This window comes from Pelobates fuscus, chromosome 1 (genome assembly GCF_036172605.1).
Source record: "Pelobates fuscus isolate aPelFus1 chromosome 1, aPelFus1.pri, whole genome shotgun sequence".
NCBI lineage: Eukaryota > Metazoa > Chordata > Amphibia > Anura > Pelobatidae > Pelobates > Pelobates fuscus.
Window position 1 is genome coordinate 482,887,998 of NC_086317.1, and position 144,179 is coordinate 483,032,176.

The window sequence follows — 144,179 nt, forward strand, 5'->3', positions numbered from 1 at the left end:
TCCGTTCTCCAGTAATCCTTTATGGCATGCAGCAATCCTTGCATTTGCTCAAAGGCTGGAAGGGTTTGTCTGAGCTTGTGGAGAGGTAAGTTTGGTGGAAGCAGTTCCCAGTAGCTGAGCCTGTGGAGCCCACTTAGGCAGCTCACACGTTAGCTCAAACAATCAATCACCAAGCACCCTCCCTCTGTCCCAGTCTCCCTAAATACCGTCAGAGCTGAGTCAGAGGGGGGCGGGGTCTGGCTCCTCACAGCTGAGTGCCAAACCCGGAAGTGTTACTCCATGACACTGACACACAGACGCTTGCAGACAACTAACTGCTATTCAATCTATTACAATGAAAAAATTGTTTTTGTTTTTAAATGCACGCTATTGTAACACCAGATATGAGTGGCACTGTGCAGTGGCAGAGGTTGGCAGAGTACACGCTGTAGGCCTGACACACAGAAACTTGCAGACAACTAAATGCTATTCAATCTATAACAGTGAAACAAGTTTTTTGTTTTTAAATGCACGCTATTGTGACACCAGATATGAGTGGAACTGTGCACTGGCAGAGGTTGGCAGAGTAGACGCTGTAGGCCTGACACACATGCTTGAAGACAACTAACTGCTATTCAATCTATAACAGTGAAAAAAAAATGTTTTGTTTTTAAATGCACGCCATTGTGACACCAGATATGAGTGGCACTGTGCACTGGCAGAGTACACGCTGTAGGCCTGACACACAGACACTTGCAGACAACTAACTGCTATTCAATCTATTACAGTGAAAAAAAATTTTTGTTTTTAAATGCACGCTATTGTGACACCAGATATGAGTGGCACTGTGCACTGGCAGAGGTTGGCAGAGTACACACTGTAGGCCTGACACACAAACACTTGCAGACAACTAACTGCTATTCAATCTATTACAGTGAAAAAAATGTTTTTGTTTTTAAATGCACGCTATTGTGACACCAGATATGAGTGGCACTGTGCAGTGGCAGAGGTTGGCAGAGTACATGCTGTAGGCCTGACACACAGACGCTTCCAGACAACTAACTGCTATTCAATCTATTACAGTGAAAAAAAAAATGTTTTTATTTGCATGCTATTGTGACACCAGATATGAGTGGCACTGTGCAGTGGCAGAGGTTGGCAGAGTACACGCTGTAGGCCTGACACACAGACGCTTGCAGACAACTAACTGCTAGTCAACCTATTACAGTGAACAAAGTTTTTTTGTTTTTAAATGCACGCTATTTTGACACCAGATATGAGTGGTAGCACTGGGCAAGTGGGCCTAGTATCTGCTGTGAGCCTGACACAGAAACTGGCAGGAAGGCAACTGCAATTAGATTTCACAGGAAAAAAAAGCAGACTGATGTTCTAGCCCTAAAAAGGGCTCAGATGAGTCCTTCAGGACTGTAGTGGACACTGAATACACTAGCCTAGCTATCCATTTCCCTATCAAATCAGCAGCGGCTACACTTTCCCTCCTCTCACTAAGAATGCAGCTTCAGAATGAATCTAAAATGGATGCTGTACAGGAGGTGGGAGGGTCTGGAAGGGAGGGTCTGCTGCTGATTGGCTGGAATGTGTCTGCTGACTGTGAGGCACAGTGTCAAAGTTTACTCAATGATGACGAATAGGGGGCGGATCGAACCGTGCATATGTTCGCCCGCCGTGGCGAACGCAAACACGCTATGTTCGCCAGGAACTATTCGCCAGCGAACGGTTCGGTACATCACTACTGTCCGGGGTCTTGCCCGGTTTCGGTAGGGTTACAATGGTTCCTAATAACATCTCTGGTGGTAGTTTCCCTGTATTGGTGGCTGAATGGTACACTTTGAGGAAGTGTGGGGCTAGTTCTTTGGCATATAGTTTATAGTAGGCATTAGTGAGGCCATCTGCCCCTGGTGATTTCCCCCCTGGTAATCCCGCTATCACTTTCAGCACTTCTTTTAGTTCTATAGGTTTGGTCAAATTGGCTGTTTGGGTCTGGGAGATCTGGGGGAGATTGGCTTGTGTCAGGTATCTGTCTATTTCCTCTGTTAGTTGCATGTGTGTTGCCGGAGGATTGTAAGTTATAAAGTTTGGAGTAGAACTCCACGAATTCTTGACTTAAATCTGTGGGCGTTTGGTGACGTTTACCATCCCCTCCTATGATTTGTGCAATTTTAGTGGTAGCGTATTTAGCTCTGAGTCTGTGAGCCAGGTGTTTGCTAGCCTTGACGCTGTTGTGGTATACGTTTGCTTTGAGTTTATAGAGGAGTGTTTTTGTTTTTTCTGCATTTAGTTTGGTCAGCTTCTTGTGTAGTGTTTGCAATTGTGTTGCTAGTAGGGGTGAGGGCAGCAGCTTGTTTTGTTTAGTGAGTAATGCTATTTGTTTCTGGCAATCTAGGAGGTTGGTTTGGTGGTGTCTCTTCAGGAAGGAGGCCCTCCTGATGAACAACCCCCTCATGACTGCTTTGTGTGCCAACCATCCTGTAATGTCTGAAACTCCCTCTCCACCGTTGGTGGCAAAGTATGCCTGTAGGGCATCTCTAATTTCACTGGCAAAGGAAGTCTTTAACCCTTTAAGGACCAAACTTCTGGAATAAAAGGGAATCATGACATGTCACTCATGTCATGTGTCCTTAAGGGGTTAATAGTAGTGAATTGTTCAGCCGCCATGCACCTTTCCCTTTAAATTGGTAGGCATCTAGGAGATCTAGGTAAACCGGGCAGTGGTCCGACCACGTTATGTCTCCCATGGTTCATGTAGTAAATTGTGCTAGGAGTCGCCTGTCAATGAGGAACGCATCTATGCGTGTGTATGTGTTATGGGCTTTGGAGTGAAAGGAATAGTCTCTGTCCCCCGGGTGTAGTGACCTCCATGCATCGTACAGGTCATAATTATCTATCAATTTAGTGAAGGACTTACTGACAGATACCGCTCTCTTTTTACTGTTGCCTGTAAGGGTGGCAGTTGTGTCCAGCGTGGGCAACTGTATACAATTGAAGTCTCCACACAATATTATGTTGCCTTGTTTAATTTTATCTAACTTGTGGAGCAACATTTGCATGTATTGCCCTTGTTTCTCATTGGGGAAGTATGCTGCTATGAGCGTGAGTTGGGCATTATTGAACTGGCCTACTATTATGACATATCTCCCTTTCGGTCTATACACTGTGTTTGTATTGTAACTGTTATATCTTTGTGGATGAGAATGGATACCCCTTTAGATTGGGTACTTGCAAGGGAATAGAATTGGACTGGATATTTTTTTGTGTATTTGGCCGGAGTGTGGCCTTTCCTAAAGTGCGTTTCTTGAATGAATGCAATATCGACCCCATGGTCAGTGAGGTCCCTAAGTAGTAACCTACGCTTATTCGGGGTATTTAACCCTTTTACATTATAGGAGACTAGTTTCATGTTGGTGTGGTATGTGGCTTCTGGTCTCCGCAGGAGTGGTTGTCAGACATACATTTCAATATTGTGGGCATTGAAGATGAATGGCTGAGAGGTGGTAGTTGATATTGTTTGAAGCTGGTGGGTTTTTTAGGGTGGGGGATATATTTGGGTAGGGAAACCATGAGGGGGTGTAACAAACAGGAGAGCAATACGCCCCATAGAGCTCCTCCAGCGGGAGCTGAGATGCGCCGGGGGGCTCCTAGTGTGGGGGGTGGGAGTTTGAGCCTGTCCATAGTTGGGTAGCTCAAGTTTGGCCGTAGTGGTGGGGTGGAGCATCGTAACACTCTAGTGGTGAGTGACCTCGGCAGTCTACAGCTCTGTATATGCTCTATGACCCGTGGAATTTGAGCCAATAAACAGTATGTCACCGCACCATGAAAGGTGAAAGCCCTGTTATATCATAAAGATAAAAAAAAAAATTACAATAAAAAACATTAGGTCCATTATAGTGATTTGTAGGGACCAAATGGCGGTAAGAGATCAGACAGATAATCTGCTGTCAATCTCACGAGAATAGGTGAGGAGGTAGAAGCGTCATCATCCTATAAGAATGAAAGAAAAAATACAGTGTTGTGCCCTGCTTGTAAACTTTAGGGCATGGTTAGATTTAAACATAGTACTATAAACAAAAACATATGGTGTCTATAACTAGTGTATATACTATAGTAATAGTTCCCTAATGAGGGAAATACAGTTCGGAGAGTGTGACTTACACTGTAACGGATAGACGGGCAAACAGGCTTCTCCAATGCCCAGTGGCAAGGTTGGTTTCGCCACATTTCTCCCCTTTCCCAAAAAGACTAACAATGTATCTGGCCTCCTGTCGGTCAGTGCCTTGGTTAGTCCAGCAACCCACCCACAAAACATAGTCAGTAGTGCAGCCCACACACAATGAAAAGTTACTGCACCTGGGGTAGTGGGTAGCTTGTCCATGTCCAGGGGCTCCACCACGGTTCTGGAGGGTACTAGCCTTCCAGATCGGTGGGTTGCTGAGTGGGCAGAGACCAGCGGTACTCTGCCCTGGTGCCAGCGCTACCACGGGAGTAGCCTGGTTGGAGCCCAGCTGAGGAGAAGGGTTAGTAGGCTCCTCCCTCTGGACCTGGGGTTGCTGCTGGAGGGGAAGACAGGCTGTCTCCCCTTTGGATATACAGCCCTGCAGCTGGGGGCCAGGACCGACCGTCCCTACCCCCTGTGGTTTGGGTACAGAGACCACGGTCCCATCTGCACTGGTGTGGGGCTTATCATCTCCCCTTGGTGGGCTACGCTGCCGCTGGGGAGGGGGAACGGGGCTCTCCCCTCCCGGTATAATACTCTGCCACTGGGGAGCAGGACTGACTGTCCGTAATCCCTGTAGCTTGGGCGCAGAGACCACAGTCCCATCTGCGCTGGTGAGGGGCTTAGTGTCTCCCCTCGGTGGTCTAGGCTTCCACTGGGGAGAGGGGGTAACCAGCTCCTCTCCCTGAACCGTAGACTGCTGCTGGGAAGAGGGGATAACAAGCTCCTCTCCCTGGACCGTAGACTGCCGCTGGGGAGAGGGGGTCACCAGCTCCTCTCCCTGACACTCTCTCTGCTGGTGGAGAGGGGGACCAACTGTCTCACCTTTCAATATATTGTCCTGCTGCTGGGAGGAAGGATGGCACCTTCAGCTCCCTGTAACATTCACTGCCGCTGGGTTGGAATGACGGCACCTTCAGCTCCCTGTAACACACACTGCCGCTGGGGAGGAAGGACGGCACCTTCAGCTCCCTGTAACTCACTCTGCTGCTGGGGAGGAAGGACGGCACCTTCAGCTCCCTGTAACACACACTGCCGCTGGGGATCTGGGCCGACTGCCCAGAATCCCGGTGGGCCTGGTGGAGAGACCTCGGTCCCATCTCCACCTGCCTGTTGTGGTTCCTCACAGGACCAGACTATGAGGACCCTCACTTCGGGTTCCTTCCGCCGCCTCAGGGGAAGACGGCTAACCTCCTCGGATGCAGCCTCTACTCGGCTGCTGTAACGCTCCTGCTGCTGAGCACACTCCCTCTCTTTCGCCAGCCAGAATTCTCGGCCCAGCCTTGTGTTTCGCTCGGCCATGACCTGGTTCCAGATCACCCGGCGTGTCTCCATGGGTACATCATCCCCATACTGGGCCACTCGCTGCCTTACTTCGGACAGCCAATTATCTCCAGAGCCAGAGCCTTCCATTCTTGTCTGCTCCCAGGGGCGTTGCACGAGTGCTAGCGTTGCCCTCAATTTGCAACTCCAAATGTTATCAGTGTCTCCGAGCTGCTTCTCCTCGCACTAGGACGCCATCCCACCGCTTGCCACCAATGTAACGGATCGACGGGCAAACAGGCTTCTCCAATGCCCAGTGCCGAGGTTGGTTTCGCCACATACACCCATGCCGTTTCAGGTGTCTATCGGCTTGCATGCAGGATACCTAGGGGGGCCCGCCAAAGTAGGTTTGTGAAGCAGTCAGGTAGTAGACAAATCAGGCATCATTCTCTGTACTTTTGCTGGTTGGTGTATCAGTTCATCTGGAACTTGGATGTCCCAATCCTTGAGTGTAATCAGTCCTGTATCTATGGTGGTTATCGCATGCATTTTTTCTTCACGGTGGACCAGCAACTTGGCTGGGTATCCCCATCTGTAGGCAATCTTCTTATCCCGTAGCGTAGTGGTGATTGGGGACAGATTTTTCCTGTATTGCAGCGTTTCTGCTGAGAGGTCCACAAATATCTTGATGTGTCCATAAAGATCTGGCATGTCTGCATTCCTGCTCGCCCTCATTATTTGCTCTTTGGCATGAAAAAAATGGGGCGGGCTATGACGTCCCTGTCTGCCATAGGCAGTCTGAGGCAGTTTGCTCTACCTATTATTAGCTGGTCCGGGTGTATGTTTGGGACCAGCGCTTGAAACAGGTCTTGGAGATAGTCACTGAGGCCTGTTGGTAGTACCGTTTCTGGTATACATCTTAGCCGGATGTTATTCCTCAGTGATCGATCTTCCAGGTCCGCCAGCTTGGATTTGAAGGTTTGTGAGGTAGTTTCATATTCCTGCACCTTCTCTGCCAGGCAGTTGTGAGCCTCAGCACATTCATCCAGCCTCTGTTCAATGTGGGCCCTCCGTTGCCCAATTTTGGCAATGTCTTTGCGCAGTTCTGTCGCCAGACCTTGTAGTTGTTTTTTCATATTGGTCTGGAGGTTGTCCGCTAGGTCTGCCAGCAGGTGCCTCATCGAGGTGGTGGTGAGAGGCTGTTCCTCTGCAGGAGAGCTGACCAAGGTTGCAGGTGAGAGGGATCCCTTGCGGGAGCGGGTCTCACCACCATCTTTGTTGGGGCTATTGGTTTCCTGCGTTTTTTTCCCGGCAGATCATGCCAGGAAAAAGGATGCCCGTTCTGCTTTGGCAGCCTTCTTTTTTTGTCTGTAGGACATTGTGGGTCTGAGGGTGCTGTTTAAGTGCTTAGTAGTCCGTTTATTTTGGCTCCTTATCCCCAATCCGGCGGGAGCTTCACTTGTGTGCGTCCATGCAGGCTGAGCTCCAAGCCATGCCCCCCGCATTACATTTATTTTTAATGCTACTTACTCCTACACTATCAAACAACATCCACTTCGATGGAGCATTTAATTCACCTAAATCTTCTAAGTTCCCATTATTGTCCCCCCCAAGATGTCTTAGTTTGACTTGAAGCTTATTCTGACAAAAATATCGAATTGCATACAAAATGGGCACACACATTTCATCTTACCTTGCTTGGTGAGGGAATAAAGATGTATCACTTACTTATCTGCAATGTCTCTACAATATTCAAGACCTTTGAGCCATTTACTTGTCACTAGTATTTTTTCTTTTATTCTTATAGGTTGATGACGCTTCTACCTCCTCACCTATTCTCATGAGATTGAAAGCAGATTATCTGTCTGATCTCTTACCGCCATTTGGTCCCTACAAATCACTATAATGGACCTAATGTTTTTTATTGTATTTTTTTTTTTATCTTTATGATATAACAGGGCTTTTATCTTTCATGGTGTGGTGACAAACTGTTTAACGGTGTTTGTTTTAACACTTAATTTCTATATTATGAAGATTAGTTTGTTAATGTAGCTTTACCTAAGCCCATATGCATGCCTCCCAACTGTCCTGATTTTAGTGGTACAGTACCAGTTTTACGGTCCTATTCTGCTAATCCACCTTAGTTCCCTGTTGTCTTCTTATGAGGACACCAGGGAACTGTCCTCAACAATCATAAGACACACTTGAACTGTGTTTAGGACATGCAGGGAGGGTGGCAGAAAGTAGAGATAATTTCTTTGGGGCACCCATATCTGATGGAAAAAAGGTAGATTGCCGTCTGTCGTGCCACTCACACAATGGTTTGCCAGCTTGGAATCTACCATTTGCCCATCCTAGCAGGGTTGTATTGAGCAGTGTTTATATGTTTGAATGCAAGCATATTTTTGTATGGTGTAAGTGTGTGTGAATGTAGGGGTGTATTTGTGTGTAGTGATATGTGTTCTTATGTACTGTTGCCATTTAAAAGCAGTGGTTTACTTGTGTGCAGTGTTTGCCTTTGAATGTAGGGCTATATCTGTATGTAGTGTTGGCATTTAAATGCAGAGGTGTATTTATGTGTATTTATGTGTTAATGCTGAGATCTACACAAACAAACACTGGTACACATACAGACATTTATATACAGACAAACACTGACACATCCGGATACACAGACACACAAACATGCAGATACACAGACACACAGATACACCTGCTGACACATACAGATACAAACAGTGACACATGGATACACAGGTAGAGACATGCAGATACACAGACACACACCAATATAGATAGAGATACACAGACACACACACTTATACACAGACACACACACTGACACATATACAGATATACAGACACACACTGATGCACATAGAGATAAACAGACACAAAGATAGACACACACTGACACAGATATACAGACACACGCTAATACATATACAGATACTTACTGACATACATACAAATATACAGACACACAGACTCAATATGATACACATGCAAATGCACTGACACACAAATACAAAATGGAACTCATACAAATATAAACAACAACACACATACAGATACACAGATGCACAATGATGCTCATACAGCTACAAAGACTGATACACATATGAATACACAGACACACACTGACACACAAATACACATGCAGACACATAGATAACACACACACAGATAACACATAAGCACATTACAGATTTTTAGCCACCTCACTGCTTCCATATCTTTTTGGTGCAGAAGGGTTACTTTGCTGGGGTCTGTTGGCATCTGAATGAGTGTGATGGAAGTCTAGTCCAGGTTCTTCCTCTTCTCAGTTGTCCTGGCTCTCGGTCTCCCTTTTCACTATTGTGATCTTGCTCCCCTCTCTCTCCCATGTGTCTCATTGGTAAGCTGGGAAGAAGTGACCTGTTCTCACCGCGATAGTCCTGTCACTGGCAGGGTATACTATCACTGTGCTCCCTGCATTTCCTGCCCTCAGTGGATTGGCAAAAATTCACACCAGACTGACTTGTTATTAACTTGGGCAGTCCAGCCCCCTTACCCGAGGGTCCGTCCCTCTGGAGATTGGGCTATACATATTAACATCACTGGCACGTCCCTTTTATATCCTTACCACCAGCATCCCAATTTGACATTTACATACTATGTGCTATATATATTGTTATATCACTGTGTCCATGTATCTGCATTTTCAAAATAAAAATGAAAGAAAACATTAAGTAATTAGAAAATCATGTGTGATCTTTATAAATAATGACATACACTAAGCATAATGTGAAATGTAATAAATATAATGCTCATTAAAATCCAAATTTAAATGTTTTACACAGGCACTCATTTTACTACTTCAAACTAATTTTTGTCTGCAAATTTGCTCAAAACGATCTGAATAGCAATTAAAAAATAGATAAAAACCACATGTTTCTGATTTGATTGCTATATTATATAGAGATGTAGCACTTTTGAATGTTCAGTAAAATAATTTTATATAGCAAAAAAAAAAAAAACAGCTAATTATAAAAATCAAAAATGTTACTATTCTGGTATTAAAAACATAAATAATCCTAATTGTTCTAAAAGTGGTTATGAGGCAAGATTACTGTATTCTAAAGGGAAAACATACCCTAGTTGCATTTTAAAATGAGATATCACGGGAATTTCTTTTTACAATCATTATAATGCACTTACTTTCTATCCCGTCATTGGCTCTCACAATACACCACAACATATGTAAACACCCACCGCACACATATATATTAGGGAGAAAAGGAAGATATCAGTCTGCCTCGTACCTTGATTCTGTAAAATTATGGTAAGTGACCTTCCATGCACTTTTATTTTATTTTCTGTTTTGAAATCAGCAAATGTTCTGTATTTACTAGAACTCATATATACTGCTATGATTAGTACAAAGACCTGAATACTATCTAAAACAAAAAAGATTAAAATAAACACAAGTAATAATAACAACTTGTAGTCTCCCAGTGGCATTCAATGCGCTTTTCAGCACACGTTCTCAGAATTGACCACATCGGCAGCTGAATAGTAATAGATGTTATTATCGCCCAATTGATGGTACTCATTTTTATCAACCTAGTAAATGATGAGGTTGAAGGGTTGACCCTGCTGGGATTTGAACCTGTAACTTTGCAATTCTGAATAGGCTTTGTGGTCAGGGAGTTCTGGATATTGATGTTTTGTAGGGCACTTTAAAATTCTCACAAGAGGTGGCTAACACAAAAAAAGAAGTACATTTTGTTTTCAGCTATTCTCAGCAGGTAAATAAACCCAACGTTTCGGCACAGGGGCCTTTATCAAGGGTCCCTTGATAAAGGCCCGTCCTAAAACGTTGGGTGTCCATTTATGTACACTGAGTAGGTAAATATATTTTTTGTACAGCAATTTATTAATTTGTTGTCTTTTTGTTTATGTTAAAGTTGGTTTATTATTTACCTTTTCATCTTTGTACTATGTGCATATGAAATATACATAGGAATCATGCTTATATTGTGTATCAATTGAATATTGACTGCTGATCATTGTATTACTTTTCTGTGGTTGTATATAGATTAATTAGCATTATATTGTATTATTGATTATGAAATAAAATTTGTTTTTCTTTCAGAATCGGAGTGTGGGTAATTTCTTGAATATATGATTACTGTTATACCACTAGAAGGGGGGGGGGAGGTTATTCCCTTTGCAATCATACTTTATATATATATTTATATATATATATATATATATATATATATATATATATATATATATATACTGTACTGTACATTCATTTGTTACCCCTACTTGCTTTAATTCTCAGAACGCACAGCTTGGGTTACTGCAGCTGCAACAGTTATCACTGAACCTGTTCACCATAGGTGTTCTTTAGCTTATTATCAGAAATAATACCCATGCTTTAGGCACATATTCCAAATAGTACTGGCTATACTACAGGTCTTTTATATTCCCAAATCAAGAGAATTCAGTGCATAGTCTAATCTGGAATTAGATAACACGTTTATAAGCTCTGATGCTCTAGCATTTTAGTGCTCAAAAGGTATACCCCCACTTGTTTTAAAATTATAAGCCCATGGTGCTTCTAAAGGTTTGAGGAACCAACTTTTACACATTAAACATTTTTTTTTTAAATGATTGATAAATCCATCTGAAAGTATGAATTCAAAGAAAATATATGAATTGAATTAGTTTTAATTTAATTTTATATTTTTGCATGAGTATGTAATGTCTTGGTAAATCACAGAACTTTGGTTCTTATGCCGATTATTTAAAGCTACTGAACTAGTGAAAATGTGCTTGATGTAGCACATTATCTGCATGCATAGCAAAGCCGTTTGTAAGTCTATTTTACTCATGTATAATAATCTCTTCCCTTTTAGAGAATCAAAATGAGAAAATGTAAAAATGACAAATTACACTGACTTAAAGTCTTTGCAGCTGATCCTCGGTTTCGGAGATATGTCATCAGTGAGATATTTCTACAGTGCAATTGTTTTAATTGGCTTCATGATGATCATCTTATACAATGGAGCCGTCATCTCAGTCGTAGCCCGGCACAAAAGTTTACAAGAACCAATGTATATCTTCATATCAGCGCTTTGTGTAAATGGTATTTATGGTGGGGCTAGTTTTCTGCCTAATTTATTTGTTAACCTACTTCATAAAATTCAAACAATTTCCTACATCGGTTGTTTGACCCAAGTATTCTGTACGAATACATATGTAGGATATGAAATAACTCTCCTAGCAGTTATGGCATTTGATCGTTATGCTTGTATCTGCAACCCCTTGAGATATCACAGCATAATGTCCATGCCCACTGTGTTTAAACTGATTTCTGCAGCCTGGTTATATGCAACTACTCTGATAACTATACTTGTTATGATGACATCGAGACTGCCATTGTGTAACTCAGCCATACTTAAAATTTATTGTGATAACTGGTCTGTAGTGAGACTGTCCTGTGTTGACACAACAGCGAACAATATCTATGGCCTTTTTGTTACTGTTGCCTTAGTTGGGTTGATGCCATTATTGATCTTCATGTCCTACGTTGAGATTCTGAAAGCTTGTGCTAAATCCTCATCACACATCCGGGATAAAGCTTTGCAGACCTGCACTCCTCACCTGATATCCATCACTGTTTTTGTTACTGATGTATTTTTTGAAGTGCTTCTCTACCGTTTTGTGCCTACAACGGTTCCTTACGAACTACGGGTGGTTATGTCAGTCCAGATATTGGTTGTACCACCACTTCTGAATCCTCTTATGTACGGGATAAAGATGAAGGAAATTAAAATGAGGTTAGAAAAACTGTTTGACTTCAGTAGTATCACTGCACATAAATTAATGGTGTAAGAATAAAAAATAAAATAAATCCACAAAATACTTGTGATGCTGATGAGTGCTGTGACATAGTCCATAATTAAAAATATGGTCATGCTTTCCAAAATTAAACAAATAGAGCCATACTTATAAGACTTGTGCACAGCAAAAATGTTCAGTTGTTCCTTATTGATTAAGCTTAATTTTAAAACATTTACATAAATGTCAGGGAAGCCCTAAGATGAGGGGGGAAAAAAGATGTCTATAGGGTGTCCCTTTAACAAAAACAAAAAATAGTAATTCAAAGTTGGTGTTAAGTGGAAGTAGATACTAGCAGTTGGTTAAGTTTAATCTTCTGACTCTTTTTTCATTGGTTTAAATAGTGGTGCTTTTAATGTATAAAAAAACGGCACCAAGAGTGCACCATTTTTTTACGCAACATGTTCTGTCACTATCAGAGTGGTGAATTTTCCGAAACAATTCTTCTGTTTACTTGAGGAATAAATAATCCTTCAAATTGTAAATGTGTCTTTTTGTCCTTTTTCCTAGTAATATTATTAATTTATCTTGTTTTGTAAATAGAAAAAGGAGTAAAAAAAAACTGAAATAGGAATTTGTTCCTTTATTGGCTAAAAGGTGGATTATTGTGGGACATTATGGAAAAAGGGGGCAAATAATCCCCAAATATATAATTGTTTTATACATAAGCAAATATCACGTTCATGTAAAAGTAGAAGGGAATGTGACAATTCTTTTACATAACCCCCATGGTTTCATTCCTTCTCTTCTCTGTATATTCTCTCTATGCTGACTGCCAGGTGAAAAGGACTGAGTTTGTAACAATGACTTTCAAAGAGCCAAGATGGAAGTTCCCAGTGGCAGGATAAAGAGCGTGTATTTCTTTTTTTTTTTTTTATTGTTGTTTTTCACACCTGATATAAAAAAAAAAAAAAAAAAATATGACAGTTCCTCTTTAAGAATTAGACAATATGATCAGAATATATTATGTCATTATTATACCATTATGCCAGTGCTATCCAGGTAGGTTTACTACACCAGATATGTAGTGTTGCCAGGACTCTCCTCTCCCACATTCCACCATCATTCACAACCATTCCACCATCGTTCCATTATGTCTTCATTAGCTCCAACTTCTTTGATTCCTCATTTACTGCGAACACACGTCCATTTACCATGTGTGTTCAACTAACTTGTTAAAAGACAGCTTGGTGCTCAGTTATTCTGGATGCTGCAGTACTCTTCCCTGACTCAATCTGCTATATTCAATGATTACCGACCTTGGGAATTAACCGATTATGTCAACTTCTCTAACCCTGAACTCGGATCTGAATTGAACTGGAATTTCTCCTTAACCGAATTTGTACCTCGGACTGGATTTAAACAATAAACTCCTCTGCAGTTAAACTGCTCCTGTAACAGCCTGCTCTAAAACAACAGCTTCGCTAGAAGTAAGTTATTTTATTTTCATTTGTGTTCCACATCTAAGCAAAGTCTGACAAGTGTTTGCATTCATTCATTCAATCATTGTATATATGCCCTCTAAACTCAATTATGAGAACAAAAAGCTGTTATATATACACTGATCAGCCACAACATTAAAACTACGGACAGGTGTAGTGAATAACATTCATTTTATTGTTACAAGTGTACCTGTCAATGGCCGGATTAACATAGGGGCTGATAGAGCTAATATGTGAACAAAAATACGACTCCGGGGGAAGTATAAGGAAGAGGGTGGTGGGACACAAAATAGTATATAGAGAATACAACCTGAGAATCAGGATAAAATGGTAGTAGGAATCTAGGAATAAAACACAACATATGGTGAAGTACGTGGGGCTAATGAAATAGCTCCAGGAGGTAGAAAACTTACAAAAGGATGGAAGTCATGCACCTGTCTTCCCTCAGGGGTGTCTGTAAGTGATGGAAATCTTCCCAATATCACAATATCAATATACAAAATCACAATATTTAGCATTCCACAATTCAAAAATAAATGGATTGATCCTCCTTTTCCTACAGAGCACCGCAATTATGGAATAACCTCAGGGACACAGTCAAATCTTCATTCAATCTAAAATCTTTTAAGAGATCTATGGCAATATACCTCAGCACAGAATTAACCTGTCATAGTTGAATATGTGTATTACCTGTTTTGCATTACATTTATATATGTGTGTATTTATATAGTTTGTATACTGTACCCTATTGTGACAATGCAATGTTTTGTTTACAACGACCCAGGACATACTTGAAAATGAGAGAAATCTCAATGTAGCCATCCTGGTAAAATGTTTTATAAATAAATAAATACACAGTATATATTTATAAGTTGCTTTTTTTATTCTTTCTATAGTATATATAAGTGTACAGTGTAAAACAGTGTAAACAGTTTTACCATGTATGAGTTACTCTTTTTTCTTTGTCTTTGTCCTAATACATGTTATACATGACATACATAAGACGCGAGTTGCTAAGTTTGTTGCCTACAACTGTTGTCACATTATCCTTATACAATGAAATCCTTATATAATGAGTTGAGGACCTACCCTGATTGGTCCACGGGGTTTTGTATTTCACTTCTGACATAGAGTTAAACTTATCCCCTGACAAAGGTGCATTTAGATGCACCGAAACGCGTGTTGGGTTTCTTTTTCTAATTATTTTAATTCACCTATGGAAGCACTCAGTGTTTAGTATTTATTTATAATTTATTTTTGCTTCGAATTTTGGGTGTTCTGGGGGGCATCTTGGGAGGTTTCAGCTCACACTACTCTGACCTCAGGGACAAGCATAGAACACCCTTGAAGGTGTTGCTATAGGAGCAATAGGGTTTATTAGTCAGAGCCTTTGCAGACTTGTTGCAGATTGATTACAGCCACACTACTCAATCCTATGGGATAATTTAGCATTCTATGTTTATATTCTTTGCTCATGACTATAGGATTTTGGTTACTTCCTCCTTGTATACATCTGTATAATATAAGCTACTGCTACTTCCCTAACCTATTGGCTTATATACAGTTCTCTCTATAGAAATGACTGTGATATGTTTTCCTATCAGCCTGTCCCTATGTTAATAGCAGTTTATTTTTACTAATACTGACCTCCCAAGTTTGGGAATGCATTTGTCTATCCACCACTTAGTGGACTCTCCCTAGCAGTTTGCATTTACTGCTGCTTGGGTTCAATAGCTATCACTGAGGTTGATTGCAGTGATTTATTTCATAGGGCTTCTTATCTATTAGTCCTTTTTCCCTCATTTCTCATTTAGAATACGGCTAGTATCTTGGATACATGATTTTACTGAGATGCATGCATAACTTTGTTGTCCTGCAATTCCTCCATTAGTATTGATTCTGTATATTGCCAATATTAATAAAGTATTTTTTTATTTTTTGGATACTTTGGAATAATATACTGCTGCTAACTCCGAAATCCCCTCCCAACTCACCTTAACTCTGACCACTCTGTCTGTTCCTGACCACAGACTTCAAGTTTAACTTTTCTTTTCCCCTGTTGTTTAAAACCAGTATTGAGTCCAGCTCTCTAGAGGGACTTAATTTATTTTGTTCTATTTTATATATAATGATATAATGATATATATTTTATATATAATGATTTCAATGTTTATTGGAATATGTTCTAAATATGACTTTTCAAAAGGCATAACCCTGATCATCACATTGAGGGGTTATATGGATTCGCATGGCCTTCTTGGGCTTTATTTACTACTGGCAATCTTTATGAATGTTGAAGCTTTTATTTCCAAAATATATGAGGAGATGTAGAGGAGGTGAGGTAAGAAGTATCTGACTAAATGATACAAAACTAATGGCTTTTCTGATCCATCACATGAAAATTCTTGACTCCGGAATTGTCAAAATGTTTGTCTTAACTTGTCATCTATTAAAGGTAACCTATGTTTTTGACAAAATAGTGTGATTGTTCTGATTTACAACGTAAATTACAGGTGGAGCATATTATAAATGTTGAGTTGCATTTTATAATCCTTAGGAAAAGATTATATTATTAAAGTACTATCTTTGGGTTAATGTAAATTGAACTCTCTGTGCCCTTAGAAGCCATCACAGCCATGCCTACTTATGGCATGGCTGTGATTGGCCAGTGCAGCATGTGACCCATCCTCTATATATAAGCTAGAGTCGCGTAGTGTAGGGAGAGGATGCTGCCGCTGATAGGGACAGCTTAGGAAAGAATTCTGCAAACTAGTGCATTGTTGTGGTGGGGTGCACATCATATGTGAGAGTCAAATAGAAGCTTCAAATACCGCGGTTACATCAGAGTTTTAAAAAAGTAATTTTTTTTTGTGCGAAATAGTATATTAGTGGGGTAGTACATTAGTGGGGTGCACTTCATATCTGAGAGTCAAATATAAGCTTCTAATAGTGCGCTTACTGTGCCGTGATAAACATTCTAATTGTTTTGCTGCTAAACTGCTAAATAGTACATTTTGGGGCCTGTTCTTCATATCTGAGAGTCAAATAGAAGTGTCTAATAGTGCGCTTGTAAAGGAACCGCTGGCACCCCGACCGGGTACCCTCCGTTGATGGATGCTCCTAGTGCTTTCCGTGTTGAAATTCACTGTTCGTGAAACGAATGTATGAATGCTGGGCATTCACATAAATTGCAGATACCTGTATATGCTTGGTTCTCACGTTCTTAAAGGGATAGCGTCCCATTACATAAAATACAGTCTTAGGTGGCTAGTTTTGCCACAATTATATTAATTGAATATTTATTTACAGTGTGTGCATATAATGAATGCAGTGTGTGTGTATATATAATGCAGAGTGTGTGTGTGTGTATGAATGCAGTGTGTGTGTGTATGAATGCAGTGTGTGTATAAAATGCAGAGTGTGTTTATGTATGTGATGCAGAGTGTGTGTGTATGAATGCAGTGTGTGTATAGAATGCAGTGTGTGTGTATGATGCAGAGTGTGTGTGTCTAATGTAGTGTGTGTGTATGAATGCAGTGTGTGTGTGTGTGTATGAATGCAGTGTGTGTTTGTGTATGTGATGCAGAGTGTGTAACCTTGGTGGGGGGGTGGGCATTTTTTTATTATTATTATTATTATTATTATTATTATTATTATTATTTTAATATTATTTTTTATTTTTTTTATTTTAATACTATTTCATTTATTTATTTATATTTTTTGTCCCCCCTCCCTGCTTGATACATGGCCAAGAAGGGGGGATATATCATCAAATTATTTCATAAGGATTGAGAGCTTAGTATTAATAAATACTAATATTAAAATTACAGCAGTTTATGGGTTGAAATGTTCTTGATACACTCTAAATTACATTAAAGGGACACTATAGTCACCTGAACAACTTCAGCTTAATGAGGTTGTTCAGGTGAGTGCTACAGCTCCCTGCAGCCTTTTTCTTGTAAGCACTGTATTTTCTGAGAAAATGCAGTGTTTACATTGGAAGCTTGGAACACCTCTTATTGCAGTCAACCAGACGGCCACCAGAGGGACCTCCGAGTTCAGAAGCCCTAAAAAGGCCTCACAACGTATTCACGCATGGGTGAATACTTCAGACGAGCTATCAGCACACAAAGCACTGTGAACGCGCTTTGTGTGCTGAGGCTGTCAGCACCGTGTGGGAGATAAGAAAAAAAAAATCTCCTCTACACCACACAGCTTCCGGATGGTGCTGACAGCCAGAAGATTACACATGAAGATTGCAGAGACCTGAAGGGGTTGAAGATTACAGATGAAGACTGGAGACAGGTGGTGTCTGGAGAGAGGAGGCTGGAGACAGCAGGCAGAAACTTCAAATAGTGAGTACAATTATTTTCTACTAATATTGTACTGCATTATGTTCATTATATTTATTTTCATGTTTATTAGTTTAATATTTTCTAAATTGTAGTTACTTATTTTCATTCTAAAATACTTTATATATATATAGATATAGATATAGATATTTTATTTTTTTTCTAATCAATTTTGTTATTGTAATTTTTTTCCTAATGTTTAATTGTATGTAATTTTAGGGGCATATACACTAAATGCCTTTTTGTGTCTGTATTAAAAGTGTGTAAATATATATATATACACACACACACACACACACACACACACACACACACACACACACACACACACACATTTTATATACACACATCAAAAAATACTATTAATATAGTATATACACACACACAAAGTGTATACAATTTTTGTGTGCATATACTATGTGTGTGTGTATATATATATAATAAACAAACCGATGAAGGGAGCACACTAGGTCTTCAATACAGTGAGGCAAAAGTATTTAATGTATTCTAAAAAATACATGGGCTGTGAGTAGCAAAAATCAACGTTTCGACCCTCCTGGGGTCTTTATCAAGTTCACTCATGGCAGTTGCTGAATAAAAGTTAAGTTTATTTTTTCCCTGGAGTGCTTTTCCTATTCTATATCTATCATTATTGCTGACAAGCACCGGGCTATACTAATAATTTTACTGGTGTGGGTTAGTGAGTGATTGTGAGTGTGGGCAGGTGAGTGAGTGATTGTGAGTGTGGGTTGGTGACTGAGTGTGAGTGGGTGGGTGATGAAGTGTGAGTGAGTGACTGTGTGTCGGTGGCTAAAAAAAAATAATTTTATAAATGCATTCTTTACAAACTTATCAGATGTTAAATTTCCCATGCAATTAAACTGTTTGCAATTCCATATTATATTATTTGGGAGTGAGAGAGTGGGAGTGAGAGAGTGGGAGTGAGAGAGTGGGAGTGAGAGAGTGGGAGTGAGAGACAGATAGATAGAAAGATATAGATAGAAAGATATAGATAGATAGAAAGAAATAGATAGATATAGATAGATAGATATAGATAGATAGATAGAAAGAAATAGATAGATATATAGAAAGAAATAGATAGATATAGATAGATAGATAGAAAGAAATAGCTAGATATATATAGATAGATAGATAGAAAGAGATATATAGATATAGATAGATATAGATCGATAGAAAGAAATTGATAGAAAGAAATAGATAGAAAAGAAAGATAGATAGATAGATAGATAGATATAGATAGAAATAGATAGATATAGATAGAAAGAGATAGATATAGATAGAAATAAAGATATTGATATAGATAGATAGAAAGAAATAGATAGATATCGATAGATAGAAAGAAAGAAATAGATATATAGACAGAAATAGATAGACAGAAATAGATAGAAAGAAATAGAAATAAATAGATAGAAATAGATAGATATAGAAAGAGATCGATAGATAGATATAGATAGATAGATAGATAGAAAGAAAGAAAGATAGATAGATACAAAGAAATAGATAGATATAGATAGATAGAAAGAGATAGATATATAGAAAGAGATAGAAAGAAAGAGATTAAAAAACGATAGTGATGTATAGATAGATAGATAGATAGATAGATAGAAAGGAAGAGATAGAAATAGAAAGAATTAGATAGAAATAGATAGAGATAGATAGATAGATAGATAGAAAGACATAGATAGATTGATAGAAAGAGATAGAAAGAAATAGATATAGATAGATAGATATAAATAGATAATTAGATATAGAAAGAAATAGATATAGATAGATAGATAGAAATAGATAATTAGATATAGAAAGAAATAGATAGATATAGATAGAAAGAAATAGATAGATATAGATAGAAAGAAAGAAATAGATAGATAGATATAGATATAGATATAGATAGATATAGATAGATAGAAAGATATAGATAGATAGATAGATATATAGAAAGAGATAGAAAGAACGAGATTAAAAAAACGATAGTGATGTATAGATAGATAGATAGATAGAAAGGAAGAGATAGAAATAGAAAGAATTAGATAGAAATAGATAGAGATAGATAGATAGATAGATAGATAGATATATAGAAAGACATAGATTGATAGAAAGAGATAGAAAGAAATAGATATAGATAGATAGATAGAAATAGATAATTAGATATAGAAAGAAATAGATAGATATAGATAGAAAGAGATAGATAGATATAGATAGAAAGAAAGAAATAGATAGATATAGATAGAAAGAAAGAAATAGATAGATAGACAGATATAGATATAGATATAGATAGATATAGATAGATAGAAAGAAATAGATATATATAGATAGATAGATAGATAGATAGATAGATCGAAAGAAATAGATAGATATAGATAGACAGAAAGAAATAGATAGATATATAGAAATAGATAGAAAGAGATAGATAGATAGATAGATAGATAGAAAGAGATAGATATAGCTAGATAGAAAGAAATAGATAGATATAGATATATAGAAAGAAATAGATAGAGATAGATAGAGATAGATAGATAGAAAGAAATAGATAGAAATAGATAGATATAGATAGGTAGGTAGGTAGATATAGATAGATATGTAGTTAGAAATAGATAGATAGAAAGAGATAGAAAGAAAGAAAGAAAGAGATAAAAAAGATAGCGATATATAGATACATAGGAATAGATAGAAAGAGATAGAAATAGATAGATATAGATAGATAGAAAGAAATAGATAGAACAAGATAAATAGAAAGAAGTAGAAATAGAGTGTGTATGTGTTTAACAATATTTATTTAAAGTGTGTGTGTATGATTAACAATATGTGTGTGTTTGTATGCAAACACTATATATAGAGAAATCTCTATATATAGCGTTTGCATGCAAAGTTTGGAGTAGGAGAGTTGCCGTAGGAGGGGGGCGGGCACACAGCGAGGTGAGCTGTCACTCAGCTCGCAAACGCGCATATCACGCACATGCGTGGTATAGCGCTGAGTGTCTTCATAGGGTGGCATTCAATGCCGCTCTATGAAGAACGCGATTGGTGCAGCGCGAAGCCGCGCATGCGCACCACATCGCGATGACGCTTCTCTGAGAGAAGCGTCTGATTGAGCCTCGCGATTTCGTCATTTTGACGAAAAAGGGGGTGTGGCCTTGCGTTGAGCTCGGCACTGGAATGGAGGTAAGTGTATGTGATGCAGAGTGTGTAAACTTGGTGGGGGGTGGGCATTTTTTTTTTTAATTATTATTATTTTAATATTATTTTTTATTTTTTTATTTTAATATTATTGAATTTTTTATTTATATTTTTTGTCCTCACTCCCTGCTTGATACATGAAGCCAGCCTTCCTTCCAGCTCCAATGTATAGACTTGTCCAAAGAGTATTGAAGGACTAATTAGGTAGGGTCATTGTCTTCCTGGAGAATGTCAAGTGTGCAACAAGGTTTACGTGGTAGGATGTGGGTTCAGTCCCCGTAGGCTATTACACGTCTGTTCCCTGTGTATTAGGGCCCATGCAAAAATAATGTGCCCTAAACATGTGTTCCCAAAATAGTGACTAACTTCAGTGAACATTGACAAGCTAAGCCTTTGCTTGGCAAACCACCTCATTTGGTGGAATTTGTAATTTCAGGTTGAATATGCCTCCCTACAAGCACCATTGAATGTGTCAATTTCCTTTCTGCCCTCAATGATCCCCAATCAGACAACCTGTTTTAGCCAAAGAACTAGAGAAAGCTTTTTGATAGGCCCATTTAAAAAATCTCATTTTTTTAATTGGCAAACTAGACCTCTTTGAGTTGCCACAGTAAAGTTCACCAATAAGAGATTACTAATTAATTTCTCACCTCCTAATTCTTTCACCAAATCTAGTTTAAACTTCCTCATACCTTCTGAAGACTTCTCATTACAGTACACAATGATGATGCAATAAAAGTCATTATTGACACAGGTCAGGGGCCTGGTTAAAGGGATTCAATACAAACCCGTTTTCCTGCCATTATAGGCTCCAGGAGCACCCCCTCCCTCGTGCCCCCCTCCCATGGTGCTGAAGGGGTTTAAAACCTCCAGTCACTTACCTGAATCCAGTGCCGATGTCCCTAGGCACTGGGTCAGGCTCTGCCCACACACACCCTCCGCCGATGTCAGCCAGCAGAGCAGACCTAATGCGCAATGGGTGGCAATGGCCATGCTCACATTAGGTTTTCCCCATAAGACAGCATTATTTAATGCTTTCCTATGGGAAAAAATCTGACGCTGGAGGTCTTCATGCAAAGCGTGAGGACGTCCAGCATCAGATAACAGACTCCAGGTTCGTTTCATGTACAGAAGTCCCTCTAGTGGCTGTCTGGTAGACAGCCACTAGAGGAGGAGTTAACTCTCAGAGGTAATTATTGAATTTTCTCAGAAACTGCACTAATTACCACTGTAGGGTTAACCCCTTAACGCCGTTACGGCGCTCCATGCCGTCCCGCATTAAAAGGGCTTTAAAGCCGTTGCGGCGGCATGGAACGCAGTAACGGCTTTGAGCCCCTGGAGGAGAGTTGTACTCACCTCCGCCGCAATCCTCTTCTGGAGGGCTGCCTGACAGAGCGATCACATGGCCCCCTATAGCTGGCTATGGATCTGCCAGCAGGGGGACTGTTTGAAATATCAGACAGTCCCCCTGCTGGTGGGAAAGTAAAAAAAAAAAATTAGACAAGTGTAAAAATAAATTAAATATATTTATATATATATATATATATATATATATATATATATATATATATATATATATATATATATATATTATATATATATATTATATATACATATTATATATATATATATATATGTAACGTCATACAAAGTGTATTTTAATATTAATTTAAGTATATATATATTAATATTAAAATACACTTAGAATGACGTTACATATATATAATATGTATATATATTATATATATTGGTAACAAAATACATTTAGAATGACATTCTATATATATATCTATATATAAAATACAAATAACCGCAAATATATATATATATATATATATAGATAAATACATATAATTACATAAAAGATTACATTAGTACAGTGGTGTATCTTGGTTTTGTGCTGCCCTAGGCAGGACAAAACTCAGGCGCCCCCCCACCACACGCCACCCCCCCCCCCAACCTTTACCCCGCCCTGCATTCTAAATAACACACACACACATTCACTGACAGATACACATACACTAGCTAACAGAAACACACACTCGCTAACAGAAACACACACACACTAACAGACACACTCACACTCAGTAACAGACAAACACACTCACTAACTGACACCCAACAGTTTTCATTGGTAACTCAATGACACCCTGCTAAACGACCCAACCACGATCAAAACACTCGCAACTACAATAAAACACTACTTTGGGGACTACACATCACCAACCACATTCCCGACAATAACCTGGGAAGCCCACAAAACAGTAGTGAGAGGACATATCATAGCCATAGCCTCCAAAATTAAGAATAAAAAAGAAGCTCAAATCTCAGACCTCTTGCAGGACATCCGTCAAATTGAACAGACACACAAAAACAACCTCTCTCTAGACCTCTACAAACGGCTAGTTGACAAACGCACGACTCTACAGACCCTATTAAACTCCAAAATCAAAAGAACACTCACACGCACCAAACACTCCTATTACACTCAAGGTGTAAAATGCGGGCGGTTTCTAGCTAAAGTCCTTCAACAGAGCAAACACCACACATATATAACTACAATTAAACAACGTGACGGGACACGTACCCATTTGCTTCCTACCATACTTAAAGAATTCCACACCTTCTACACAAACCTGTACAACCTTAGACAGACGCCACCACGACCAGAAGACATAACCCGTTTCCTGTCTGACAGAATCACACAAACGATTCCCACAAACATAAGACAGTCAATAGAAGGACCCCTGACGAACGAAGAATTTGAAGAGGTAGTTAAAAACCTCCCATTAGGCAAGAGCCCAGGGCCCGACGGGTACACAACTAAATATTACAAAACCTTTACAGACTTGCTTCGCAAACCCTTTGTCACTGCTTTTAACTCACTTGTCTTAGGACATAAACTCCCAGTTGAATCCCTAGAAGCCCACATCACATTAATTCCCAAACTTGGAAAGGGCCCTGAGGAATGTGGGAGCGATCGCCCAATTTCTCTAATAAACTGTGACCTGAAAATCTTCACTAAGATTCTAGCCAACTGTCTCAAACCACTCCTAAGAGGACTGATACACCCAGATCAGTCAGGGTTTGTGCCTGGTAGGGAGGCTAAGCACAACACAACGAAACTACTAAGCTTAATACACAAAGTGAAAAGAGAGAGACTTCAGAGCCTCATCTCAACCATTGATGCCGAGAAGGCTTTTGATAGAGTGGACTGGTCCCTCCTCAAGGCCACAATGAGAACTCTAGGTTTCGGTCCAAATTGGATGGACTGGCTCGCAGCCATATATTCAAATCCGGGAGCGAGAATACGGTGAACGGCCAGTTATCAGACATTATACAAATAACCAATGGTACGAGGCAAGGCTGTCCCCTCTCCCCGCTCCTCTTTATCCTCACCATAGAACCATTCCTACAAGGAATAAGAGATAACCCAAATATATCTGGCCTTCAAGTAGCGGGGCAAGAATACAAGGTCTCTGCTTTTGCAGACGACCTACTGTTCACAATATCCAACCCAGAATCTTCACTAAAACACCTCATACAAGAAATAGAAGCATATAATCTAGTCTCCAACTACAAAGTAAACACGAGTAAGAGCGAAATACTCCCGCTGAATGTGTCCATCGAAACACAAACAGCGCTACGCACAACTTACTCATTCCACTGGCCCACTGGGTCAATCAGATATCTGGGAGTCCAACTCAAAACCACACTATCACATCTGTACACACTTAACTACACAACCCTCCTAGACGAAGTAGGTACAGAACTGAAATCATGGAACAAACCACAATTCGTGTGGCTATGCAGAATCCATATCTTAAAGATGATGATTCTCCCTAAGTACATCATGCAAACGTTACCTATCAAAATCCCAAAGCCCTTCTTCTCCCTATCCAGGCAACTATTCACTAACTTTATATGGACAGGTAAACCTCCGAGACTACAATATGAGTGCCTCATAAAAAGCAAACAGTGAGGAGGCCTTGGCCTACCCGATTTAGAAACGTACCACAAGGCCATCATCCTCACGAGGATTTATGAATGGTCGTACCCACAAAACACAGCCCAATGTGTACGGATTGAGGCCAGCTTCTTCACACTACCAATATACACCATACCATGGCTCGGCAGAAAGACAGAACTTGAAACACATCCAGTGACACCACACCCTACAATCACACACACATTGAAACTATGGTCAACCACCAGGAAGGACGCATATCTCGCACCACACCCTTCACCACTCTACCCACTGACGGGAAACCCTGCCTTCCTCCCAGTTACTGACCCCAGAGCTTTTCAGAATTTCCCCAAACAGGCACATATACTGACTCTGGGAGACGTCCTAAACGACCAAGGAATCGTCCCCTTTGAACAACTGCTACCCACGGAGTCACAAACAGGAGTAACACAACTCAGACATTCACAACTACGACACTTTCTGAGCACGGACCAAACACTCCTCCAAGGACATAGAACCCACACTCTTTACGAGACCCAATGTGCCCAACACACCATCCGGAGTGGCCACATCTCCTCCTTCTACAAACAATAAAGCCGACGTACCGAAGAAAACTTACCAACTTACACAACACATTGGGAAACAGAACTAAGGAATACAAATCCAAGCCAAAGAGTGGCACAGAATATTTACCAACATCTTCCACACATCCAGAAGCAACAGCACACATGAGAGCAATTATAAACGAATAGCCAGATGGCACTACACACCAACCCGCATTAACAGATTCTTCCCCAACACACCAAAGACATGTTGGAGGTGCAAAAGTGCAGAAGGAACCACAAGCCACATTTGGTGGCTATGCCCGATATGTAAATATTGGACCCAGATAACTGACATTATACACACTATCATTGGACACAGATTACCCCATGACCCTAAGGTTCTGTTATTTTTGCTATACCCCCTTCCCCTACCCAAACACACACGCATATTGACCAACCACCTTCTAACGGCAGCAAATGCCGCCATTCCAACTAAATGGAAACAGACCACATCTCCCTCGATCAGAGCCTGTATAGAAAGGGTAGATGTTATCAGAGAAATGGAGGAACTATCGTACTTCCTCTCGCTCAAGTATGACGAGTATGTGGCCACGTGGACACCATGGCTGAAGTTCATACAAAAATAAGACCAAGATCACGATGGGCCCAAACCGCCCCGAAATATCAAGTCAACCACATGACACAAAGCACCTAAACTCTCACTAGGTCCTCTCAAGCACACTCCCCACAAAGGATACAAAGACAGATTCACATTTAGACACCCCAAATCCCAAATACACACAAACAGATACGCATGGGCAAACACGACACACACACAAAGCACCAACACCACGAAGTGAGGTAACATGGAGTCATGACTCATGCCCCTACTAGGGGATGAGTGCATACCCTGACAAGACGAACAGACCCCAAGAAACGAATATATGAGGTTGCAAAGTACAACACTGACAAGATGCTGCACTACGACTGTACCCACCATTGTTACTACAAGGTATTAATACCCCTTGTAACGGATCACCTGGCACCCCGACTTGGTACCTCCGTTAAAGGATGCTCCTAGTGCTTCCTGAGGACTCCAAGCACTCTGGCAGACACCACAATCACCGAATCCGAGAAACCTTTTAAATTCTCCCAAGCATATGAATGCTGTAGACCATTGAATAGGAACCATACGAATAGGCTTGTACTCCTAGCAGTCAACTGGAACAGCATGCAATAAATCCTTCCCCCCAATAATGAGACGACACATCACTTTGAGGGTAAAACAGGAACTCTGGACTGGCTCATCCAGCCTGGCTTTTATTACACTTGTACACTTACAGGCCACACCCAGGGGGAGGCATAAAATCACCAATCACACATCTGGTGCAACCCACACATTCCCTCCCCTCAGATAAACAGTTAAACCAATTATTACATACAATAAAAATACAGTTTTTACACACACACTGTAACTTTAAAACCATACATTCAATTTCAATAAAAGTTGCATATTCAGACTCAGCATACATCAAACATAAACACTTCCAAAAATCAGCCAAATCCCTCCAGTGGATCAAAAGTTAGCTGGAAGTCCTTTATGACCGACCGCAAGCACAATTTCCTGCCCAAAACAGTTCCATAGATTTGGGCTGTGCGGTTGGTCAATTTCATGCGAAAAAACGACTAAGTCCCATTTCGAACGGGACTTAGTCTCTGGAGCTGCAAGTTCAGTATGGGAGAAGGTAAGGGTCAGCGGTGTTCGGCAGAATGTGTAGCCGATTTTAGTTCCACAGAATCTTTAGCATACACCGCTGACCGCATTCGAGTAAACCAAGATGGCCGCCGCCACGTGCAATTAACCGGCAGTAACCTCACAGCCTGGGAGGTAAATTGCCTGCACACTTTAGCTTCTGGGTGGTCCGCCTGTGTGGTACTTGGTTCAGTAAGCCCTATTTACTGAACCAAGTGGGAGAGAGCCAGGGGCAAGTTATTTTACAGGTCTGGGGACATAGTCTTAAAGGGACATTGTTCACCAAAGTTACAAGATGTCCCCAGACGGTTCTTAAAGGGCCATTCACACCAAATAAAAGTCCATACGTTTTCAGGGGCCATAGTCTTAAAGGGTATTGTTACCCAAAGTCTCAATATGTCCCCAGACAGTTCTTAAAGGGCCAGCAGCCGCCATATAAAGTACAATATGCCCCAAATAACCCAGGGGCCATAGTCAGTAGGTAGGAGGCTAGCAAACAGGCTTCTCCAGGGCCCAGTGGCGAGGTTGGTTTCGCCACATTTCTCCCCTTTTCCAAACAGACTAACAGGGTACCTGACCTCTTGCCGGTCAGTGCCCTTGTTAGTCCAGCAGCCCACCCACAAAACAGAAACAGCAGTACAGCCCACCCACAATAAATGGTTACTACACCTGAGTAAGGGAATAACTTGTCCAGGTCCAGGTGCCTCACCACGGCTGTGTGGGGGACTGGTAGGCCGTTTTGGTGGGTTTCTGAGTGGGCAGAGACCAGCGGTACTCTGCCCTGATGCCAGCACTACCACGGGAGTAGTCTGCTTGGAGCCTGGTTGCTGGAGACCGACTGTCTCCCCTTTAGCTGCGCAGCTCTGCTGTTGGTGGGGGAGACCGACTGTCTCCCCTTTGGCTAAGCAGCCTTGTTGCTGGGGGACAGGACTGACTGTCCTTACACCCTGTGCTGTAGGTGCAGAGACCACAGTCCCATCTGCACAGTTGTGGGGCTTACAGTCTCCCCCTGGTACATTAAGCTGCCGCTGGGGAGAGGTGGTAGCCAGCTCCTCTCCCATTAGAACACTCTGCCGCTGGGGAGAGGAGGTAACAATCTCCTCTCCCAGGCATACTTTCAGTCTTTGTGGAGGGAGACCGACTGTCTCTCCTCCCAATGCAGTGTCCTGCTGCTGGGGAACGGAGACTGGGCTCTCTATTCCCAAAAAATCACGCTGCTGCTGGGGGGTAGGACCAACTACCTCTGCCCCCTGTAACTCAGCCTGCCGCTGGGGAATGGAGACTGGGCTCCCAATTCCCTGCAATTCACACTGCCGCTGGGGAATGGAGACTGGGCTCCCAATTCCCAACAAATCACACTGCCGCTGGGGAGGGAGGACGGCCCCCTCAGCTCCCTGTAGCTTGGGCGCAGAGACCACGGTCCCATCTGCGCTGGTGTGGGGCTTACTGTCTCCCCTTGGTGTGCTAAGCTGCCGCTGGGGAGAGGGGGTAACAAACTCCTCTCCCTTACACACTTTCAGCCGCTGGGGAGCAGGGCTGACCCTCTGTACTCCCTGTAGGCAGGGCGCAGAGACCACGGTCCCATCTGCCCTGGTGAGGGGCTTACTGTCTCCCCTTGGTGAGCTGTGCTGCCGCTGGGGAGAGGGAATAACAAACTCCTCTCCCTTACACACCTTCAACCGCTGGGGAGAGGGGATAACAGGCTCCTCTCCCTGCACCATAGACTGCCGCTGGGGAGCAAGAACGGCACCTTCAGCTCCCTGTAACGCACACTGCCGCTGGGGATCTGGGCCGACTGCCCAGCATCCCTGTAGGGCCGGTAGAGAGACCGCAGTCCCATCTCCACCTGCCATCTGTGGGTCTTCCCAGGACCAATCCGTGAGGCCCCTCAACATTTGTGAGTAAGGGCCACCTGCTTCCCCACCTGGCAACTCTGGCTGCTGCTGGGGATCTGGGCCGGCTGCCCAGCATCCCGGTGGAGTGACCTTGGTCCCATCTCTACCTGCCTGTTGTGGTTCCTCACAGGACCAGTCTATGAGGACCCCCACTTCGGGTTCCTCCCGCCGCCTCAGGGAAAGACGGCTAACCTCCTCGGATGCAGCCTCTACCCGGCTGCTGTAACGCTCCTGCTGCTGAGCATACTTCCTCTCTTTTGCCAACCGGAATTCTCGGTCCAGCCTTGTGTTTCGCTCGGCCATGACCTGGTTCCAGATCACCCGGCGTGTCTCCATGGGTATATCATCCCCATACTCGGCCACTCGCTGCCTCACCTCGGCCAGCCAATCATCTCCAGAGCCAGAACCTTCCATACTTGTCTGCTCCCAGGGGCGCTGCACGACTGCTAGCGTTGCCCTCAATTTGTAAATCCAAACGAACTGTGTCTCCGAGCTGCTTTACCTCACACTAGGACGCCATCCCACCGCTGCCACCAATGTAACGGATCACCTGGCACCCCGACTTGGTACCTCCGTTAAAGGATGCTCCTAGTGCTTCCTGAGGACTCCAAGCACTCTGGCAGACACCACAATCACCGAATCCGAGAAACCTTTTAAATTCTCCCAAGCATATGAATGCTGTAGACCATTGAATAGGAACCATACGAATAGGCTTGTACTCCTAGCAGTCAACTGGAACAGCATGCAATAAATCCTTCCCCCCAATAATGAGACGACACATCACTTTGAGGGTAAAACAGGAACTCTGGACTGGCTCATCCAGCCTGGCTTTTATTACACTTGTACACTTACAGGCCACACCCAGGGGGAGGCATAAAATCACCAATCACACATCTGGTGCAACCCACACATTCCCTCCCCTCAGATAAACAGTTAAACCAATTATTACATACAATAAAAATACAGTTTTTACACACACACTGTAACTTTAAAACCATACATTCAATTTCAATAAAAGTTGCATATTCAGACTCAGCATACATCAAACATAAACACTTCCAAAAATCAGCCAAATCCCTGCAGTGGATCAAAAGTTAGCTGGAAGTCCTTTATGACCGACCGCAAGCACAATTTCCTGCCCAAAACAGTTCCATAGATTTGGGCTGTGCGGTCGGTCAATTTCATGCGAAAAAACGACTAAGTCCCATTTCGAACGGGACTTAGTCTCTGGAGCTGCAAGTTCAGTATGGGAGAAGGTAAGGGTCAGCGGTGTTCGGCAGAATGTGTAGCCGATTTTAGTTCCACAGAATCTTTAGCATACACCGCTGACCGCATTCGAGTAAACCAAGATGGCCGCCGCCACGTGCAATTAACCGGCAGTAACCTCACAGCCTGGGAGGTAAATTGCCTGCACACTTTAGCTTCTGGGTGGTCCGCCTGTGTGGTACTTGGTTCAGTAAGCCCTATTTACTGAACCAAGTGGGAGAGAGCCAGGGGCAAGTTATTTTACAGGTCTGGGGACATAGTCTTAAAGGGACATTGTTCACCAAAGTTACAAGATGTCCCCAGACGGTTCTTAAAGGGCCATTCACACCAAATAAAAGTCCATACGTTTTCAGGGGCCATAGTCTTAAAGGGTATTGTTACCCAAAGTCTCAATATGTCCCCAGACAGTTCTTAAAGGGCCAGCAGCCGCCATATAAAGTACAATATGCCCCAAATAACCCAGGGGCCATAGTCAGTAGGTAGGAGGCTAGCAAACAGGCTTCTCCAGGGCCCAGTGGCGAGGTTGGTTTCGCCACACCCCTTTTTTTCTAATTATTATTATTATTTCTTTTTTTTTCTTTTCTTGTTTATTAATTATACCCCACCCCCAGAAATGTTGATACGCTCTCAACATACTAACAAGACAAACACTATATTGTACTTAAACAACTGCTAAAACTGTATAGTACTGGAAATCTTGTTAAAACTGTATTACACGCACACAATTGCTAACACTCTAATGTACTCAGACGAATGCTAAAACTACACTGTACCCAAACAAGTGCTAAAAATGTACTATACCCAAACGAATGCTCAAACTGTACTGCACCCAAATAACTGCTAAAACTGTAATGTACTCAAACATTTGCTAAAACATTACTTTCTTACTGCGAAACAAATGTTGTAAATTGGAATATCATTCAAAAAAAAAATACATAAGTCATATTATACAATGTTTAACCTAAATGTCCAACATATCCCCAGATAGCTTGGATCTTAGTGCTCAATATGTCCAATGTTAAAAGTTCCCTATAGTACAAGGAAGGGTGAGGTCAGAAAATAGCAAGGGCTGATGGGAGATTGAGGAGGGACAAGGCAGCCAGTTTCAACACCCTGCTGGAGAACAATAGGACAATAGCATGTCTTTTTGCAGGGCCCATGGCGCCCTCCACAAACTCATGGCAAACGGTGGCCAAGTATTCAGATACTAATAAATGAGTAAAAATACAAGATTTAATTAAGACTAATGATCATTAATTATATTCTATTTTTAAATAAATGGTGTCCAGAAAAATACTAGATACATCCCCCAATTATCCTTTGCTACTTTTGCATGGGGACTCTATCACAACTCCAAAATGCATCCTCTACATTAGGATTCTGTTAGTCAGGTTAGGCTTTAACCCTAACCCTTTCTCAGAAGACTCTTTCATATAGGAGCAGCTTCACAATAGTCACACACAGACATCATTAAGAGGGTAGGCCATTGGAAATCGTCTACCAACTGTATATATATATATATGTAGCATAGCAAGAGCTATAAATTAGGCATGCTTTCAGCACCATTTCTTTGTAAATATGATTAAATATGTTCTGTCATAATAAAGCTTTGCATTTATATTTTTGCCCTCTTTATTACAGGCCTAACCACTCATCAGTTTCAGCACACCACAACTTGCTTACATCATACTACTAACTTGCTTCCTGTATTATTCTTATTGGCTCTTGTCCCCAACCACAAATAAAAAGCTGGTGGCCTGTAGTTGTGTAGTTGTGGGAGGGGTTAGCCAGCCTATGTAACCTGGACCCCTTCCCCTTACAGGCCATAGCTTTACCCTAGTTGCTCCTCCCATCTCTTTTTTTTTTTTTATCTATTTACACTAAGGTGGGCCCTCTATCTTCCAGGCCTAACCACAACACAACTGACTTACTTACTACTAACTCGATTTCCATATCATTCTTATCAGCTTATTGTCCATGACCACAAGTATGTATGCATATATATATATATATATATATATATATATATATATATATATATATATATTTGTGTTCGGGGCTACATCAGTTATGATTAACATAAGCTTGGTGTTTACAGAACCTGAGGTGTTCCAAAACTGACGTATGCTGTAGGCCCGTAATAAAAAGTGGGCCTACACTAGTAATTTATGTTGAAGAGAGGGAGTGGTGGGTGGGGCAGCAGATCGTTGGCCAATCCTGGTAAGTTAGGAAGGGGGGGTAGTGCCTTTTAAACGTCCATATGCCCCTCCCACAACTTCAGGCAAAGCCTTCCAATTTGTGATCGGGGCTACATCGGTTATGATTAACGTAAGCTTGGTGTTTACAGAACCTGAGATAGGAACAAGTCGGTTGAGGTGTGCCGAAACCAACGTATGCTGTAGGCCAGTAATAAAAAGTGGGCAAAAAGGAAACATGATATGCTCAAAAACTTTATTGAGAAACTACATAATACAAAGTAAGTACAATTAAGAAGACATTTTCTTGAAGGCCTTTCGTATTTCCAGTACTGGTTGAGAAATTTATGTAGCGTAAGCTGATGACTTCCAGCGACCTAGCAATTTACTGATATGGACTGGAATGTCCTGACTTGATGCCGTAGATGCGGACCCTATCCTAAAGGAGGGTCTGGAATAATCTCTAGGCTTGTTAACAGTAAGCGTATGTGTGAGGATAGCCCCATGAAGTGACAACAGCGGTAAGGAGGCGAGATTTGGTTTTGAGAGAAGGTAGGAATCGAAGACCTTCACCGGGCACCAGCTATTGCTCGTGAGGTAATACGGTTTCTGGACAAGTTGACCTAGTTGGCTCGTTTGGGTAACAGGTAGGTGTTTTTTAAGGTAGGACACCCGGAGGCAGCTTTGAGCGTTAATTTGTCCACTGATGGTGAATTCCTGTGGCCTCACAAAGCCATAAAAAGACAGATATTTGGCAGTCTTAACTGAGTTGGTGAGAGGTTGGAACAAGGCTGAATCTATTAGATTAGACATGGCTTTGAACAACTGTTTGTTGATGGGTAGCCTTTATTGTGGTATACTACTGTTAGCTTTGGATATGCCTTAAGTATGGTCTTAATGTGATATGAGGAGAGGAAGCTAGAGTTGTTGGGAAATGTGGAGTACATGTGATGCTGGATACCTGTCAGGTATAATTGTATTGTGTTGTGTGATAACTTTAACTTGAGGTGGCAAAAAGTGGTGAATGCCAGCAGGGATGTTATCTCAAACATGTTATCCAGTTGATGTTCTGCCATGAATTTCCTGTATAACAAAAATGCCCTGTCATATGAAATGCGCGTGTTAGAGAAGAGGGCCAGTGTTGTTGTTAAGGTCTGGCTATGTTGTAGTAATTCAACTAGTCCACGATTAGTTCCCGGAACAGGGGGGTTGCTGTTGCCGGATGTGAAGCAGTGGGTAGGTTTTCATGGAAAGCTTGACATTGAACGTCAATGTACCCCATTCTTGGCAGGTCCTACTCTAGCAGCCTATATATTTGGGAGTCCAGGCCAACTCCTTGGTTTTGCATCCCTCCCTGTCACAGGTGGCTCATTCCAGGACCCTATTTAGCCTTGACCTGAAGAGAGTCCTAGGAGGAAGTATTTCCCAAGTAAGTGGATTAATCTCATAAGAGGTTATATATAATTGTAACGGCTACCCAGGTAGTGAGAGGGTATCAGCCGTTGGTGACGTCCTTTTCCCTGGCAAGCTGCTGTGTAAAAGTAAAGTAAAGCTGGTATAATCCCATCCACGAGATCCAGAGGGAGAGTCCAATTCAGCTGTAAAAAGAGCAGAGTAATAATCCACAATAATCCCCTTCCAAGAACGAGACGAGGCCACGTTTTGAAGGGTCAAGAAGAACTGAGGACTGGAATACCCAGCCTGTTTTTTATTACAGTTGCATACAATAAGAACACACCCAGGGAGAGGCATTAAATCACCAATCATGTACAGGTTACAACCCACACATCCCCTCCCCTCAGATAAACAGTTAACATAATTAACGTGTACAGTAATTTACACAAGTTCTGGATGTACCCCAAAAACAGGGGGTACAGCTTTAAGTCCGGTAGCCCTCGTCCAGGGGACCAACATATCTAAAAATCAGTCTATTCGGACAAATGGTTCAGGAGTTATAAGGTTCCAAAGTTTTGACCGACCGCACAGACCAACTAGCCGAAAATAGTTCCATAAGTTTTGGCCTTGCGGTCGGTCTCCGTTCGTATGGTGAAAAGACATGAAATTCGTGCCATCCAGTCGAATCTCGGTGGTCGCTTGAATCCCCATAGTTTGTTAAGTCTTTCTACCGAACAGTAGGGCGTTCGGTAGTTGTGGCACGAATCCTCGGTGCTATGGAGGTCTCAGCGGTGTTCGCCTAGTAGCGTAGACGATTTTAGTTCCAGACGATGGCTGGCAAACACCGCTGTTCATGCGCAAGATGGCCGCGAACACGTGCAAAGTCCCGAAATGGCGGACACCTATACTTTACACAGTGGATTCGCGCAAACTATACGAACGGAGGAAATGGAACGAGTAGAGGATATAAACTGCAATTTCCCAAGCTCAAGCTCATAGAGTGAAACGCGTTTAGCTACTGAGGAAGCTCATAGAGTGAAACACGTTTAGCTGATTATTCTGGACTTTTTTATTGGATCTTTTACTTTCTAAGTACCCATTTATTTTGTTTTTAATGCATTGTGAATAAATGTATATTTACTATTTTATACTTTAGTCCAAAGTCCTTTCTAGCCATCAGGAACTCCATTGGGGAGAGTGCTATTCCCCCTCTAAAGTAGCACATTGTTTATCTGAGGTTTCAGAGCCGGGATTTTAGGGCTCTGCAGAAGGTGAGCGCAACTATTTATATCTCATAATACCATTATAGTATGTGCAATTCTACACAGTTGTTTTTCTGTTTTTCTTCTCGTTGTATACTCCTGGAGGGATACTACCTGGGATAAAGGGGTGTGTTGCTGCCCTAAGAGCATAAAGGATCCTTTTACGGAGCCAATACCATATAGGCTCCTGTCCATGTGAGTGGTTTCAGTCATTACTTATTACTAATTATCCTTTTTCGGAACATCTGCACTATATTTTTTTGTGACACTATATTTTTTGGTGACAAATTGGGTTTCCTTTCCCATGGAGTGGTGTATGATATATACCTTTAAGAGCTTAGTAAGAATCAATGCAATGATATTAAAATACCAATGTGTAAAAGTCCAAATATTTGCAACAGTTAAAGTCTCTGTTTGACACACGTATCAGAGTGATTTGTTAATACAGTTTATATAATGTTAGCTAGTAGCAGTTATCTCCAGCTATTGAACCAGTTGGGGTATATCTACTAAACTAGCTATTTGAATATAGTACAAAAAGCAGTAGTATCTTCTTCTTCAAATGCTGTAATATTAAAGAGTTGTACACTGCATATACATTTAATAAACTTTAAGATCATAAATAATGGTCTTAAGTTGTGGATTTTTCATCCGTTCTAGAAGGGGATAAAGTAGAAATCCATAGTGCTTACTGTATTAAAAACTTTAGTGGAAATTGCTGTAATAAAAATATACTCACAATTTGTAGAATAGTACCAAGTGTTTATGGAAAAGCTGTTATGCTGGGGGCAGTTATCACGGGTCCTATATATTATTAGTAATCTAAGTTATAATGTCTGATTTTTATAATATCCTGTAAAATATCATGCACTCCTAGAATATTTGCATCTCATTTACTTCTATTCAATCATCATTCAAATCTGTCTTCATTTGTTCTTAATAACGTAAAATGAGCCATCTAAAATATAAAATCTTTACTTGCTATCACAGATACTTGTGGCAAACTAACTAACATACCAGTAATAATATACTTTAGCCTTCAACAGATTTATTTGATATCAGCACTATTCAATTGTCATTTTTAAAAGGTTGTCTGTTTTTCTAAAGGGTTAATTACATTTCACTATTCATTCTTCATTATTAAGTTCTTTTAATTATATAAATAATTATTTTCAGTAATCAAGAATTCATAATAACCAACTACTTGTCCTCATATTAGCTATATACAAGTATCTAGCTTTTTTTTATTAACAAAATAACATCTTATGAACACATTTTTTCCATTACTTTTAAATATATCTTCAGTCTTATAAGAATTGTATTTTCATCTGCATAATGAATAATACCCATATTCAAGTGTTTATGTTTATGTATGTATGTATGTATGTATGTATGTATGTATGTATTTGTGCTCGGAATTTAAATACGTAATGGATAGTAACTGTGAGCAAAGTTGGTTGTGGTGTGCAGAAACCAACGTACGAGTGGGCCTGTAAATAAAAGAGGGCCCACCAAGGAGAATGTAATTATAACAGGGTGTAGGTGGGTGGGAACAATCAGCTGAAAGGCAGAGGTGAGTAGGGGCTGGGAGTTTAAGTAGGGGACTTACTCCTCCCACAAATTCAGGCCTCCACAAGTTCAGGCCTTTTAACTTGTGCTCGGAATTTAAATACGTAATGGATAGTAACTGTGAGCAAAGTTGGTTGTGGTGTGCCGAAACCAACGTACGAGTGGGCCTGTAGATAAAAGAGGGCAAAAAGGGGGGGCGGGGCCGGACCGCCGAGCTGGACGGTCGCACTCAACACCAGCTCCTGCAAACTATGCCCAAACAGGCACTAACAATGCAATTTCGGGCAGAAAACCGTCCAGCACCGGTGGCCCTCAGCGGGCAGAGAGCCCTGGATCCAGGGAGAGGCTGGCCAAATGGGCTTCAGTCCCCAGGAGGAGGGTTCCTCATTGGCACTTTCAAGGCCTACTCTGGCGGTGAGCGGGGTGGACGGCCGCTGCCTCGCTGCCTGCCGATTAGCACTCAGCCAGGAGTCGGACCTGCGGGGAACTGGCCCCGAACCCCCCCCTTCTGGACCGGGGGGGTGATCCCGGTCCCCACCCTCGGGACCCGACCACCACAAAGCACCTAAAGCGCTGTAGCTGGGCCACCAAGATCCGCAACCCAAACACTACCACCAAGATGGCGGAGGCCAAGTGCGATGGCGCCAAGACTATAAGCACCTTCCACCTGCATACACCCTCGAACCAAAAAAAGCTACTCACCTCCACTATGACTGGAGTCTCGGAGGTCTTCTCTCTCCTCTGGGCAAGGAATCAAGACGACTTCCAGATGCACCGGCTGCCCGCAACCACTACCGCGCCGCGGGGTTTTCCGACACGTGGTGAAGCAGTTCAGCAATCACTTAAACCCCGGCTGTCGGGGAGATTCTCACGTGCGGCAAGAACCCGCCTTAGTGAACAGCACCCAGAGACTGACAGCAGACCGGGCACCCTGGTGCACCAAATCTGTAGCTGAGAGAGCTCTACATACCAACGGCTCCAACACGGTGGAAGCGCAAGCCGCGGAGCTCCACAAAATTAAAACCGGCACGGAGGCAGGAACCGACATGGAGCAAGTCACAACCCTGCACCAAGCCTGATAAGCCACGGAGAGACCCGGTCCTGGTCGCCGCAATGCACTGCCTCTAACCTGGGCCTGGCACGCTCCAGTATGGGCAAGGACTGTGCTCTGCCGATACAATGCATGGGGTATATGGGGATTGTGGCCTGGTTGCTGCAGGGGGAACTATTAGCCTTAATTAGCTCTATGGGGAAATTCTCTCCTGATGTTTTTTTTGTTTACCTCCTTCATATCTGCTCTCTGAGCCTAGCTTGGTCTGTTAGTCTTAAACCTGATACCTTATATTATTTTCTTTACAAGTGGCCTCCCAGGAAAACTTTATATAGCCTCTGTTGTTTATCTTTATTTCTGCTTAAATTTGTCAGATGAGTCACTCACCAAGCTTTGGTTCACCTTTCCATGTATGTACTGACTCTCAAGTTTTCCGTGCTCACTTTCAATATTTCCTAAAATGTGCAAAGTATTTGCAATGTTTTTTGCATGCCGAACGAAGCTAGCAATAGCTATTGTGGCGTTGCAGACGTGTTTGTATCATCTATGCACCGTAAATAAGAAGGGTCAGTCCAAAAAGGTTGCACTGTACCGCTAATTCTAATAACACTCAGTTATGCTCTAATCCTAGCTTGAATCTTGTAGATGGGTTTTTGCTATACCTAACTGTTTTCACGCTATAAGTATCCCTGCCCATCACACTTAATTGACAACCGTGGACACCCTTAACAGGCCTCCTCAGATTGCTCACTACCATAAAGGTATGGGACCACAGCGGCTCATCTTTTAAGCGACCCTAGCTGACTAGCCGGCAATCTCCCCTATGTCACCCAGCCACGCCAACTGCTCTAGCCTGTTATCACAGCTGACACAGTGTCCCCACCTCAGCCGTACTGTTGAAAGCGTAGTTGCCATATCTTTAAATTAAACCTCAGTGGCAGCAATTTTACAAGCTGTAGTAACTCAGCGGTTCGTGTAGCGTAGAAATACGCAGTTATCATCTAAAGCCCTAGTTTTGCGCTATATGACACACTGTGCCATTCTAAATAATCTGTCATGTTGAATTTATCCTCATGATATTCTCTATGCCTAGTACTTAATTATTATAAGCACATATGCCTAACTAATTAGACACAGCGACTTTTTAAAAATAAAATGAAGCAGACATATCTGAGAATGTATATCGATGTTAAGGGTTGTTGTATACGTATGTAAACTCACTGATATATTATTCTTCCTTTCTGTAACGAACTCACATTGCTTCAATAAAATAAAGAATAATAAAAGAGGGCAAAAAGATAAATTTGAGAAATACACACTTTATTGCATTTTTTACAAAACCAAGTTGCTGAAAGCTTGGCGAAGCTCTTTCTCCGGCTGTGGAATATATGCAGTATATATGGAGGATTTCCACCGCCCCAGTCTCTTGATGATATGGACCGGTGTGTTAGTGCTAGAGGCTGCAGAGGCGGCTCCTATACGGAAGGAGTGCCCAGAGAATGCAATCGGGTTGTGTCCGAGCTTAGATAACAGAATTCTGATATGAACCATCAATTTTGCTGTGGTTAACGGGTGCCCTTGTAGTGTTAAGAGCGGAGAGTCCAGTAGGTGACCGTGCAGAGTTGACCGTAGGTGGTCTAGTACTTTTACGGGACACCAGGCATTATCAGTAGGGAAGAGAGGAATTATAGTAGGGTGTAGTGACCGGTTGGTTTTAGTTGTAGGGATCGAAAGTTGGTAGTGATCCTCTATTTTAGTGAGGTGTGATATTTTAAGTCTTAGCTTCGTATCTCCTTGACAAATTACGGTGAACTCTCTAGGTCTGAGAAAACCGTAGAAAGCGAGATATAAAGCAGATTTGATCACCGATTTGTGCCGATGTCGAATGGGGCTGTGTCAAGGAGATTGCTAAGTGACCTGAAGATAGGCCCATCTATAGGTAATCTAATAGTAGAGAGTGGAGGTGAAACCTTTGATATTCCTTTCAAAACCTTTTTGACGGGGTATGAAGACAGGAAAGGTGTGTTAGGAAAAAAAAGGTGAGGCTGTGGTGCTGGACCCCCGTGAGATATAGTTTAATGGTGTTGTGAGATAGTTTAAGGTGTAGGTGGAAAAAAGAGGCAAAAGCCACCATGGTTTGAATAGAGAAGTCACCTTGTAAACCGAACTCTGCTGTGAATTTATTAAATATATTAAGAGCCCTATTGTAAGTGTTAGCCGTGTTTGGTGATAATGCTTGGTGAGTGAGTGCTCTAGCGTGGTTCAAGAGTGTGCTTAATCCAGGATTAGATCGTGGAACCGTGGTGTCCTGGATGGTTGTAGGTGAGCCGTTGGGAGTGCCTGAGAAAATGCCTGAAATTGAGAACGAGAAAGAGCGTCAGCGGTCGTGTTGTGAATACCCGGGATGTGAAAACAAACTAAGTGAAACTGTCCGGATGCTGCCAACCAGGTCAGCTTGCGAATCAGCCGCATGATGGTCAGGGAAGATGATCGCCCTTTGTTCACGATTTCGCAAGCTGCCGAGTTATCAGAGTAGCATTTGACTGCCTTGCCAGACCAGAGATGACGGTAGATCGGCTACTGGATGGGTTTCAGGAGTATGCCTGCGCCTACTTGGATGATATACCCATTTTTAGCTGCTGCTGGACCGAACACCTGACCCACATAGGAGCCGGACTAGACCGGATTAGGGAGGCTGCACTGACCCTAAAGCTCAGTAAGTGCCATATAGGAATGGCAGAAGTTCAATACTTAGGGCACAGAGTCAGGAGCCTGCTACAGAAACCAGAACCCGCTAAAATAGAGGCAGTCGCCAAGTGGCCAACCCCCCGCACTAAAACTCAGGTCCTCACATTCCTGGGTACCGCAGGGTACTACAGGAAATTCGTAGCTAATTACAGCACCCTAGCTAAACCTCTCACGGAACTAACACATAAAAACCTCCCCAAGATAGTAGTATGGGCCCCAGAGTGTGAACAGACCTTCCAACAGCTCAAGACGGCGCTCATTAATACACCTGTACTTTCTGCTCCTGATCCAACTAAACGCTTTCTCGTCCATACAGACGCTTCTATGTTTGGATTGGGAGCAGTACTGAGCCAAGTCGGAGCAGATGGCGGCGAGCAACCCAGGGCTTATCTAAGCCGGAAACTTTTACCCACGGAAGTAGATACACTGCCATTGAAAAGGAGTGCCTGGCGGTGGTGTGTGCCCTCAAAAAGCTACAACCTTACTTGCATGGACAACCGTTTACCTTACAGATCACAACCCGTTGGTGAGGCTGAACAGGGTGTCAGGAGACAATGCCAGGCTGTTGCGCTGGAGTTTGGCGCTACAGCCTTTTGACTTTACAATTCACTATCGCACTGGGAAGCAAAATGGCAATGCTGACGGGTTATCCAGACAAACAGACCATGAACAGTGATCTGTGAGTACTCCTACGGACATCCCCAAGCCGATTCTGGCCTGCTTCAGGATGTCCTGTAAGCCTGGGTACTTATGCACAAAGCGTTGTACGATCAGATTACACACATGTGCCATGCACGGCACATGTGTCAACTTGCCCAAATTCAATGCCACCAACAAATTTATTCCGTTGTCACAAATCACTTTGCCGATTTCCAGTTGGTGCGGAGTCAGCCACTTTTCCACCTGTGCGTTCAGGGCGGACAGGAGTGCTGGTCCGGTGTGACTCTCTGCTTTCAGGCAAGTCAACTCCAAGACGGCGTGACACTGCCGTATCTGGGATGTGGAATAGTACCTGGGGAGCTGGGGGGTGCCGTTGATGTGGAGCAAGACGCAGCAGCAGAAGAGGACTCAGCCGAGGAGATTATGGAAGAGGATGGAGTAGGAGGAGTAGAGGAGGTGGCAGCAGGCCTGCCTGCAAGTCGTGGTGGTGTCACCAACTCCTCTGCAGAGCCACGCATTCCATGCTTGGCAGCCGTCAGCAGGTTTACCCAATGCACAGTGTAGGTGATATACCTGCCCTGACCATGCTTTGCAGACCAGATATCAGTGGTCAGATGGACCCTTGCCTCAACACTGTGTGCCAGACATGCCATTACTTCCTTTTGCACAGTCGAGTACAGGTTGGAGATTGCCTTTTGTGCAAAGAAATTTTGGCCGGGTACCTTCCACTGCGGTGTCCCAATAGCTACGAATTTTTTGAACGCCTCAGACTCCAACAGCTTGTATGGTAAAAGCTGGCAGGCTAATAGTTCAGACAAGCCACGTGTCAGACGCCGGGCAAGGGGGTGACTTTCTGACGCTTGCAGACAACTAACTGCTATTCAATGTATAACAGTGAAAAAAGTTTTTTGGTTTTAAATGCACGCTATTGTGACACCAGATATGAGTGGCAATGTGCACTGGCAGAGGTTGGCAGAGTACACGCTGTAGGCCTGACACCCGCTTGAAGACAACTAACTGCTATTCAATCTATAACAGTGAAAAAAGTTTTTTGGTTTCACATGCACGCTATTGTGACACCAGATATGAGTGGCAATGTGCACTGGCAGAGGTCTGCAGAGTACACGCTGTAGGCCTGACACACCCGCTTGAAGACAACTAACTGCTATTCAATCTATAACAGTGAAAGAAGTTTTTTGGTTTTAAATGCACGCTATTGTGACACCAGATATGAGTGGCAATGTGCACTGGCAGAGGTCTGCAGAGTACACGCTGTAGGCCTGACACCCGCTTGAAGACAACTAACTGCTATTCAATCTATAACAGTAAAAAAAGGTTTTTCTTTGTAAAGGCACGCTATAAAGACACCAGATATGAGTGGCAAAGTACACTTGCTGAGGTTGGCAGAGCACACGCTGTAGGCCTGACAAACCCGCTTGAAGACAACTAACTGCTATTCAATCTATAACAGTGAAAAAAGTTTTTTCTTTGTAAAGGCACGCTATATAGACACCAGATATGAGTGGCAAAGTACACTTGCTGAGGTTGGCAGAGCACACGCTGAAGGCCTGACACCCGCTTTAAGGACACTGACTGATATTAGCTTACAGTGAAAAACTTTTTTTCTTTGTAAAGGCACGCTATAGTCACACCAGATATGAGTGGCAAAGTACACTTGCTGAGGTTGGCAGAGCACACGCTTGTCATGGAGTAACACTTCAGGGTTAAGCACTCAGCAGTGAGGAGCCTGACTCCGCCCCCCTCTGACAGCTCTGACAGTATTTAGGGAGACTGGGCCAGAGGGAGGGTGCTTGGTGGTTGATTGTTTGAGCTAACGTGTGAGCTGCCTCCTGGAGCTCCACAGGCTCAGCTACTGGGAACTACTTCCACCAGACAAACCCTTCCAGCCTTTGAGCAAATGCAAGGATTGCTGCAAGCCATAAAGGATTACTGGAGAAAGGAAACTTTGCTACTTTACAAGTGGACAATATGTCTGGACTATTGGAGGACTACCCATATTAACCTTAAGTATATCTTTCAGCTAATTGCCTACAATATCATTTATTCTATGAACTGTTTCTTGCATTGCAAATACTTCAATTGCTACAAGTTACTAATCTCATGAAGTACAACTCCCATCATGCTTATTCACTATGAACTGTTTCTTGCTTTGCAATTACATTCAGTGCTTCAAGTTACTAATCTCATGAAGGACAACTCCCATCATGCTTATTCACTAGGAACTGTTCTTGCTTTGCAAATATTCTCAGCTAATTGATTATTGTTCCTATTGAAGATTATTCTCATAAACTAATGTTACTTAATGCATCTCTGAAGAAATACTTAATACTGAACTTTGTGATGTTGATTACTTGCACTTATTCTTATTGGATTATTGCCTAAATGCAATTCATTTAAGTTTAACACTTATTAAAACTTCGGTTGAATCAAGTTACCAGTGATTCTCTCTTTTCTTAAAGCTACAGTATTGATACTTAAGGATTCTCCATTTCTTCACTATTGTAATTAGGGAGTTTACAAGCTGCAGTTGAGTTCCAACCCAAATCACCCCTTGTAGCGTAACAACGCTGAAGGCCTAACACCCGCTTTAAGGACACTGACTGCTATTAGCTTACACTGAAAAACGTTTTTTCTTTGTAAAAGCACGCTATAGAGACACCAGATATGAGTGGCAAAGTACACTTGCTGAGGTTGGCAGAGCACACACTGTAGGCCTGACACACCCGCTTGAAGACAACTAACTGCTATTCAATCTTTAACAGTGAAAAAAGTTTTTTGTTTTTAAATGCACGCTATTGTGACACCAGATGAGTGGCAATGTGCATTGGCAGAGTACACGCTGTAGGCCTGACACACCCGCTTGAAGACAAGTAACTGCTATTCAATCTATAACAGGGAAAACTGTTTTTAGGTTTTAAATGCAAGGTAGCATTTGGGAAATAGTGATCACAATATGGTGTCTTTTGAAATAAACACAAAAAAGCAAACGCACATGGGGTATACTAAAACATACAATTTTAAAAAGGCAAATTTCAATAAAATACGTAGCTTTGCAACCTATTGACTGGCATAAACTCTTTAGTGAAAAAAAAAGAAAACACTGAGGATAAATGGAATATCTTCAATCAAATATTACAAAGGTATACTTATCAGTATGTACCATTGGATAATACATAGAATAGAATCAATTGAAACCAATGAGGCTTGGTATGAAAGTAAACGAAGAGAAGAAAAATAAGAAATAAAAATAATTAAAATCAGAGGCATCCTATTAAAGATATAAGAAAGCAAATAATGCATGCAAAAATTTGATTAGATTCGCTAAACTAGAAAATGAGATTGTGATAGCCAAATTGAGCAAAACCAACCACCCAAAATTACATAAGTAATAAAGTACATACATTCTAAAAATAAAATAAAAAATAAAATGTAGGTACACTGAAAACAGAGATGGATGTTTTAGTTAATAAAGACAAGGGAAAAAAATATTGTAAAAAAAAATATTTTTCCTCAGTATATATTAAGGAGGAAGGCAAGATATATGCAAATGATTGCTGCAAACAAAATTACAGAAAAATTGTGATTTAATTACTCAAGTCAATGTGCTATAGCAACTAAAGAAAGTAATTGTAAACAAAGCTCTGGGGCCTTGCAGTATTCACCAACAGGTACTTAAGGAAATAAGTTTGGTAATAAGTGAACCTCTGCTTTTAATCTTTCAAGATTATTTTCCTTCAGGAATTGTACCGGAGGATTGGAGGAAGGCAGATGTGGTTCTTATATTCAAAAAGGGTTCAAAATCCTTGTTGGAAATTATAGACCTGTGAGCTTACCTTCACTGGCTGGGGAAATATTTGAAGGGCTATTAACGCATAATATTCAGGAATTCATTGGGAAGAACATTGCTATTAGCAAAAATTAGCATGGTTTATGAAACATAGGTAGGTAATGTCAAACTAACTTAATTGCATTATATGAAGATGTAGGCAGAAGTGTGTTGCAGTGGAAAGTTGTCATTAGTGGTACATTTTCAAGCTGGACAAAAGTGATACGTGGTGTACCTCAGGATTCTGTTTTGGGATCGCTTCTATTTAACATATTTATGAATGATCTTGATATAGTAATTGAAAGCCAGGTTTTAGTGTTTGAAGATGACATAAAACTCTGTAAAATAATACAATGTGAGCAGGATATTACATCGCTGTAGAGGGATTTAGATCTAGATTTAGATTTAGACTGGTGGACTGGGCACTCAAATGGCAGATCAAATTTAGTGTAGAAAAATGCAAAGTTACCGGAAGGGAAACTGTGCAATGATCCATTGAATCTTTTATTGGGTATCGCTTATTCCCCTGACCACTGATGAGGGCACTATTTGGGCAGTGAGTGCTCTATCCTGTGATTTATAATATGCAGGAATGCTGTGGTCTCCAGAGCCCAAGGAACACATTTTGTGAGAACAGGACTAACCAGACACATGCCTGGAACTCTGTGCTGGATTGGAGAATACAAATACAAAAAGAGAAGTCCTGCGCTCACTCCCATCACTACTGGGCTGGCAGCAAGGACTACAGTACACATCAGCCCCAATATATATTAAAAACCAAAGAAAAGAAAAAGTTACCTGCACTCTCTCCTTAATCCCTATGTATATTTAGACAAATGGAGGTCATTTAGTTTCTCCAATGGCCATTGGAGGGAATGTCCGCCTGCCAACGGCAAGGCAGACCCCCCTAAGCGGGTCCTAACACTGACCCTTCAGCCTGCTTCCTTGAGCTTCTGGCAAAGATATCTCTAATGAGACAGAGAGGGGTATTTTTTTAATATACACCCCTTTACTTATTAACCCTTAATAGGGAACACATGGGATGGGTAGCAGCATTGTAACCAGGCTGTGTGATACAAAGTAAATACAAATACAAAAAGAGAAGTCCTGCGCTTAAGCAGCAAGGACTACAACACACATCAGCCCCAATATATATTAAAAACCAAAGAAAAGAAAAAGTTACCTGCACTCTCTCCTTAATCCCTATGTATATTTAGACAAATGGAGGTCATTTAGTTTCTCCAATGGCCATTGGAGGGATGCCCGCCTGCCAACGTCAAGGCAGACCCCCCTAAGCGGGTCCTAACACTGACCCTTCAGCCTGCTTCCTTGAGCTTCTGGCAAAGATATCTCTAATTAGACAGAAAGGGGTATTTTTTATATACACCCCTTTACTTATTAACCCTTAATAGGGAACACATGTGATGGGCGGCAGCATTGTAACCAGGCTGTGTGATACAAAGTAAATACAAATACAAAAAGAGAAGAGAAGTACTGTAGTCCTTGCTGCCGGCCCAGTAGTGATTGGAGTGAGTGCAGGACTTCTCTTTTTGTATTTGTATTTACTTTGTATCACACAGCCTGGTTACAATGCTGCCGTCCATCCCATGTGTTCCCTAAATACAAACATATGTCAAAATCATACAAATTGGTCAAGTGGTTCAAAAGATAGATCGTAGTCCTTTGTGACCAAATGAAGCATGGCTTTTCTGCCCAAAACCAGTTCCACAGTCTTCTATCCTGGAGATAATTGGGAAGGCAAAACTCCATTGAACAAATGGCAGCAAAAGACAATAAAATATATAAAAATATATAACTTTGCAGCCATTGTATAAAACAGGTACATTCAACATATCCCCAGATAGCTCAGTTCTGAGCACACATTACTACTGAATGACGCTCAAATCACACACATACAGTTCAATTGCCATGGAGCCGAAGTCTTTCCCATAGTCTTTCATTATACGAATGGGCTCCATGGCATAGCTATCTGGGGTATCACCGCTCAAACAGGGCAAGCACCGAATGACCCAGCTTTCGTGTCTTTGCAGGGGAAAATAAAGCGTTTCCACATGGGGCCATAGTCTAAAGGCAGTAGGCGGGCAACCAGGCTCCTCCAATGCAATGTGGTGAGATTGGTCTCGTCACAATAGGTATGAACAAGCTCCCGGGTGGTCCCTGGTTCGTGCGGTTGTTCGGTAGTCGAACGGAACAATGTTAGAAAAGGAGGGGAATGCAATCTACCGAACAGAATAGCAAAAAGACACGAACAAGGTATTTTATGAGCCTTTTTGCATGGCCCACAGTCCTGAGGCAGGAGGCTGGAAAACAGGCCCCTCCAAGAACACGTGACGAGGCTCAGTTCATCACATTTCTTCCCCCCCAGGGAAGACTAACCAGGTACCTGACCTTCTGTCAGTTGGTACCTAAGTTAGTCGAATAGCCCACCCATAAACAAATACTTGACCTGGTGGCTTCTGGTGTCCAGCTATGCCCTGTATGTCCCAGGTTGCCTAGTGGGTGTCCGTCACCCCGATCTGTCTTGTGCTGGAGTTGTCGGTACTTGGTGGGCATAGGTCAGCAGCGCTCTGCCCCATAGCCAGCATTACAGCTGGGTAGTACAGTGGGTCATCCGGCCCCAAACCACCTGGGCCGGTAAGGCAGAGGCCAGCTGCGCTCTGCCCTGATGCTAGCTTTGCTGCTGGAATGGCCTGCGGTTATTCAGGCCCTGGACAAAGGGAAAAGGGAGGGCAGAGGCCAGCTGCTCTCTGCCCGGATGCCAGTGCTTCTGCTGGGGGATCCTGGGGACAGTCCAGCGCTGTAATAAGAGGACTGGTAGGGCACTCTGCCCTGATGCCAGCTCTTCCGCTGGAATGGGGTCAGTGGGTATTGCCGTTACCTCCACTACCCTCAGGTCCTGGTTCGGCAGCTGCTGCGGAGTGGAGGAATCATCTACCTCCTCACGGTATTCCTCTTGTAGTGGGGAAGAGGGGGCATCTGTCTCCTCTTCTGGTACCTCCGGCTGCCTCTGGGGAGGGGGACCAATTATCGGGCACCCCGACTGGGTACCTCCATTGAAGGATGCTCCTAGCGCTTCCTGAGGACTCCAAGCACTGCAGCAGACACCACAACCACCGAATCGGAGAATCATATGAATGCTCTCAAACATATCAATGCTGTAAACAGCCGAATAGGAAAAACCATACAAATAGGTTTACACTCCTAGCAGTCAAACTGGAACAGCATACAATAAATCCTCCCCCAATAATGAGACAACACTTCACTTTGAGGGTTAAGCAGGAACTCCCTGTACTGGCACATACAGTCTCTTTTATTCCCAATCCACAAACATAGTACAGCCCACAGGGGGATCTGGGTGAACCACATATCCAAAATTCACCAAAATCCGTTCAGTAGTTTGGAAGATACAGTTTAATGCAGATTCCGCAGAACATATACAGATTATATAAAAAATAATTACTGTATAATGTGTCCCCTGTTGTATAGTTTAAAACTACTGCACAATGTCTTTGTGCACCAAATACCGGCAAGATGGCACCGTGTAGAAAAGTCACAACAATGTCTGTGAGTTAAAATGGTGGCCATCCATTGTTCTCACCATGTGCTTCATCCATTGTTCTCACCATGTGCCTCAGATACATGAAATGGTGGCCACCCAGTAACTCCACAGTATGTCCCCAGATGGTTCTTAATCCCTTAAGGACAAAACGTCTGGAATAAAATGGAATCATGACATGTCACACATGTCATGTGTCCTTAAGGGGTTAAAGGGCCAGTAGCAGCATAATACAATACAACATGCCCAAATATTGCATTGAAATGTACAAATTTACCAGGGGCCATAGTCAGCAGATAGGAGGCGGGCAGCCAGGCCTCTCCAATGCCCAGTGGCGAGGCGGGTTCCGCCACAATCCCCTCTCCCAGTATGGTATGCAGCCGCTAAGGAGTAGGACCGTCTGTCCTCCCTCCTGGTACTTCCAGCTGCATATGGGGATCTGGGCTCGCTGCCCAGCATCCCTGTAGGGCCGGTGGAGAGACCTCGGTGTCATCTCCACCTCCCAGTTGTCTCTTCTCCCTGTAGGGTAAGCTGCCACTGAGGAGTCAGACCAACTGTCTTGACTCCCGGTAACGCTGCCTGGTGCTGGGTAGTGGGACCGACTGTCTCCACCCCCAGTGCTGCTTGCTTCTGCTGGTATGAGGGACCTACAATCTTCTCTCCCAGGAACACTGTCTGCTGCTGGGGAGAGAGGCCGGTTGTCTCTTCTCCCATTAAACCACACTACCACTGGGGAGTCGGACCGACTGTCTCGCCTTCTGGGAACGCTGCTTGGTGCTGGGTAGTGGGACCGACTGTCTCCACTCCCAGTGTTGCGGCTGCTGCTGGGATGAGGGACCAACAATCTCCTCTCCCTGTGATGCTCTTTGCTGCTGGGGCGGGTGTATCCCCCACCGGGCCTGTTCTGCTTGGTACTGCAGATCCTCAGTCACGTGTGTCTCGAGTATCCTGACAATCCTTACCGGAACATCAGGGCCAAAAGACCCAGTTGCCATCACATTCCCTGAAGGAACTCCTCCTCGTATGTGAGCGCTGCCAGGGGACTAGCTTGCTCCATCTTCCAAGTTCCTTTAAAGATAGCCCCTATCTTAAAAAGTGGGAGGCACATATACAAACTGTTGTAATTCCTACACCGTTCACCTGATTTGGATGTAAATACCCTCAAATTAAAGCTGAAAGTCTGCAGTTAAAGCACATCTTGTTTCATTTCAAACCCATTGTGTTGGTGTATAGAGCCAAAAAGATTAGAATTGTGTTGATGTCCCAATATTTATGGACCTGACTGTACCTATCCCCTTCACCCTAAAAATAGTGAGGGGGACAATAAAACTAAATCTCTGTAAATAAGAAATAACTTACCATTTGATGTCTTCTTTTCTCTAAAATCTTCTTTTTTCACCCCCAAAAAAGGGCAAATAAAAATCCATAATACCGATCGAACTTTGATAATAAATGTAAAAACCAGAGCGCAAAAAAAAAATTAGATGAAAAAAAGAAATCTGACGCTAAAAAAGTAATCCATCTTCACTAATGGGGGGCATGGTGCAGACTGAGCTCCGCAGGGCAGGGAAAGGCTTATAAAGTTCTTTGGAATTCTACCATGCTGTGTTATTTGACTCGTAACACTGTGATTGGTTGATTGAAAGCAGAGGGCACTAGGTCCACACCCTTATTGTAATTTAGGGCCCCCACACGCCGCTCAGGGGAGGGGGCCAGTGGGAAGGACAATATTTCGCCCCCCCCCCCACATTTTCATTTAGGGCCCCCACCTGTCGTTCAGATGTGGGGACCGGGGGTGGAGGACTATAGGTCCCCCCATTTTCATTTAGTGCCCCCACCTGCCACTCAATGGTGGGGGCTGGGGGGAGGACGATAGGCCCCCCTCATTGTCATTTAGGGCCCCCATCTGCCACTCAGGGGTGGTGGCTCAGTTTAAGAGCCCCCACTCGCGCGGCACGGGTGGGGGCTTAGGAGGGGGGATACTATGTTTTTTTCTTTTGTTTTTAACAGAGAGCAGACACAGGCAGCTCACTGTTTACTAGACATGCCCCTACTTGCAATATTTTCTAATACTAAGTAATTTTTACTTAGTATTAGTGAAGTTGGCTGAAAGACCTTGCTCACGGTGCCTAGAGAGATATCAGCTATTCCTTACTGATGATGCCTAACAAGGTTGAAACGATCATCTGGGGTTGCTGTGTCTCTCATGCAGAGGGAACTTCCTGGCATTTTGGCTCTGGACCACCTGTACAGGTGGGACCAGTCTCATATGCTTCAGATATGTTCTCTCTGTAATGGCACATGATGCGCTAAACCCAGCTTGAGATCTGAGCAGGGACCCACCCAAGGGTAGGCTATTTCAGCTGCTGTCCGTTCTCAGTACACTCTTGCGCCTTGTTTTTTTTCTCTCCATAAGTTTAAAGGGTAATCAAGACGTGGACCCCTTGCTCACGGTGCCTAGAGAGATATCAACTATGCAACACTGATGATGCCTAACAAGGTTGAAATGATCATCTGGGGTTACTGTGTCTCTGATCTCCCTCCCCGCTCCGCAGGCACTGTGCTGACAGCCGGCATGGGAGGGAGTGAGAGAGGACCCAGGAGCTCTTACCTCCAGCTCCTCCGGGTCCTCCTCTCGCGAGATTTGGAGCGTTGCCGCGGTAACCACGGCAACGCTCCAAATCTCACGAGAGTGAACTCTAGCCCTGTAGAAAACCCACCCACCAATTGAGAAAGCCGGGTGAGATCGGCGAAACGCGTTTTGGACAACTACCAGGATAGTGTATGTATTTTAAATAGTTTTAAATGTTCGTATGAATAAATCTTTATTGAGTTACATGCATCTGGTATATCTTCTATCCTGCTGAAAGGGGGAAAGAGTCATCCCTAAAAAGGACTCACTGGCCATTACACTTAGAGCCAGGTTACGGGCTCTTACTCAGGTGAGAAGAATACCTCCACCTTTATTTCTGATACCAAAAGTTATAAGGATTTCAACACCAGGGCGAATTTTCCCTGTTTTCTTTTTGTTCTTTCTTGAGGAACATACAACAAACGGATCGAATACTACCCAGATACCTTACATACCCTTAAGAAATTGCTGGGGAGTAAGTGATTAATTACTAAGCGCTACACACTCTCACTATCACATATTGGTTGTGTATATAGTGGATTTATTGTACGGGATGCTGGCCATAGACAATGTAAAAAGGGCTTTTGCTGGAAGAATCATGAGTGGTGTTATTCCGAGCAAATTCAGCCCAAGGAAGCAGGTCAGACCAATTGTCCTGATGGTGAGACACAAAACAACGGAGGTACTGCTCCAGAGACTGGTTGGCACGTTCAGCAGCTCCATTAGACTGGGGATGGTAAGCGGAAGAAAATGAGAGAGAAATACCCATTTCCGAACAAAAGGCTTTCCAGAACCTGGAAATAAATTGGCTACCCCTATTGGATACAATAGATACGGGAATACCATGTAACCGAAATACTTCTCTAGCGAAGATAAGAGCCAGTTCCTTGGATGTGGGCAACTTGCGAAGAGACACAAAGTGAGCCATTTTGGAAAACCGATCTACTATCATTAGGATGACTGTGTTACCATTCGAGGGGGGTAATTCAACAATAAAATCCATTGATAGATTAGACCAAGGTCTCTCGGGAACGGGTAACGGATGCAACAGCCCACAAGGAACTCTACGAGAGGATTTCATACAGGCACAAGTAGTACAAGCACTTATATAGTCAGTGACATCCTTACATAAGGAATCCCACCAAAAATACCGAGAAACAGCTGACACCGTTTTGGAAATACCAGGATGTCCAGCAGTCTTAGTATCATGATATAGTGACAGAATATCCTGTCTCTCGGGAACGTCAACGAACAATTTATCATTAGGCCTCTCGCTAGGTGCCATGCTTTGTTTCGCTTGTATGGCCTGCAAGAGGGACGAGGAAATAGACAATATAGTAGTTGCTATTATCCTGTCTGGGGGAATGACAGGAGTAACATCAATCTCCTGTTTGTCAATAGTTTCAAACTGTCTGGACAGAGCGTCCGCTTTAGTGTTCCGATCACCTGGCCTATAGGTGATTATATAATTGAAATGAGACAAGAACAGTGACCACCTAGTCTGCCTGGAAGACAATCTTTTAGCTTCGCTAAGGTAGGATAGGTTCTTATGATCCGTAAATATGAGGATGGGATCCTTAGTGCCTTCTAACAAATGTCTCCATTGTTTGAGTGCTAAAATGATAGCAAGGAGTTCGCGATTACCCACATCATAATTCTTTTCTGCTTTGGACATTTGTTTAGAAAAGAAGCCACAAGGATGCAATGGCTTGTCAGGAGACTCTCTTTGGGATAAGACAGCACCTACCCCTATATCGGAAGCATCAACCTCAAGTATATAGGGCAATGAGGGAACAGGATGCTGTAAAATAGGTGCAGAGGCGAACATAGTCTTAAGAAAGTCAAAAGCCTGAAGTGCCTCGGTAGACCAGGCACGTGAATCGCCATCCTTTTTTGTCATACGAGTAATAGGTGCTACAATAGACGAAAAACCTTTGATAAAACGTCTATAATAATTAGAGAAACACAGAAATCGCTGGATGGCTTTCAGACCTTGCGGCAGAGGCCATTCTATGACAGCAGCGAGCTTCCGGGGATCCCTACGAAAACCCTTAGCGGAAATCAAATACCCCAAAAACTGGACTTCAGATTGGTCGAAAAGACATTTTTCTAGTTTACAATAAAGGCCATTAGCAAGAAGGGTCTTTAGAACTGTCGTAACATGTCTGTGATGAGTGTGTAGATCTGTAGACTATATTAAAATGTCGTCCAAGTACACAATAACAAACGAGTGAATAAAGTCTCTTAAGACATCATTAATACATTCTTGGAATACGGCTGGGGCATTGCAAAGCCCAAATGGCATGACAGTATACTCGTAATGACCTGACCTAGTGTTGAATGCTGTCTTCCATTAGTGGTCCTTTTTTATACGTATTAAATTGTATGCTCCTCTAAGGTCTAGTTTGGTGAATATCGTAGCATGTTTGAGCCTGTCAAATAATTCTGTTATTAATGGTATAGGGTAAGCGTTTTTGATGGTGATTTTATTTAGACCTCTATAATCAATACAAGGTCTTAAATCACCTTCTTTCTTTGATACAAAGAAGAACCCCGCTCCAGCCAGAGAAGAGGATCTCCTAATAAATCCCTTTTCTAATGATTCCTTAATGTATTCCTCCATGACACGGTTTTCTTGAACCGATAAAGGGTACACCCTGCCCTTAGGAGGTATAGTGCCAGGCAACAAGTCTATAGCACAATCGTAGGGTCTGTGAGGCGGTAATTTGTCAGCCTCTCTTTTATCAAAGACAGTCTTTAAAGATAAATACTGAGAGGGTATAGCCGTAGACAAAGGTGGAATGGTAGGAACATTAATAGAATTCACAGGCGTGACTTCAATAGTACATGACTCGTGGCAGGCTTCACTCCATGATTTTATCTGCCCTGTCTCCCAGTCAAAAATGGGATTGTGGGCACGTAACCATGGATACCCTAACACTAATTGTGAAGAGGGAGAGGTGATGACCTGGAACCGAATGGTTTCATAGTGTAAAACCCCTGTGTACATGTGTAACGGTGCCGTCTCATGTGTAACAACTGGAGATATCAATGGTCTACCATCTATGGCCTCAACGGCCAAGGGTATCTCCTTCTCCCTGATGGGAATGTTGTTTTTCTTTACAAAACCAGAGTCTATAAAATTCTCAGCTGCCCCAGAGTCAACCAGAGCGCATATATTTTCAACTATACAACTCTCTCCCATATGTAAAGAAACAGGGAGAAGCAGTCGGTTAGGAGGCAATGTAGGAGACTTAGAAATCACACCCAAGGCCAGTCCCCTATAAGGTCTTAGGTGCGAGAGTTTTCCGGGAGCAAAGGACATTCCTTTACCATATGGTCTCTCCTACCACAATATAGGCAGAGTCCCTCCCTTCTCCTATGTAATTTTTCATTATCAGAGAGTTTGGCAACCCCTAATTGCATAGGTTCTTTAACACTCTCCGGTATAGTAACTCTGGGGTGAATAGGAGTAACAAAACGTCTATTCCTGTTCTTGGTATAGAGCCTGTCACGAATCCTATTATCTATATCAATGAGGTAGTCAATAAGGTCCTCTAAGGCAATAGGAAGCTCCTTAGCTGCTACCTCATCCAATATAGAGTCTGATAAGCCCTCCATGAAGGCAGTAGTTAACCCATTGTTGGTCCAATCTACCTGTGAGGCAAGGGTACGGAACTGAATAGCGTAATCAGCCACAGACCTAGAACCCTGTTTAACTCTCATTAATGCTCTTGCGGCATTCTTAGACCTTTTCATAGTGTCAAAAGTCCTGCGAAAAGCTGTAAGAAAACTGTGAAAATCATGCACCATAGGTCCATTAGCTTCCCAAATAGGATTTGCCCACTCAAGTGCTTTGTCGGTAAGTTGGTGCATAAAGAACCCAACTTTAGACCTCTCTGTGGGAAATGAACGTGGATACATCTCAAAGTGAAATTCTATTTGGTTAATGAACTCTCTGCATGTCTTAGAATCCCCTCCATACCTAGGAGGAGGTGTTAAATGGGCCGAAGTATTAGGCAAAGTAGATACTTCAGGAAGCAGGGGTGTAGGAGGGTTAGGTGTGGTTGCTGGAATGGTTCTAGCTAAGAGCGTCTGGAGAGCCTGAGCTATCTGATCCATACGGTGATCCTGCTCTATAAATCTAGCCTCATCGGACGCCATCTGTTGAGCTAAATCTGCGGGGTCCATGGCCCTATCGTAATGTAACGAGAATATACCCCTACACGCAGGATCCAGCTAAACAGAAGACAGCACAGAGGAGAGATACGTCTACCGGACCTTAGAGTGGGCGGACTCAACGTATATAGGAGAAGTACAGAGTCAGGAACGATCCGAGGTCAAGGGCACAAAGAGACAGCGTAAACAAGAACTAGCCGGGGTCTGGTACACAGGAATCAGCAAGCCGGCAAACAGAACAGACAAGGATAAAGCGAAAACGAAGTCAGAATACAAAGCCAAGGTCAAATACGGAGGAACACAACTGAACACAACAAGCGCTAAAGGGAACTGTAGAAGAAACCACGATAGGGCAAGGAACTAAGGGAAAAGGGTAAGTATAAGTAGCCTCCAAACTAATGTGATTGGCTCCTGTCACTTCCACACCCCCAAAAGGTAAGTGTATGGGGTGATTGGCATGACAGGAGCCAATGGGAGCCTTTTTGCAATTTAGGCTCCCACTGTCTCTTTAAGAGCGCTCCCGAGACTCGCGGCGCGCTCTTAGCTTCAGGAGGGACACGTGACCGCATCTCGCGGTCACTGCCCGTCTTCCTGTTAGGAGAGTCGGATGAGCCGCGCGCGGCTCGTGCAGCCGCAGGACCGCGCGCGGCTTGAAGAGAGGACCGCGGCCGGCCCCCGGATAAGGTAAGTAACGCTACACTTATATATATATTTTATTGTGTATATATATATATATATATATACTTTGTATTTTAAATACTTTTGGAATAAAATACTTTTAACCACATACCTGCCTTGGACTTTTGGAGCACTACTGCAAGCTACCAGTCCCAAGTTCCTGTGGATGTATACATTTTACCAACAATGGATATCTCCAGGATGAGATGAAAAGCGCTATAAGTCTAGAGCCAACTTTAAATGGGCTCTGAAGACATCATTAATACATTCTTGGAATACGGCTGGGGCATTGCAAAGCCCAAATGGCATGACAGTATACTCGTAATGACCTGACCTAGTGTTGAATGCTGTCTTCCATTAGTGGTCCTTTTTTATACGTATTAAATTGTATGCTCCTCTAAGGTCTAGTTTGGTGAATATCGTAGCATGTTTGAGCCTGTCAAATAATTCTGTTATTAATGGTATAGGGTAAGCGTTTTTGATGGTGATTTTATTTAGACCTCTATAATCAATACAAGGTCTTAAATCACCTTCTTTCTTTGATACAAAGAAGAACCCCGCTCCAGCCAGAGAAGAGGATCTCCTAATAAATCCCTTTTCTAATGATTCCTTAATGTATTCCTCCATGACACGGTTTTCTTGAACCGATAAAGGGTACACCCTGCCCTTAGGAGGTATAGTGCCAGGCAACAAGTCTATAGCACAATCGTAGGGTCTGTGAGGCGGTAATTTGTCAGCCTCTCTTTTATCAAAGACAGTCTTTAAAGATAAATACTGAGAGGGTATAGCCGTAGACAAAGGTGGAATGGTAGGAACATTAATAGAATTCACAGGCGTGACTTCAATAGTACATGACTCGTGGCAGGCTTCACTCCATGATTTTATCTGCCCTGTCTCCCAGTCAAAAATGGGATTGTGGGCACGTAACCATGGATACCCTAACACTAATTGTGAAGAGGGAGAGGTGATGACCTGGAACCGAATGGTTTCATAGTGTAAAACCCCTGTGTACATGTGTAACGGTGCCGTCTCATGTGTAACAACTGGAGATATCAATGGTCTACCATCTATGGCCTCAACGGCCAAGGGTATCTCCTTCTCCCTGATGGGAATGTTGTTTTTCTTTACAAAACCAGAGTCTATAAAATTCTCAGCTGCCCCAGAGTCAACCAGAGCGCATATATTTTCAACTATACAACTCTCTCCCATATGTAAAGAAACAGGGAGAAGCAGTCGGTTAGGAGGCAATGTAGGAGACTTAGAAATCACACCCAAGGCCAGTCCCCTATAAGGTCTTAGGTGCGAGAGTTTTCCGGGAGCAAAGGACATTCCTTTACCATATGGTCTCTCCTACCACAATATAGGCAGAGTCCCTCCCTTCTCCTATGTAATTTTTCATTATCAGAGAGTTTGGCAACCCCTAATTGCATAGGTTCTTTAACACTCTCCGGTATAGTAACTCTGGGGTGAATAGGAGTAACAAAACGTCTATTCCTGTTCTTGGTATAGAGCCTGTCACGAATCCTATTATCTATATCAATGAGGTAGTCAATAAGGTCCTCTAAGGCAATAGGAAGCTCCTTAGCTGCTACCTCATCCAATATAGAGTCTGATAAGCCCTCCATGAAGGCAGTAGTTAACCCATTGTTGGTCCAATCTACCTGTGAGGCAAGGGTACGGAACTGAATAGCGTAATCAGCCACAGACCTAGAACCCTGTTTAACTCTCATTAATGCTCTTGCGGCATTCTTAGACCTTTTCATAGTGTCAAAAGTCCTGCGAAAAGCTGTAAGAAAACTGTGAAAATCATGCACCATAGGTCCATTAGCTTCCCAAATAGGATTTGCCCACTCAAGTGCTTTGTCGGTAAGTTGGTGCATAAAGAACCCAACTTTAGACCTCTCTGTGGGAAATGAACGTGGATACATCTCAAAGTGAAATTCTATTTGGTTAATGAACTCTCTGCATGTCTTAGAATCCCCTCCATACCTAGGAGGAGGTGTTAAATGGGCCGAAGTATTAGGCAAAGTAGATACTTCAGGAAGCAGGGGTGTAGGAGGGTTAGGTGTGGTTGCTGGAATGGTTCTAGCTAAGAGCGTCTGGAGAGCCTGAGCTATCTGATCCATACGGTGATCCTGCTCTATAAATCTAGCCTCATCGGACGCCATCTGTTGAGCTAAATCTGCGGGGTCCATGGCCCTATCGTAATGTAACGAGAATATACCCCTACACGCAGGATCCAGCTAAACAGAAGACAGCACAGAGGAGAGATACGTCTACCGGACCTTAGAGTGGGCGGACTCAACGTATATAGGAGAAGTACAGAGTCAGGAACGATCCGAGGTCAAGGGCACAAAGAGACAGCGTAAACAAGAACTAGCCGGGGTCTGGTACACAGGAATCAGCAAGCCGGCAAACAGAACAGACAAGGATAAAGCGAAAACGAAGTCAGAATACAAAGCCAAGGTCAAATACGGAGGAACACAACTGAACACAACAAGCGCTAAAGGGAACTGTAGAAGAAACCACGATAGGGCAAGGAACTAAGGGAAAAGGGTAAGTATAAGTAGCCTCCAAACTAATGTGATTGGCTCCTGTCACTTCCACACCCCCAAAAGGTAAGTGTATGGGGTGATTGGCATGACAGGAGCCAATGGGAGCCTTTTTGCAATTTAGGCTCCCACTGTCTCTTTAAGAGCGCTCCCGAGACTCGCGGCGCGCTCTTAGCTTCAGGAGGGACACGTGACCGCATCTCGCGGTCACTGCCCGTCTTCCTGTTAGGAGAGTCGGATGAGCCGCGCGCGGCTCGTGCAGCCGCAGGACCGCGCGCGGCTTGAAGAGAGGACCGCGGCCGGCCCCCGGATAAGGTAAGTAACGCTACACTTATATATATATTTTATTGTGTATATATATATATATATATATACTTTGTATTTTAAATACTTTTGGAATAAAATACTTTTAACCACATACCTGCCTTGGACTTTTGGAGCACTACTGCAAGCTACCAGTCCCAAGTTCCTGTGGATGTATACATTTTACCAACAATGGATATCTCCAGGATGAGATGAAAAGCGCTATAAGTCTAGAGCCAACTTTAAATGGGCTCTGAAAATTGTGAGTTTGATGATATACACTGCTTTTAAAACATTATTTGTCTTTTACAGTTTACACTATGTGTATTTTATTTACCTGTATATAGGTGATACATACTATTTGTAGTGTGAACATACAAGAATACCCTGTGTATAAGGTAAAACTCACATCTGTTTTTTCTGTGTGTGCAAATCACCTTATTTCTCAGATTTTATCACATTTTAGTGTAAGTGGTTTTTAGCTGCACCGGATTTATTTAGATTAGCGCCTGTAGCGGAACGCAGTAAGCCTGTCCTGCAATATGCCTGTGTGACTATATTCGTTATAAGTTGGCCTGTGTTGAATTGCTATTCGTCTATTTAAAGTGTGAATTGTATGTTATTCGGTAGTTTCCATCCGTACTATATGCTTATGGAAACTACCGAACGGAGGGACCACCCCGGAGAGAAGTGTGCCAGCAATTAAGGTTCACATTCTTTCCAAACCGCAAGTTAACCGGCTCATTAACATTGTATCTGGGTGGCCGCCATTCGGCATGCGTACACGTGGCGGCGGCCATCTTACGCATGAAAATCTCAGCGGTGTTTTGTCGTCGAGTGTCTGGAACTCAAATCGGACACTCAAACAACCAAACACCGCTGAGACCTCCAGAGCTCCGTAACTGCCGAACGGAGAGACCTAACGAATCCCCATTCGGTAGTTACAAAATACCGAATGAGGGAATCACTATCTAGGTGAATTAAAGTATGGATGGCAATTAGAAATGTCTGTTTTAACTGCCGAACGGAGACCGACCGCAGGGCCCATTCTCATGGAACCCTTTTCGGATACCAACTCGTGTGCGGTCGGTCAAACTTCACCTTCCTGTAACTGCCGAACCACTGGTCCGATCTGGGTGAATTTTGGATATTATATTCACCCAGATCAGGGCTACCTAGTGGTACCCTAATATTAAGGATATGTGATGGTTTAGGGGTACATCCAAGTTTGGGGTAAAGCACTGTACAAGTTAAGGGGATTATGACTCACTCTGAGGGGAGGAGATGTGTGGGAGGTAACAAGCACTGTATTGGTTACTGTCATAATTACTGTAGTTCCCTCCCTTGCATGGGAGCAGGCTTTATAAGAAACCTTGGAATAAACGATTGTCAGTTCTACTCCTGAAACTGTGTGTCGTCCAGTTATTGGGAGTGCTGTGGGGATTTTGCTGTACCTTTTTACCTGCTGGAAACTCTGCTGTGGATTTACTAATGACTTGTTCCTGAGCCTTCCTTGGATCTAAAGTGGAGAATAGCTGCGAGAAATCAGCTCTCCGCTACAGCGCCATTTGTGTCCTTTTTCTGTTTTAGATTTTGCATCCAAAACATGTCCATGTGAAACAACTAAACTTAGTGTGAGGTATTTTTTTCTTCATAATTCCAGAGGACAAGGGACTAGTCATTAACTTGGGTATAGATGCCTCTAACAAATCATTAGGATCCAATGCCCCTTATCTCATGTCTTCCCCGGCTATTACCTTTACATGGCAAGTGTTGTGTTCCACACCCTGTATTTCTGATCTTTTTTATTTCTCCAGTTTTCTTTGTTTGTTGTTTAAATTTATTTATCATGTTTATATTGGTTTTCACAACAATACAAAACAAACAAACAAAAAATCAGATTAACGTACGTACATTACCATTGTTCTTTATCAAATTTGATGATCAAATCTCAGTGCAAATATGTAAGAGGACGTACAAATCTCTTTGGTTTCTGCATGAGATATCATATTTTTATACTACAAAACAATGTGTCCATCTAGTGCAGTGTGTATTATATACAGAGACAACATAAAAAACATCTAGGGCAATTTGACATGGGGATTCTCCCCCTATCTTTCAATAGGTTCCATAGGTTCAATAGGTTAGAAACAAAGAAAAAAAATAATTAAATGTATCAGGACATCTTCCGGGATACTTCTTCAGCCATTTATTCCATTTTCTTTTTAAAAAGGAACCAATTATGTCTGGCATTGTAGTATCCCTTTTCCATCATGCATTGATAAGCTATCTCAGTTTGAATCTTAGACCAGGCAAGAACTTCTCTACCCTTCCAGTTTCTGGCCATTATCAGCTTCCCCGATGTCATAATATGAACAGATATTTCTATCTGGTGGAAGTAGTTGTTGCAGATCAAAATGGAACAACGATATTTCTGGTTTCACCAGGATTAAAAATCAGAGATTAAAGCAAAAGCTCTCACCCACACATTATTCATTTTTTTCACAAGACCATCACATATGTAATAAATGTTTTTTTTTATTTATGAACACAAGTTCATGTAGAAAATAACTAGTTCTCTCTCGCCTTGACTACTGCAATCCCCTTCTCAATGGTCTTACGTATTCCCAGATTGCACCGCTGCAATCTATAATGAATGCGGCGTCGAGGCTTATTTTACTGTCCGCTCGCATCTCCCACGCCTCCCCGCAATGTCAGTCCCAATGTCAGTCCCATGGACCCAGGCAAACAGGGGAGATAGACAAACTATCTCCCCACCGCCGGGTTCCTCTCGCGAGGTCGGAGCGCTGCCGTGGTTGCTATGCCGTGGTTGCAGTGTGGAGTGAACTCTACCAGGAACTACAGGGTAGAGTTCACTCCACACTGGACCACCAGGGATTTCCCACCTGTCCTCCAGGATCGGCAGCAAGGTCCCCCCTCCCAGACAAAGGTAAGAAGGGAGGGGGGACATAAATATTATAATAATTAAAAAAAATAAAAAAACACACATACATATTTTTTTAGTTTTACTCCACATCACACTACACCCCCAAACACCACACAGCACCCCTCACATGCACACACTACACCCCAAACACCCCACTGCACCCCTCACATGCACACACTAAACCCCAAACATCACACTACACCCCAAACACCCCACTGCACCCCTCACATACACACACTAAACCCCAAACATCACACTACACCCCAAACACCCCACTGCACCCCTCACATGCACACACTACACCCCAAACATCACACTACACCCCAAATCCCCCAACTGCACTATACACATGAACACACTACACTCCAAACACCCCACTGCACCCCTCAAATGCACACACTACACCCCAAACATCACACTACACCCCAAACACCACACAGCACCCCTCACACAAACACACACCGCACCCCAAACACCACAAAGCACCCCAAACACCACAGAGCACCCCTTACTGTCGGGATCCCGTGGGCGGCTGCAAGGGGAGGCTGCACTCCGCTCGCAGTACTCACCCTCCAGCCGTCCGCGGTCCCCTCCTCCATGTGGGCTCAGCGAGCGGCATCCCTCCAGCCTCGGATGCCGCCCGCGTCTTCCTCCACGTCCCCCAGTGGCAGCATTCATGACGCTGCACGCTGGGAGACCGCCCAATATATGACACGCCGGGGTCAGTCACCTGACCCGGCGTTAAAGGCACAGTGCCTCAATCACAGTGGGAGGTTTAGATATCTCCCACGTGTGAATGTTAATTCTGATTGGAAATTATCCAATCAGAATTAACCTTATGGTTTTAATACTTACTTTTCCTGTTCCTCCCTGCCCTGTTGTGGTCTTTGATTGCTAGTATTGCTACTAAAACTTGTGTTTCTGGTTACGTACTCTCTGGCTTGTTAATCTGACTTTGTGACTTTCTCCTACCCTTTGACCTCGGCTTGTTTCTCGTTATTCTGTCTTCTGGTTCCCCTTACTTGGCTTGTCTCCTGACTATTCTCTGTGTGCTTAGCCCGGCCACTCTAAGGTCCGGTACTGCACCTTTTCTGTGTGTGTGTGTGTGTTAGCGTGTTGGGTTCCCCGAATTGTGACATTACAACAGGGCCTTAATGGAATCTGCTGACATACCACAGCTCCTAGTTAATCAGGAGGCGAGAATGGATGGCTTGGACCACCGTATGGATCAGTTTGCTCAAGCTTTGCAAACCATACTGGCTCGTACTGCACACTTGCAGCCTGCCATTTAGGAGGCTGCTGCTGCTGTGCCCGAACCCATTCCCACTCCAGTACCCGTTCCTGCTCATGTAGTACATATGACGCCGCCACAGCGCTACAGCGGTGACCCAGCATTGTGTTGTGGTTTCCTCAACCAAATTGACATCCATTTGGTGATGAATCCACGTTCCTATCCCACTGACAGATCTAAAATCGCCTTTTTGATAAACCACTTGTCCGGGAGAGATTTAGCATGGGCCAAACCCATGTTGGAGAATACGTCTCCTATGTCCTTTGCAGATTTTCTGACAGCTTTCAAACGCACGTTTGATCAACCTGGTAGGGTTGCTTCTGCTGGCAAAGCTCTGCTTAGGGTCCAACAGGATAACAGATCTGTAGCGGATTACACTATCGAATTCCGCACTCTACCGGCGAAGTGGTTTGGAATAATGACGCCCTCGTAACAGCCTTTCAGGAGGGTTTGGCCGCTTATATACTGGATGAAATAGCATCCAGGGAATTACCTGTTCTTCTAGATGATTTTATAGACTATATGATTCTTATCGATAACCGTATTAGAGAGAGTCAAAGACAGCTGGATACACGGTTGTTACCTGCTCTACCCAGTACTGCACTACTAGCGTTACCCGCTCCTAGGCAACCATCCCCTGAACCCATGCAATTGGGTTAACTGAGGCCGAAAGAGCGTACTGTAGAAGGGAGGGGTTATGCCTTTATTGTGGGAAGAGGGGGCACCACTGTAATGCCTGCCCTAAAGTACAGGGAAACTGCAGCACCTAAGGCCTAGAGAGGGGTCGGCCTAGGGTGTTATGACTTTGTCCCCTCATGTGTCCATCTCCAGACAGTTTATTACGGTTTCTCTTTTGGTCAATAAAACCACTATAACAACCAAAGCCTTGATCGATTCAGGTGCGGCAGACAATCTTATGGATGAGAACTTTGCCAAAACCGCAGCCCTGACTTTGATCCGAAAGGCCACACCCTTGGCCGTTGAGGCCATAGATGGTAGACCACTTGTGAAACCTCTGGTGACCCATGAAACCCAGGAAATAGTTATGTCTGTGGGTGTTTTGCACAAGGAAAGGTTAACCTTCCAAATTATTGACTCTCCTACTGCCTCCATCGTTCTGGGTTTTCCCTGGTTAGTTAAACACAACCCTGTACTTGATTGTGGTTGTTTAGACATACTCTCCTGGGGGGAATCTTGTCAACAAGACTGTGTGGCTCATGTACGTCCTGTTTGTTTACTAAACGTGCTCACGGCTAAACCACTTTCGGTTTCTGTCCCTTCTGTATATGCAGACCTTGCCTTGGTTTTTGAAAAAAGGGAGGCAGATAAGCTACCTCCACATCGTGAATATAACTGTGCCATTAACCTGTTACCGTGTACTATGCCTCCTAGGGGCAAGGTCTACCCTCTTTCTGAGAAAGAAAACCAGATCATGGAGGAGTACATACGGGAATCCCTAAGTAAAGGTTTTATTAGAAGGTCCTCCTCCCCTGCTGGTGCTGGTTTCTTCTTTGTGGCAAAGAAGGAGGGCGATTTGAGGCCATGTATAGACTACAGGGGTCTGAACAATATTACGATTAAAAACGCCTACCCTATCCCCCTCATCACTGAGTTGTTTGATCGTGTTAAATGTTCTAAGTACTTCACCAAATTAGACCTCAGGGGGGCTTATAACCTTGTCCGTATAAAGGAGAATGACGAGTGGAAGACAGCGTTCAATACCCGCTGTGGGCATTACGAATATCTGGTCATGCCTTTTGGACTGTGTAATGCTCCTGCTGTGTTTCAGGATCTCATAAATGATGTCCTTAGGGATCTATTGCATGTCTGTGCCATGGTGTACCTTGACGACATACTTGTGTATTCTCCTGATTTGAAGTCACACCAAAACCATGTTAGGATGGTGCTCAAAAAGTTGTTACAGAACGGTCTCTATTGTAAGTTAGAAAAATGTTTATTCGATCAGACCTCTGTGCAATTCCATGGATATATAATTACTGAACAGGGTTTCAGTATGGATCCTGCTAAATTGGAAGCCATACTGTCCTGGCCACTTCCCCAAGGACTGAAGGCTATCCAGCGTTTTATAGGATTTGCCAACTATTAAAGGAAATTTATAAAAAACTTTTCACCACTTATCTCTCCTATAACGAAGCTGACAAAAAAAGGTCTACACCCTAGGGTTTGGACTCCTGAAGCCCTTAAGGCCTTCAAAATTCTCAAGAAGGCATTTGCCTCTGCTCCAGTGCTGCACCACCCTAATCCTTCTCTTCCCTTTGTTATGGAAGTAGATGCTTCTGAGTTGGGTGTGGGAGCAGTACTGTCACAGAGGTTGTCGTATGCCTCTATCTATACCCAAGAAACCATGGACCCACTTATCCATGGATTTCATTGTAGACCTTCCTCTTTATGATGGTCAGACAGTGATATTGACTGTGACGGATAGGTTCTCCAAAATGGCGCACTTTATTCCGCTTAAGAAACTGCATTCTGCGGTTCAGCTAGCTCAGGTGTTTGCCAAAGAAGTGTTTCGCTTGCATGGGGTACCTCAGGATATCGTATCTGACAGGGGCCCTCAATTCGTCTCTCTGTTTTGGAGGGGCTTTTGTGCTGAGATGGGGGTCTCCTTGTCGTTCACTTCCTCCTATCACCCACAATCTAATGGTGCGGCAGAACGTGCTAATCAGTCTGTGGAATTGTATTTGCGCTGCTTCACTAATGCGCACCTAGACGACTGGTCCCGCCTCCTTCCGTGGGCTGAATTTGCCAGGAATACGGTGTCTCATTCGTCTACTGGCTTATGTCCTTTTGAGGTTGCTTATGGGTTTCAGCCTTCTGTCCTTCCCGGTGCGTTCTCGGACAAGGGAATGCCCGCCTTGGACCAGCACCTCGCCTCTTTGCGGAAGATGTGGGATCAGGTCCATGTTGCGCTGTCTCGTTCAGCAGCTGCTCAGAAGAAGTTTGCTGATCACCGTAGGGTTGCGGCCCCTTCTTATGTTCCGGGTGATAGGGTATGGTTGTCCTCCAAGAACCTCCGTCTCAAGGTTCCCTCGATGAAATTTGCTCCCAGATTTCTTGGTCCCTACAAGGTGTTATGTAAGGATGTAAGGTTAACCCCGTTTCCTACTCCCTTGACCTGCCTCCTTCCATGCGTATTCCGAACACGTTTCACATCTTGCTTTTGAAGCCCTTGCTGTGTAACCGGTTCTCTCGTCCCCTCGTGTGGCCCGTTTTCCCTCGCGCTGTCTCTAGTGACATGTACGAGGTGGCTTCCCTTCTCGACTCTCGTGTTTCTAGGGGTCGGCTGCAATATCTGGTGGATTGGAAGGGGTACGGCCCTGAGGAGCGCCTTGGGTTTCGAGCTCTGATCTGCACGCTCCCTCTTTGGTCCGCTCCTTTCATGCCCGGTTTCCTTTGAAGCCTTCTGCTTCCCACCCTCCGGGTGGTCTTCGAGGGGGGGTAATGTCGGGATCCCGCAGGCGGATGCGAGGAGAGGCTGCACTCCGCTCGCAGTACTCCCCTCCTCCACATGGGCTCAGCGAGCGGCATCCCTCCAGCCCCGGATGCCGCCCGCGTCTTCCTCCACGACCTCCAGCGACAGCATTCATGACGCTGCACGCTGGGAGACCACCCAATATATGACACGCCGGGGTCAGTCACCTGACCCGGCGTTAAAGGCACAGTGCCTCAATCACAGTGGGAGGTTTAGATATCTCCCACGTGTGATTGTTAATTCTGATTAGAAATTATCCAATCAGAATTAACCTTATGGTTTTAATACTTACCTTTCCTGTTCCTCCCTGCCCTGTTGTGGTCTTTGCTTGCTAGTATTGCTACTAAAACTTGTGTTTCTGGTTACGTACTCTCTGGCTTGTTAATCTGACTTTGTGACTTTCTCCTACCCTTTGACCTCGGCTTGTTTCTCGTTATTCTGTCTTCTGGTTCCCCTTACTCGGCTTGTCTCCTGACTATTCTCTGTGTGCTTAGCCGGGCCACTCTAAGGTCCGGTACTGCACCTTTTCTGTGTGTGTGTTTGTGTGTTAGCGTGTTGGGTTCCCCGAATAGTGAAATTTACACACATACACCACACAGCACCGCAAACACCACAGAGCACCTATCACACTCACACACCACAAACACCACAGAGCACCCCATGCAGCACCCCAAACACACAGTGCACCCTCACACAAACACACAGTGCACCCTTCACACACTGTGCACCCTCACACAAACACATAGTGCACCCTTCACACACAGTGCACCCTCACACAAACACTCAGTGCACCCTTCACACACACTGCACCCTCACACAAACACACAGTGCACCCTTCACACACACTGTACCCCATACACCACACACACAGCACCCCAAACACACACTGCACCCCTCACACACACACACACACAGTGCACCCTTCACACACCCTGCACCCTCCACACACCACACACACTGCACCCTAAACACCACACAGCACCCCAACACACACTGCACCCCTCACACACATACACTGCATCACTCACACATCCTGCACTCTTCACACACACAGTGCACCCTTCACACACACAGTGCACCCTTTACATACACACACTGCACACCTTGCACACATTACATTCTAGACACACACTACATCTCTTATACATGCACACTACATCCCATACATAACTATGAATCATCTACACACCTACACACTAGAATCCCTATACACATACAGAATCCTCTACACACACGCACACACACACACACACACTAAATCTCCTATGCACACTCTGGGTTCTCCACACACACTAGATCCCCTGCGCACACAATAGATCCCCTATAGGCACACAATGCACCACCTACACACAGTAAATTAAAGACATACGCACTCTGGGTCCCCTATGAACACACTAGATCTCCTGTAAGCAAAAACACACTACTTTCCATAAACACACACACTTTACAACCCCTACACACTACATAATCTATACACACATACACTACAGCCCCTATGCACACACTCGCTACATCACATATACTCACACTCTCTACAGCCCCTAGCCATACATATTACACCACAAACACAAAACAAATTAAACCGACATTTACACAAAACACCACACCACAATGAACTGACTCTACACACACTCAATCCCACAAGCAGGATCTAAACACATGTACAATACACTTTCCTTACACTATTGTCCTGTGGTATCCTACAAGAAAAATGTCACAAGCAAACAGCACAAGCATCTTAATAAATTTGCTTGCCCTGCATAGAACAAATACAGGGCTTTTGTTTCATGAAAGAGCTCTTCAGCAGGGCTCTGCGCATTTAACCAACCTGCTCACTTTAAGAGGGGGCGTGCTTGTCATAGGAGATGACAAAACACCCCCTTCTCTGCCCCGCCCCCTTCTCAGTGGGCCACTGTGATTCAAAAATGCCCGGGCCGATTTTTTTCCCCAGTCCGGCCCTGCTTGGAGGCATTGAGGTGGTGGGAGAGACACAGGGACGGGAAGGGGGAAAGACATGTAAAGAGGAGGGGGAGAGACAGGGGAAGTGGGAGAGACACATAAAGGGGAAGTGTGAGAGACACATGAAGGGGAGTGGGTGATGAGAGAGAGATACATGGAGGGCAGTGCCAGCCTTAGGGGTGTGCGAGATGTGCGGCCGCACAAGGTGCCATGGACCAGTGGGCGCCCTGCGGCCGACACAGCTCACACATGGCCGGACGGAATTTTCAAAAAAAATTACAAAATTGTGACGGGGCGGGGCATCTGTGAAGATTTTTCACACAGGGCGCCTAAAGGCCTAAGGCAGGCTCTGATTGAGGGGCTGGGGTGATGGTGGAGAGACAAATGGAGGGGGTGGGGGGAAGAGACACAGTAGGGAATGGGGGAGAGAAACATGGAGGGACTGGGGGTGAGGGAAACACCTGGAGGGGATGGGGAGATACACATGGATTAGGTGGATGGAAGAGACACAATGAGTGCATGGGAAGAGACACATGGAGGGGATGTGAGATGGGGGAGAGACATATGAAAGGAATGGTGTGAGTTTAGACACATGGAGTGTATGGTGTGGGATGATACACATGGAGGCTCTGGTGTGGGATGAGACACATGGAGGCTCTGGTGTGGGATAAGACACATGGAGGGGCAGGGGAAAGAATAAGACACATAGAGGTTCCAATGGCAATTTTCGCACTGAGGTCTGTTGGTTTCTAGTTACACCTCTGTCTGCATGTGTCAGTGTCTGTATCTGTGTTTATTTGTATGTGGGTCGGTGTTTGTATATGTGTATCTGCATGTGTGTCAGTGTGTGTATCAATGTCTGTGCAACTGTATGTGTGTCAATGTTTGCATCTGTGTGTCTGTCAGTGTGTGTATCTGTATGTGTGGCAGTGTTTTTATATGTGTATATGTGTATATGTGTACTTGTAAGTGTGTCAGTGTGTGTATATGTGTTTCTGCATGTGTGTCAGTGTTTGTATCGTGTGTCTGCATCTGCATGTGTGTCAGTATGCCTGCGTATCTGCATGTGTTTCAGTGTGTGTATATGTGTCAATGTGTGTATCTGTGTTTATGTATCTCCATGTTTGACAGTATGTGTATCTGTATGTCTGTATCTGCATGAGTGTCAATATGCATATCTGTGTTTCCGTGTATCTGTATGAATCGATGCTTGTTTTTGTGTAAGTATTTTTTATCTGTGTCTTTGTATCTGTATATATGGCAGTATTTGTATTTGTGTAACTACATGTGTGTCAGTGTGTATCTGTGTATCTGCATGTGTGTCAGTGTGTCTATTTGCACTGTGAAAAGTATGGGGAACCTGGAGAAGCAGGGGGCTCTGGGACAGATGAGGAGAAAGGGAGCCTGGGGCAGAGAAGGAGCAGGGGACCCTGGGGCAGAGGAAAAGCAGGCACAGAAAAAGCAGGGGGAGCCTGGGGGGAGCCTGGGGCAGAGGAGAAGCAGGGGAAGCATGGGGCAGAGGAGAAGGGAGATGGGGCAGAGAAATAAGTATAAATTTTAAATAACAGCAACCTGAGGGATACAATTTATGGAAATTGGCTGCCAAGGGGTACTCAGGTAAAAAAAGGTTGGGAACCACTGCCCTAGATGATGGAACAGCCTTTTGTGTACCTTTCTACGAATATATGTGCCAGGGGGATTAATCTTGCGGGTGCTGTCAGGTTTAAATCCTGTAATGAGACCAAAATCCTGCATATCAGAGGTACATTCAATGCTTGATATTAAGAAGTGACAAACAGGCACGCACTTTGTATGTTAAAATCATCTTCTGGTTTATCCCACAGTCGCACAAGTCTTTTATGCTGTATAGATAATGTAACGGCACTCCAGGTATAGAAGGGGTTAACGCCGCCAAAGATGTTCCCTTCCCGAATACAAGATCAGCTACCAAACAATTCTAAGCGCCAAAAACACACGAGTAATCCCCCCTCTGTATTGAGGGTCAAACCGGAATCTAAGCAGTCTGAGGGTTTATTATCTTATATGCAACTTTTCCCACAAGGTTACCACCCACGTGGTCTTGTGGAACAGTCAATCAAACACATTACAATACAGTCAGACACTCACAGTTAAGGCACACAAACCCTCCCTTCTGCCTGTGATATAATTACTAAACACAATGGGCTAACTTAATTATCACAGGCAGAAAATTTACAGTTTTACACAATATTCACAACTTTAAAACTATACATGCAATTCACATAAAACATACATTTTCAGAACAAGCATACTTGGGGGAACAACATATTTGAAAATCAGGGCAATCAGTTCAGGGGTTCGAAAGTTAGCATATATGACCGACCGCAGCATGGCTTTCTTGCCCAAAACGGTTCCACATATTTGGGCTGTGCGGCCGGTCTACTCCCCATAGTTCACATGATGTTCAAATGTCTTTCGAATGCATGAACAGGGCCGTTCGTGCAATAGCCAATTTAAAAAGTGGCGTTCGAATTGTCAAATGCCGTTTGAATCCCGCCGAAGTGTCGAAGTTCCAACGAAGGTAAGGTTCAGCGGTGTTTGCGCCATCGTGTAGCCGATTACAGTTCCATGAGCTCGACAGCAAAACACGGCTGACCGCGTTCGACGAATCAAGATGGCTGCTGCCATGTGTTCGACTTTACGAACGGCGGCCACCCAGCGTTTGACGATTAACTTGCGGTTAACCACAGCTTCTGGGAGGTAAATTGCCTGCACACTCAACATGTAGGTGGTCCGGCTGTTCAGTAGTTTGTTTGGTAAATTCCATTTACCGAACCCCATAGTAACAAAGCATGAACAAAGTATTTGCACAGTCTGGGGACACAGTTTTAAAGGGGCATTGTTCCCAAAAGTCTCCACATGCCCCAATAACAGTTTTAAAGGGCCATAATCCACCACAGGGCCATAATCCTGAGGCAAAAGGCGAGCAACCAGGCCCCTCCAGAACCCAGTGGCGAGGTTCTTTTCGCCACAGATAAGAAATTATGTACGTGTAAAATAGCATATCCATTCTACAAGACTGTCTTTTCATGAGAAACAAAACTTAATGAAGTATCGATGTCTCATGAAATAGAAATCCACCCGTTAGTTGTTATTTTTTCTTTTTCTCCTGGTACTAGTTGATACAAGTGCATAGATACATGATTATAGCCAGCTACTGGATACAAAATTAACTCTAAGTTACCTTTTCTTCCATCAGTGCCGAGTGGAAACAAATATGTGACCTCACACAACACTGTGTAATTTCTATCTGGACCCAATGAATCTTGTCCCATAATTCGATAAGATGGAGTTAATGTGCCTACTAGTATAGTATTTGCACTTACCTTTCAAACTATTGACACCATACGACCATGTCTTTTGTCTGTGGGCCTATACATAATGTGCATTCCCTAACTCTTTCACAAGATGCTTTCAATGGGAGGAAAAACCTCTCTAACAGGACAGTTCACATTATGGTCAAACCAGTTTTATTAATACGGTTGTCAGGGATTTAAACATCCTACAAACTTTCCACGCACCTCTGTGTAACGGTTTTAATACACCATTACAACTTATAGGTTTAAAAACACGAAATGAAGGCACTTGTATCATATGTTTAAGCTTAAGATTATTATATGTAACTGATTCAATGTACCACATTCATTTCTAAGATATCTCATGCAAATGCTTAATGTTTCTTCCTTTTATTTTAAAATGTGTATTCCTTACACGGGCCACTGTCATCACTACTGAGCATTTTGGCACTGTCTGTCATATTTTGCATATGTTTAATAAAATAATTTTTAAAATAAAAAAAATAAATTAAAAAAAAGATGATGTCAATGCTTTCTATGGAAAATGACGGAGACCTGTGCTTCTATTGTTTTTTGTTTTGTTTGTTTTTTTACATTAAAAGGTCCACTCAGTACTGTGCCATATTGTTCACTATGTTATTGTGACGGACCGCCTGGCACCGCGACCGGGTACCTCCATCAATCGCTGCTTCCTAGTAATCCTGGAGTACCATAAGCAATGCTCTGGACACCATAACCACTGTAAACCCCACACACCGCCGCAGCTTGGTTTGGGTCTTGCTGTCCTTCACCCACCCTGACCCCAAGACCAGGATTCAGCTTCAAGAGGGTAGGCCTCTCCTAGTCCAAAGAGCAAAGCAGGCTGCTCTTACAAGAGAAATAGTTGTAAGCCAAGGAAGTATAGTGATTAAAGCAATCCCCAGATTGACTATAGCTCTCCAATCCCCAAAACATGAGCCTAGACTTCATGAAGGGTAAAACAAATCTCTTTTATGGCAGCCACAGCTGGCCTTATATGCAGGTCCCCATGCAAGGGTCACTCCCCCCTGGACCTGAAAGTAGACTACAGTAAAAACATACACACAATTACATTGGCTCTCAGGTCCAGGACACTCACATACAAAAAAGGGAACCAGGGGGAATAAAAGATGGGTCTTTACAGTCGCTGACCTGGTCCATAGTCGGTGGGCAAGAGGCTGGCAAGCAGGCCCTTCCAAGCACCCATGACAAGGTTCAGTTCGTCACAGTTATTATTAAAAAAAAACAGTCCACAAGAACATGCACACAAAAAAAAATTACAGACAATATTCAGACTCATTTGGAGCCTTGTCTGCCAAACCTGGGCATTATTAACAAGCATGAACAATGTTCAGAATTTGCTGTACAAATTGTACTGTGCACAAACAGATGGTTTTGCCCCATTCTGTGTAGGGTTATTCTGAGTGTAGTAAATAACCCTGAAATGTTTTATTATGTTGTGTTTTTGAGAAAATAAACTTTAATTTGAAGAAAAATATAAAAATAAATGAATGATCCAAATGTAACTTCGAGCAAATTAGTAACCTATTCCCAGTGGGGAAGATTTCATGGGAGATCATTAAAATTCAATTATTCACAGAATAGTCAGAGAAGGGAAAATAATCTGAATAAAAAGATGTCATGGTCACACAGATGTCTTCTTCTGTACTTGGTTATGTCAATCCACATTCTGGTAAGTGACAATCAGAGAGAAATGTAAGATTTTGCTTATGGATACCTAAACGTTAAAACATTAAGTATATTAAATGCTTACATGTAATGGTAGAGTAGCTATGATTGATTTAATGTCCTTTCCTTCTTTTTGCAGTAGGACAGTGTATATATTTCATTTCTTACCATCTGTAGATAAGTTTAGCTTGCATTTTTCACCCCATGTATCCTCGTTAAACCTGCTTTATCCTATGTAATACGTCTTACCCGGCCTATTCCCTCACTGCGGGAATAAATGTCTGGAGTTTCTTTCTGTTTTTCCCCTAGAATCACAGGTGACTGCATGCTCAATGGCTTTCTGATTAGAAATAAATGGTCAGATTTCTAAAACAAAATATGTAATTAGTTTAGGAATTACATTGTATCTAATGTATGTATATAGATGTGGCGTGTTGTCATTGCAGCTCCGAAAACAAAAAAGGCTACTTTGCACTAGTGCAGCATAAGGGTAAACTTTCAATGGTACCTTAGCAATCACCATAAACATCAAACATAGAGACAGCACAATACGCAGCTTAGTTGATAAGGACCACTAGTGAAACCCCCAGAATATTCCTAGGAGAACACCAAAAACAAATATGTGCGCCCTTCATTGTACATTGAGAAAGGGAGCAGGGGTCTCAGAATCTTTGATTTTTGAAGTACTTTTATAAAGGTTCTGGGGGTTTCACAAGTGGTCCTTATCAACTAAGCTGCGTATTGTGTTTTCTCTATTTGTTTGATGTTTATGGTTATCGCTAAGGTACTATAGCAAGTTTACACTTATGCTGCACGAGTGCAAAGTAGCATTTTTGTTATTGGTGCTACAATGAGCACACTCCACATCTTTTTTATAAATTAGAAACAATTTAATTCCTGGCAGGACATATGCACTAATGCCATATTTTGTTATAGAAGGCATCTTTGTGCATTGTGATTTCTATACTTTTGATGTTTGCATTGTATCTATTGCTGAAAGAGCATAGGGGGGGGGGGGGGGGGGGGGGGGGGGGGAGTGGGTCTGTGGGGGTCTCCAGCACTGCAGAGGTTAAATTCAAAGCTCTACCAGACATTCCTCAATCCAACCTGTATTGCAGGTAAAACTTTGCTGCAGGCTTTAACAGACTTGCCAAAAATGTAATAGCACAAATGGCTCCTACACGTTATTTCTACATGACATTAGGCAAAAGGTTTTAAAGTTGTGGCTGATCAGTGTATATTATAAAAAACAAAGAAAAAGTTATTGTGAACTATCTCAAATTCTTATGTACATTTAAATATACATAAGCCTCTAGTTATTTAAATGTGCATAGGAATTGGGGATAGTGCGCAGGTAACTTTTCTTTTCTTCTATGTATTGGGGCTGATGAGTACTATAGTCATTGCTGCTACCCAGGAGTAGTGGGAGTTTGAGTGCAGGGTTTCATTTTTTTATTTTGTATCTGTCTTTTACAGTGCTGCCACCTCCCCCCCCCCCCCCCCTCCCCCAAGTGTTCTTTATTAAAGGTTATTAAGTGTGTAGGGGTTTAGAAAAATACCCCTTTCTGTCTTATTAGAAGACCCCTTTCTGTCTCATTTATCTCCAAGAAGCAAGGTGAATTGTTAATGTAGGACTTACCTAAGAGGTTTGACTTGATGTGGCAGGTGAGCTTACACTTTAACGGCTATTGGAGTAAATTACTTCGATTTATTTAAATGTGCATAGGGATTTGGGATAGAGCATAGGTAACTTATTTGTGGGGGGGTTTATGCTACAGGGTGGGCCAAAATTCTGAGTAGTTACATTTTTTTGTTGCAGCTGAATAACAGAGTCTTGAAAGATTCATCATGGGTAATTTCACAAAGGAATGAGTAACAATAGTTAAGCAGCAATTGGAAGAGGCCAGAAAATGGCTACCTGACCTCCCAGCAACAACCTCCAGTCAGTGCAAGGTAAGCTTGATATACTCAAGGATGTGTATGTGTGTGTCAGTGCCCAGGCCAATAGAGGGGACCTTCTTTCTTGCTGTGGGCCCTCTTTGGCTGGTGAGAAGTTCAAATGCTTTGTTGCCGCATGTTACCATGGCAATGCTCCGACAAAGCATTCTGCACACGGGAGGAGTATACTATAGACCAGTGTTCCCCAACCCCCGGGCCGCGTACCGGTCCATGGATCAAACGGTACCGGGCCGCCCAGGGCCGGCCTTTGGGGTGTGCGCATTGGCGGATCCAGGGGGGAGGGCAACGGGGCAATTGCCCCCCCCCCCCCGAGAAAATAGTGCTGCCCGAGGCTCTCCCCTGCCGGCCCATGCAGGGCTGGTGCTATCCAAGCACCAGCCCTGCTTATTGCCATCACGGACCAGAGGGAAGATCAGTGATCTCTCTCTCCGGCCCACAGGCACATTACTGGGCGGCCGGCAGGGGAGGGAAAGGGAGAGAGAACCCGGGGGAGCTCTTACCTGCAGCTCCGCCGGGTTCTCCTCTCGCGAGCACGGAGCGTTACCATGGCAACGCTCCGTTCTCGCGAGAGTGAACTCTAGCCTATGCTGCAGGTTAGAGTTCACTCCCCCACTAGAACCACCAGGGACTGGAAGAGAAAGCAATGTCTCCCCCTCCCTCAGCACAGGTAAGAAGGGAGGGGGGACATTAGCTATATTTATATAGTTATTTAATAATAATAATAAAAAAAAATATCTTTAATCTGCCCCCCTATCCCACACAAACTTTAACCCCCTACACACTGCACCACACACAAATATACAGTCCCCCCTTACACACACACAACCCCCCCTTACACACACAGCCCCCCTTACACACACACACAGCCCCCCCTTACACACACAGCCCCCCTTAAATACACAGCCCCCCCTTACACACAGCCCCCCCTTACACACACAGCCACCCCTTACACACACAGCCCCCCTCTTACACACACAGCCCCCCCTTACACACACACAGCCCCCCTTACACACACAGCCCCCCTTACACACACAGCCACCCCTTACACACACAGCCCACCTCTTACACACACAGCCCCCCTTACACACACAGCCCCCCTTAGATACATAGCGCCCCCTTACACACACAGCCCCCCCTTACACAAACAGCCCCCCCTTACACACACAGCCCCTATCTTACACACACAGCCCCCCTTACATACACAGCCCCCCTTACACACACAGCCCCCTCTTACATACACAGCCCCTCTTACACACCAGCCCCCCCTTACACACAGCCCCAATACACACACAGCCCCCCATACACACACATAGCACCCCTCACACAAAAACACACTGCGCCACTCACACACAAACACACTGCTCCCAATATACAAATTGCTACCCCATGCATACACTGCACCCCTCTCACAAACGCATTACCCCTCCATACACATACTGCGACCCTCACACACACGGCACCCCTCACACACATACACACTACAACCGCTATCCCGGCAGACCTGGGTAAGTTATCAAATGTTTTTTTTAAACGGTTTGATGACTTACTCTGCGAGGGCGCCACAGCAACTCCTGGCACCAAAACCACTACAGAGAGCTGTAGTGGTTATTGTGCCTGGATTGTTTCTTAAAATAATCTGCCAGTGCCCCTCCCGAGATTAGCTTCTGGATCCGCCACTGGGTGTGCGAGCTGTGCGGTCGCACATGGCGCCATAACACAAGGGGCGCCCTGGCAGCCGACACAGCTCGCAAGCTGAATCCATCCTATCACATGAAAAATGACTCCCTGATGGTCCAGTGGTGCACCTAGGAGCTGCAGCTAGATCATCATAACTTCTCCCTCGCACTTCTGGCGCTCACTTAGTGAGTCAGAGGCAGCCTCAGAGATTCCCAGCCTGCGCTCTGACTACACACAGCGCCAGAACCTCGAGGGAGAAGTTATGATCAGCACTCCCTGCTATGCACCTCCAGCCCACCAGAGGCCGGCACTGGAGACCAGGGACAGAGGAGACTTGTGATCGGGCACCAGAGAGAAGGGGCACTGCATGGAAGCAGAGGCAGCTTGGGAAAAGGTAGGTAGGAGACTGAAATACAGCCTTGAGTTACCAGCCACAGAAACTCCCCCAGTCTGTGACTGGGAAAGAAGCTGCTGAGTATAGGTGGTGTTACATCAGCATTAGTCTGCTGGTGTAACACTACCTACCTATCCTGTCTGTCACATACCCTCATCTGTACCCCATTTTTATTAACTCTCACATGAACATGCTATATACATTCAGTCTGCGTATGTATGGGACCCTGAACCAACAATTTTGAGTCTATGTCTTTATGTGACTGTGTTTGTGATGTTCTGATTATGTATGTGTCTGTGTGTTTTTTTAATATATGTGACTGTTTTTTTTTGTCTTTGAATGTATCTAACTGTGTTAATGTGTGTATATCTGTGACTGCGTTTTGTGATGTCTGTGTACATCATGTGTGTTCATATCTGACAAGCTTCTTCACTAAATTAAAATTATTAAATCAAAACAAGCGGGCCACGGAAAAATTATCAAACGTTTACCGGTCCGCGGCGATAAAAAGGTTGGGGAGCACTGCTATAGACAACTCACCACCACTGTACCACCATGGCACAACACCCCTCTCACACACACACACACACACACACACACACACACACACAGCAACCCTTAACACAAAGCACCCCTCACACACACACATCACCTATGACACATATACACAGCAGCCCTCACACACACACAGCACCCCTCACACACACACACACACACACAGCACCCATCACACACTGCACCCCTCACACATACACACAATGCACCCTCACACACACACATACACTGCAGCTCTCACACACACACACACTGCCCCCCTCACACACACACTGAAACCATCGCACACATCATCCCTACACACACACAGCACCCCTACACACAAACACATACACTGCACCCCTCACTGCAGTCTGTGTGTATTCAGTAGTCTGGGTGCATTCAGCAGTCTCTGTTTGTTTGTGTGTGTGTGTGTGTATTTAGCAGTCTAGGTGCATTCAGAAGTCTCTCTGTGTGTGTACAGCACTGTGTGTGTATTCAGCAGTTTGTGTGTGTGTATTCAGCAGTATGTGTATGTATTCAGTATTCTGTGTGCATTCAGCAGTCTGTGTGTGTGTATTAAGCAGTCTCTGTTTTTTATGTGTGTATTCAGCAGTCTCTGTGTGTATGTACTCAGAAGTCTGTCTGTGTGCACTCAGCAGTCTCTCTGTGTGTACTCAGCAGTCTTGTTGTGTGCACTCAGCAGTCTGTGTGTGTGTTTTCAGCATTCTGTATTTATTTAGCAGTCTGTGTGTGTATTCACAGCCTGTGTGCATTCAGCAGTATATGTATGTATTCAGCATTCTATGTGTATTCAGCAGGCTGTGCGTGTGTGTATTCAGCAGTCCCTGTGTGTGTTTTAAGTGTACTGTGTGTATGTATTCAGTAGTATGTCTGTTTGTACTCAGCAGTCTGTCTATGTGTGTGTGTATTCAGTAGTCTGTGTGTGTTAATTCAGCAGTCTCTGTGTGTGTTTGCTGTGTGTGTATTCAGTGTACTGTGTGTATGCACTAGTATGTCTGTGTGTACTCAGCAGTCTGTCTGTGTGTACTCAGCAATATGTGTGTGTGTGTGTATTCAGAAGTCTATGTGTGTGTATTCAGCAGTCCCTCTGTGTGTATTCAGCAGTCTATCTGTGTATTCAGCAGTCTGTGTGTGTGTGTATTCAGCAGTGGGTCTGGTACATTTTCAACATACGTTAGTAATTGATACCTGTGCTGCAAAGTGTTCCTGGGAATTGTTTTTAAATGTTGGCAACTATGTCTCCGGCAAGGTCTAGAAGGCTATTAACAGTACAGGAGCTATGAATTTTAAATGTAAACATTAGATTACTATTTGCAATAAGTGATTAAGAAGGCTTTGTAAGTCACATGCAGGGAGGTGTGTCTAGGGCTGCATAAACAACGTGAGTTAACTCCTGAATGGCAGAGAATTAAACAGTGAGACTGCAGGGGCATAATCTGTACATCAAAATTACTTAATTTTACAACATGACAGGAGGCTTTGTATTTTGCATAATCTCTCTTAACTAACTCCATACAGCAGCAAAGAAACATATAGAAAAAAAGAACACAAAAGAGTAGGTTGTACATGAGGCATAGTGACCTCATCACTACCTTTTTCTTTGCTGCTCCATCAAGCAGACATGTCAGAGTATTACTCTTCTCCATTACTTTATGTTTATATTGCCTCTTTTGGGGCTGTTTCTGGATTATTTGTTATATAATTTGCTGTTTGTTCTTGCTGTGATTCTGTACTATGTGCAGCTGTGTTTTTCAATGTTATTTATTATGTTTCTATCTTATTCTTGGTTTCTCCCCTCTCCCCTCCTTGCTCTCACTTCTCTGTGGCTTGAGGGGCATTTGGGTCTTACTGGGGTTGCATGTTAATGTTGAATTAGGCCATTTATGTAAGCTGTTTATCCCATAACCTTGTATTAACTATTAGAGCACAGGTTAGTGCTCTCTGTCAGGACTGTGGCCTGCACTCAAGGGATGAACCCCCTACTATATTTATACTGCACTGTGACACTGAATGGAGACATGCTGTTACAGCCTCTTTTAACTGCTGGCAGGGCTGTTTGAAGGAATTTGGGGGCCCCAAGCAAAATGGACCTGGAGGCCCCCCCAATGCCCCCCCCCCCCCCCCCCCCCCCACACACACACGCATGCACGCAAAGCGTAGAGGAAACACAGAATAGCCATACAGTTTAAATTCACTTACTCTTTCCCCTCCCTATGTTCTTCTTACTGCTCTTCCTCCCCTCCCTATGTTCTTCTTACTGCCCCATGTTCTTCTTACTCCTCCCTCTCCCTATGTTCTTCTTCTGCTCCCCCTCCCCCTCCCTATGTTCTTCTTATTGCCCCATGTTCTTCTTACGCCCCCCCTCTCCCTCTGTTCTTCTTACTCCCCTCCCCTTCGTGTCCTTATTAATTCCCCCTCCCCCTCCCTGTGTCCTTCTTACTCCCCCCTCCCCCTCCCTGTGTCCTTCTTACTCCCCTCTCCCCCTCCCTATACCACTGAGACACTCCAAGGTCCAATATACCACTAAGGTCCAACATTCTAAGGTCCTGTAGCGTGGCTGTGCTCCTCTGCCTCCTGGCTGTCAGTCCTCTCCTCTCTTGTCACCTCCTCTCAGTGCACTCAGTGTGCACTTTCTGTCAGTCCGGCCAGGAACAGGAAACTGAATCTCCTGTACCGCGCGGTACCCGGCCGGACTGACAGCCAGGAGGAAGAGGAGCTCGACCACGCTACAGGGAAGGGGAGGACGGAGATGAAAAGAAAGGAGTGCTGCAACCACCTGAGGCTCTCTCTAGAGCGCTCAGGCCAGTGGCGGATCCAGAGCCTGATTTCGGGAGGGACACTTGTAGATTATTTAAAGAAATAATCCAGGCACAATAACCACTACAGCTCAGTGTAGTAGTTATGGTGCCAGTAGTGCCAAGATCCCATCCCAGAGTAAGTGTTCAAACAGTTTGACAACTTACCTGGGGTCTGCAGGGATATACGGAATAGGAGCAGTGGTATATGTTAGGGGTGAAGTGTGTGTGAAAGGTGCAGTGTGTGTATGTGTGCGAGTGCAGGAGGCCGGCAGTGTATGTCACTGTTGCAGTGTGTGTGTGAGCGGTGCAGTGTGTATGTGAAGGTGGCAGTGTGTGTGAGTTTCAGCGTGTCTGTGTTTGGGGCAGTGTGTGTATGGGTGCAGTGTTTGTGGGGCAGTGTGTAGTGTGTGTGTGGGGGCAGTGTTTGTGGGGTAGTGTGTGTATGGGTGTGCAGTGTGTGTATGGGTGTGCAGTGTTTGTGGGGCAGTGTGTGTAGTGTGTGTATGGGGGGCAGTGTTTGTGGGGCAGTGTTTGTGGGGCAGTGTGTGTAGTGTGTGTATGGGGGCAGTGTTTGTGGGGCAGTGTGTGTAGTGTGTGTATGGGGGCAGTGTTTGTATGGGGTGGAAGGAGGGTAGACAGGCTTTTTAATTATCATTATTTTTTTATTTACTAAAATAAATATACTTTCTGTCCCCCCTCCCTTCTTACCTTTATTGAGGAGGAGGGGGGACATTTCTCAATCCCTGGTGGTCCGGTGGGGAATCCCTGGTGGTCCCAGTGGGGGTGAGGTTAACTGTGGGGGTGTGGTAACCGTGGCAACGCTCCGTGCTCGCGAGAGTAGGACCCAGGGGAGCTGCAGGCTGAGTTCCCGGGTCCTCTATCCTCTCTCTCCCTGCCGGCTGTCACCACAGTGCCTGCGGACCGGGTAGGGAGATCTCCCTCCCCGCTCCGCAGGCACATTGCAGCTCTGGCACTTGGACAATGCCAGCCCTGCATTAGCCGGCAGGGGAGAAACTCGGGGTGGGGGCAATTGCCCTGTTGCCCCCCCCCCCTGCATCCGCCACTGGCTCAGGCGGCTGCAGCCTTATAGGAAGCACCGGCTCTGCTTGGGGCCTTGGGCCAGCTCGGGGCCCCAAGCAATTGCTTTGTTTGCCTGCCCGCTAGCGACGGGCCTGACTGCTGGACAGGATTTCCAGGACTTACTGCTTAAGGACTATCTCCCATAACTTTGAATTAACTGTTTGAGCACAGGTTAGTGCTCTCTGTCAGAGCTGTGACCTGCACTGAAGGGTTCATGCCCTGGGCACCTGGGGTGATGCCCCTACTATATATTTCACTACACTGTACTACTGTATGGAGACAGGCTGCTGCAGCCTCTGTTAAAGGACCACTATAGTGCCAGGAAAACAAACTCATTTTCCTGGCACTATAGTGCCCTTAAGGGTGCCCCCACCCTCATGGCCCCCTTCCACCAGGCTGAAGTTGGAGGAAGGGGTTAAACACTTTCCTTTCCCAAGCCCCGGGCTCCCTCGGCCCTGGGTCTTCTCCTCCTCCTTTGGCCGTCATCCCCTGAATGCGCGTGCATTCAGCCAGTCCATAGGAAAGCATTCTCAATGCTTTCCTATGGACGCTGGTGTCTTCTCACTGTGAAAATCACAGTGAGAAGAGCGGAAGCCCCTCTAGCAGCTGTCAAGGAGACAGCCACTAGAGGCTGGATTAACCCATATGTAAATGTTTTCTTTGAAACTGCTATGTTTACAGCAGGCAGCGTTAACCCTAGAGGGACCTGGCACCAAGACCATTTCATTAAGCTGAAGTGGTCTGGGTGCGTATAGTGGTCCTTTAACTGCTGGGCAGGATTTCCAGGACATACTGCCTAAAGGAATATCCCCCATAACCTTGAATTAACTGTTTGAGCGCATGTGGTAGAAGCTACAGGATGTTTAAGAAAAGTTCAGTACTCACATGGTTAAAACTACTGTGCAACTATCTTGGACCAGGGCGCATGTGTGGAATGTCAGGAACGCCCACTATTAGATGACATATGTAAGAGGTAAGTTTTAGTTTAATAATGTCATTTTTGTATTCTGTGTATACTTATGGAATACGTCATTTGTAAACATCATTTGGTATATATTCTTTGTTCTCTTGTAAACGTGTGCTCAGTTGGGTATTCCAAGACTATTGTCTGACTGAGACATTTGCAGCTGCAAATAAATCAACGTTCACCTGGAATCCTTGTCCATCCTCTTATGTGCTTCTTAGCCTTGAGTTCCTATTTAGGTACTGTTCCAATGATCATTGTGACAGTTTTGTCAGTGTTTAGGAACAGTTTGTTTTTTGCGATCCACTTTTCTAACTCTGTAAACTGGTCTTGAAGCACAGCCTTAAATTGCGGTAGATCGGATTTGCTCGCATAGATTACATAGATTACATGTGTACATTTGAGGATTTGCAGACATTAGGCAGATCATTTATAAATAATGTAAATAGTAGGGGGCCGAGAATGGAAACTTGGGGAACACTGGGAGAGGGAGTCACTGTCAGGTTAGTGGACAATCACCAATACCTGAGTTTGTGCAGTAGAATGTCTTGGTTTCCTGTGTCAAAGGCCTTTGCAAAATCAAGGAAAATAGCTCCAGTTAGGTCTCCTTGTTCCATGCCAGTTTGGATGTCATTGCAAACTTTTAAGAGGGCAGTTGTAGTGGAATGATTCGGGCAAAAACGCGATTGATCAGGGGTCAGATAGTTTGATTGTTGGTAATACTCACATAGTTGCGTAAGGACACATTTTTCTAAGATTTTTGACAATACTGGGAGCAATGATATTGGACGATAGTTAGAAACCAAAGTAGTGTCACCACTTTTATGGATAGGCACAACTCTTGCTATAAATAAGGGATAATATGCTGTTTGTGGGATTTTAGTATATAAAATATTGCAGTATATTATTTGTTTTTCTTTTTAGGAATTATTATTTAGTGATTTGTCTACCTGTGCAGGATCTGCTCAGCTGTGCAGTCAATCAGGGCTTATGTGTGGCTTAAAAGTCCCTGAATTTAAACTTGAGTGTAATTATACACGTGCACAGTGCATTTTCCTTCAGTCAAGGTCTGCCTCAACATAAAACAACAGCCTTTGTCTTGAAGTGGTGAAATTGAATGTATTAATCTTTGTAATCTCAACATAATCATTAATCGTTTATTTTATTTCTGCAGGTATCAAATTCAAACCCTGATGGCAATGTACAACTCATCGTTCTCGCACCCATTTATGCTAACAATGTCATTTGGGGAGCTGACATTGATGAAATATCTTTACAGCATCATAGTTTTTCTTGGTTATATGTTTATGCTCTTATGTAATGGCGTTGTCATCACCGCCATAGCACTCAACAAACGTTTACATGAGCCAATGTATATATTTCTGTCTGTCATGTGTATAAATGGGATATACGGTTGTACTGCATTTTATCCAGCTCTGTTTGTGCATCTACTCAGTAAAACTCAAACAATTTCTTATATCGGCTGTTTGGTTCAAGCATTTTGCATCCACACATACGTAGGATGTGAGATGGCAATTTTGACAGTTATGGCGTTTGATCGTTATGTATGCATCTGCAATCCTCTCAGATATAATAGCATCATGTCTTTAAGCACCGTCTACAAGTTGATCTTCGGAGTGTGGTTTTATTGCATCATCCTAATTGGTATACACTTTATGTTGACAATTAAACTTTCTTTATGTGATTCAATTTTACTGAAGATATATTGTGACAACTGGTCTATAGTTAGACTGTCCTGTAGTGATACGACAATAAATAATGCCTTTGGATTATTAATCTCATTAATATTTATTGTAGTTATGCCTATTTTCATAGTAGCCTCATATGTTATGATTTTGAAAGCGAGTTTGAAAGCCTCAAAGGACTTCAGAGCCAAAGCTTTGCAGACCTGCACCCCTCATTTGGTAACAATTTCTAACTTTATCCTGGATCTGTTTTTTGATCTCTTTCTCTACCGTTCTATTCCAACTAGCGTTCCTTATGAGCTGAGGGTGGTCATGTCAGTGCAAATCATTGTAATTTCACCATTTCTCAACCCTGTGATCTATGGAATTAAAATGAAGGATATTCGAGAACGAGTCATTCAGCTCTTTTATTTGAAAAGGTAAAAATGCACTGGAAGTAAAGGGACATACATATGCATTGAGTGCATTGAGTGAAATGGGTTTTAATGTAGAGTTATTCAAAATAATATTTAAAGTTTTATGATATATAAGTAATGCCGTGCCAATGAAGTATGAATAGCAATATTGTATAACAGTGTATTACATATGGAAAACTCAAAAAAATGTAAGGCCACAAGACGTGGAGGTCACTGTTCATGACTTGAGAGCATCAGTCGAAGTTGACGTTAGCTAGCATGAATTCCTAGTTTCGGGCTGACTGATTATATTCCTATGACACTGCCAGAGGTGGAGTTAAATTCTTTCAATAGTTCTTTCAATTGTTCTTTTCTTGTGTTTAGGTTACTGTCTAATGTCTAAGTGTTTTGTAAAAATCCCCATTGACTTAAGCTTTGTCATCTCTACTTCTGCAGATATTACTTGAGATTGGTACATGTCTCACTTGAGAACCCTTATGGTAAACAGTGCAGAGTTTTCTGGTCATCCTGAAAGCATTTTGTTCACTTTGCAGGGTAGAGCCCTTAAACCTACATCTGATTATCAACTCACAATTCATTTGACTCATTATTTCGAGTTATTTTAGTCCTGTTGGCTATATTAAAGATTCAATACTTTTCTTTAATTCCATAATGCCTATTATTTACTGCTCCATAAATACAGATGTATAATATAAAATTATTCAATACACATTTACATCAAAATGTTATGTATGTGTAAGTCTGCTGCTGCTCTAGATAAAAAGGTCTACCAACAGGAGTGAATTGGAAAAACAAAATACATACCCTTCAGTAATTTGCTGGACGTTTTAAAAAAAAAAAAATCTGTAGACGGCAAAGCATTCAATAGTCTTTTTATTTAGCTCTGGACTAGTACTGACCCTTCAACTTTGGGGAATAGCTACTGGGCCACTGATGTCTCCCCTTGCAATGAACATTCTTTGGTAAAAACAGTAGAGGGACAACAGGTGAGGGCTTGAGTTTCGGGATACACAAATATATGTCAATGTAATAATTCTTCAAATACTTGGACAAAACCTGATGGAAAATATTCTGTCACTTCTGGTTTTTGTAGTCAAAATAAATATAAAGATAAAAGTAAGTTCCTTCAACTGTCACCAGGAAGATATCACAACCAATTAAAAGACATTAACTGCTTAGGGGTAGATAGAAGGTGGTAAAATGTCTGTGTTTTACAATTTCAATAAATCATGTTTATTTAATTACTTGTGAGCCATATGGAAATGTCCGTCCACAGTAGACATATTGCAGTCAGACTTTTCCAATGAATCATCCACAGCGTATCTAGCTCCTTCATGCAATATAAAACCCAGTTACAACATCTAACCGGCCAACTTTAGGAAGATTGGCATATTGTTCACCAATGTGTATGTTTGGTGACATCATAGGAAGTGACATCACAGGAAGTACATTGACATTTCTTTAAATATATATAGATATAGAAAGGGAATGCAGGGAAGCAGCACCTTCACAAGTGTCCTCAATTTAAGTAAAGATGGTAAAATATGTAAAACAAGAGGACAAATAAAACAAAATGTGGTGTAGTATTTTTGATGCTGGTGATTATAAATAAAAGAAAGGAAATGCACTAACAATCTTCAGGAGATTGAAATCAGCTCCAGATATATGCGCTTGGAAGTTCAATCCCCATCTATGGGTATGCTGATTTTGATCTCGGTCTTGATCTTATATGGAAAGGTATCTTAAGGCTGGTCAGCAGCGAGTGGTGGTCAGATTCGTAGAAGTGGTCTCTTGCCATTTTATCACAGTGAGAGTTCACCAGTGTATAAAATGAAAATAAAAACAGAAGATAGTGCTCTCTGTATAATATAATTTTAAAATGAGGTATGCACTTGTATCAACTAGTACCAGGAGAAAAAAAAACGGGTGGATTTCTATTTCATGAGACATCGATACTTCATTAAGTTTTGTTTCTCAGGAAAAGACAGTCTTGTAGAATGGATGTGCTATTTTACACGTACATACACTACAAATGGAGAGCACAGTAAAATGATCTAACAAAACGTCTAACATGAGTCCTCTGTTGGGCTCTTTCCCAGGTACTCAGTCGTAATATAGGAGCTCCACTACATCCACTATCAGGGCAATAATTTAGAATTTCCAGTCAAATGGAAATGTTATAAATTAACTTGAAGTCTCAACACACTGTGAAGATAATGGTTAAAGTGGACAAAAAATCTCTGAGGATCACAGCTAAGGAATTGCAGAAGTTAGTTCTGTCTTGGGGTCAAAAATATCTCCAAAATTACAATCTGACGTAACCTATATCACCACACGTTGTTTGGAAGGGCTTCAAGAATAAAGCCTCTGTTGTCTATGGATGAAACCCAAAACACTGTATTTTACTGTGATGGTAGTAAACTGCATCACCGTCCAGTATTCCCTTTACCCAATGGCAGAATAATCCCAATAATCCACAGGAATAAATATCGCTGGTATCGCCAAATAATCCACACATGAGCCAAAACTTAATGCTGGAACAAGACTGATTTACTGGTAGCAACAGGCATTCAATTTATACAATAGCGGACTCCTCCTCTGGGCCAGGCTAGATAATTGAGTTTCAGCAACATACTAAACTCAATTATCTGCTGGCCAGAAATATTAAAATGTTAACATTTTTAGAAAAGTACTTTCTGCATAACATACAAACATAACATCCCTGGGTAGCGGAGGATACTGGGAGCAACATATCCAAATCTCATGAATATCCGTTTGGTAGTTTTGGTGTCGCATCGTGTGTAAGTTTGACCGGCTCGCCACGAGGTTGTAGCCGACTCAGAGTTCCATGAAATCAGTGGTGCGAGCCGGTCTCCGTTCAGATGAATTTACACGAAAACCCCCCATAGATATCAGGCAGCTGGTTACCTGAGAGTGCTCCCCTCGTTCGGTAGATTGTAACTCCCGAACGCCATTCATATACAGTTCGTGGAGATAGGTCAGACGGGACTTCCATAATAACCGGATGTTCGTGTGATTGTCATGCTGAAAATAGTTCCAGTCAATCCACGAGTAAGTCCCGCTGACCGCGTTTTGGAGATGTAAAATGGCCACCATCCTTTGTTCTCTCCACGTGTTCGTATGCCGAATGGCGGCCATCTAGGAGCACTCAATTACTTTGTGATTTCAGGTAATAACTCAGGATTCTATGTTCTAATTGCTACCCAGGGTGGTCCTTGTTCGGTAAAATTAGTTATTTTACCAAACGAGGAGTTTTAACAAATAAAACTACCGAATAAACCTGCATTAACAGCAATACATTAAACAAATAAAACAGCAGGGAGAGAAAGTACCAAATGAATGGAGGGGGATTCTTCACATTTACTATCCCAGTTAATTTCCTTGTGTTCAACTTTAAAGAAACCACAAACTCAAGTGCTCTATCTGTGTGGCCACTGTTCGTATAACCAAACAACACGTGCGCTGGAAAACGGCGGCCATCTTGTCTCCCGAAAGCAGGCAGCGGTACCTGGTCATCGAGTGTCTGGAACTCTAGAGCGGACACTTGACCCCACAAACACTGGTGATTTGGTACGAACGCCTGCTTCTTTCCACAACAAGCCAGAAGAGCGCTGTTCGGTAGGATTGTTTGCACGAACAAGGCGAACAATCACTATCTATGGGCCAGGGGAAGCGTTCAACATTTTGTTTGGTTTTGAAATCTCGAAAGTGAAGCAGACGCCATGTGTGCGGTTGGTCAAAACTTTACCCCGATGGCGATTTGTTTGTTTTCTTGGGATCTGAGCACTATTTTGATATGTTGGGAGCACAGATCCTATATGTGTTATATGTATTTTATGGTATTTTATGTTTACATTTTGTACCTCTAGTGCCTGGGAGATAATAAGTGTAAGCAATGTACACCAAATTATCGCCCAGACACAGAGTCTCCTGGGCGTGTTGTGGGAGTGTTTTGGGCGTGTTTTACTATGTATTTGCTTGAGACCCCATGCTGGGGGTCTGTGTATATAAGTGGGCCATTTCGCCAGAATAAAACATTCCTGTTGTAATCTTCATCAAGTCTTGACTCAATTGTTTGTGAGACGAATCAATTGATTTGTTCTCGCAACCTGATTTCGGAGAGTACGAACTAGCGTAGTATGCTAACGGGCTATACTCACTAAGCCTCTAGCATTTTGGGAGTGTGCAAACGAATGTATTTCACAAAGTACATGAGGTTAGTTACAGTGGGCTTGGTGCACACAGCTAGGTAGCCACATGGAAAAAAATCTGATGCACAATAGCTCTTTAATATTTTTTTTTTTTTCTGCCAGATGACCTGCACATTTTGTAAGGATGCATGGCATGATGGACTCTATTAAATATCAACACAAAGCTTAAAATGGGGGTGTGATTGGATTTTCCAGCAAGACAATGATGCAAAAAATACATTAAAATCAACCCAAAAATGGTTTATGGATTACAAAAGCTCTTGCCATGGCCATCCCAGTCAAGTAACTTGAATCCAATAGAAACCCTGTGGGGTGAACTAAAGAGGAGAATCCTCCAGCGTCGACCTTAAAATTTGAAAGATATGGAGAGATTCTACTTCGAAGAATGGTCTTAGATTTCTTGTCATGTAGTCTCCAACCTTATCAAGCAAAATAGGAAAAGACTCAGAGCAGTTATCTTTTTTTTTATTTTTTTTTTTATAAACTTTTGTGTTTGAAATTGTTTGATATATATGAGACCAGAGTAATTGAATGTATTTATTTTAACAAAAGATCAAAAGGTTAAAGAAAAAAGACAATTGTTTGCTCAAATGTACCAAGAGTGCCAATATGAGTGGAGGGCACTGTACATGGCATCTGGGTGCAAGGTTTTCTTTAGCAACTTAGAATGTGGCTAAAGAAGCCTGTCATGCACGTCTTGGCCATCCTTTTCATGTCTTTTCACCAACATGAATTGTAATGCATGCTAAATTTACTTGCTACCAATCAAAACTTATATAATTGCCGGGACACCATTTTCCATGTAGAAAAACAAGAAAAAAATTGGTTAATACATTTTATGTAGAAAATCATTTCAAATTTAATTTAAGGAAAAAAAAGGTAAACAAAATTAGAAATAGTTATGAACATATGGGAGAGATTTTCAATGCAAAACAGGTGATATACTGAGTGCAAAGTGCTAAACCACATTCCATTGGTTTTTATGATGATTGCTTCTTACTTAACACTAAGCCTGCGTGTATGTCTGTGTGTGTGTGTGTCAGTATGTCTGTGTGTGTCTTAGTATGTGTGTATGTGTGTGTGTGTGTCTCCATTTATGTGTGTGTATGTGTCAGGGTGTCTGTGTGTGTCTTAGTATGTCTGTCTGTGTCAGTATATCTGTGTGTGTCTTAGTATGTGTGTGAGTATGTCTGTCAGGGAGTCTGTGTGTGTGTGTGTCAGTATGTCTGTCAGGGTGTCCGTGTGTGTCAGTATGTCTGTGTGTGTCTTAGTATGTGTGTATGTGTGTGAGTATGTCTGTCAAGGTGTCTGTGTGTGTGTGTGTCGCCATTTCTGTGTGTATGTCTGTGTGTCTTAGTGTGTCTGTCTGTGTGTGTCAGTATATGTATATGTGTCTTATGTGTGTGAGCATGTCTGTCAGGGTGTCTGTGTGTGTGTTTCAGTATGTCTGTCAGTGTGTCAGTATGTGTGTTTTAGTATGTCTGTGTGTGTCAGTATGTCTGTGTGTATGTGTGTGTCAGTATGTCTCTGTGTGTGTCAGTATGTCTGTGTGTGTATCAGTATATCTGTCAGGGCATATGTGTGTGTGTCAGTATGTCTCTATGTGTGTCAGTATGTCTGTGTGCGTGTCAGTATGTCTGCCAGGGCATATGTGTGTGTGTCAGTATGTCTCTGTGTGTGTCAGTATGTTTGTCTGTGCATGTCAGTTTATCTGTCAGTGTGCATGTCAGTTTATCTGTCAGTGTGTCAGTATGTCTGTCAGTGTGTAAAAATTTTAACTTTGCATGTGTGTCAGTTTGTATGTGTGTGGCAGTATTTGTGTGCATCAGTATTTCTGTCTTAGTATGTCTGTATGTGTCTTAGTATGTGTGTGAGTATGTCTGTCAGGGTGTCTGTGTGTGTGTGTGTATCAGTATGTCAGTATGTCAGTTTGTGTCACTATGTCAGTGTGTATCTCTGTTGTCAGTATGTATATCTGTGTGTGAATATCTCTGTATCTGTATTTAGTATATCTATGTTTCTCTATGTGGTCTGTGTGTATCTGCATGTGTGTCAGGTTGTGTATCTGCGTGTATGTATGTGTGTGTATCTGTATGTTATCATTGTTTGTATTTGTGTATCTGTATGTTGTCAGTGTGTGTACCTGCGTGTGTATATCTGTGTGTGCGTCTGTATATAGTCAGTGTTTTTATCTGTGTATCTGCATGTGTGTCATTATATGCATCAGAGTGTCTGAGTATCCATATGTGTCAGTGTTTGTATATATGTCTCTGTATGTGTGTCAGGTTGTGTATATGTGTGTGTATATGTGTAAGTGTGTGTATCTGTGTCAGTCTGCATCTGCATGTGTGTTAGTGTTAGTGTCTGTCACGATTCCGGGAACCAAACACGCTAACACACACACAGAAAAGGTGCAGTACCGGACCTTAGAGTGGCCGGGCTAAGCACACAAAGAATAGTCAGGAGACAAGCCGAGTAAGGGGAACCAGAAGACAGAATAACGAGAAACAAGCCGAGGTCAAAGGGTAGGAGAAAGTCACAAAGTCAGATAAACAAGCCAGAGAGTACGTAACCAGAAACACAAGTTCAGTAGCAATACTAGCAAGCAAAGACCACAACAGGGCAGAGAGGAACAGGAAAGATAAGTATTTAAATCCATAGGTTAATTCTGATTGGATAATTTCCAATAAGAATTAACAATCACACATGGGAGATATCTAGACCTCCCACTGTGATTGAGGCACTGTACCTTTAACGCCGGGTCAGGTGGCTGACCCCGGCGTTTAATAAAATGGGCGGTCTCCCAGCGTGCAGCGTCATGTATGCTGCCGCTGGGGGACGTAGAGGGAGACGCGGGCGGCATCCGTGGCTGGGAGGATGCCGCCCGCCGAGCGCACACCAGGAAGGGGACCGCCGACGGCTGGAGGGTGAGTGCCGCGAGCGGACTGCAGCCTCCCCTCGCAGCCGCCCGCGGGATCCTGACAGTGTCAGTGTTTATATCTGTGTATCTGCATGTGTTTTAGTGTGTGTATGTGTATCACAGTGTGTGTGTGTGTGTGTATGTACATCACAGTGTGTGTGTGGCAGTGTATGTGTACATGTGCATACATCTCATCATTCAAATCGCCAACACTACACACAAGTACACCCCTGCATTCAACACTACATACAAAAACAATCCTGCATTGAAACGTCAACAATACATACAAACACATTTTTGTGTTAAACACAAAAATATATATAAACACACACCAGCATTAAAAAATAAAAATAAACTACACATAGATAGTGATGTACCGAACAGTTCGCTGGCGAATAGTTCCTGGTGAACATAGCGTGTTCGCGTTCGCCACGGCGGGCGAACATATGCGTGGTTCGATCCGCCCCCTATTCATCATCATTGAGTAAACTTTGACCCTGTGCCTCATGGTCAGCAGACACATTCCAGCCAATTAGCAGCAGACCCTCCCTTCAAGACCCTCCCACCTCCTGTACAGCATCCATTTTAGATTCATTCTGAAGCTGCATTCTTAGTGAGAGGAGGGAAAGTGTAGCTGCTGCTGATTTGACAGGGAAATGTATAGCTAGGCTAGGGTATTCAGTGTGCACTACAGTCCTGAAGGACTCATCTGATCTCTGCTGTAAGGACAGCACCCAAAAAAGCCCTTTTTAGGGCTAGAACATCAGTCTGCTTCTTTTTCCTGTGTAATGTAATTGCAGTTGCCTGCCTGCCTGCCAGCTAGCTTCTGTGTCAGGCTCACAGGGGATACTGTACCCACTTGCCCAGTGCCACCACTCATATCTGGTGTCAATATAGCTTGCATTTAAAAACAATTTTTTTTTTTCACTGTAATAGATTGAATAGCAGTTAGTTGTCTGCAAGCGTCTGGGTGTCAGGCCTTCAGCGTGTACTCTGCCAACCTCTGCCAGTGCACTTTGCCACTCATATCTGGTGTCACAATAGCGTGCCTTTAAAAAGAAAAAAAGGTTTTGACTGTAAGCTAATAGCAGTCAGTGTCCTTCAAGCGGGTGTCAGGTCTTCAGCATGTGCTCTGCCAACCTCTGCCACTGCACTTTGCCACTCATATCTGGTGTCACAATAGCGTACCTTTAAAAAGAAAAAAAGGTTTTGACTGTAAGCTAATAGCAGTCAGTGTCCTTCAAGCGGGTGTCAGGTCTTCAGCATGTACTCTGCCAACCTCTGCCACTGCACTTTGCCACTCATATCTGGTGTCACAATAGTGTGCCTTAAAAAAGAAAAAAAGGTTTCCCCGTAAGCTAATAGCAGTCAGTGCCCTTCAAGCGGGTGTCAGGCCTTCAGCGTGTACTCTGCCAACCTCTGCCATTGCACTTTGCCACTCATATCTGGTGTCAAAATAGTGTGCCTTTAAAAAGAAAAAAAGTTTTTCACTGTAAGCTAATAGTAGTCAGTGTTCTTCAAGCGGATGTCCGGCCTTCAGCGTGTACTCTGCCAACCTCTGCCACTGCACTTTGCCACTCTTATCTGGTGTCACAATAGCGTGCATTTAAAAACCAAAAAACTTTTTTCACTGTTGAAGATTGAATAGCAGTTAGTTGTCTTCAAGCGGGTGTGTCAGGCCTTCAGCGTGTACTCTGACAACCTCTGCCACTGCACTTTGCCACTCATATCTGTTGTCACAATAGCATGCATTTAAAAAGAAAATATTGTTTTCACTGTAATCTAATAGCAGTCAGTGTCCTTCAAGCGGGTGTCAGGTCTTCAGCATGTACTCTGCCAACCTCTGCCACTGCACTTTGCCACTCATATCTGGTGTCACAATAGCGTGCCTTTAAAAAGAAAAAAAGGTTTTTCCCGTAAGCTGATAGCAGTCAGTGTCCTTCAAGCGGGTGTCAGGCCTTCAGCGTGTACTCTGCCAACCTCTGCCACTGCACTTTGCCACTCTTATCTGGTCTCACAATAGCGTGCATTTTAAAACCAAAAAGCGTTTTTCACTGTTAAAGATTGAATAGCAGTTAGTTGTCTTCAAGCGGGTGTGTCAGGCCTTCAGCCTGTACTCTGCCAACCTCTGCCACTGCACTTTGCCACTCATATCTCTTGTCACAATAGCGTGCCTTTACAAAGAAAAAATGTTTTCACTGTAATCTAATAGTGATACCGGAGAAACTGACGGAAGCCAATCACAGAGCGATGGACACAGGTTTCTTCAGGAAGGAAGAGATTCTTTATTCGGTTCACCGATCGGGACTCAGAGGGACTAATGTCACCAAAATACAACAAGTTCTGAGCCCCGGACAATAGTGCAGGCTCCTTATATAGGCACATAACTCCTCCCGTATTAAGCTCCACCCGCACATTCTCTTAACCAATCAAAACAAATAAGAATTAACTTCCTGCTTGACCGCATGGCCTGTCCAGCACAATGGAGGAGGGGAATACTACATCCTGTATTCTCGCACATGCTCCGTACACTACTGATCGTATCTTTCCACGTGCAACCAACCGACCGATACGTCAGTATATGCACGTACACATGCCACGTGGTAATCTCGGCCTACTAAATTTATTTCTACCGAGATTCCACCACATTCCCCCCTTTGATGCCTCTGATATTTCACAATTACTTGAGGCATCACTTAACCTTGGTTTGCATACACCTCAGGTTACCATGAACCAGACCAGACTTTTCCTATGATGTGAATCCCTCAACACTCCTCTTCCTGCATTGGTTCTCCCTGATTTAGAGCCTCATATTTATATATGGCCATTACCTGTGCTGCAGCCTTCCTTTCTGCTATATTTTCTATAAGGCTTTGCACAAACCTAACTACTAAGGGAATAAGACAAGGCAGGAGCAGACACAACATTAAAATCAGTATGACTCCGCCTACCAATGCCTTAAGCCCTCCAAACTGCTCATACCAGTTACCAAACCAACTACTTGGATTGTACCCTTTCCATACCTGAGTAGGCACATGCGCTAGTTTAACCATATGGCTAGTAAGTTCAGCTATTGCCTGCCCTTCGTCATCTATTTGAAGACAGCAATTGCTCAGGTTAAACTTCCCACATACACCTCCCTCTACTGCCAATAGGTAATCCAAGGCTAATCTATTTTGGTACACTGCTGTCCTCATCCTGGTATTATGCTTCGCTAGAAGATTGAGCGCTTGTGAGGTTTCATTAGTAATTATCTCAACCACCGCCTGTAACCTTATAATGCGGTTGAGCATATAAATTGGGGTTCTATATCCGAAAGTACCATCCTCTGCCCATGTGGCTGGCCCATAATAATCTATAATACGCTGGGGAGGCCATTCATCATCTTCCCAGGCGCCTATCTCTATGGGTCCCCTTTTCTTCCTATGATTCACATCATACACTTTAACACCCAAAGTCTCACCTGTTTCAATAGGTAACAAGAAGAAGGATGGTTTGAGCATACCCAACACACATGCCCCTTCCCAGTCCTGTGGCAACTCCGAATAGGCCTTCTTACCACAGATCCAGTACAAATTTGCTGGGGCTTTCCAACTAGATGTGATGGATGAATCAAACCATACGTCCTTTAAATTGGCATATCTTGCAAACGGGTTAGATGGTTCTGAGACATTTGAAGCCGACCACCAAGTTGTATTCTTTGCATCATCATCATAAGCTTTTTGCCCTAGACAAGTTAACTCTCCTACAGAAGTATTAAACATTATCCCTTCCTTGCTATGCAAACATAACCTATGATGGAGGTCTTTAATCTCCACTCAGATTTACCTCTAACACTCATCTGATAATCGGCTTGTGAGGATATTAATTGTTCAACTGCCTCAGAACCGGACATTACCTCCTTTGCTTCCCAAGGCCATTGGTCTCCCATGTTAGTACCTCCACACACATAGCAGTTGGTTACATTAAGACTACCGGCAATACTCTCAGCTAAATCTATGAACAGGTTTTTAGCGTTATGGGGAATCTTATAATCTACACTCATCTCTTCATAAAAAGAATGGAATACTTGATGAGTTTGGGAGGTCACCGTATCGGTCTCTATCCCTATAAACAATACTGTCCCAGGGTCTAAACCCGTCCCGTATATTTGAAACCCAAATAAGTTACCATATCTATCTAAGAATTGGTCAGGATTATTTATAAGAATATGGACTGGATTGCATTCCATAGACTTACAGTATGGATTGGTAGGCAACTTAGTAACAATCATATCCTTGTCTGCTGTCTGTCCCCAAGTTGCCCACCCCACACAAGACCAATATGGGCAAAAGTTATATTCTCTATTTGGGCATCTAGGACTCACATACTTATTTTTACTACTGGGACATATATATTTATCATTAGACCCATACGTTCTCTCCCATCTAAGATCCTCACATACATTCCACGGCTTTCTACCACTTGATATCGCTTTACATGCGTCAAATAGCAGAACACCCGAAGAATGTACGGATTCTAACACCGTTTTGTTTATTAGGGTCCCCTGAGGATCTCCATTCCTGAGAGTCAACCAAATTGTACGGGGTTGATACTCTAGATTGAAGCACTTAGGTTCTCCTATCCCTAAATGGCATACACTATACTCTACATTTAAGTATCTACACCTAGACACATCACCTTTACACTCATATTGCGAATGCCAAATTAGGGTCTGGGAAATATGATTACCTGTCCTTGTAGTCTTAATGCACACCTCACAGCTAGGAGTGTCGGTACCTCTACCTTCCTGAATATAAAAACACATATAAATAAACATTATCACAAGCACATCTTTCGTCGGCTGCATCCTCAGTCTTCGTCCGTGTGACGGCACCTCAGCTTCCAGGTGTAAGGGCTGCAGGGAATGGAGTTCTGCTCGTCTTCACAGGGGTCCCTTCGAGACTTTCCTGGCTTTTAAATTACACGTTGGTGAGCGGACAGGCTTTATTATGGCCGTCTAAACACTCACTTCCCAATCTCTGAAACAATAAAATTTGTAATCCACAAGGTTCCTCGTTCCTCGTGCGCTTTAACCGGATCTTGCAGGGATTCTCTGGATCTGATGTAACTTGCCAAGAATCTACCGCTGCTGGTTTAACCCTGGAGTGATGAATCCACGAAGTCACTTCGGCCACTTTTATCGCTGTAGGGGTAGACAAAAGAACAACATAAGGACCTCTCCACTTGGCCCTAACGGTACATTATTCCACTCTTTAATCCACACTTGGTCTCCTGGGTGGTAACTATGAACAGGGGGATAAATATTCACAGGTAATCTATCTTGTACCCATTTCTGTACCTCCTCCATAGTCTTACCCAACTCTACAACCTGCTGCCGGGTAATTCCTTCTACCAACTGACTCAAATCCCCCCTTAAGTTACCAAGTACGGGAGGTGGACGCCCATACATGATTTCAAAAGGGGAGAGACCCATCCTTCTGGTAGGTGTACTGCGAATTCGCAACAGAGCTATGGGCAAAAGGACATTCCACTTAAGCTGGGTTTCCTGACACATCTTTGCCAACTGGTTCTTAATAGTTCTATTCATTCTCTCTACTTTACCAGAACTCTGAGGTCTATATGACGTATAAAGTCTCCACGTTATACCAAGCATATGAGTCAGTTGTTGTAGGCACTGATGAACAAAAGCTGGACCATTGTCCGATCCTATAGAGCAGGGTAGTCCATATCGAGGTATTATTTCTCGTAGCAGGAATCTCACAACTTCTCCTGCTTTCTCTGTACGAGTAGGACATGCTTCTACCCAGCCTGAATAGGTGTACACAACTACTAGTAGGTAGCGATGTCCACCAGATTTAGGCATTACTGTATAGTCAATTTGTAGATCGGACATAGGGAGTCCCCCCATATACTGAACTCCTGGTGGCTTTACTGGTCCTTGCTTTGCATTATTTTTAGCACACGTTACACATCTTCGTACAATGGCTTGAGTTAAGTTGGACAATCTTGGTATGTAGAAATGTTTTCTGAGAGATTCTTCTGTACTATCTCTTCCAGAATGCGTCCCATTATGATAGTTTTGAACAATTTCTACCGCTAGTGATGCTGGAATAACTATTCTCCCATCTTCTAACTGATACCATTTGTTCTCCAAATACTTTCCAGGTTCAGTCTTTAACCACTCCTCTTCTTGAGCTGTATAAACTGGAGTCCATTGAGACAGTGGAGTTGGAATAAGAGCAGCTATATGTTCCACATATTCCTGTCTTCCTGATTCAGCGGCACGCTTAGCTGCACTATCTGCCATCCGATTTCCTTTGGTTACATCACCATCTCCTCTCAGATGCGCTCGACAATGTATAATACCGACTTCTTTCGGTTCCCATACTGCTTCCAATAGTTTTAGTATTTCAGCTGCGTACTTGATTTCTTTGCCCTCTGAATTCAATAGTCCTCTTTCTTTATACAAAGCTCCGTGGGCATGAGTGGTTAAAAACGCATACTTGGAGTCCGTGTAGATGTTCACTCTTAAACCTTCAGCCAATTGTAACGCTCGTGTCAGTGCTATCAATTCTGCCTTTTGTGCTGATGTTCCTTTTGACAGTGGCCGAGCTTCTATCACCTTGTCTATCGTCGTTACCGCATATCCTGCATAGCGAATCCCTTCTTTCACATAACTACTGCCGTCTGTATAATATTGGACATCGGGGTTCTGGATGGGAAAATCACGAAGATCTGGTCTACTTGAAAATACTTCATCCATCACTTCCAGACAATCGTGTTGACTTTCAGTAGGTTGCGGCAGAAGGGTAGCTGGATTTAAGGTATTTACAGTCTCTAAATGCACTCTTGGGTTTTCACAAAACATTGCTTGATACTTGGTCATACGGCTATTACTGAACCAATGATTTCCTTTGTAATCCAACAACGTCTGTACTGCATGTGGAACTCGTACATAAAGTTCTTGACCCAGAGTGAGTTTATCAGCTTCAACTACCAGCAGGGCGGCTGCAGCTATGGCTCTTAGACAAGGTGGAAGACCGCTGGCCACTGTGTCCAGTTGCTTAGACATATAGGCAACAGGTCTTTGCCATGATCCCAAGTACTGTGTCAATGCTCCCACAGCCATTCTTCTTTGCTCGTGTACATACAGGTAGAATGGTCGTGTGTGATCAGGTAGACCTAATGCTGGGGCACTCATCAAGGCCTTCTTCACATCTTCAAATGCCTTTTGCTGTTCTTGAGTCCATAGGAAGGGGTCGTGTTCTGTACCCTTGATAGATGCATACAGTGGTTTCGCCAATATCGCATAACTGGGAATCCATATCCTACAGAAGCCTGCTGCCCCCAATAATTCTCGCACTTGTCTTCTATTCTTGGGTATTGGTATTTGGCACACAGCTTCTTTTCTCTCTGGCCCAATTATCCTTTGACCTTCAGAGATATGGAATCCCAGATATTTGACAGTTGGCAGACACAACTGAGCCTTCTTCCTAGACACCTTGTATCCTGCCTTCCAGAGAATGTATAGTAGATCGTGTGTTGCTTGCTGACATATTTCTCTTGTGACTGCTGCTATCAACAAGTCGTCTACATATTGTAATAATACACACTCTCCTGGGATGGACTTGAAATCCAGTAGATCTTGACTCAAAGCTGAACCAAATAGGGTCGGTGAGTTTTTAAACCCTTGGGGCAGTCTTGTCCAAGTCATCTGGCGTTTCGAGCCCGTTACAGCATTTTCCCATTGGAAAGCGAAAATACATTGGCTTTCTGCGGCAATTCGGAGGCAAAAGAAGGCATCTTTGAGGTCTAAGACTGTAAAATAGGTAGCCCCGCCCGGAATTAGAGCAAGCAGGTTATACGGATTGGGCACAACTGGGTGTATACTGACAACTGCATCATTGACTGCTCTCAAGTCCTGCACAGGACGATACTCATCTGTACCGGGCTTTTGAACAGGCAGCAATGGGGTGTTCCAGGGGGAAGTACAGAATTTTAGGATACCATACCGTATGAACTTATCCATATAAGATTGAATATTTTTCTTAGCCTTCTGCGGGATGTGATATTGCCGTAGGCTCACTGGATAAACCCCAAGCTTTAGTTCGATTCGAATGGGTGGAATATTGCGGGCCAGTCCTGGTGGGTTGTTCTCTGCCCAAACTCCTGGTATGTTGAATAAGGATTCATCACTCTTAGGGTTTTGGCTAGTCAACGCTGTATAAAGTCGCCACTCTTCTTCCTTTGGTACGGATAATGTCATAATACCTGAAGGTCCATTAAACTTTAAGGATGTTGTTCCGTTTGGTAGGAACGTAATCTGCGCTTGTAATTTGGATAGCAAATCACGTCCCAACAATTGGACTGGACATTCAGGCATGTAAAGGAATTGATGTTTTACTACGTGGCCTCCCAATGTACAGAGTCGACTTTTAAGAACCAGTTTTGCAGCACTTCTTCCAGTTGCTCCTATTACGGTAATAGTTCTTCCAGATGGAGGAGCAACTAGGTCAGTCACCACCGAATGTTCAGCACCAGTGTCAATCATGAATGCACTCCTTTTTCCCCCTATTGATACATCGACCATAGGCTCCGCTCGACCAAGGGGGATGGAGCCCGGTCGGTATCAATAGTTCTCCATAACCGTGTCAGCCAATCCTACAAAGTCCCTATCTTCTCTATCGCGGGACCTTTGCGCTGCGGGATAGTACCTGTCTTCTCTTACACTTCCTCTGTTATTACTATTACTCCCTCCGGGACCTCCTCTACCTCTCGCTCTGCCTCTAAAGTTTCCATAACCTGCCCTGGGTGGGTCTCTCTCGTACTGCTCTCTTTTTGGACACTCGCTTCTCCAATGCCCTTCTTCTCTACAATACGCACACTGATTCCTACTCAAGAGTTCCCTATTCCACCTACTATCGCCTCTATCTGGGCCCCGTCTATCTACGCCTGCGATCGCTACCGCTAGCATATCCGCCTTTTTACGCATCTTGCGCTCTTCCTCTTTCTTACTTTCTGATTTCCTATTCATATACACCTTATTTGCTACCTCCATTAGTTGGGTGATGGACATTCCTGCGAACCCTTCTAACTTCTGTAGCTTGCGCTTAATATCTCCGTAAGCTTGGCTGACAAAGGCAGAGTTTACCATTCGGGAATTCTCAGTGTCTTCCGGATTAAAGGGGGTATACAGACGGTATGCCTCCAATAATCGGTCATAAAAGACACTAGGCGCTTCATCACTTTTCTGAATCACCTCAACCGTCTTCGACATATTTATGGCTTTCTTCCCTCCGGCTTTCATGCCAGCAATTATAGCGTCTCTATAGGCTTTTAGATGAACCATATCTGCGCCATTAACATCCCAGTCGGGATCAGCATTAGGATAATGAGTTGCGGCCCATGCTGCTGGATTTGCTTGGTTTAAAGTACGGGCTTCTTCCTCTAGCGCTTTAATAGCCGCTTGGTTTATCCTAGTCCTCTCCTCGTTGTTAAACAATGTCATTAATAATTGCTGGCAATCAGCCCAAGTTGCATTATGCGTCTGGACTATCGAGGTGAACAGGTCGGTCATGGCTTGTGGCTTTTCAGTATACGAGGAATTGTGGGTCTTCCAATTCAAGAGATCGGTAGTCGTGAACGGGACATATAAGAAGACTGGGTCAGCATACACCATTTGACCTAAATCATTAAGGTAAGCTGACCCAGGATTCAAACGAAGAGGCATCTGGTAATGCTTAAGTTTTTGGGTTCCGGTCAGTTGTCGGGTTAGTACAGGGCTTCGTTGAGGGGCGTCAGTTAGGGGTTCCGGTCGAGGGGTAGTAAGGCATGAGGATGTAGAAGCTTGATTGTGGGGAAGGTCGGTGAATAGAATATTCCGAGCCGGGCTAGAGGAAGCCTGACCGGAAGCTTGAATTGGCGCCAAATCAGGATATATGGGTTTAACGGGGGTTGGTACCGGAAGGGGAGGTTTAGTAACGGGTGGGATGGATTCTGAGCTAGAGGAGGAAGTAGATGGGGACAACGGGGGAGGGGTGTAGAACTTCCTGTACTTGTATCACTTCCCCTTGCAGAGAAATAAGGGGGCGGCATAGGGATTTCGGACTCAGGGGGCGTGTCCAAAATGGGCTTAACCGTGGTCCTAGTGGACAAACAAGTCCTGGCCACCATGAGGTGACATTGCTCCTCGTGGCATATTTGGACCCATCTTGGCAAGTCGTTTACGGCCTGCCTCCAACAATCAATGTATGGAAACTGTCCGTAAAGTTCAGGCCTACCTGATACAGCCACGTGCACACGCTGTACCAGATTTGGATCCAAACTGCCACGTGGCGGCCATGCCGCAACCCAAGTAGGCCATTCCCTAGTGCACAAAGTGATCAAACGTGCAGGAGACATTTTAACCCCAAAATCACATACTGTAAATCCCTTTTTAAAATTCTTTACCATACATCCTAAGGGATCCAAAATCGTCGACTCCGACGCGCCCATACTTATCAATGGAGCGACATTGACAACGAATGCTATACACACACTCTATTCAACAGTCACACCCGTTCATTCGGCAACAGCACCACGTGGTACAGTTACCAAGTGAAACGTACACAATAACACAATAAAAACACTCAGGGAATTCCCGTACACACACAGCTGTTACACCAGTCACTAAGTAATCGATATTATGCCCTTAGGCGAGTACTGCTGATCCAGACAGGGGAATGTCATGGGCGATGCGTAATAACTCCAGTCTGTATTTTTTCGGCACTATCAATTGCTTTATGGGTAAGGGAATGGATCCGGACACTATTTTTTCTGCGTGCCGGTACAGCAGCCCCTTGTCCCAGGTGTACCTTTACCCTTCTAATCCTGCCTGGTCTTTATTAATACTATCTTTGTAGATCTGCAGGCAGGGATCTAGGGCCACTTAAGAACCGAATTCTAGGGGGGATGTCCAGGGCGTGACATTGGGCATGGGGGGTACATTGCTTACCTGAGCCTCAGAGTGGTTAGGCGGAGCTGTGGTGCGGGCCTGCTGCCGGGTCACAACCGGATACGCCTTTTGTACTGCGGTGTGAGGAACAAAAGCTGAAGTCAGCTCCCCCAGATCGTTGCCCAAAATAACGTCAGCGGGTAGGTCCTGCCTGCATCATCCCCACCTCCACGTTTCCGTGCCCCGCTACACAATTCAAATGTACCTTGGCAGTGGGTACTATATAAATGGCTCCCCCTGCCACCCGTGCAGCAACACAGTCTCCAGTTAGGAGGACCGACCAAGCATCTTTTAGGGGACGCAACAGGGATTAAACTGATAAGAATAGTACTACTTAACACACCTTATAATAACGCAGAGAGAGGAAACGCAGAGAGCGGAGTCTGAAGAAGAGGAGTCAGAGGAGGAAGGTGGCTTTGAGGAGGTGGAAGACCAAACACAGCAGGCGTCCCAGGGGGCTTGTTGTCACCTTTCGGGGACCCTTGGTGTTGTACGTGGCTGGGTGGAGGAAGAGACCTTCAATGACATCAGTGAGGACAAGAAACGGGACATGGCTAGCTTGGTATCCAACCTTGTGCAAATAGGGAGTTTGCGGTTGTGCAAATGGACTGTTTGCGGTTGTTTACGGTGCGTTAAACGGAGAGTTTGGTCTGTCACTGTGAAGTGGGCATAACCCTTACACTACCTGATCGATACAACATCATACAGTAGGTCCCCCTCCCTCATTATTTTTATGGCCCCCACCCACCGCTCACGGGTGGGGGCGGGGGGCGGACATTAGGTCCCCCCATTGTGATTTATGGCCCCCAACTACCGTGCAGTGGTGGGGGCCGGGGGGAAGGACAGTAGGCCCCCCCCTTATCCTTATTTACTGAATATTCCCCTGTATAACAATGTTTGGCAGTGTGTCAGTGTGTATCAGGGTGTATCAGGGTCCCTAAGGACAGGTGTCAATCCAAATCTGCCAAGTGACCCTATTCTGCTCTGTGTCAGTGTGTATCAGGGTCTCTGAGGACAGGTGTCAATCCATATCTGCCAAGTGACCCTATGTAGGGGGAACAGTTTCTATTCTGCTCTGTGTCAGTGTGTATCATGGTCTCTGAGGACAGGTGTCAATCCATACCTGCCAAGTGACTCTATGTAGAAGGAACAGTCCCTATTCTGCTCTGTGTCAGTGTGTATCAGGGATCCTTAGGATAGGTGTCAATCCATATCTGCCAAGTGACCCTATGTAGGGGGAGCAGTACCTATTCTGCTCTGTGTCAGTGCTTATCAGGGTCTCTGAGGACAGGTGTCAATCCATATCTGCCAAGTGACCCTATGTAGGGGGAACAGTCTCTATTCTGCTCTGTGTCAGTGTGTATCAGGGTCTCTGAGGACAGGTGTCAATCCAAATCTGCCAAGTGACCCTATGTAGGGGTTAACAGTCCCTATTCTGCTATGTGTCAATGTATATCAGGGTCCCTGAGGACAAGTGTCAATCCATATCTGCCAAGTGACCCTATGTAGGGGGAACAGTTCCTATTCTGCTCTGTGTCAGTGTGTATCAGGGATCCTTAGGATAGGTGTCAATCCATATCTGCCAAGTGACCATATGTAGGGGGAACAGTCCCTATTCTGCTCTGTGTCAGTGTGTATCAGGGTCTCTGAGGACAGGTGTCAATCCAAATCTGCCAAGTGACCCTATGTAGGGGGAGCAGTCCCTATTCTGCTCTGTGTCAGTGTGTATCAGGGATCCTTAGGATAGGTGTCAATCCATATCTGCCAAGTGACCCTATGTAGGGGGAACAGTCCCTATTCTGCTCTGTGTCAGTGTGTATCATGGTCTCTAAGGACAGGTATCAATCCATATCTGCCAAGTGACCCTATGTAGGGGGAACAGTCTCTATTCTGCTCTGTGTCAGTGTGTATCAGGGTCTCTGAGGACAGGTGTAAATCCATATCTGCCAAGTGACCCTATGTAGGGGGAACAGTCTCTATTCTGCACTGTGTCATTGTGTATCATGGTCTCTGAGGACAGGTGTCAATCCAAATCTGCCAAGTGACCCTTTGTAGGTGGAACAGTCCCTATTCTGCTCTGTGTCAGTGTATATCAGGGTCCCTGATGACAGGTGTCAATCCATATCTGCCAAGTGACCCTATGTAGGGGGAACAGTCCCTATTCTGCTCTGTGTCAGTGTATATCAGGGTCCCTGAGGACAGGTGTCAATCCATATCTGCCAAGTGACCCTATGTAGAGGGGACAGTCCCTATTCTGCTCTGTGTCAGTGTGTAACAGGGTCCCTGATGACAGGTGTTAATCCATATGTCAAGGCATCAATCAATATCCATTGTGATTTAGGAATGTTAGGTGATTTCTGCCCTTTATGGATTAAAACCAGACTCTGCATCAACTGTGTAATTTTCCATGGGAGTTTTGCCATGGATCCCCCTCCGGCATGCCACAGTCCAGGTGTTAGTCCCCTTGAAACAACTTTTCCATCACTATTGTGGCCAGAAAGAGTCCCTGTGGGTTGTAAAATTTGCCTGCCCATTGAAGTCTATGGCAGTTCGCCCGGTTCGCGAACGTTTTGCGTCAGTTCGCGTTCGTCGTTCGCGAACCGAAAATTTTATGTTTGCGACATCACTACACATAGATGCATGCTTGCATTCAAACACCAACACCACCTACAAACACACCCCTAAATTTACACAAACATACTAAATACAAAAACATGCTTCCATTCAAACACACAAACACAACTCAGTGCTAAATAGAACTCTGCAGGCATGGGAAAATGGGTCCGCTACTGCCTTGGGAAGTGGAGAGCGTGATTGCATGTCAGGGAGTAGGGGTCAGGGGGCACCATCAAATACTTGCCCAGGGCACTATCAATATTAAAGACAGCCCTGCCTATACCACTTACATATCAGGCTGATCCCACCAACAAGTTTTCTCTGCATGAGGGATTTATTAACCCTGGATCTTTTTGGATCTGTATCTCTCATGCAGGGAGGACTTTGACAGCATTCTGGACTGCCCTTATGGGTCGAGTCAGTCTATTATGCAAGTGGTATAAACTAATCCACCACAACCTCATTAAAGTGAATAACATTTATTATATCATTGCAATGCCACCTGCCAAGGGGTTGGACATATTATGAATGTCATGTGTTGGAAGCAGGAAAATTTGGCAAGCGAACAGACCAGAGTGACCATGACAAGGACCAAATATTGATGGCTTGATAACTGAATCAGAGTATCTCCAAAATGGCAAATCTTGTGGAGCGTTTCCAGTATACAGTGGTTAGTACCTACCAAAACATTTAGTAGAATTTCCCCCTCCTGTTGCATGGCAGTTGAGGCCTTTGGAGGTAAAGTATCTCCATAATAGCAATATGAGGCTTTATTGACTACCACATGATTTTTATGTATTAATTTATTATTAATTTGTTTTTACTTTGTTAATGTGGTTGATGGCTAGCAAAACGCTAGATTTTAGTTAAAATCTGTGCCTGTATCTGAAGCCCCTGGACCTAGATTTAATGAATTACATCTGTTTTACAGCCACCCAGCAGTGTTTGATTCATTTAGGACCTGAATTACAAACTAAGGACATTGTTGAATTCCAATGTTCAGATTATACTGTCCGAATGGCCCCATATGGTTTTGCCCATTTGGACTTTATTGAATAACCCTGTAAATAATTTTGCAATAAATATAAAAAGAAACCTACGGTTCTCCATTTAATAAAAGCAGACAATGACGCTTTGCATACCAGGTTGCCCACAGAATTACTTGGCCACACTCCAAGTGCGTCATGCAGTGATGTTAGGTTCTTCTCAAACCACACATTTTATAAAGGGGTGTTCTTCAGGGAGGAATGGTCTTGCTGCAGTTGTTGGAGGGAGGTGGTGATGTTATAACTGGATAATCTGGAGAGTGGGACTCATACAGCCTCTCAGCACTCTTTCTGAAAATTAGACTATATTTTTATTTATTGCACAATCTGTTTAATTTAGAATGTTGTACCTCCTGTTCTGTTACTAGCATGCTAGAGCCTACAACAACCTCATATTAAAAACAAAAAGAAAAAAAAAAACAGTTTGTTACTAAAACAATTTTTAAACTGTTTAAACAAACAAAAATTCAACCTAAAGAAAATTGGATTCTCTTTAATAGGGGAGGTTTTACATGTCCCCAAATATAGATAGTATTGATGCCACTTAGCTAGTCAAGTTCTGCTATGGAAAGATGTAGTGTATGCCTAACTGAAAACATCAGTATTCCATTATAGAGCACACCATAATATCAAGATACTAAATGATCCATATATTTTTCTTTTCTTGATATTTTAGTTGTTTTTTTTTATTTTATTAATTTTTCGTTTTGTAATTATGATAATTTTTTCTTTGCTAATTGTATCTGTACCACTTCCAGAGAAGCAGAATGTCATAAGGGACTCTTGGTTGTGATAATTGCTAAAAGAACAACAACAAAAAGGTAAAATTATTCATTAAAATTCTATTTGTTTCTTTATTATGATTGGTTGACTTCATCCTCTGCTTAAGATACATCTATAAATAGTGATCACATCATACCGAGAACGAAAGATTATCCCACATGGTCCAAACTGAGGCATCGGTAAGTAAATATTTGTACTCCATTTTTAAATGTACCAAACTTGAATTCATTAATTTTACCTAATGATACGCTGCACATCTTGGTTCCATTACAGCAGTAAATAGACAATCTATAATGGTTATTCAAGATTAAAACTAAGTGATTTATTTGAGAAATGCCCATTATAACTCATAGCTGATGTAAAAAATAATGAGCGATACGTCAAAAGTCATAGCTGAATGGTTAAAAATGTAGCCAAAAAATAATAAACAAACTAAATGTAATATCTTTTATACAATTTATCACATAAAATGCATATTCTGTATGATAAAATAGTATTCACTATGTATCAAAATAATAATCAGTCAGTCTGTCTATCTGTCTTTCTATGAAAATCCAAGATAAACAAACTAAGCATGAATGATATATTTCTGGCACAGATGAACAGGTAACAATACACAACACCATCAGGGCTCAATTCTCCTACTCACCATTAGCCAGTATATGACTACAAATTATAATCCCTGACACCATACAGATATAGCAAATGCAGCTAAAAGAATGACATTTAATTATTTATAAATGTTTCTTTTACATTGTTTATAATAAAATAGCTTTCAGTTGGTGCATTTTTTAAAATTCTTTATTTAAGAGACGAGTCAAATAAATACAATGACAATACGCAGTCACTGGCAAAAATCAAACCTTGACTCCGTTAGTGCATTTTAGGTATGACAGCCACTTAGTTCGATGGAAACATGTTCAACGTACACAGGTAAGATATTTGTAGGTCCTAGTGGGGTCACGGACAAATTTACTTAATTTATGCCTAAGGGTCAGTGTTCTCTGACTTGGTAAACTCTGAGCAAACCCAGGTCCAGTAATGGTAAACTGGAGGTCTACCAAACTGTAAGAGTTTTTTTTGTCAAGAACAGAGCACTGAAAATGGGAACTCTATTAACACAGGTAGGCCACCGATTTCTTCTCCTTTAATCTAAGTAGATTGAAACTCAGTCTGTCCTACTAGCTATTTTCTTATTATTGCTTTGCTTCAGATGTGCTGCCTAATCGCACTGTCTTGGTATCATGCTACACTATTTCTTCTTTTTCACTAATCATATTCTGTTAGTCTGTATATCACCTTAATATTATTATTATTATTAGTTATTATTTATATAGCGCAAGCTTATTCCGCAGCGCTTTTCAATAAGAGGGGAATTTACCAAATGAGACACTAACAAAATGTAACTGGAACAATAGGTAGTTGAGGACCCTGCTCAAATGAGCTTACAATCTAGAGGCGGGGCATAAAAACACAACATATTTCTGTCTTACCCTCACTTCTATTTGAGGGAGATGGCAAATAGACATGGTGGGAAAGTAGCAGAACTGGAGGTGAGAGTGGAGTGTGACCCTTTAGGAGAGAGCAAGATAAAGGTTTGAGAGGTAGAAGTTACTCTTGGAGGCCATAAACAATCCTGAAAAGATGGGTTTGAGGAACTGCTTAAAGGATTGAAGACCAGGGGAGAGTCTGACAGGGGTAGGCAGTCTGTTCCAAAGGAAAGAAGCAGCCCATGAGAAGTCTTGCAGGCGTTAATTTGCAGTAAGGTGCAAGCAGCAGACAAGAGAGCATAGAGTAGAGCATAGAGACTGAGAGGGGGCATACCTATGAATCAGTAAAGACATGTAAGAGGGGCTAGAGTTGGTTAGGGCATTATAGGTAAGGGTTAGTATTTTGTAAGGATTGACAGAGGGATGAGGTGTGAGAGGAGCGAGAGGAGAGAAAGATCAGCCTGGCAGTAGCATTCATCACAGATTGTGGGGGGGGGGGGGGGGGGGGGCAGTATGGCCTCCAGTGAGAGGAATTAGGAGGGAATTACAGTAATCCATGCAAGAGATTATTAGAGCATGAACAAGCTCCTTGGCAGCATCTTGTGTAAGAAAGGGCAGTGTTTTTAAGCTGGAATCGACAGGTTTTAGCAACAGACTTGACATGAGGTGCAAAGGTGAGGCTAGGATCAAAAATGACACCAAGACAGTGAGCTTAAAAGGATGGGTTGAGGCAGGTACCGTTAACCTGCAGGGAGAGTGAAGGAGGAGGATCAGTTTCTTGTGGAGGAAATATAAGAAACTCAGTCTTAGATAGATTGAGTTTCAAAAAGCAGGAGAACATCCAATCAGAGATAGAAAAGAGGCAATTGGTGACACATTGTAGGACAGCAGGGGAGAGGTATATCTGGGTGTTGTCAGCGTACATATGGTAGTGGATTCCATATGAATTAATGAGTTTGCCAAGAGAGGCAGTATAGAGAGAGAACAAAGGGGACCAAGAACTGAACTTTGAGGGTCTCCAACTGAGACAGTATGAGGAGAGGAGGTGTCATTGGAAAAAGAGACACCGAAGGAGCGTTGGGAGAGATAGGAGGAGAACCATGAGAGGGCTGTGTCACAATGACCGAGAGATTGAAAAGTTGAAGAGAGAGGAGAAAGAGGCTATGATTAACAGCGTCAAAGGCAGCAGAGAGGCCAAGAAGAATTAGTATGGAGTAGTGGCCTTTAGATTTAGCTGCAATTAGGTAATTTGTAACTTTAATAAGAGCAGTCTCAGTAGAGGGGAGGGGCAAAAGCCAGATTGAAGTCTTTCTTGAAGTTTTGATGAAAAAGGAAGCAGGGATATGGGATGATAGTTCGAAGGGGAAGACGGGTCTAGGGATGGCTTTTTTAGGATGGGTACGACAGTAGCATGCTTAGGGTTAGGGACAACACCAGATGAAAGAGAGCAGTTTAGGATGTGTATTAAGGATAGTATAAGACAAGGGGAGAGAGATATGATAAGGTGGAAAGGTACTGGATCAAGTGGACAGGTGGTGGAACGAGAGGAGAAGTGAAGCAACCACCCATTCTGTAGCTGGGGAGAAGGCCTGTAGCGTAGGGAAGGTACAGTTGATGTGTGGTTGCAAAAGGGAGGAGCATAGAGGGGAGAATTCTTTCCTTAACTGTTCAATCTTGGTAAAGTAGCATCCAAAGCTATCTGTCGAAAGGTCATTTTGAAGGGTGGCTTGAGGTGAGCGAAGGAGAGAGTTGAAGGTATTAAAAGAGATGCCTGGGATTGCGTGAGCATGAACTAACAAGAGATAAAAAGTAGGATTATTTAGCAAGGGTGAGAGCTGTGCTATATGAAGACAAAATGAATTTATAACGGAAGAAGTCTGACAAAGTGTGGGACTTCCTCCAGCAGCGTTCAGCTGAATGGGATCATCTCTGCAGGTAGCATGTTGACTTAGTGTGCCACAGTTAGAGGCGCGCCATCCTTGAGGTGCATGCTTAGAGCGGGGCTGCAGCGTCTAGGGCATAGGTGAGGGTAGCATTATATGAGGAGAAAGCCAGAGAGGGACAAGAGAGGGTAGGGATGGATGAGAGTTCAGAATGGATTACAGTTGATAGCCATTGAAGATCAAGAAAATTCAAATTCCTCCTGAGTTGAGGGGGATTAGGTTGAGGATATTGGGTGTGGGGGCACTCAAGAACAAATTATAGGATTTGGTGGTCTGATTGAGGAAATGGAGTATTACAGAAATTGGAAACTGAGCATGCATTTGAAAAAATAATATCTAGAGTTTTGCCAGCTATATGCGTAGGAGAATTAGTCCATTGTGATAGGCCAAAGGAGGAGGTGATTGAAATAGGTTTTGAGGCTACCGAAGACAAGGGTGGGTTTATGGGATTGTTGAAATCCCAAAAAATTAGGGATGGGATATTGCTTGAAAGGAAGTAAGGAAGTCAGGAGGCAAAATGGTCAAGGAATAGACGAGGAGAACCAGGGGGCCGATACATAACTGCAATGTTTGCAGATGTGGATTTGAATAAGCGAATTGAGTGAATTTCAAAGGTGGAGAAAGAGAAGGAAGGGGGTGGGGGGTGGTAGAGGTTTGAAGGAGCAGTGGGGTGAAAGCAGAAACCCTACACCACTACCTTTACTGTCAAACTGTCTTAGGTTGTGCGTAAACTGTAGACCACCATAGGATAATGAGGCAAGGATAGCTGTGTCAGAAGGAGAGAGACAAGTTTCAGTTAAAGCAAGTAAGTTAAGGGAGCGTGAGATTAATAAGTCATGGATGGAAGTAGATTTAGTTATGTTGCACACATAGCATGCAGAATAGAAGGAGGGTTTAAAGGGAAAGTTACATACAATGGATATAAGATTGGAGAGGTTTCTAGGGTGGACACAAGGTAGGTAGGTAAAGGTGGGACCAGGGTTTGGAGAGACATTGCCAGGAGCAGAAGCATAGAAAGTAACAGAATGTGGGAGTAGGATTTAAATGTTTTGGTTGAATGTCTGTATTTTGAGGATTTACAAGGAGTTGGAGGAGAAAGGGTGGATAGGTATGAGTATAATGTATGGGATGAACAGAGAGAGGAGGGAAGTAAACCAGGAGCAATGAAGATGGTAGGGACAGGTAAGCTTTAAGATAGAGATTTTATTAAATAAGTGAGGGTAAGACAGAAAAATAGTAGAGAGAACATTGTTAAGTAGTGTTTTGTTATAGTTGAGGAAATTGTAAGGACAGCTAGTACCATAGGAGAGTGTGGAGGAGTGAAGGGTAACTTGTCCGTGGTGTGGGAATGGAGATATTACAGGTGTGGAGAAGATGATAGTCATGATTGGTGTGTGTGGAAAACCAGGTGATCTGTACTATCTATAAATGTAGTGCGTACCATGGGAGGGTGGTTTGTTGGACAGGGAGGGTTGGAAAAATGTTCCAGAGATGCTACCTCAGCATAAGGCTTATGACTCACATTTGCTCTGTATAATAGAATATAGACCCAAAGTACTTGTTCTTGTTATCATCTCCCTCGACCTCAGAAAACAGTACTTTACCAGTATCATAGTCTGCCTGCAGATTGCTGCTATCAGATTTTACCTTTCTATCTTACTCCTTGGCCAGTCTGTATTCCTATAGACTCAATTAAAATCCTTATTATTATCAACAAAGGCTCATCATCATGGAAACCTACTGCATATCATATATCATAGTCCATTTATATACCATCTCCAGTAAGTAAGTACAATCCATCTTAACGATGAGAAACTCTTGACTCCAATGAGCACATTACAAGCAGCACTCACCAAGGTAAATACAAAAGAACACAGTATAGTCGAGGTGGTAGGTCTCATGTTTTGTTTGTACTTATTTTCTCCACTCAGGAAACCCATCTCAGTTCCTCTACCCTGGAAACAACCCTTACTTGTCCTTTCTCCTCTTCCAATCAAGAATTCTGTAGGGCTCTGCCAACAACGTGCATCTGCCTACAAGATGCCGCTACACCTATTTGTTTTTTATTGAAAAAGCAACACTATAGACGAGAGAATGCCCAAAACACACTTTAATGTGTAAAATTATAAAAATCCACTTTCACAGCCATGTTTTCTAGTCCCACTTTAGATTGACGGTCCTCCGACTATTGACATATATAACCTATTGATATATATATAACTTCGAAAGCAAAGACGTGTAAGAAGTAAAAGCTCAACATAATTCGAGGAACATGACCAGTTATACAACCTATACATGACTTTCAAGCTATATGTCTAAGTCGTAATATACAATCATAACATGCATGCCTTCCTGAACACAAAGACATAATCTGTATAACACGAGATAACATGGGAGGGATCCTATAGGGTGGGAAATATTCGCCTCCTGTCATTACTAAAATTAAGATTATTAATACACTAAAGCTAATATAATCTTCAATTTTACCACATGACAGGAGGCTTTATATTTGCATTTTTAAAGCTTAGACTTGACCAGTGTGAAGGAAGTATGAGAGGATTGGCGGAAATAAAACGTCCTAAACGTACTCTCCCGTGTCCAGTCTGCGCAACGCATAATGTCGGTTAGGGAGGCGCCTGCCAAGAACGCTTGGGATGCTGCCGCCCCTCTGACTGAATGCACTCCAAAGCTAGATTCGACTCCTGCTAACTTTAGTAACCAGCGAACCCATCTGGCCAGGGTTGTCGTAGACACCGGTCCGTGAGGCCTTATGTAAGAAATCAGTAGTTGACCCGTCGGGGTATGTCGAAGGGTGGCTGTGATTTCCGTATACCTCATTAGTGTCCTGACAACGCATAGCTTGGAGTCTGACTCAAAATATGGATAAGACCCTGAGGACAAATCTGATTTAGTCCGTCTTGAAATGGAAAAAGTGACTCCCTCCGGAGTGAGAGAGAAACCGTCCACGCCAAACGCCCTAATGTCTGACACCCGTTGGAATGAGACAAGGCATAACAAAAGGGCCAGTTTGGCTGAAAGTTGTTTCAGCGACAGAAAAGGGTTGTCCGGCCAGCCCCGAAGGAAGTCCAACACTCCATTCACTTGCCAGAGGCTGGAGTATCTAGGTGCTCGGGGTCTCATACGTTTGGCACCCCGCAGTGGATGACATACTAGAGGATCTTGACCCACTGGTCTACCTTGTACTGGGACGTGCGCCGCCGAAATAGCAGATCTGATCACGTTAAGGGATCAATACGATCGTCCCGTCGAGAACAGATGAGCGAGATAGTTGAGGATCAGTGGGACAGAGGCAGTAAAGGGATCGGAATCCCTTTCCATACACCAATCACGTCAGGCTGACCAGGTGGATATGTAACATCTCCTGGTGCCAGGAGCCCATGAGTCCCATAGGAGGTCTTTAGTAGATTGTGATAGGCCGTGGACCGACCAGGAGCCCCTGAAATCGTCCAGGCCACCAGTTCCAGTTGTCCATCCAGGACGAGGGATGTCCCTCGAGGTCCCGACAGGAGAAGTGGGGAGGTCAGGAGCCGAATGGGGTGGTCGTGGGACATCTCCAGGAGGTCCGGAAACCACGGTTGGCTGCCAAAGGGGGGCTATGAGCAGGAGCGATATCCTGTGAGTGCGAGTGTATCGCAGTACCCGTGGGATCATTGAGAATGGTGGGAATGCGTAAGCCCCTTGAGAGGGCCAGTCCTGAAGAATACGTCCGCCGCTTCGCCATTCGGGTCCGGAAGCCAACTGTAGTATCTTGGTAGTTGGTGGTTGGTCCTGGAGGCGAATAAGTCTATTGTCAGTGGACCTATCCACTGTCGTAGTGTCTGGAATATCTCCCTGTTGAGTTTCCAGTCGCTGGTGTCTCTCCAGTGGCGGGAGAACCAGTCCGCCGTCAGGTTGGAGATTCCTGGCAGGTATTCCGCCTGCAGCGTGATGTTCCTCCGTAGGCAGAAACTGTAGATGTTCTTCGTGGCTTCCGTCAAATCTTTTGACCTCGCTCCGCCCAGGCGGTTGATGTATTGCACCGCCGAGATGTTGTCCATGTGGAGCAGAATACAGCAATTCGACCTGTTCTTGGCCAGGCTGTGGATGGCGAAGGATCCCACGATCAATTAGGCAGTTGATGTGTAGGTTGGTCTCCTCTTCTTGCCATGGGCCTCCCGTGGAGGCATCCGAGCAATGAGCGCCCCATTCCCACAGGCTGGTGTCCGATTCCACGATGAAGTCCGGGGAAGGGCCGAAGATCGCCTTGCTGTTCCAGGCTTGTATATGTAGTAACCACCATCGCAGTTCCGACCTCACCTCCGATGAGAGTGGGATCCAGTGGTCGTAAGAGTGCCCGGTGCGCAGATATCCCGCCTTCAGTCGTTGCATGGCCCTGTAGTGTAAAGGGCCCGGGAATATCACTTGTATGGATGAGGAAAGGAGTCCTACGATCCGAGCGAGCATCCTGAGCGGTATTGTGTCCATCCTCAGAACTCGTCTGATTTCTTTCCTTATCGAGGCTATCTTTTTCGAGGGGAGGCGTAGTACGCATTCCTTCGAATCGATGTCGAAGCCTAGGAATTGAACCGACTGGGAGGGAGAGAGAGACGACTTCTGTCTGTTCACCATGAACCCTAGAGAGTCTAGCAAGTGAACGACAAATTTCGTCTGCGATCATAGCCTGGACGCGGATTCGCAAAAGATCAGTAAATCGTCCAAGTATACGAGACATCGTATGCCCCTTGTTCGGATGTGAGCCATCACTGGTCTCAGTAGCTTCGTGAAGCACCACGGAGCCGAGCTGAGGCCGAACAGCAGACATGTAAACTGGCATATCCGTCCTCTCCACCAGAAGTGGAGGAATTGTCGGCAGTGTACGTCCACTGGGACAGTCAGATACGCGTCTTTGAGATCCAGACGTATAAACCAGTCGTTCTTGACGAGTAGGTCTTGAAGAAGATGGATTCCTTCCATCTTGAAATGTCTGTAGATTACGAAGGAGTTTAACTGCCGGAGATTGATAACCGGCCTGTAATCGCCCGTCTTCTTCTTGACCAGGAAGATGTTGCTTATAAAGCCTCCCCCATCTGGCGCGTATTGTATCGCGCCTTTCTCGAAGAGTGCGTGGATCTCTTCGTCCACCAGGTGACTTTGTTCTGTTGACACGTGGATCGGGGTAGGGGGGTTGTTTGTATGGGTTGCGCGGAGAAGTCTATGATGAAACCGTGTACCGTCTGGAGGACCCAGGCGTCTTTGGTAATCAGTTTCCAGTTCTGGAAGAAAAAGGACAGGTTGCCTGCTATAAATTTTGGTACATTTAGGTATGTACGTGGACTCACCATTGGAGAAGCGGCCGCGTCCTCGGCCTCTGAAACCTCTGGTCCTCCCCGCCCCTCGGAACGAGGAGGGTCTTTGTGTCGTAGACGGGAAGAAATTCGGAGTTTGTAGGAACGATCTGGAACCTGAGGCCCAAAATCGGCTGGTGGCACGGTTCCGTTGTCGACCAGCCCTTCCAAAAACACCTCTTGAAGATGGGGTGTGGAACACCTGCTTGAGAGAGGTTTGGGCCTTGTTCAAGGTAGTGAATAGGTTCACATGTCTTTTAAGTTCCATGATGAAGGCATTGCCAAATAACAGGCCTTGGGCTTTCGGTACAAATTATTTAGCCCCGAGATCCAAGAGCTTGCTATCAATGCGTATCAGTGCTGATCTGCGTCTTTCGACGCAAAGTGCGGCGTTTGCGTTGCCCAGCAGGCACACCGCGCGTTGAGCCCATTCACGTATGACGTGAGGGTCCAGTTGAGAGTCTTGGCTGAGAGCTAGGTCTGCGAAATATAGCATCTTGGCGATGGGGCCGAGCAAGTCCAGCACTTTGTCCTGTGCCGCTTTCATGCCTTTCTCAACCCCTTTACGAGGGTCTCTGCCCGTGCGTGACATGAAGACCACCATTGTATCGTCAAATTCGGGCGTCAGTGCCACTTTATCGGGGAGTAGTGGCCTGGGACATTCGGCCCTGAGGCGTGCCCGCACCTCCTTTTCCAGTGGTTTGCGCAGCCAGTAGTGTATGAATTTTGCAAGGTGGTCTGGCAGCGTCCATTCTGAGGACCGTGGGTGCTGGATGGTGCATGGGTTGAATAGTAGTGTCCCTTGGTCATCCAGAAACACTCCATTTTCGGTCTGACCGGTGTGGTGGTCGTCATCGAGTTCCTTGTCTCGGTTGTCGAGGAAGGTCTCTTTGACGTATTTCGAAGTGGTGGGCGGTAAGTCTTGCCACTCCTCGTCGTCTGAAGGTGAGCCATCCCCGTGCCACTCGTCCACCACGTCTAAGGCATGTGGAACGTAGGCATCTTCCACGTCCGAGGATTGAGGTGGAAAGGGCGCGGGTTGTCGGTCCGCGTTCTTAATTCGTTTGACGGGCAATTTGCCCTTAGTCTTGGTGGAGGGGGGGCTCGAAGCCTTTCTTTGTCTTTTGGCCTTAGACACCTCGGAGCCCGAAGCTTCCATGCGCCCTGGGGGGCTTATGTCGTCTTGGCCGTGGGGTAGAGCCCTATAGCCCCTACGGCGGCATTGATCATAGCCTGGAAGTCTTGGCTGCTTTGGGTATCTTCCATGATCTGAGGTGTATTCCGTCCTGTTGGGCGAAAACAAAATTCAGTGGAAGGGTCGTGGGGGGAGAGTCATTTACATATAGAGATAGACTCTTGGTACAACCGGGGGGCGCCCAGTTGGAGAAATGTATGTAGAAGGCTTTGTATGCACGCATGTAGTGACATCAGGGCTATATGTGTGTATCTCGGACACTATGGTGTAGGCCCTTGTGCATATCATCGGGTTTCACCCCGGGTGGTGTGCCGTGGTAACCAGAGGACACCCACATCAGCTGAAATGGGCCGTCAGCGCCCTTGCATGCGTATCTGGGGGGTCACCCCAGGTGGTGTGCCATGAAAAAATACCCAGAGGACACCCACATAAATTTGCACCCTTTTGTACAGTAATGTAATATGACCCTGTGTAGGGTAACTTAATATAATATTCCCCGTGAAGGGTATAGTAATAGCAAATCCCTTGTGTAGGGTAAAGTAGCATTGCAAATGTCCCTGCAGGGACCCGAGAGGTAGTTTGGTCAGTTATAGGAACAGTATATGTACAACTGTGATATATTACAGCCTTTCTAAAATATTCAGAGATTGTGCATGCTTTTGTCCACCCCTCTCACTATTAGCAGTCATTCAGTGCAAGTCATCCTGTGTCCGTTTGGAGGAAGGGTTTTATACCCTGTAATATAGATGAACTGTGTCCTGAGAGGGGGGGGAGAAACCCTAAGGGTAATCCACAAGTTCGTTGCGGTGTTCGGGTGATTCCCGAACCGCCGTGTAGGGAAGGCGGCCGTCGCGGGTCTCGCGAGCTGCGAGATCCAAAATGGCCGCCGGCCGCGTGTGTAAGGGTCTCTCGCTCGCGACCACAAGCGAGACGGAAAAAAGACGCGGCAGAACGCAATATTAACCCCGGCTACCCTCCACCCGTCCCCACCCAGCCCCCTGTGTGTAGAAGGGCAGGTCCACGCGGCGAGCGCGGCGCGGACAGCCGTGACGCCTGCAGACTGCCAGACCGATGATAAGGTAGTACAGACAGTAAATACAGCGGGTAACAGGGGATACACTGAGTAAGGGAAAGAAGGGGACAGGTATAGGTAGTCAGGGATGAAATAAAACACAATAATAAGAGTAAAACATATACATAAACTAGAGAGGTAAAATTACTCTGACCTGTTGTAGGCTGGAGCAGCAAAGAAAGAGGAAGTGATGTCATAGACAGGGCCTTTTATGGGCACCATATCTTTTTTTCTGATTGGTTGTTATGTTTCTATGCTGCTGGAGTTTTTCAGTAAAGAAAGATATGCAAATATGAAGCCTCCTGTCATGTGGTAAAATTAATTTGTATTCTTTCATTTTAATTAATTAGATTGTCACTTAAGTTCTGCATGATAATATACAGGGCCGGCCTTAGGGGTGTGCGAGCTGTGCGGCCGCACAGGGCGCCATGGAGCAGGGGGCGCCGTGGATTTAAAAAATTTTTAAATTTGCAGCGGGGGCGGAGCTTACCGTGCGGCGGGGGCGGAGCTAAAAGCGCCGGAAAACTGCTGCAGGGGAAGCAGGAAGGAGTCCCTGCTTCCCCACCAAACAGTCACCAGGAGCTGCACTGCCTCCACAATGAACTCCACAGGTAACTGTGGGATTGTTAGGTGAGTGTGACTCTCTGCCTGTGTTTATTACTGTCTGTGTGTGTATGACTGTCTGCCTGTGTGTGTCTGTGTGTATGACTGTCTGCCTGTGTGTCTGTGTATGACTGTCTGCCTGTGTGTGTGTGTGTGTGTGTGTGACTGTCTGCCTCTGTGTGTGTCTGTGTGTATGACTGTCTGCCTCTGTGTGTGTCTGTCTGTATTACTGTCTGCCTCTGTGTGTGTCTGTGTGTATTACTGTCTGTCTGTGTGTATGACTGACTGTCTGCCTGTGTGTGTCTGTGTGTGTGAGACTGTCTGCCTGTGTGTGTGTGACTGTCTGCCTGTGTGTGTGTGTGACTGTCTGCCTGTGTGTGTGTGTGTGTGTGACTGTCTGCCTGTGTGTGTGTGTGACTGTCTGCCTGTGTGTGTGTGTGTGTGTGTATATGACTGTCTGCCACTGTGTGTCTGTGTGTGTATATGACTGTCTGCCACTGTGTGTCTGTGTGTATTACTGTCTGCCTCTGTGTGTGTGTCTGTGTGTATGACTGTCTGCCTCTGTGTGTGTGATTGTGTGTATGACTGCCTCTGTGTGTATGGCTGTCTGCCTCTGTGTGTATGGCTGTCTGCCTGTGTGTGTCTGTGTGTATGACTGTCTGCGTGTTTGTCTGTGTGTATGACTGTGTGTGTCTGTGTGTATGACTGTGTGTGTCTGTGTGTATTACTGTCTGCCTCTGTGTGTGTCTGTGTGTATTACTGTCTGTGTCTGTGTGTATGACTGACTGTCTGCCTTTGTGTGTGTGTGTGTGTGTGTATGACTGTCTGCCTGTGTGTGTGTGTGGATGTCTTCCTGTGTGTGTGTATGGCCGTCTGACTCTGTGTGTGTGTGTGTGTGTGTGTCACATACAACCAATACACGCATATCACACACTGTTAATACACCCATTACAAATATCACACATAGCATACATATCACACACAGTCATCACACCTACTATCACATACACAGACAACACAAACATGGATGACAAACATGGACAAACATGGATGACGGGGGGGGGGGGGGGGGGGGGCGCTGTGAAGATTTTTCGCACAGGGCGTCAAAATGCCTAAGGCCGGCCCTGATAATATACACCAGGGCTGCCTAATAGGTAGACCCGCAAATGTTGTAGAACTACAACTCCCATGATTCTTTGCATGCCTATAGAATGTATTTAGAATTACAAATAATCATGGGAGTTGTATTTCTACATTTGGCAGCCCTGATATCCAAATATATGTATGTAGAGAGTTTATGCCAAATTTATAGTTTTTATGTACACCATTTTTTTTTATGTATATTTGAACACACATTGGTTTGCCAAGAACTGGTTATGGTTGCAGTGCTGGGTTTATATTTGATAGTGACAAGGTCTTAATTGTTATCCACATACTTATAAACTTTTAAACTTTTTTTCTTGCACTTGAAATACTGCACCACGTTATCATGTATTGAGTACTATATATTAATATCTAAATAGCAAGTTGTGGGAGTTTGCATCTAATAAATAAACCTCGGAGCATGAAGCAACTTTGCCAACAGTCCCATCTGTGATGCTATTAGGATAGTGATTTAACCAATATTCCCACAAATAAATAAGACATTGGAAGAGTATTCTGCTCTGCAAAACTGCTGAGGGTTTCAGTTATGTTGCAGAGGGTAAAATATTTTTCTTAAAGGCTTGTTTACACATTGTTAAATTAACGCTTTCAAGGTAGTTGTTAGTCAAATCAATCCTGATCATCCAGACAGAGATAGTTCTTCTTTTTATTTTGCCCTGGTACTGGCTGTAAGCATTTTAATAATACCAAACAGTATATACATATATTTACTATTCTTCACACACTCTTGCTTTGTGCACAAGGGCAGCTTGACATGCACTCAAGCCAAGCTGACCTTCCAATTGTTCGGGTAGACCTTCCTGGCACGACCACCCATTTGGGAAGTTAAAGGATTTGCATCAGTCGCCCACCCTGTTACGTCACCCACTGATGTAATTTTTCATTGGACGCTGCTGTTAGGTAGTACGAATTTGCTGGACAGATGAAAGAGAGATATTAGCATGGGGTGTGTGTTTGTCAATGAACATCTGAATGATTCAAAGGAGAACTCAGTGAAAGTGTTGTAGTCAGATGAGACCAAAATCGAGCTTCTTCACATCAGCTCTCCGTGTTTGGAGAAGGAGGAATTCTGCCTATGGCCCCAAAAACACTTTATCCACCGTCAAACATGGAGGTGGAAACATTATGCGTTGGGGGTGTTTTTCTGCTAAGGGGACCGGACAACTGCACCACATCAAGGGGACGATGGACGGGGCCATGTACCATCAAATCTTGGGTGAGAACCTCCTTCCCTCAGCCAGGGCATTGAAAATGGGTATTCCAGCATGACAATGACCCAAAACACACAGCCAAGGTAACAAAGGAGTGGCTTAAGAAGAAGCACATTTAGATCCTGGAGCGGCCTAGCCAGTCTCCAGACCTTAATCCCATAGAAAATCTGTGGAGGGGGCTAAAGGTTTGAGTTCCCAATGTCAACCCCAAAACTTTAATGACTTGGAAAGAATCTGCAAAGAGAAGTGGGACAAAATCACTCCTGAGATGTGTGCAAACCTAGTGGCCAACTACAAGAAACGTCTGACCTCTGTGATTGCCAACCAGGGTTTTGCCACCAAGTACTAAGTCGAAGGGGTCAAATACTTATTTCACTGATTGACATGCAAATCAATTTATAACTTTTTTGACATGCGTTTTTCTGGTTTTTTGTTGTTATTCTGTCTATCACTGTTAAATACACCTACCATTAAAATTATAATACTATGATCAGTAAATTATGATATACTGATCATTTCTTTTTCAGTGGGCAAATGTTCAAAATCAGCAGGGGATCAAATACTTTTTGTTCACAAACGTTTTCATATAACGAATTGCAATGTTAAATTCTTGAAAGCTTTCTTCAACTCTTTTTCTGGTTTTCGGTTATATAGAGAAGACTTCCATCTTCCTAGCCTCATAATAATGTGAACCGGGGTGTCAACACTGGAAGCTGCTGCTGTTGCTGCCCCAATTCTGAAGGAATGCCCAGAGAAAGAAGTGGGGTTGAGACCAGGTCTGGGGTTGAGAAACAGTGTCCTTACATATAAAATTAATTTAGATGTGGAGAGTGGATGACCTTGTAGTGTGAGAAAGAGTGTATTAGGTGGGTTATGCAAAATAGTATGCCAGTAGAGATCTAGAACTTTGACTTGGACACCCATTATTAGACATGGAATACAAGTGTATTTCTGATGGTTGCTTGGATCGGGTCCTTTTAAGAATTACTACATTATGGTCATTATGGTGATTTTCTTAATGTCTTCTATTTGAAGACTTTAAGGTTTGTAACTGTCTGGGATACTATTGTAAATTTGCTTGGTCTTAGGAATTCATAAAAATCTATGTAAATAGCAACTTGAATTACAGGATTAGTTTAACTTTAATCTGGATTCCGTGCTTGTCACTCTGTTGAAGCAGCTGTGACCAAAGTATTAAATAATCTTATCACTGCAAAATCATGTGGCCAATACTCTGTTCTAATTCTCCTTGACCTTTCTGCTGCTTTAGACTAGACACTGTTGATCATCAACAGCTTCTTCTCATCGTCCGTAATCTCCGTCTACAAGATGCTGCTCTCTCTTGGTGCTCTTCCTACCTCTCCCAGTACTCTTTTAGTGTCTCTTTCTCTGGCTCTGCCTCTTCTTACCATTCCTTCTCTATTGGTGTTCCCCAAGGGTCTGTCCTTGGTTCCCTATTGTTCTCAATCTATGCTGCCGCCCTTGGTAAACTAATCAGCTTCTTCAGCTTCCATTATAATTTCAATGCGGATTGCACGCAAATTTACCTGTCCTTCCCTGATTTCTCACCACCCCTCTTGACTCGTTTCTATGATTTCCTCTCTACTATTTCCAACTAGATAACTGCTTATTTCCTTAAACTTAACCTGTCCAAAACAGAACTTCTGGTCTTCCCTCCCTCAAGTGTTGCTACTCCCTTGCCTATTTCCCTCTAACTCAATGGTGCACCTCTGATGCCTCCCCCCTCTGTCAGTTCCTATATTGGCTTCCTGTAAGATACAGGGCTCAATTTAAGATCATGGTACTTGCTTACTAATCTCTACACAATGCTGCTCTGACCTACCTATCCTCACCAATACACAAATATGTCCTGTCTAGGCCTCTATGCTCTGCCGAAGACCTACGCCTGGCCTATGTTCATACTCCTAACTCTGATACCTCTGTTCATACTCCTAACTCTGAAGCCTTATAGGCACCCAGACCACTTCAGCTTAATTAAGTGGTCTGGGTGCCTGGTCCAGCTAGGATTAACCTTTTTTTCTATAAACATAGCAGTTTCAGAGAAACTGCTTTTTATATTAAGGTTAATCCAGTCTCTAGTGGCTGTCTCATTGACAGCCGCTAGAGGCGCTTCCGCGCTTCTCACTGTGAAAATCACAGTGAGAAGACGCCAGCGTCCATAGGAAAGCATTGCAAATTGTGTGGGGGAACAGCTATACTGCTATAATCACTGATATACCTGCAATACTCTCTTGGATGAGAGGTCTTCAAAACTGGGAGCTGGATCCAGGTGTTGGTCCAGGGTGGGAAGGGACGGTGAGACCCCAGCCAAGCTGTGGGGGTCTACAGTGGGGTCTACAGTGCTTATGGTGTCTGGTGCGGTGCTTATGGTACTCAGTGATTACTAAGAAGTGTGATTGGCGGAGGTACAAATTTGGGGTACCGGGCGGTCCGCCACAAGCACCCCTTCCCTCTCTATTAGACATTCACCCAGTTCCCAATCTTTCAAAAAACCTTTGAAAACATACTTCAGGAAAGCATATCAATTAAACTGTCAACAGTTTTCCCTCTCCGCACCCTGATTCCTCTCCTGCAACTGTCATCAAAACACTAAGCCCTCTAGCACAGGGGTTCTCAACCTAGTCCTCAAGGACCCCCTACCAGTCCAGGACTTAGGGATTAACTGAGTGTGTCTAAGAGAGAGTCTAAGGTGTTTTTTTTCCCTAAACACCTTAGACACACCCAGGTAATCCCTAAATCCTGGACTGGTAGGGGGTCCTGAGGACTGGGTTGAGAACCCCTGATCTAGCATGCAAGTTCATTGAGCAGGTCCCTCAACCCCTCTGTTCCTGTGTATCCAACCTTTTGTATAACTGATGATAAAAAGTAAGTAAATTGTGTTGAATACCTGTTCAATAAAGTTCTATGGTATTATATTACAATGTGAGATGAAGGTGGCAAAAATTCAGCAACTGCTATCATGGTTTTAATTGAATAATCATTGCTGATAGAGAATTCTGTGGTGAATCTGAGAAAAATGGACATAGCCCTGTTGTAAGCGGAGTATTAAGAGATGGGGCAGCTTCAGACAAAGACCTGCCATGTACCAGTAAATTTGTTAGTCCAAAATTAACTTTTTGAAAGCAGGGGTACTGAATGATAATCTCTTGGCAGTTGGTTGGAGTAGAAACAATTCCTGTGAATGACATTGAAATAGTGCGTCAGCTGCTAAGTTATTGCAACCTAGGATGTGCTCACAAACCAAGAATAATTGATACATGGCAGCAAACCAGGTCAATTTGTGAACTAACCTCATGATGGTCAAGTAGAAGGACTGACCCTTGTTAATTGTTTCATATTATCCGTATAACATTTTACAGCTTTGCCTAGACTGTGTATATGCTGCTGCCACTATGGGATACATTTAGAAAAGGATGGATGTCTTCTGAAAGGGAGTTAGGTCAATAGCCTCTCTCGGCCACTTTTCCCTAAGCCATAGTCACTGTAAATAGCAGCAAAGTCAGAATAGACTGCCGCATCTGTCCAGAATACCGGGGACTGGTCAGATAGAGGGGGAATAAACATGGATATTCCGTTTTTTTGGTTGGTTTTTTTTTTAGACATTATTCGTTAAATCAGCCCAGGCAGGGGGGGAGGGAGGAAAGGGCAAGCAAGACAATAACCTCATCTGGAAGGCAGGTAAGAGGCACAGAAGCCTAGAAATGAAGGATCTACTTTGAGAGATAATTTGCATAGTGAAGTTAAAAGATCCCAGTAAGGACTGAAGATCACTACATGTACAGGAACCTTGATCTGTCCAGTACTTTGAGAATGTGCAGAAATTTCTCGTATGGAAGGCTGGACTGCAGAAGATCGGAATATAAAAAAAAAAAATGCCTATAAACACCAGTTTAGTTGTGGGGCCTACAGTCTTGTCAAGAGTAAGTGGGACCCTTAGTTTAGAAAAAAGTGCAATAGTGCAGAGTATGCTTTGAGGAGTGTTATTACCTACTTCCACCAACAAAAAGTCATCTAAATAGTGGATCACCGTGGGGCATCTGGCAACATTGAGAAGCAACATGCCAACAAGCAGAGCATTTTGAATAATTTAGAGCTTCTCCTAGACACAAATGTAAGTAGAAAAATAAGATTTATCTTTCCACTTGATACCATGACTGTACCACAAAGAAGGATGAATAGGGAGCAATTTAAAAGCACATGAAATAACAGTTTTACTGAGCCAAGTGGCCCTACCAGCTTTCAAGATTGCTTGAATGACTTTATCCACGGTAGCATAGTGGAGAGAAATTTCCTCAGAAGGAATCAGTGAATTGATACTGGGCGTCAGTGAGGAATGAGGAGCGGAGAGGTTGATTATCATTCTTTTTTTATTGGAGTATTTGCTAATAGCAATACCAATGAGGTGTATGTGCCAGGAAGAAGAGGAAGGGTGAGGAAAAGGACCTTTCATAGAACCTTGTAGAAATTCTTTCTCGATCAATGTGTTTACAGTGAGAGGATTGTTGGAGGCGGATAATAGATTGGGACATTCCAGCGTGCCTATAGGAAGTGCTACAATACTGGTATGGAAACCTTGAGTAAAACCAGTAACCAGAAATTCCACAAAATGAGAAGAAGGGTGAGATTGGATATAGAAAGTGTGGCGGAACCAACCTCGCCACTGTCCACTGTGTTAACCGCAGCTTAATTGACGAACACTGGGTGGCCTTTGTTCGTTTGCCGAACACGTGGCAGCAGCCATTTTGATTCCCGAACGGCCAGCAGTGTTCAGCGCCCAAACTATGGAACTGAGAACGGACACTTAATTGAGCGAACACCGCTGAGCCGCCAGCCTCCTTTCCTCTGCATTCAGTAGTGGAACCGAATGACTGTTCATTCGGTAGTTTAACCGTATGAACAGCATCACCCCAGATAGCCATGCCATTGAGCCTATTCGTGTAACGAAAGACTATGGGAAAGACTTTGGCTCCATGGCGATTGAACTGTATGTATGTGATCTGAGCGCCATTCGGTAATAATGTGCGCTCAGATCTAAGCTATCTGGGGATATGTAGAATGTGCATGTTTTATGTAATAATGTAACCGTATGTAATTGTATGTCTTTTTACTGAAAATGTGTGTAATGGAGTTTTGTCTCTGTCCTTGGAGATAATTGGATTACTTCCCAATTATCTCCAGGCCAGAGATGAGGGATCGTGATGCATTGTGGGATTGTTGAAATGTGTAAGTCTGTAATTGGTCTTTTTACCCTTTGTGTCCCAGTCTTCCATCTGGTCCCCTAGGGGAGTGTCCACCAGGTGGAAGACCTGCATTAAAGCTGGGCAAGTAGCCCCAGTAAACGAGTTCTGCTTGACCCTCAAACGAAGTGTCGTCTCGTTCTTGGGGGGAATTGGATTGTATTCTGATTGCCAAGAGTGTAAGCTGATTGTATGCTTTTCCTGTTCGGCTGTTTCCAGTGTTCGTGTGTTTCCTGTTCGGGAGTTGGAAGATTCATGTAGTTTGCAGTTCGGTAGATTGGTGCTTGCAGTAGCTGTCTGTGCATCTGAAAGGGGAATATCGCCTAAACGTTTTTTAACCGTTTTTAAACGGTCCGCTACAGAAAGATAGGTTGCAAATGTCAACATCTGTCAGTCATTGTTTGGGAAATAATTTGGACAGGCACATGGATTTTGCATGTGCCCTAAAACACTGAGCTAATATGCAATAACCTGCATGCACTGAAACTGCATGTACCTGCATTGACATTGTTGCAAACCTGTGCTTTGCCCAGAAACGCAGTGAGCCATCCCCATATATCTTTTAAGCCATGTGGTTCAGGTTTGCCAGAGAAACCAGGCTTAGCACGCGAAGTGGTAGGGTCTGCTTTACAGAGGTGGAATGGGAAGTAGATTAACACATAGCACAAGATGGAGGCTTCAAGCCTGCAAAATTCCTGCAGAATTCCGTATCCAACTGGCTCCAATCGGTGAGAATGTCAAATTGTCAATTTATGCCAGAGCTTCCGCTGCTTTCCCAACACCTACTTGGGGTAGTCATAAAAAGTAAAACCTTTACTTATTAGGACTTATGCCTTAAATCCACCAATTTGTGTAGGTAAAGGTCTAATCCTTCTTGCCGTTGGGGGTACACAGAACAAATAACACCCTTATGTAACCCAAAAGCTAGGAATAGAGAGTGCTTTGTTCAGTCTGTAAATACCACTGACAGGTCACCATAGCTGTATGTCTCAATCAGATCTTGTGAAGCAAGCAACAACAGCAGGTTTACATCCTTGCCATCCAAAATGTATTTCCTGATAGAGAGGGAAGCCATATGTGCTAGGGTTATGTAGTGTGATAGAGTGGGAGTAAAATAGATGAGCTACCCTGTATGGCAGAATGTGTGGGACCTTAAGTTGGAATGTCCAGGAAATGTTTAGTGGAACCAGTGTTGGAAATGTCCAGTTTTGTAAGTATTTCATTTATAGACTGCAAAGAAGACATGAGTGTGGACATCATCCCATGCACTTCCACTAGGGTGTCCAATCTGCCTCCCTGTGAAGGCCTAGGGCTGTAAGGATGCGTAGAGAGAATTCTGTAAAGTTCTGCCTTCCTAGCTGTAGCAGGGAAGGGGTTACCTCTATGGCAAAGTTCGGAAGTGCTTATTCACTAACCTACAAGTTTCAGTGATTTGAACAGTACTACTATCTTATTATATTTACATAATTGGGAAACTTTACATGCAATCTTACTGATTGATTTTTTTTTTTTATATCATATGATTTTGTGTAGAAACCAAAACAGCAAATAAATATAAATTTCTTTTTTTCTTGACAGCCACAGGAAAACAAAAATGGAAATCAGCAAAAACAGCACCCTTTTAACCCCGTCTTTGCTGACACTCAGCTTTGGGGAAATGACAGAAATAAAATATCTCTATGGTATTTTATGTTTGATTTACTATTTACTGATTGTGTTGTGCAACATTGCTGTAATAATCACTGTATTAAACCACAAGCCATTACACGAGCCCATGTATATCTTTATATCATTTTTGTGCATTAATGGTCTATACGGAGGTTCTGCATTTTTGCCAAATCTTTTTTTCAACCTTCTTCAGACAATTCAAACCATAACTTATGGGGGCTGCTTGACACAAGTGCTTTGTATTCACTCTTACATGGGATGTGAGCTGACCATCCTGGCAGTGATGGCATTCGATCGGTACGTGTCTATCTGTTACCCACTGAGATATCATAGTATCATGTCCGTAAGCATGGCTTTCACACTGATTATCACAGCCTGGTTGTACAGTATAATTTTATTCTCTATTCACTTTATACTCACAATCAGACTTCCTTTGTGCGACTCGGTGATACTGAAGATCTACTGTGATAACTGGTCTGTTGTGCGACTCTCCTGCATTGATACAACGATAAACAATATATTTGCCATTTTTATCACTGTGGCATTGATCGTGATGATGCCATTGCTTATCATGGCCTCGTACATTGAGATTTTAAGAGTATGTGCTCGATCATCGAAGGAAGTCAGGGAAAAAGCCTTACAGACTTGCACTCCTCATCTGATAACTATGATTAACTATGTGGCTGATGTGCTTTTTGAAATTTTTCTCCACCTACGACTTTACCTTACGAACTAAGGGTGGCAATGTCTGTCCAGTTCCTTACTGTTCCCCCACTATTGAATCCTCTTATTTATGGACTGAAATGTAGAGATATTAGAGTAAAGCTACAAAAGTTAATCCACTAAGAAAAAATGAAACAGGCTGCTTGGAGAAATGTCTACTGAAATATACATTGTCTACCATAGGTATGCGTAATGTATATAGTTTAACTATGTTTAATGAAATATGGTTTTAAGACGAGGCCTTGATTAAAATATTTTGGATAAGGTTTTCAAGTTATAGTTTGTTTGAAATGTATTTTAAAATTATGTATCTACAAAAAATCCCTCGCAGACTTTAGTGGTTAGTTTTGCAGAAAAATAATTTGACATTTTTTTCTAGCAGACTGTGATCATTTGAAGATTTTATCCAAACATATTAATTCAAGGACCCACATTTTACTTAAAAATTATATATCCTTGAATTAATAAATGAATGCACACATCATATATATATAATTATTTATTTATTTTAGTTATACTTGAATTTATCTGATGAAAGACATAATTATGCTATGACTAATGTAAGTTATATTTGTGCTATGACTAGATAACAATTAATAGATAAATTAGTGGATTAAGCCATCATATATTATACCTATTCCATGGTTAATGATTTGATTTCCGAACACAGTTGACACAGCTTTTCACTATAACAACCTATTTACTATCAATTTCTTTTGATGTAACATTTATTTTTAAACATGAGACAAACTACTAAATATAGTTTACACATTTCTGTTTGGACTGATGTTCAGAGATAATGAAAAAATACAATTATGCAAATTTTCAAAATGCTACTTTTTAATTTATTTGATCATTCTTCATAGACATATTTTAGGAGTTAGAAAATTAGAGAACACATTGGCCTCAATTTAATAAGCTTTCCAAATGGTTCAATCTAGCGGACCCTTGGTAACCCACCTAGTTACCTTTGCTAACTATCCTCTCATCCAGACTGTAACCTGTGTAAGTATATCTCTGTTCCCCCAAGTAACAAGACGAGACATAGTTTAGGGAGTAATCTGAGTTTATTGTTCTGAATACAGTGTTTTATGCTAAATTTTTTTACATAGTGATCCCACTCAGGCATCTCTGTGTCTGGGAGATAATTGAGTCAAGGACCGGTAAGTTAATTACCTCCCAGACCCGAACATAGAAACATGTGAAAAACACCCCCAAAATATATTTAGTAACCACAGGACCCCACATGTCATACATCCCCGGATAACTCTTGTCCAAGAACCCAAGTTGTCCAAATAGCGTCCGAATCCATAAGGAATTGTACAATTGCCACTGGGGTAAAGTTTTGACCGGCCGCACACATTGGCGTAAAACAGTTCCAGAGGAAAAGTGATCTAGGACGGTCAAACATTGGGAGCTCCTGTGGTCACACAAAAGGGCACTCCCCCTGGTTCTCTGGGAGCGATTGTTCACAAGAGTCTGTGGCACCTTCTCTCCAAATAGTGCTGTCCTGGTAGGTCATCAAGTGGGACAAAACCATGTAATAGCTAGACCATTGACCACATGGTCTAGTGGCCAAATAGAGATTCACAGCATTCACGGCTAACTTCAGCTGGGGTTCATTCAGGAAAGCAAAATGGTTGCCATCTGCCAAGGAGAACATGCTCGGTAGTATGTTAGAAGGGAAGGTACCGAACCAGGGGTTCAAATAAATCTTAGGGAACAGTATGGTATTATCACCTGTTCTGCAACGCTGCTCCCCCTTAACCACAAGCCGGCATACTCAGTATGATCCTCACAGATCGACTTGGGTATATCCAGGGGAGTTATAACTTTTCCAGTTCAGTTTGGCAAAATAACCCATCAGCATTTCTGTTCTGCTTAACAAGTCGGTAGTGATTTGCAAAGTCATATGGCTGGAGGGCCAGGCTCAAACGTAATAGCCTGGTGTTGTCCCCAGCTACCCGGTTAAGCCACACCAACGGGTTGTGATCCGTGTGTAGGGTGAATTGTTTGTCCATAAATGTAAGGTTGCAACTTATTTAGGGCGCACACCACAGCCAGGCATTCTTTATCGATGGCAGCATAGTTCACTTTTCTGGATAGTAGCTTTCTGCTGAGGTAGGCTATCGGGTGTTCTCCACCATGTTCCCCGACCTGGCTCAACACTGCTCCCAATTCAAACATAGAAGTATCTGTTTGAATAAGGAAACATTTAGTAGGATTAGGAGCAGCAAGGACAGGTGCATTCACTAGGGCTTTCTTAAGTTGTTGAAAAGCATGCTCGCACTCTGGGGTCCAGATCACTTTTTTACGGTTTAAGTCTGTCAGGGGCTTCACTAGGGCACAGTTCGGGAAAAATTTCCTTAAGTATCCAGCCATCCCTAGGAAGGCCATTACTTGGTCCTTATTACGGAAGTGGACAAATTAGCTACAGCTTCTATATTTGCTGGTTCAGGCTTTTGTTTCCCATAACCTATGCGGCATCCTAGATATCGGACCTTTGCCATACCTATGTGGCACCTATTGGGTTTGAGAGATAACCCTTCCTCTCGGATTCTGTCAAGCACCAAGTGACCTTCCCATGTTTTACTGAACATTGCGATGTTATCCAGGTATGCATAGGTTTATTTCCAAATTACTTAACTACTAAAAATTCCACAGACTTTGATGCTGATTTCTGTAGATATATTATTTGGAATATTATTCTAACAGTATTGAATAGTTTGGAAAGTTTATTAAATGGATGCCATAGTGTACTTTAAATATACTTTAAGACTATCCATCCTGAATACTACGTATACAGTAAGACTGTCCAACCACGAGTGCACTGACAGTAGTATAAGTAGTAACTGTGGCGGAACCCGCCTCGCCACTGGGCATTGGAGAGGCCTGGCTGCCCGCCTCCTACCTGCTGACTATGGCCCCTGGTAAAGTTGTACTTTTGAATGCAATATTTGGGCATATTGTATTTTATTGTGCGGCTACTGGCCCTTTAAGCACAGTGAATGGACTTTTATTGTACTGTGCTGGCCTTTTAAAAACAGTGTATGGACATACTGAAACTTTTTGGACACTTTCAGCTAACTTTTCAGCTTGGAGATAATTGAGTAGATACAGTAATTGACTCAATTATCTCCTAAGCAGAGGGGAGGAGTATGCTGGGTGTGTTTCTATTGTCCCATTGTGTCTGATTGGCTGCTGTACTTGCATTGTATGTGTTGTAATGTGTTTATTGGTTGTTCTGCAAAACCCTGTGAGCAGTACTATGTTTTGTGGATTGTGAATAAAAGAGGCTGTATGTGCCAGTACAGGCAGTTCCTGTTTTACCCTCAAAGTGATGTGTCGTCTCATTATTGGGGGAAGGATTTATTGCATGCTGTTCCAGTTGACTGCTAGGAGTACAAGCCTATTCGTATGGTTCCTATTCAATGGTCTACAGCATTCATATGCTTGGGAGAATTTAAAGGTTTCTCAGATTCGGTGATTGTGGTGTCTGCCAGAGTGCTTGGAGTCCTCAGGAAGCACTAGGAGCATCCATTAACGGAGGTACCAAGTCGGGGTGCCAGGCGATCCGTTACATTGGTGGCAAGCGGTGGGATGGCGTCCTAGTGCGAGGTAAAGCAGCTCAGAGACACTGTTTGGATTTATAAATTGAGGGCAACGCTAGCACTCGTGCAGCGCCCCTGGGAGCAGACAAGTATGGAAGGTTCTGGCTCTGGAGATGATTGGCTGGCCGAGGTGAGGCAGCGAGTGGCCGAGTATGGGGATGATATACCCATGGAGACACGCCGGGTGATCTGGAACCAAGTCATGGCCGAGCGAAACACAAGGCTGGGGCGAGAATTCCGGCTGGCGAAAGAGAGGAAGTATGCTCAGCAGCAGGAGCATTACAGCAGCCGAGTAGAGGTTGCATCCGAGGAGGTTAGCCACCTTTCCCTGAGGCGGCGGGAGGAACCCGAAGTGGGGGTCCTCATAGACTGGTCCTGTGAGGAACCACAACAGGCAGGTAGAGATGGGTCCAAGGTCTCTCCACCGGGCCCACCGGGATGCTGGGCAGCCAGCCCAGATCCCCAACAGCAGCCAGAGTTGCCAGGTGGGGAAGCAGGTGGCCCTTACTCACAAATGTTGAGGGGCCTCACGGATTGGTCCTGGGAAGACTCACAGATGGCAGGTGGAGATGGGACTGCGGTCTCTCTACCGACCCTACAGGGATGCTGGGCAGTCGGCCCAGATCCCCAGCGGCAGTGTGCGTTACAGGGAGCTGAAGGTGCCATCCTTCCTCCCCAGCGGCAGTGTGTGGTACAGAAAGCTGAAGGTGTCATCCTTCCTCCCCAGTGGCAGTCTACAGTTCAGGGAGAGGAACTGGTTACCCCCTCTCCCCAGCAGAAGCATAACCCACAAAGGGGAGACACTAAGCCCCTCACCAGCGCAGATGGGACCGTGATCTCTGCGCCCAGGCTACAGGGAGTACGGATGGTCAGCCCGGCTCCCCAGCGGCTGGAAGTGTGTAAGGGAGAGGAGTTTGTTACACCCTCTCCCCAGCAGCAGCGTAACCCATCAAGGGGAGACACTAAGCCCCTCACCAGCGCAGATGGGACCGTGGTCTCTGCGCCCAATCTAAAGGGAGTACGGATGGTCAGTCCTGCTCCCCAGCGGCAGAATATTTTACCGGGTGGGGAGAGTCTCGTTTCCCCTCCCCAGTGGCAGCCTAGCCCACCAAGGGGAGACAGTAAGCCCCACAACAGTGCAGATGGGACAGTAGTCTCTGCACCTGCACCACTGGAGATATGGACAGTCTGTCCTGGCCCCCAACAACAGGACAATGTATTGGAAGAGAAGGCAGTTTGTTTTCCCCTACTACAAGAGAGGTCGTTACAGGGAGAGGAGCCTGTTACCCCTTCTCCCCAGCAACAGCTTTGTCCAACCAGGAGAGAGAGCACCCTGGTTACCTTTCCACCAGACTATGGATTTCAAACTGGACACATGTGGCAGGAGAACACCGGGACAGCTACAACGGGTGAGAAAGACCGACTGACTATCAGAGCCCCAGACCGATTGAAGGTCTGTAGTCTGGATAGTCTCAATGGGAAAGGGGAGAAATGTGGCGGAACCCGCCTCGCCACTGGGCATTGGAGAGGCCTGGCTGCCCGCCTCCTACCTGCTGACTATGGCCCCTGGTAAAGTTGTACTTTTGAATGCAATATTTGGGCATATTGTATTTTATTGTGCGGCTACTGGCCCTTTAAGCACAGTGAATGGACTTTTATTGTACTGTGCTGGCCTTTTAAAAACAGTGTATGGACATACTGAAACTTTTTGGACACTTTCAGCTAACTTTTCAGCTTGGAGATAATTGAGTAGATACAGTAATTGACTCAATTATCTCCTAAGCAGAGGGGAGGAGTATGCTGGGTGTGTTTCTATTGTCCCATTGTGTCTGATTGGCTGCTGTACTTGCATTGTATGTGTTGTAATGTGTTTATTGGTTGTTCTGCAAAACCCTGTGAGCAGTACTATGTTTTGTGGATTGTGAATAAAAGAGGCTGTATGTGCCAGTACAGGCAGTTCCTGTTTTACCCTCAAAGTGATGTGTCGTCTCATTATTGGGGGAAGGATTTATTGCATGCTGTTCCAGTTGACTGCTAGGAGTACAAGCCTATTCGTATGGTTCCTATTCAATGGTCTACAGCATTCATATGCTTAGGAGAATTTAAAGGTTTCTCGGATTCGGTGATTGTGGTGTCTGCCAGAGTGCTTGGAGTCCTCAGGAAGCACTAGGAGCATCCATTAACGGAGGTACCAAGTCGGGGTGCCAGGCGATCCGTTACAGTAACATTTTGGATTTTTTACCTGGGGTCCTCCAGAATCTAATCCAGATGCTGTCCTTATGCAAGCAAGGTGCATAAGGTGCTTGCATAAGGACAGCATCTGGATATCTTCCCCTGAGGAAGTTCAACTCTGAACGAAACGCGTAGGGCTTTTTTTAGTGTACAGAGTATTTAGCTATTTATTTTTTATATATTTTGTATTTATTTGTTTTATTTGGCTTTCCTGCTCTTGTGGATTTCGGATCAAAGTGTTTCCACCTGATGTGCCTATCTGACACTTCGTTTTTGTAAGTGTGACATTAAATAAAATATGTGATTTTTACTGAGATACTCTGCACTATTATTATTTTCTATTCTTCCTATGCATGCTACTGAGGTTCCAAAGTCCTGAAGTCGCTACATTGATTCTAGTGATATGCCTACAATCAAATTGGGTTTGTGAGTGCAAATCATTCTTATCCATTAACCCATAATTTTTGCAAACAATATTGCCCTATGTCTATTTCTATTGTTGTATTGTAGATTGCCGTTTTGGTATTTTTTGTATTTGCTATGAGGACATGAGAGGAGTCCTTTCATCTACAATACTTTGTAACTAAGGGTAATTTTTGTGTGTTCTCCCTCACTCATTACCCACTGTGTGTGTTTTGATCTGCACACAGGTGTATTTGTACTTATCTGTTGTTTTACCTAGATTTCAGTAAGGCTTTTGACACTGTTGCACATAGAAGGATTATCAATAAACTGCAATCTTTAAGTTTGGATTTGAATATTGTTGAATGTGTAAGGCAATGGCTGAGTGACAGGCAACAGAGGGTTGTAGACAATGGAGTATATTCAAAGCATAGGCTTGTCACCAGTGGGGTACTTCAGGGATCTGTACTTGGACCCATTCTCTTTAATGTTTTTATTAGTGATATTGCAGAAGGTCTTGATGGTAGGGTATGTCTTTTTGCTGATGATACTAAGATCTGTAACAGAGTTGATGTTCCATGAAGGATAAGCCAAATGGCAAATGATTTAGGTAAACTATTGTAAACTAGTTGTGGCAACTGACATTTAATGTGGATAAGTGCAAGATAATTCATCTTGGACGTAAAAACCCAAGGGCAGAGTGCAGAATATTTGATAGAGTCCTAACCTCAACATCTGAGGAAAGGGATTTAAGGGTGATTATTTCTGATGACTTAAAGGTAGGCAGACAATGTAATAGAGTAGCAGGAAATGCTAGCAGAATGCTTGGTTGTATAGGGAGAGGTATTAGCAGTAGAAAGAGGGAAGTACTCATGCCATTGTACAGAACACTGGTGGGACCTCACTTGGAGTATTGTACATAGCAGAGGCGGCTCTCTAATTAGGAGATTTAGGTGGCTGCCTAAGGCCTCGCGCTGATGGGGGCCTCGCGGCCGCCTTAATCGCCTTAGGGCAGTGTGACAGGTTGGGTCCTAGGTCAGAGACCGAGGACCCGACACAGGAGGGGGCCAGCGGCTTGCCCTTAATGCCTCCGGGTGCGAGGCCTCCCCTATGCCTGCCCGGGAGAGAGCCTGTCTGCAGCTACACCGATTGCAGAGCTGCAGACTGAGTGGGTCTCGCGATCTCAGCCGAGACTAAACTTACCACGTGGTCTGCAGCTCTGCACCCTGCGGAGCTGCAGACCGTAAAGGGAGCCCACCGGACCACCAGGGATACAGCCTGGCCGCCCACTGGACCACCAGGGAAACAGTTAATCAAAAGGTATTTATGCCTCCGCTCCCCACCCCCTAGCCTGCCCTCCTATCACCCTCTGCCACAGCCACCCCACCCCACTGCCCCAGCCACCCTTTGCCCCAGCCACCCCACCACCCTACTGCCCAAGCCACCCTACCGCCCCAGCCACACCACCACCCTCCTGCCCCAGCCACCCTACCACACTACTGCCCCAGCCACCCCACCACCCTCCTGCCCCAGCCACCCCACCACCCTTTGCCACAGCCACCCCACCACCCTACTGCCCCAGCCACCCTACAACCCTTCTGCCCCAGCCACCCTACCACCCTCCTGCCCCAGCCATCCTACCACACTACTGCCCCAGCCTCCCCACCACCCCCCTGCCCCAGCCACCCTACCACCCTCCTGCCCCAGCCATCCTACCACGCTCCTGCCCCAGCCACCCCACCACTATCTGCCCCAGCCACCCCACCACCCTCCTGCCCCAGCCACCCCACCACCATCTGCCACAGACACCCCACCACCATACTGCCCCAGCCACCCTACCACCCTACTGCCCCAGCCACCCTACCACCCCTGACCCAGCCACCCTCTGCCACAGCCACGCTACCACCCTACTGCCCCAGCCACCCCACCACCCTCCTGCCCCAGCCACACTACCATACTACTGCCCCAGCCACCCTACCACACTACTGCCCCAGCCACCCCACCACCCACCTGCCCCAGCCACCCTACCACCCTCCTGCCCCAGCCAGCCCACCACCCTCCTGCCCCAGCCACCCCACCACCATCCTGCCCCAGCCACCCTACCACCCTCCTGCCCCAGCCACCCCACCATCTGGCTCAGCCACCCCACCATACTGCCCCAGCCACCCTACCACACTACTGTCCCAGCCACCCCACCACCCTCCTGCCCCAGCCACCCCACCACCATATGCCTCAGCCACCCCACCACCATCTGCCCCAGCCACCCCACCAACCTCCTGCCCCAGCCACCCCACCACCATCTGCCCCAGTCACCCCAATGCCCTCCTGCCCCAGCCACCCCACCACCATACTGCCCCAGCCACCCTACCACCCTACTGCCCCAGCCACCCTGTCACCCTACCACCTTACTGCCCCAGCCACCCTACCACCCCTGCCCCAGCCACCCTCTGCCACAGCCACGCTACCACCCTACTGCCCCAGCCAAACTCACATAACCCCTCCTAATCCTATGACTCTCACCCACTGCAACCATACCAAAATCCTTGCTTTGCCACACCTTCCCTATCGCATTAACCCCCCCATCAACCCTGTCAGACTCACCTTCTCTTGCACTGTCACACTCACCTCCCAACCCTGTCACTCATCCTCTATCAGTCTGTCCCACTCACCCCCTTCACCCTGCCACACTCACTCTATTACATAAACCCTTACAATCCTGTACTCCAACTGTGCAACACTTACCCCAAACCCTGTCACACATAGGTAGACAATGCCAGATACACTCATATATACATACACCGGCACTTATGTATACACGACAGCAAGGCTATGTAACCATACCCCTCAGTCATGTATAAACGATTGGCATAATTGCTAATTAAAATAGTTTATAGCAAATTAAGTTAGTTTGCATATTATGCCATAACTACAGTCAGAGAGATCACAATGCAGCAGCACAGGGAGCCGCAACACAGCAAGCCTCTGAACAATGAATACAGACACTAGCTCTCTGTATCCAGCGCTGCAAGCTTGTCCTTAAATACAACAACAGCACCTTATACACACAATGCAACCCCTATTTTTAACTTTAGGTGTTAGTGGGGGCCTCATGTTTGAGTTTCGCCTAAGGCCTCACAAAGTCTAGAGCCGCCACTGGTACATAGTACTGGAGACCATATCTCCAGAAGGATATTGATACCTTAGAGAGAGTTCAAAGAAGGGCTACTAAACTGGTTCATGGATTGCAGGATAAAACTTACCAGGAAAGGTTAAAGGATCTTAACATGTATAGCTTGGTGGAAAGACGAGACAGGGGGGATATGATAGAAACATTTAAATACATAAAGGGAATCAACACAGTAAAGGAGGAGACTATATTTAAAAGAATAAAATTACCACAACAAGAGGACATAGTCTTAAATTAGAGGGACAAAGGTTTAAAAATAATATCAGGAAGTATTACTTTACTGAGAGGGTAGTGGATGCATGGAATAGCCTTCCAGCTGAAGTGGTAGAGGTTAACACAGTAAAGGAGTTTAAGCATGCGTGGGATAGGCATAAGGCTATCCTAACTATAAGATAAGGCCAGGGACTAATGAAAGTATTTAGAAAACTGGGCAGACTAGATGGGCCGAATGGTTCTTATCTGCCATCACACTCTATGTTTCTATGTTTCTAAATAAAATTTAAAAATGTTGATCCACTTTTATCCCTAAAATGTGTAATATTTCTGTTAGTCCACTAGATGGAGCTTTAACTCCATAAAGCACCAAACTTAATCTCCTACTCTATAAAAAGAAAAAAAACAGGTCAAAGTCTGTTTTCTGTTAATATAATACATTTAGTAAATGTATGCTTAAAATAGCACAACTTAAACCAGTAAATTATCATATATTTTACTGGTTTATGGATGTTATCCCTGATTGAACTGCAAAAATGCCCCCGTCTGGATTCTACTTTAAAACACTAACAAGCATATGAGCTATGTGTAATTAATTATAAACCCTATCCATGCTCTCCCGTTCAGTAATCATCTTCCAACATGTTCGTTTAACTCATAGCCAACATGTTCATTGAACTCATAGCCAACATGTTCATTGAACTCATAGCCAACATGTTCGTTTAACTCATAGCCAACATGTTCATTTAACTCATATATGATATAATGAAAAAAAATGTATTTTAAAAGGAAAATTAACCACTTGCATCTCACACTACATTATTACATATGTTGCAACCTGAAGGTTAAATTTGCGTGTGTTCTTAATTAAAGGGGCTTTCTAGCACCCAGGCATGTACCTTTTATTCATTTGCTAAAATGTACAGTTTATAAACCAAATGTGTTACATTGGAAGGAGGGATTGCATAGTCAGCAGGGCCTGACTGGCCCATCGGGATTGCAGGGCATTTTTTTATTGTAGTCAGCCTGATTACCAGCTGGCAGGACCTCGTGGACCAGGGTCATCAATTGAGTTTAGCACTAGAGAGGGACAATAAATTGATGGGTCACTTTCCATTCCTGCCCCATTTCCCTCACACTACTTTTTCTGTACAGCAATCCCCCCTCCCAAAAGCTCTTCTCCCCCTGTAGCCCTACCTCCCCAATCTCTGCCCTGTCCTCATTCCAGCTAATCTAGGATTCACTTGGTTCTCCTGTCTCAGAACAGCAGGGTCAGTAGAGGCAGTTTTAGTCAGTTCAGAAGGGTTCAGCTGCTGGCACTCTTGGCCCATCCTCAGAGTGGCTGCTAAAGACCGCAGTGGGTTGGGATTAAGACTGTGTGCCCAGGATGGACAATCTTTCACAAAATGCCCTGAGTGCTGGCAGCCATGGCAAATGGGCTGGTGCCTTGCCCCAGAACTCCTTATGGGCCTAGTGGTATTATTGCTCCCTTCCTGGGATGCGGATCCTGGCATCAGTCTGGCTGTGGGACATTACCAGAGCCCACCAGTTGAGCAGGGACTGCTCCTGATGTCTGCGGTATCGTCACAAACACGGATGTTGTAGGTTCTGTCCTGGAAGAGCAATGCTGGGGACTTTTCCACAAGTCACACAGAAGTGCTGGGCGAACTTTGCGGCTGTAGCGGGCTTTTGGTCTTGTCACATCTCTGCCAGCAAGAGGTGGTAAAATTGTTCCAGCAGCACAATCTTCTTACAGTCCTCCCGGGAGTGCACCTCACTCCCAGTCCACCATCCGTCAAGGGCATGTGCCAACCTCCAGATCTACTCTGGGTAGGTATCTTCTGGAGTTACCTGGATCTCCTGGAACTTTGCCCTGTAGGACTCTGGGGTGACAGAGTACCAGTCCAGGATAGCTTGCTTCACAACCCGGTAGTCCCCCCATTTCTCTCTTTTGGAATCGCTCTTCAGGCTCTGGAGACCTCCAAAGCTTATCCCATCTGTCTCCCATCCAGTACTTGCACTGAGTCATCTGGCAGCAAGCTATTAAGCTCATATTGCAGCTCAAAGTCCTGCAAGAAGCAATCTCTATAATATTTTGTATTGTCAAACTGTGAAAAGCTGTGCACTGATAATTTGAGGCGGGGTCTGTCTGGCTAGATGGGGAAACCATAGTTGGGGTCAAATTCATCTGGCACAATCCTCGTGGGCCAGGTCCTCTACTGCAATAGCTGGCAGCTCCATTTGGCTTACTTGGCCGCCTGTGGCATCCCTGTAGTCCTGCAACCTGTGGGTCAGTCTGATGCTCATGTCGATGGTGCAGGACTGATGCTGGAATCCTTTGGTTGTGGTTCAGTCACGCTATTCCGCTGCTCAACCATGTTGCATCCCTTAGTAGATCTCTGAGCTCTAATGTGCATCTCCGGTCAACTTTAGCCTCTTCGGATCGCTGTACTGCAAGTTATCCCACCGCTGGCCAGCAGTTTATGGTAATATGGTGCTGGCATCTCTGCTACCATAGGAACCTTATATCTTATGTGAGTACTTGTGTTAACTTGCTATTCTAAGTGTTATGACCTGGGCTTGGAGTCCAGCACCAGCAATACCGGATATACTGCCCTGATCTCTTCAGTTACTACAAGGTATTGCAGGATATTTTATCTAACTAAAAACTGCTTGCAATTATCCTATGATCAATCGCAGTATAGCAGACATTATATAGTTACATATAAACATACATGTATATTGTCATTGCACATTGTTGCCTAGGTTATTGTCTATAACAATTACATGGTTTTGCTATTTCACGATGGAAAGTCATGATTTTATGAAAGACACGGAGGTGAGTATTGTGCTTAACTCTTTTTTTTACTTATCCGCAGCAGCAAAGAAAAAAACAATAGGAACAAGGGATGCCAACTCCACTCCTTATGACTAGCTATCCCTATATCATCCTAAACCAAACCCTCGACTTCCTCTTTCTTTGATGTGCATACAGTCCAAGAATGTTGTAATTGTCAGGATTACAAGTTGATCCAGCATGCAGTACTGTGTCACACAGAGGACTAAGGATAACGTATAACCAGACCTTAGAATTTCCGGACTTAACGTCTCCAAGAATAGTCAAAATACTTGCCGAGGTCCGGGACACAGAATCAGACACAAAGATGAGTGAAAGCCAAAAGTCAAGGATACCAGATATCAGGGAAGTCAAAACAAAGCCAAAGTCAAATACCAGAAAATCAAGATCAGGAATGCACTCTTGCATAACCATAGGCATGAAACCACAACAGGGCAATGAGCAAGATGAGAATTGGGTTTAAATACCCCTGTCGTGGATCTGATTAGCTGTAACCAGCCTTTGAACCCAAAGGCAATTACCAGGTGTGCATGATTGCTGCTCAGCACAAACCCACCTGTGGCATTAATTGACCATGCACATTACTTTTGACCACAAAGGTAATTACCAGGTTTGCATGATTGTTGCTTGGCACAACTTTTCCAGTCAGTACGGTAATGTTGGTCGGCACAACTTTTCCTGTCAGGACGGTAATGTTGCTCAGCACAACTTTTCTTGTCAGGACAGTAAATACCATTAACTACATTTACATGAGCGGATGAATACGTGACAGGAATAAAACCATATAACAGGCACCAATAACTCGAAAGAGGGCAAACTGACATCTCCAACAGCAAAACAAATGGTAGCTTGGGCTGTAACAAAGAATGGATCAGGAAATGCAGGACCCGAGGAACATCATGCTAAAAGGCACAAAGGGCAGGGTGTGACCTCTGTTAGACATCAAGCACTAGCGAGTGGTCCAAAGCTGGTCATACAGTGAATGCAAACCACAAGTTAACATAAATGAAGCATGCAAATGAAATAATATAAAAAAACATAACACAAGTATCGCATGCACATGTAAGATAAGTCATCATAAAAAGACATAAAAGATGTAGCAATAAAGTAGGCTGATTAATTTTAAAAATAAACATAAATGCATAATAAGAAAACAAGGCAGAGAGAAGCAAAGCAAAGATCTGAAAGGGTGAAACAATACTCGCTTCTGTGTCTTCCATAAAATCATGAAAAAAATACTTGTAACGGATCAACGGGCACCCCGACTGGGTACGTCTGTTGAAGGATGCTCCTAGCGCTTCCTGAGGACTCCAAGCACTGCAGCAGACACCACAACCACCGAACCGGAGAAGCATACGAATGCTCTCAAGCATTTGAATGCTGTAAACAGCTGAACAGGAAAAGCATACAATCAGCTTACACTCCTGGCAATCAGCATACAATCCAATTCCCCCAATAACTAGATGACACTTCATTTTGAGGTCAAGCAGAACTGACTGTACTGGCACATACAGCCTCTTTTATTCACAATCCACAAACATAGTACTGCCCACAGGATTTTACAGAACAACCAATCAATACGTACAATACACACAGACACTCCCACACAAAATCCTCCCCTCTGCCTGTGATATGATTACTGAACACAATGGGTAATATAATTATCACAGACAGAGAAATGCAGTTTTATAAAACATA

The 144,179-nt window shown here is 43.9% G+C and overlaps 3 protein-coding genes across 3 annotated transcripts; all 3 read left to right on the plus strand.

Annotated features, from left to right (window-relative positions):
• Positions 1-11,407: 11,407 nt before the first annotated feature.
• LOC134585943 (olfactory receptor 52D1-like) lies at positions 11,408-12,361 on the plus strand. The gene has a single exon (XM_063441433.1). It carries the CDS (start codon positions 11,408-11,410, stop codon positions 12,359-12,361), a length of 954 nt encoding a protein of 317 aa, XP_063297503.1.
• A 5,730-nt stretch (positions 12,362-18,091) lies between these two features.
• Positions 18,092-85,721, plus strand: LOC134585952 (olfactory receptor 52D1-like). Its single transcript, XM_063441443.1, has 3 exons — positions 18,092-18,164; positions 75,982-76,115; positions 84,767-85,721. The coding sequence occupies exon 3, from the start codon at positions 84,786-84,788 to the stop codon at positions 85,719-85,721; it is 936 nt and encodes a 311-aa protein (XP_063297513.1). The 5' UTR covers positions 18,092-18,164; positions 75,982-76,115; positions 84,767-84,785.
• A 43,524-nt stretch (positions 85,722-129,245) lies between these two features.
• On the plus strand, positions 129,246-129,992 carry LOC134600122 (olfactory receptor 4C11-like). Its single transcript, XM_063444996.1, has one exon. It carries the CDS (start codon positions 129,246-129,248, stop codon positions 129,990-129,992), a length of 747 nt encoding a protein of 248 aa, XP_063301066.1.
• The last annotated feature ends 14,187 nt before the right edge of the window (positions 129,993-144,179 follow it).

What these genes read in the sequence shown, in the direction of transcription:
- LOC134585943 (XM_063441433.1), top strand. Translation starts at nt 11,408, where the DNA reads ATGACAAATTACACTGACTTAAAGTCTTTGCAGCTGATCCTCGGTTTC.
- LOC134585952 (XM_063441443.1), top strand. Translation starts at nt 84,786, where the DNA reads ATGGCAATGTACAACTCATCGTTCTCGCACCCATTTATGCTAACAATG.
- LOC134600122 (XM_063444996.1), top strand. Translation starts at nt 129,246, where the DNA reads ATGACAGAAATAAAATATCTCTATGGTATTTTATGTTTGATTTACTAT.